The 144,179-nt window shown below is 39.2% G+C and overlaps 4 protein-coding genes and 1 long non-coding RNA gene across 5 annotated transcripts; all 5 read left to right on the top strand.

Moving 5' to 3' along the window:
• Nucleotides 1–1,454: 1,454 nt before the first annotated feature.
• Nucleotides 1,455–26,010, top strand: LOC124281051 (solute carrier organic anion transporter family member 5A1-like). The gene is made up of 10 exons (XM_046717060.1): nt 1,455–1,776; nt 1,868–2,493; nt 10,200–10,286; nt 10,516–10,692; nt 13,019–13,183; nt 13,558–13,747; nt 21,446–21,569; nt 21,872–22,026; nt 25,012–25,076; nt 25,497–26,010. The coding sequence occupies exons 2-10, from the start codon at nt 1,884–1,886 to the stop codon at nt 25,790–25,792; spliced, it is 1,869 nt and encodes a 622-aa protein (XP_046573016.1). The 5' UTR covers nt 1,455–1,776; nt 1,868–1,883; the 3' UTR covers nt 25,793–26,010.
• Nucleotides 26,011–49,481: 23,471 nt separating this feature from the next.
• On the top strand, nt 49,482–96,211 carry LOC124281050 (solute carrier organic anion transporter family member 2B1-like). Its single transcript, XM_046717059.1, has 5 exons — nt 49,482–49,585; nt 92,973–93,566; nt 95,348–95,434; nt 95,628–95,804; nt 96,135–96,211. The coding sequence occupies exons 2-5, from the start codon at nt 92,996–92,998 to the stop codon at nt 96,209–96,211; spliced, it is 912 nt and encodes a 303-aa protein (XP_046573015.1). The 5' UTR covers nt 49,482–49,585; nt 92,973–92,995.
• LOC124281074 (solute carrier organic anion transporter family member 2A1-like) lies at nt 59,487–71,548 on the top strand. The gene is made up of 9 exons (XM_046717086.1): nt 59,487–60,083; nt 62,097–62,183; nt 62,413–62,589; nt 65,797–65,961; nt 66,325–66,514; nt 67,398–67,521; nt 67,882–68,036; nt 70,272–70,336; nt 70,776–71,548. Exons 1-9 carry the CDS (start codon nt 59,504–59,506, stop codon nt 71,069–71,071), a joined length of 1,839 nt encoding a protein of 612 aa, XP_046573042.1. The 5' UTR covers nt 59,487–59,503; the 3' UTR covers nt 71,072–71,548.
• A 606-nt stretch (nt 96,212–96,817) lies between the features above and the next one.
• LOC124281078 lies at nt 96,818–106,029 on the top strand. Its single transcript, XR_006899839.1, has 3 exons — nt 96,818–96,827; nt 103,799–103,802; nt 105,893–106,029. It is a non-coding gene; the product is annotated as an uncharacterized LOC124281078 (long non-coding RNA).
• A 9,724-nt stretch (nt 106,030–115,753) lies between these two features.
• Nucleotides 115,754–129,412, top strand: LOC124281049 (solute carrier organic anion transporter family member 3A1-like). Its single transcript, XM_046717058.1, has 7 exons — nt 115,754–115,837; nt 116,237–116,401; nt 116,716–116,905; nt 117,106–117,229; nt 117,690–117,844; nt 119,129–119,193; nt 129,117–129,412. The coding sequence occupies exons 2-7, from the start codon at nt 116,239–116,241 to the stop codon at nt 129,410–129,412; spliced, it is 993 nt and encodes a 330-aa protein (XP_046573014.1). The 5' UTR covers nt 115,754–115,837; nt 116,237–116,238.
• Nucleotides 129,413–144,179: the final 14,767 nt, after the last annotated feature.

The following is a 144,179-nucleotide window of genomic DNA, read 5'->3' as shown; positions in this document are numbered from 1 at the left end:
CGGGACAGGGGTCAAACGACCATGTCACAAGCTCAATAACGGGTATGTCCACCATCCCCATTGAGAACAGCAGTGCCTCGACGTCGCATAGAGCCTATCAAACGTGCAAGGAAGGCTTGTGGAATGTCACGCCAGATTCTCTCAAGTTCTGTTGCAAGGTCAAGGACGTTATCTGGCGGATGAGGAAGACGGCGTAGACGTCGATCCATCTCGTCCCAAACATGCTCTATCGGGGAGAGATCCGGTGAATTTGCAGGCCAAGGCAGTAAGTCAACGTTGTGGTGTTGCAAGAAATCCATAGAAACCCTTGCCGTATGAGGGCGGGCATTGTCCTGTTGGAATGTTAACCCAGGGCCATGACGTTTCAGAAAAGGAATTGCCACAGGTCGAAGAATCTGATCCCTGTAGCCCACACCAGTTAAGTTGCCCTGAACAATCACCAAAGGAGTTCTTTGGCCTGCTGTTATTCCACCCCAAATCATCACGGAACCACCACCAAAGCGATTCCTCTCCAAGACACAGGCCTGTGCATAACGTTCTTCCACGCGTCTATAGGCACGTTGACGTCCATCACTATGGGAACTGTTAAACCTGGACTCATCTGTAAAAACAACATTTCAACACCAAAACAAGGGTCTGCGGACATGATTTCGGCACCACATTCGGCGAGCTTGTCGATGACGTTGTGTCAGGATAGGCCGTATGGCGGGACGTCGTGGTCTGATCCCGTGATGACGTAAACGTTGTCGAACTGTGTTGGTGTGGATACGGCGAAGTCCTGGGATGGTACGGGCAGTCATCACTGCAGTCTGAAACCTGTGGCGAAGATGTGTCACCCTTATCCATATGTCCTGTCTTGGCGCTGTTACACGTGGACGTCCAGAACGTGGCCGATCGATGACGTCATTTGTGTTCTGGTAGCGTCTCACCAATGCAGAAATGGTGTTCCGGTGGCAGTGGAAATGTGCAGCCACTTGTCGTTGAGACATTCCCCCACGGACCATCCCAATGGCCTCATGACGTTGTGCAGAAGTGAGCCTTGGCATGCTATGCGTTTCAATAGCCGTTTTTGAACGATCGCAAGGGCAGGGGTTGAGCTTTCCAAAGTGACAGTATTGTGTGGCATTCATTTGCTCTGTTTCTCTTTCCCGGAATGCACGTGCAACAACGTATTGCACGTCTCAAGGACGAACCCACTGACGTCACGGAACGTGGCACGTGCCTGCATGTTGGATACATGTCACTAATCTCTGAGTTTAAATCCTTATGTCTCTACACAGGTTTGATAAATTTAGATTTTAAATTTGTGTATGCACAGTTTCTTTATGTGCCTAGTATACATACATAAACCTCAATTGCCAAGGACATGTATCATTAACACAATAAGTATGTTGACCTACATTTTTGCAGTAACCGATGTGCATCTGACGGTACATAGCCGAAGGCATCTATGTCAACCCTATGCTTAACTTAATTGGAATAATGAGTGAAGTGGAAGTTAGTAATGTATGCAAATCCCGATTGCCCCATGTCTATAGAGCATGCTGCACAAGTGGTGTAATGTGAAGCCAGTTTGTTTGAGAACCATCAAGCCCTAACCTTGTGGTTGTTCGTGTGCAGGCAGTCAATGTGTTGCATGGCCCCTAAGCGATTATTTACATCATAGTCGAGTGCTGTTAAGCAACAAACAATCTCAAATTTCTGAATAACACAAAACTGGCCATCCGGCAAGAAAACGGGCACTCAGTGATATCTATGCTATTTTCCCCACGAGCGGTAAGTCCATATATAGAGAAATTGCGTCGTTGATTTGTCTGTTTTCCAATAAGATCTCGCTTCAGTACATGTCCTTTCATCTGTCGATCAGGCAGTAGATATTCAAGATGGAGAAGAACTGCGTGAGTGTCAACGACAAGACTGAGTCTGGAGGACGTCGACGACGGTGTTTCAACAACATCCTCTGGTTTACTGCCGTATTTAGTGTGTCGTCACTGGTGCTGGAATCAGTCAAGTCCTACACATCATCACAGATCACAGCACTGGAGAAACAGTTTGGACTCAGCAGTACAAAAAGTGGCCTCCTAATGAGCTGCAACGAAATCGGTTATCTTGTAGCTATTTTCTTCTTCAGCCATTTTGGGGGAAACCGCTTTATACCTAGGATCCTGTCCTGTACAGTGGCTTTGTTTGGTTTTGCTTGCTCAATGTCGGGCCTCTTACACGTCATGGATCCTGTATCGCTCCCTTCTTTAGATGATCTTGCCTCCAACTATTCCTCTCCACAAGGTGCCAGATTGTGTCAGGATTCCGTACAGGAACATGAGCGGTGTCCAGCCACGAAGGACCAAGCGACTGACAACGGACGTTGGGTGTACAGTGTGCTTGCCGTGCTTATGGTGTTACAAGGAGTGGGTAAATCCCCACGGTTTTCCCTGGGTTTACCGTACGTTGAAAATAATTCCCGCGACAAACAGCAGTCGAGTTTACTGACAGGTACGTTCTCAGGTCTTACATGATGTGAAGGGGAGAGTTTAGAAGATGTGTGTAAACATAAATATTTTGATTCATGATGCAATAGAGAAAAAACATCATTCTTTGTAAAGTGGAAGTTTGTATGTAATCCAAATGAAACCTTTTGGTATCTGATTAGAAGACGTAGTGCATGTATAAAAAATGTGTTTGTAGATCGCGGGTTTCAAAAGGTATCGCATGTGAGTGTAGTGGAAGGAGCGTGTGTAGCAGAAGCATTGTGTGTGGCGCAATTAGTGTGAGTAGCGGAAGGAGAGTGTGTAGTTGAAGTAGCGTATGAAGTGGAAGCAGTGTGTGTAGTGGAAGTAGTGTGTCTAGTGGAAAGTAGTGTGTGTTGTAAAAGTAGTGTGTGTAGTGGAAGTAGCGTGTGTAGTTGAAGTAGTGTGTGTAGTGGAAGTAGTGAGTATAGTGGCAGTAGCTTGTGTAGTGGAAGCAGTGTGTGTAGTGGAAGTAGTGTGTGTCATAGAAGTAGTGGTATTGTGGAAGTAGTGTGTGTAGTGGAAGTAGTGAGTATTGTGGAAGTAGTGTGTGTAGTGGAAGTAGTGTGTGCAGTGGAAGTAGTGTGTGTAGTGGAAGTAGTGTGTGTAAAGGCAGTGGTGTGTGTAGTGGAAGTTGTGGGTCTTGTGGACGTACTGTAAGTAGTGGAAGTAGTGTGTGTAAAGGTAGTAGTGGGTATTGTGGAAATATTGTGTGTAGTGGTAGTAGTGTGTGTAGTGGAAGCAGCGTTTATAGTGGAAGTGGTGTGTCTAATGGAAGGTGCGTGTGTAGTGTCAGCAGTGTGTGTAGTGGAAGCAGTGTATGTAGTCGAAGTAGTGTGTGTAGTGGAAGCAGTGTCTATTGTGGAAGTAGTGCATGTGGAGGAAGTAGTGTGTACAGTTGAAGTGGTGTGTGTAGTAGAAATATTCTGTGTAGTGGAACGAGCGTGTGTAGCCTAAGGCATGTGTAGTGAAAGAAGTGTGTGTAGTGGAAGGAGACAGTACAGCGGAAGGATTGTGTGTATCGAAAAAAGTAGTTTAGGGAATGGTGACACGATGACGGGTCCCTATGAGTGATTTTTTTGCCCCTGCCGGAGTAACAAATATGGGTGAAATGATGACGGTTCATCATTCGGCGCCCATGAAATTATAATTGAAAAAACCGTATTAGAGCTAGGATATTGTTATAAGTATAACGAAAAATTGGATTGGTATGGAATAGTGTATGGATTCCTGAGAGCTAAGCGTACTGAAAAAATATCAGTCATAGCGGGAAGAGAGACAGACATACTAGGTTGGTATAAGTGGGCAGGGCAAAGATTCAGTAGAGTTGTGCTTAAAGATGGGACCGTTGTTTGGGCAAACCAAACATTGGAGCTTGCGTTAAAGGAGAAGTCTCACTATACGGAATCGTTAGGAATCATACGGAATCATTAGCTGGATAACGAGAGACATGGGCAAGTTCGACACCGGATATAGAGTTAGCGTAGAACCAGCCTAAACTTTCAGGGAATTTGGAAAACCATAGCTTGGTATCCGACCACTTTAACGGTTTTAGTGAATACAATAAAACCATCGGATTATTGTATAGATTTACATTGATATCAGCGTTATTCTCCTACGATTTCTCTGGTTTTGGAAAGGAATGCTTGCCGCGCCTGTTGCCTGCCCTGTTCGATAAGCTTTTTTTTCTCCTATTCCCCGATGTCGCTCATCTTGTGAGACTTGGTTCGAATTTTTTGTTTCATTCCGTGCTATTTGGCGAGTTCTTCTAACACCAAACAGAACTCTTCCTTCGTGATCTTGCTATCAGCGAGCGCTGTCGATATGTGATCCTTGATTGTGTTCAGCTTGGCTTTCAGCTAAAACCCTAATCTCATCATGCTTCAATGCGTTATGTTGCAGCCAGCATGAACGACGGGTGTGGCTATGATAGTCGACAATAAGCCGACGCCGGCAGCACCGAGTTCCATGACTAGTGCGGTGTCTATACCATCGATGGCATTCACTGCTCTATGATACTTTTTATGCAATCCTAGTCGCACGTCACATTCTTTTTCCAGTTGACGTTTGACGTCGCTTATTTGTTGCAAACGAAATGTGTCCACGGTTTCGAGTGTTTTGACCACTTCGTCCATGGCCGGATACAATCCCATCCTATATAATATAAGTTAGGAAATACTATTTAATTGGTTTTCCGTCAATCTCTTGTGCGTATACTTTACGCTGATAAGGTAATATGTTTGAATAAATATACAATACTTAGTGAAATGGGAGACTCTATATTTGAAAGAGCATGATCCCCTCGAGGTCTGTTCCTGGTTGTACATAAATACGGCAACATCGACTTTTATGTACATGTATATCACTCCAACGTATTTTTAACCCATCCAGAATTTTAATATCTTCTGTGGTGATATTTAAAAGAAAGACTTCAATGATAAGTGTAGAACCTTGTATAACATTTATCCACGATTCTGGGGTAGAATAATGTTTATTAATTATGAAATATAAACAATTTATCTGTGTTATCCGGACGGGTGAATAACATATTGCATGTTTGGTCTAGAAATGTTGATACGTACGTCGCCCTGTTGTAAGGTTTTAAACCCCTCAAACCCCTCATCATGACAAACCCCTCATCATTCACAACGATATTTGGGTAGGTAAGGATAATATTGATTATCCCGTTCAGTTCGAGTATCTCTTCTCGTCGTTTGTACACGTTTTGTAACTGCAAGGTGCACATACCGGGTTGATCGCGCGTGTGCCCGAGATTGGAGAGTGCTAGTGTAGTGCGTTTTGCAATGTCCATCGTTATATGATAATTTTATAAAATAGTTTTCAATTGGATTTCCATCAGTATTTCGTGCGTAAACTTCAGGCTGATGAGATGTATATTCGTGGGTAAGAAAATTTTGCCGAGTTAAATATTATTCTCCATGGTGACATTAACGCCCTCGAGACTTGCATAAGCCGTCGTGCTTCTCTGTAAGTAAATCGTGCAAACGAGATGTTTATGCTTTTCAGCCCAATGGAGTTTGACTCCCGTCACGATTTTGACCTCATCATCGGATGGTTGCTCTCTGAGAAATACTTTGATTGTATCGAGTGTTGCTGACGAGTCCATCCATAATCTGGACATCGTCTCTTAGGTTACTAGAAGTAGCACCATCGTCATGCACTTCGCTGCGTTTGTACACGTTGTTTTTCAGTTGCAAGGCATACAGCTTGCCTTTGACTCCATGTTCGTCAAATCCTCGCGTGTCCCTCAGGTCCGAGGTCGTCTACGTTGCTTTCGGGGACCCGAAGTGTGTGCCATTGTTTTATGTATAGTGTTGTGCTGAGACATCTTATGAGTATTGGTTCGTGTTTTATATCTAAAACAGATATTTTTAATTCCGTGATTGTGCCTTAGTTTAATTTCTTGTACTGCAAGGACGAAAACGATTTGGTTCTGCCGTCGTTGTAGTTTTTTTTTGACCGGAATGGCTATCAGCAGTGTCGAAGGCCTTTCGCCTTGAATGTTATCAGTCATGCTGATCTGATGGAGATGAATGCACACCTTGTGATAGGGAACTAGGTCGGGCAGTTTAGAGGCCATCACAGTGGTTTGCGGTGGTATATCGTTTGACATCAACCCGAGCGCATTTTACCGTTCGTGCCATTGCAATCGTTCAGTTTGAGTTCGGCTACCAGAGGATTGAAGTTTCCGTCGTTGAGCGAGCACAGTAACCGTCAGTCAGAATGTGTCGCTGTTTGTTCACCAAGAGTTTGTTGTTGTTGTCATCGATGTTAGTCCATCGCGGATAACATGTGATATCGCAGAGAGCTACCCTCGGGTTGACCCAAAGTGTTATTGATCGTGTGCAGCAGTTGAACGGGCTCGCCGCTGTGTATTCCCGGCAGCATCACGTACCTGTTGAAAACAAATACAAATAATTACCATAATAATATTTCACATGTTGTTTTATTCATCGACAGGGTGTGGTGTGACTTTGTACGATACTCATTATGATCTGTTCAGTCAGTCATTCTTTCGTTTCACATGTACTACTAGATCAGGTGCATCTTGAAAGAAATTAGCGCACTGACAGGGTGTGGAGTGCCGTGAACAATTTGTACGATCGGTGTGCGTACAAACCTATTTGCAATGAATTGGAACTCGATTCGAAGATGGCATTTGCCGGGTGTGAACCACAGTTTGGGTATTCCCATCGTCCACAATGTGGTGGATGGAAGCCAGCAAACTGCAGACAAAATTCAGCAGGGACCGAGAAGGTGATTGGAAAAAATTGATGTTGGATTCGTTGATCAAAGGGTTTTCTCGCGTGGGTGTCGTCAGACTGAACGATTCGATTCGCACCTACATGTGGGCTGTTATCGGCGTGCAGGCTCAAACGCTTTCCAGCAACATGTCTTATGATGCGAGAAACAATCCGTGCCCAAAGTTGAGGATTCAATCGCGGTCGCCGGTGAATTTACCGACGGCCATCAAGCAATACAAAAACATGTTGGAGAATGCCATGTCTAAAGTCGTCTATGTTTTCGGCGTAGGGTTGTTCATGGCCACGAGTGACATGAGTCTGAGGATCGATAAAGTGTTGGGATACAATAATGTAATTGTCATCGCCACCAGCGATCAGACACTAGGAATGAATCTCGCCGTGAATGCGAGTCACGTTGTGCCGACTCACACCGGTGAAACGGGCAAAGTGGTACCACCACAACAACCGAAGCCAAGCAGTGTTCAAATGCAGACACCGTCAGGCGCAGTGGCAGCAGTGGCAGATAATTAGCGACATGTTGATCACAAGACGGTGGTCGTGGACGGTGGGATCACGGTCAGACTGTGCCTCATTTGTTTAAAAGTTCCTTAGCAGCGACGTACACTACGCCTGCCACGGCGACGATGAACATCCACAGGTTTTGACCAAGCCACATTGTCGTTTTCGACAGCAAGACCAGCAGCCACGATATGATGCTGGCTAGAATGCCCGGCAGTGCTTTGGCGGCTTTGCCAGCTTGTCTCGTGAGTGCTTCTCCGAGATTTCAGATGTTTTTATCCAGTCTCATGCCACTGCTATGTGGTGTTGGGGACTGCTGGGTGGTAGCTGATATGATGAAGCCGAAGCGCGGTCAGAATGCTGGCAATGGTGATCCTTCATTCTCGGAACAGAGTACGGATCCTGTCGGCCAATGTGGTGTCTTGTAAGCGTTTGTTCCAGTACAGTCCATCTGATGCTTCTTGTGCACGTTGCGTCAAGTCTTTCTGATCGTCTCTGGCGATTGTGCTCGCTGTGGCATCATACTCAGTCTGCATGGTTTGCAGATCTTTCGCCGACTTCAGCGAAAGCTTGGATCGTTTGCCATTGTAATCAAAACTTAATTCGTTGTGGATGAAGTTGACGCCATGTTTTCGGTCAGAGTCGACAGAGCGAGTGGTTTTCTCGTGTGGGCATTCATGAGATCGACCCCCTGTTTGTTTTTCACCCGCATCGTGCCCTTGCTGTCGATTTTGAAATTGGAATCTCGCGTTAATGCATCGCAATAATCATTCAAGGTCGTCTTCAAGAGTATGCCGCTTATGGTGTCACCCTGCATCTTGTTCATCAGCATCATCTGGACGGCTCGACTGGCTTTTCACATCATTTTGGAGTCTGTGAAGGACAAAGAGAAACTCATAGACAACTTGGGTCGAGCCATCGTCAAGAAAACGATCATCAAAATCAGCGACAAGGTGCTCAGCATCGACGACAGTGACGTGTTCTTCACTTATGTGGACCTCTTGAGAACCACGAGCATATGCAATAACATTGCGCATCAAGGAATTGGTCTTGCGAATCGTTTGCTCGAGCCAAGCTCGATAAAATACCAAAGCGGGTCAAAGAGGTCGCCTTAGCATACGGTTACCGGTTTTGCATTCTGCTCAACTTCGAGCTGCTTGAGGGGCACATACCGTTTACCAGACCGTGCTTGGCGACGGCAGAAAAACGGTAGATTCATGCTGGACATACTGGAGGAATATTATCCGGACGTGTTCAACCACATTGTCATTCTCTGCCTGACTTTCGGAGAGGGTGTGTTCGTCTCCCAGGTGAGCCATGGCTTTCTCGACGTCGTTGAAAGTGTGCACGGCGTGATGTTCTCGACAGAGTTGGTCGTTGATGAAATCCATTCACTGCATGCGTTGTTTACTCGGCCAAGCACAAAGTCCAGGTCAGATGCGGTATAGCGGGAGCTAGATCTACGGAATGGGTTGTACGTTTGCCATGAGTGGTGGCAGCCATCAACAACAAAGTCACTAGAATCGTTGGTAGCCCGTCGCGAGAAAGCATTACTGGAGCACAAGGGAGATAGCAGAAAACGTGCTACCGATCCAATATGGTCCATGAAAATGTACAACGTCGACCGAAGTCGATATCAAATATAGCTTAATCCAATCTGTATTATCTCAAAGACGTCCCGTGCCGAGGATTCGTGCAAGAGGAATTACAAGTTGTAGCCCGTGACACACTGGTAGCCAACAGCTGACAACGAGCCCATGTGTGTCAGCGAGGTGAGATATCGACCAGTCGTACTACCGAGAGCTGCTATCTGCTTAGTTTCAGACAGACCTTACCTGGCTACTTAATAACAAGTACAGCAATACGTTGATAGTTAGCCTTTCGCCCGACCGACCCCATGCTCACTAAAAGTGAATATTTCCTAAACTATTCAACCGATTTTCGTAAAATTTAGCACGTACCTCCGGTATACTTCAAGGCGTCGAAGGATGAACAGCCGACATTTCACATATTTCCGGTATGGGCGGTAGTTCGCAAAATAATCACTCATAGGGACCAGTCATCATTCCGCTAAACTACTGAAGGAGTGCAAAAAGCGATTGTGTGTAGCGGAAGGAGTGCATATAGCGAAAGTATTGCAAGCAGTGGAAAGAGAGTTAAAAGCGAAAGGAATGTGTGAAGTGGAAGAAGAGTGAAAAGTGAAAGGAATGTGCGAAGTGGAAGGAGAGTGAAAAGCGAAAGGAATGCGTGAAGTGTGTATTGGAAGGAGGGCTTATAGCAAAAGGCTTGTATGTAGCGGAAGGGTTGCGAAGAGTGAACGGATTCTGTGTAGCGGAAGATGTGTGAAAAGCAAAAGGATTGTTTGTAGTAGAATGAATGCTTACAGTGAAAGTATTGTGTGTAGCGGAAGGAGTGCTTATAGCAAAAGGATTGTATGTAGCGGAAGGGTTGCAAAAGTGAACGGATTCTGTGTAGCGGAAGGTGTGTGAAAAGCAAAAGGATTGTTTGTAGTAGAAGGAATGCTTACAGTGAAAGTATTGTGTGTAGCGGAAGGAGTGTGAAAACCGAAAGGATTGTGTGAAGCAGAAGGAATGCTTATAGTGAAAGTATTCTGTGTAGAGGAAGGAGTGTGAAAAGTGAAAGGATTGTTTGTAGTAGAAGGAATGCTTATAGTGAAAGGATTGTGAGAAGCGGAAGGAGGGCAAAAAACAAAAGGATTGCGTGAAGCGGAAGGAATGATTATAGCGAAAGTTTTGTGTGTGTAGCGGAAGGAGAGTGTGTAGCATAAGGATTATGAGTAGCGGAAAGAGTGCTAAAAGTGAAAGGATTGTGTGTAGTGAAAGGATTATGTGTAATGGAAGTAGTTTACAGGTAATGTACTGATTCATTTGTATTCGTGGTCTTGTAGGCATCATTATGGCGATAGCTTTCCTTGGACCAGCTGTTGCGCTCAGTCTTGGTGGATGGCTCAGTGACGTTCCCATTGATCTAAGCGGTTGGTTATGTGTTTGCATTAACTAGTGCATAGTAATTCCATTCAATCTTTTTTTACAATAACGTTTTACAAGGAATACCAACTCACGACTTTTTATTCAAATAAAGGTTTTGTATTTATGGGACTTACCCACTTTTTGTCTTACATTATTGGAATTTATGTTCTTCACGCCATATTAGCACAACACATTTTTATGAAATATATACTCCTTGTATGGTTTGGTTTCAAGAGTCCAAGTTAGACAGCCTTCACCCCCAGTGGATTGGTGCATGGTGGATCGGATACCTGATCATTGGATGTGCAGCCCTCTTTCTTGCTGTACCCTTAGGCTGCTTTCCAAGGCACATGAAGAAATCAACAGTTAAAGATATCGACACGACCAAGTCACTGAAAAAGGATATAGTGGGTGAGTTGCTGCTGCACCTTCTTTCTGAGTATGAAAAGTACCAGACGCCATGGTGTGGTACCTTGTAACATGCTTGTAATTACTCATTTACAATTTTCGCTCTGAAGTGGTACACTCTTCACAAAAAGAAACGCATAGGTGATTTTGAGAATATTGGACTCATGTAACTGCGGCAAAATCAATACAAATATACTATTTCTTTCTAAAAAAAGCGTCTCTAAGAAAACATGGAAAGCAAAATACACGTGCAAGTAGGAGGAAAAGCCTGCAATATTAGACACTTATAATGAACGTTGTGTTTCACTTTGTTATTCGTTTTGACCTGGAAAAGAGGAAATCATCATGTGACAACTGAGTGCCGCCACTCAAAACCACGCCACTGGCCGCCTTGAAGCCAGGGAGTTGCAGTCTGCAGTTGACGATTTCTTCTTCCCGAGCGAAATGGAAGACAGCATGTCTACCGTTGGAGAAATGAACGTTTTACCCCTAATCGCATTCGACAGGTCGACAGAATCGGTGGAGACAGTGTCATGGGGCGGGGGGGGGGATATACAGCACACACAAAAATCTGATTTAGTGGTGGTTCAGGGAAATTTGTTGGCAGATCAGAACATCAATGAAGTCTTTGTATGTCACATGCTTCTGATTATGGACCAACAGAGGGATTTGTTCACATACAGCACGCGTCACGTTCCGCTACCGTGCCAATTCTAAAGTCAGTGTCTTGCCATGGCCTTCCCGATCACCAGATCTAAACCCATTAGAAAACATATAGGATGAACTCGATCGACGTGTATGTCAACGTCAAAACACGCCTCAGAAACTCCCACAACTGGTAATCGCATTGCAGGAAGAGTGGGGAAGAATTCCTCAAGAGAGACTTATCCAGTCCGTCCCGAGACGATGCCGAGCAGGAATTCCTGCCAATGATGGTCATACAAAGTATTGACTTTGACGCCATCTTGTGCACTCAAGTAACCAGAAACACAACTATATTGGTTGCTGTTGTGTTAGCGAACTCTTTGTCAATAGACGTGTGAATTTTCACTATTGCAATTATATGTAATAATTGCTTTTAAACTAACACAATGAATTCTTCTAAAAATGGCTTGTGCGTTTCTTTTTTTTTTGAAGTGTATTAAAGGGTGCTGTACGGTTAAAATGGAAACACGTCTACGACATTAAGAGAATACTTTCCCAAAGCAAATTCCATGTGGTTATACATTGGACTTTCATTGACTGTTTGATCCAACACATACAAATGCCGCCATTTTCGGTATGTGATGTCTGTTACCCATCATCTCTCCACATCAATCGGTCTCTTGCATGTCTACCTTTGGAGAAATGAACGTTTTACCCTTATCGCATTCGACAGGTCGACAGAATCGGTGGAGACAGTGTCATGGGGCGGGGGTGGGATATACAGCACACACAAAAATCTGATTTAGTGGTGGTTCAGGGAAATTTGTTGGCAGATCAGAACATCAATGAAGTCTTTGTATGTCACATGCTTCTGATTATGGACCAACAGAGGGATTTGTTCCTGCATGACAATGCTACTTCACATACAGCACGCGTCACGTTCCGCTACCGTGCCAATTCTAAAGTCAGTGTCTTGCCATGGCCTTCCCGATCACCAGATCTAAACCCATTAGAAAACATATAGGATGAACTCGATCGACGTGTATGTCAACGTCAAAACACGCCTCAGAAACTCCCACAACTGGTAATCGCATTGCAGGAAGAGTGGGGAAGAATTCCTCAAGAGAGACTTATCCAGTCCGTCCCGAGACGATGCCGAGCAGGAATTCCTGCCAATGATGGTCATACAAAGTATTGACTTTGACGCCATCTTGTGCACTCATGTAACCAGAAACACAACTATATTGGTTGCTGTTGTGTTAGCGAACTCTTGTCAATAGATTTGTGAATTTTCACTATTGCAATTATATGTAATAATTGCTTTTAAACTAACACAATGAATTCTTCTAAAAATGGCTTGTGCGTTTCTTTTTGTTTTTTTTGAAGTGTATTAAAGGGTGCTGTACGGTAAAAAATGGAAACATGTCTACGACATTAAGAGAATACTTTCCCAAAGCAAATTCCATGTGGTTATACATGGGACTTTCATTGACTGTTTGATCCAACACATACAAATGCCGCCATTTTCGGTATGTGATGTCTGTTACCCATCATCTCTCCGCATCAATCGGTCTCTTGCTGGCATATCCGTTTATGGAAACGCCACACACAAAGATCCATTCTGAAGTTAGTAGCTAAAATTTGTCTTGTTCTATTAACCGAATTATTTCCGTTGTTCCTGCAGACATGCCAAGGTCCATATTACGGATATTGAAGAACCCAGTAGTCGCCTGTCTTCTCTTTGGGAACGCCAGTGCTTTGTTTTTTGTTGGAGGCTATTTCAGCTTTGCTCCAAAATACATCGAGACACAGTTTGCAAGGACGGCAGCTGAGGCGAACTTCATATTGAGTAAGGAGCAACGACAGTTTTATTGGCATTATGTTTTAACGTGTGCATCAGTGAGTAAGATGCAGTTTAGTTACATTGAGACTGGCATGTCCTATCTCCAGATGAAAGTTGTGTATTGTCTCATATTATGTAAACATGTCTCTCTAAGCTTTCTGTGACTGAATCCAATGCGAGCCGTGTAAACTTATTCATACATGTAAACAGGGGATCTCACATGTTATTTTCGGTTTAAAGTAGATGGATTCTTTATCTGTAAACCTGAAGGAGACACATATAAGGTATATGAACAGGGTTACATGATTGTTTAAAAGTGGTAACTAAAAAACATTCACTTTTCATCAACGTTCTCATTTCCATACCTGAATGTGTTGAAGGTATTCTAGAGCTGATGTGGGCGTTAGTGGGCACCCTTCTTGGAGGCATAATCACTAGCAGATTCCGGCTTACCAGCATTGGATGCATGAAGCTCACGACCATACTGGTCTTCAGTGCAACTGTCCTCTGTTCTCTCACATTGGTCTTTGGTTGCGACGAACAGAACATCAAAGGTCTAGGTGACAGCAGGTAAGAGGTGGTGCCCACGAGACCTAAACTATCGTACAGGGTGGTGAATTTCCCTAGACTTATTACTCGACGTAGGGCTGAGCAAATATTGAGTCGATTGACGTCCACCCCGACGCGCCTAAACAACCGTTTTTCGATCAGTGTCCACATGATGATGGTGATAGCTATATATAGACATATCTTTAATTAGGGTGAAATACCGTGTCGTGTGGGACAATTTGCAATTCCTTTCTGACAAACCCTCTCGGCGGCCCGTCTTTTAAGGAGCATAAGTTCGACTCGTCTTCATTGGTGTCGATACATTTTCATGGACCATATCGGATCTGTGGCCCGTTTTCTGCTGGCTCCTATATGTACGCCTGGCTGGTACAAGTACCTTATCAAAAGCACAAAATTGGTCAGGACTACCAGGATTGGTACTATCAATTAGCATTCCCCGCGCGCGCAAAAGTAGTCGAAAATTTCCAATTAGAGATTTGGTAGTTCCAATGTATAGCACTACCAACCAGCTCGTATACTAGGCCACTTTGACATAGATACAGCAAAACGGTTTGCAAATCCTAGCAGAATGTATATTGTTGGGTACACGGGAGGTATTCTTTTCTGTATCCCTGTTGGGACTATTTGTTTCTAGCTGTAAACTATAGACACCAGTCTATCTTTGTTTTTTTTTTTGTGGTGTTGTCTTTTCTGGACCTAAGTCTACAGAGAAGCAAGCTGTCTGCTTTCTGCAGGGCTGCAACCCCGCCCAGTTTTCTCTTTTCTTCTCTAGAAAGTATCCATATGTCGGTATTTCGATGTCTGTGGTTCGGTTCCCTTCTTCCCCCACTGGCAGCAGATACAATACAATTTTTGCTTTCCCTCGGAATGTTGTAGCGGCAAACTTTCTGCAAATGTATTTTCCAGGTTTGATATCTAGAAGTTTGGCTGTATCCTTTGGAAGTGAGGCTATTGCAGTCTCTACCACTATGGTTTGCATTTTTTCGTCCATCAGGTCGTTGTAGTCTTGGTCTATCTCTTCGGTTTCCATAGAAGATAGCTTTCTAGGATCTGGGGCAACAACTACAGCAATAGGATTCCAGGATATGGTTCTTCCATCTTTCTGGAAAGTTCTAGTGGGTTCTATGCGGATATGCAGGCCAACGGGGTATTCTTCATTGTTGCTGGCCGAGCCTCTCAGTATCCAACACGTTTTTAGCCTGTATTTGTCAGTAGTGGTCTCTACAAAGTCGTGGTCTTCTTCCAACACACGCTCCAGTCTTCTGTTTGCCCAAACTACTATCAGCACTTCTTCGTCTTTTTGCGACAATACCACTCTGCTGGCTGTTTGTCCTTCTAGTTGTTGCGCGTATCCTAGAATAGACCATGTAGTAGTTGCAACGTCTGCTATTATTTTTGTTTGTGTGTTTCGTAGAGCAGTTTCTACTTCTTTGCGAGCATCTTACGATCTCTTTGTGTATTCCTTTTTGTCTCTGGTACTATTTCTCCTAGTCGCTCCAGTTCTTTTTCTCTACGCTGCTCTTGTCCTATCTGCCGTGCTGTCTTTTTGCTTTCTAGGATAGCCCATGCTTCTCTTCTCCATTCTTCCATGCGTGCTGCTTCTTGTATTTCTTGCAATCGTTTTCCTCGATCCCTAGCAGATCCAGAATATACTTCTCTGTCTTTGCAATCTCTGGTACTTCCTGTAGTTGGAATTTGGAAGAAGCCTTGCCTATGGTGCTACATTTGGCTGTTCTCCATTCCCACTCTACTGTCTTGCAAGAAGGCAATAGAATACTTGGATCTGCTCCATTTGGATGTAGCTGGGTTGGTCTTCTACTCGCAGACGGTATCGTTTTGGCATCGGGATCCTTTGTATAGCAACGTAGTGGGCCTAGCTCCACACCAGTATCTGTAGGGGAGAGTATATCTACCCGAAATATTGGTCATGCTCGGAAACCAAAATCTACTGCAGCCCATTCTATCGCTTTCTCCCATGTACCATCGTCGTCTGCTCTTGTAGGAGCAATACGGACCCCAGAAATTCTACCCGTCTCCGAATGTGCATACCAAGCTCCGAATATGGTGCCCTGTGGGCGATCTGCCAGAACAAGACATCAGTCTAGACATTTGGATAGGTTTTCCCATTGTTTTGCTGGTGGTTGTACTGCAAACAAGTTGGTGTCTGGAGGAGATACAATCTCTAGAGTTCGTTCTACCAAATTGTTTGCTATTTCTTCCGAGTTGTGTGGATGTGCGTAGAGCGAAACTTCTATGCGAGTACAACCACAGGCTTGCACGTCTGGATGCAGGAAAGTTTTCCGCAAATGTTGGTTTGGGCAGTCCACACAGTCTGCCAGATGTCTACCGATTTCCTCCCGGACTTCTCCTGCTCCGAAATTGGAAACAACCTTGTTGTAGAGTTTCGTTCGCATGGTATAGCCAATCCAGGTGTCGACCCAAGTACAGACATGGGCCCCAACACTATCCGTATTGTCTAGAATTGTTGGACTGTTCGACTGCATAGCAGAAGACAATTCTCCTTGCTCTTGGAAACCATGTTTCTTCCAAAGGTATTCCACCAGCCGTTCGCGGTCCAGTACACCAGAGAAATCTCTTGTATAGTCGATAGAATACAGCCCATAGCTGAGTACTAGTAGTTGGCGTTCTAGTTTTGGAATCAAAGTTTGTAGCTCGCCGATGGGTATTTCGGAAACGTTTATCTTTGCTACGAATAGAGCATATGCCTTCTCCTCCGGATATAGTTCTTGCCCCTTGTCTTTTGCTTTCTTTCCAGTTTCTCTCTCTATTCTAGCGATGGTGCTCCGTTTTGCTCCACAGTTGTCTTCTCGTATTCCTATCGTGTGTAGGATATTTGTTTGCACACGTTTTGGGTTCGTCCAGGACTCTTGTACAGCGATGGAGATTCTGGAAACGCCAAGTTGTGTGGAACCTTCCCTACCAGTCGTACAGGATACTTTGGCATTCTTGGCATATCCGACACAAGATTGCTGTCTACAGTAGATGTGCTCCTACAGACCTTTCGACCCGCAGGCCCATAGTTTGGAAAGTTGTTTCAGTTGCCATCTTCTACTATTTGTAGTTTATACATTGGAACTACCAAATCTGTAATTGGAAATTTTCGACTACTTTTGCGGGGAAAATGCAAAAAGGTAGTACCAATCCTGGTAGTCCTGACCATTTTTGTGCTCTCGATAAAGGTCTAATAAAATACAAACACGATGCTCGTAGGTAGTCTAAACAACGTTGAACACGATGAATGCATCGCTGGACGCTGAATTTTTTTTTAAGAAGCCACCATCCTTGATTTTACAATCGGCTTTCATCAGCTTGGAAGGCACATAAGCTATTTATAGCTTTAATGCACTGACACCAGCAGAGCCAGTCTGCTGGTGTAAAGAGGAGATGCTGGATTTCGGATGCTGAGTTTTGGCGTTCGAATCCCTCCCGTTGCTGTAGAAAAATATATTTTATTTTATTTTTTCCAAAAAAATACTTTAAAACAAGGACGCATTCCACGATGCTCACACAACCCTTCCACCATAAACTTATAAGCTGCATGTGCGGCAGAACCACCATTGTACTACTACTAAACTCGACCTGCTGTTTGTGCCATTTGACCTACAATGTCATGCATATGTAGAGTAGTTCAAGTCAAGCTGAACAAGCTGTAGTTACTGCATCCAGGGTAGGGTTAAGGTGACAAAGATAAGTGTCAGGGCTCAAATAACCAAAACATATAGTTTCTTGGTGAAAAACAGGTAGATGCCAGTTGTTAGAACCAGAACATTGAGAGTTTGAACTTATTAATTTATTACGCACTGTAGGTCATTGACATTGTAAATTCAGATACTGTAAATCGACAAAGTTCCCCGTCGTCAATGTTTTGCATGATAAACAACCCAGCCAGTTCTACGTCTTGTTTGTTTTGCGAGTCCTCTTCGAAGTCCAAGTCGAATTGTTGACAATATATTTTAAAACCACACCTCCCAAACACAATAGCGATGTACATTAACACTCGCTGGCCGCCATGTTTGATCACGCGATTTATCAATGTAAGTGGGGGGAACAATTACAATGAAAAGATCAAAGTGTGCTTATACACTTATCACTTGACATACTTAGTACATTGTGTTAACTCAGTAATTAATTAGTAACTCAGTGTCGGAATTAAACACCTTTAAATGGTCAGTCAGTCAGACGATTATCATTTCACAAAATGTTGAAGTTTGTCACCGTAAAGAAGCGCAGTGATCCTGTTGTTCCAGGACTACCCGACCCTTCTTTAGCTGAAACGCCAGAAAAAGCTGCAAGAATGACTGCAGTAAACAAGGCGATTGAAGAAAGTATGAAGGGAACACTAGACACAACTGTAACAAAACGTGGTGTCAAACTGAAACGTGAGAACAATCACTTTTCTCCTGGGACTCGTGTTAAGATTGCAAAATATGCAGCCGAACACGGTAACACAAGGGCTGCTAAACATTTTAGCACTTTAATGAACAGGAACATTGGCGAAAGCTCTGTAAGATTTATGAAAAAGTCTTACTTGAAAAAGAAAGGTGAAGATAAAACAGCAGAAATTCACCAGTTGCCATATAAGAAGATGGATCGGCCACTGCTCCTTGGAGAAGTTGACAACCTCGTCAAAGATCACGTGATAGGCATTCGGAACAGTGGGGGGATAATAAACTTTTCCATTGTTATTGCTGCAGCAAAGGGAAAAATAACTTGTGACAACAGATCTCTTCTAGCTTAGAATGGTGGCCCTATTATTTTGAACAAATCATGGGCAGAGTCGTTTTTGAATCGATTAGGGTTTGTAAAAAGAAGGGTACAAAGGCTGCGAGAGAACTCCCGGACGATTTCGTGAAACAAAAGGACGAGTTCATTTCTGGAGTGGGTGAAATGGTCACCGAATTCAACATTCCCCCAGAACTTGCAATCAACTTCGACCAAACCGGGGTTAAGATTGTCCCAGTATCCAACTGGACATTGGCGACACAGGGGTCGAAACAAGTGGGGATTGAAGGTCTTGAAGACAAGCGGGATGTGACAGCGGTATTTGGAAGTACTGCTACAGGTGAACTCCTCCCACCTCAACTCAGCTATCAAGGAGTGACAGAGGTGCCATGCCCAGGTCAAATTTCCAGCTGATTGGCACGTGACACATACAGCCAATCACTGGAGTTGTGAGCAAAGTATGTTAGGCTACGTTGAAAACATACTGGTGCCTTGTACCAAATCTGTCAAGAAGAACTTGAAATTGCCTGTTAGACAGAAACCCCTTTTGATTTTTTATGTGTTTGCAGCGCATCGCTGCGACGCTTTTTTGAACTTGTTGAAGCAGCGACATTTCGTTTGGAGATTCATTCCGGCAGGATGTACAGGAGAGTTAAAGCCAATGGATTTATCAGTTACAAGCCTATTTCAAAATTGCCATGAAAACCTACTTTACACAGTGGTATGCTGAGTGAGTTGCCCAAAATTTGAAAGACTGTGTTGACAAGCGTATAGACTTGAGAATAAGTGTGATGAAACCTGTTCACGCACGATGGATCATTGCAAGCCTTGATTCTCTCAAGAAAAAGAGAGAGGAAGTCGTCCGTGGCTGGCAAACTTCTGGCCTTCTTGACATTGTGACAAAGTGAGTTATTGTTACTGTTATTGTTGTGCATTGAATGTGTATTATTGGAAATGCTATTATGCCACTGAAGTCATTGAATTTCTTAGAGTAATAAACTATGGTGCCCAATAATGTCTTTGTGTTTATTAGAACAATAGCGATATGGCCGCCATGTTTGATCACGTAAACATGGACCGGGGATAATTACTTAAAGGTCACATGCAACCAAAAAATCAAACATAATTAAAACACAATTATCACTTCTTCATGACATATAATATGCATTGCTGATTATGAAAAACAAATAAACAAAATTATAAGCGAATGATCGCAAATCAAAAGTGCAATATTTTGTACTTGGGTTTACCTCCCTCGAAACGAAGCAGCCGGGATACCGAACCCAGTCAGAGCGGGTGGGTGTGCGCTCAAGTGTAGCGGCTGGTTCATTAGCAGATGACGCCTTCATGGCTCATTGTGTGTGTATATATAGAGATGTTGGGTTTTGTAAATACATGCTCATTTTTTTGTGTATAACATTTTGCAATCAACAGACATCATAACATGTCATGTGTTCAAGTATCACACCTGCCTGTCTGTGTAATTACATAATGTGACAGAGACCGAACTCGGGCCATAAATCAATGCGTTTTGTTTATGGTGTATAGCCTGATTGGTGTTAAGTTCAAATTGCATGTGGTCAGTGATCGCAGTTGTGTATTGAATATTGTCATTAGCAGACAGGCAGGCAGACACACAGGTGTCAATAAAACAAGACATTGAGTTTTGTCTGTGACAACGACATATCTATATCACAGTTAGAAATTGTGTCAACGCTAAATAATGACATTGCTTTTAAGTATCGAACTGAGAAAGTGACTCGGTAAGAAGAACGTGTGGTGAAATAGACAAATGAAATTATATAAACAGTTAATTTACTGTCATAACATATAAAAAAGCTCGCGCCTGTGAGATATCAACAAAACATTAGAAAAATAGCTCACACCAAAGCCTTCACCGAGTATTCACCGGACAACCCGCTTCCAAGCTGCGCAAACCTATTTCACTGCGCACATGCTATGAGCGCAGCCCAGCTGTTGAAACCCGTTTTCCCCAGAAAAGTCTGGGGAAAATTAGTGAAACGTTTGAACTCCGATTTCGCGCGTTTTTTCATCGCGTTATTTTTCAACTTTATATGTTGAATTTGCATTTTGACGATTTGTTTTGGTATGTCGTATGTTGTTTCAGAATCTGCAAAGTTGTGTTTTACGTTGCATGTGACCTTTAACAAAATGAGAGAGGTCATTACGCCTGGAAAGTTTTGCGCCTGCAGTTCATTCGCAATACTAGCAAAACTTTCCTGCCCGCAAAACTTTGTCGATTTACAGTAGTCAGGTTCATAGATTACATAAAGGAGCATCTGACATTTATGGCATGGAATATAAGTTGTGAAAGTTTCTTCGTGGATTCTTCATGTTAAGCCTATTCAGTGTCATATTTTCTTTGGATGTCTTTATGGTCACAATTAACATAACGTGGTATTCATTTTCGATGTAACTGTGTTATCAGGTTACAGAGAACCAGGTTACAGAGTCTTTGGTCTCTCTTGACATATTGATATCTGACCATTTCAGTTTGGAGTGTATGAGAACAACGACGGTAGCGGGAGAGTGCATTACGAGATTTATCAATACAAATATTTAAAAGAAATTTGATTTGAAAGAGGAAGATGTACACGTATTATGACTATATTTCTGAATGCTATTCTTCTTCATGATTATATTTGAATCTTGATATATATTCAAATACATACAGGTTCGGATATGAAATTGCTTGTTATTTCCCAATATAGCCAATACAAATTAATATACGGTATCTTTGGTCTTGGAGATCCAATTTATCTTGTAGTTTACAGCTTATTTAAACGAACGATCATAGTTCTTTCTTAATATGATGGGTTGAATACAGCATACACTTACATTTTCTGAATGTATGCTGAAATATATTCTGAATTTTGTTTTCAAGATAATAAAAGGTATACATAAATACCCCTGCAGTAAATAATTCTGTTTCAGAAATCCCATCGGAAACGACACTGTTTGCAACTGTGATGCAACGGAGTACATGCCCCTGTGCGGAGTTGATGGAGTGACATATATCAATCCCTGTATGGCTGGATGCAAGTCTCAGAACGGTACAGTACGTATCTCACTCCCTGTGTGGTTCTCTGTATGTCATGATGCCAGTCTCAGAATGGTACAGTATGTATGTCACTACCTGTGAGGGATGCCAGTATGAGAACTGCACTGTGGGTATCTCACTCTTGGTAGAGCGACATGTCACCTCAGAATTGCACTGAGAGTCACAGATAGTTGGAATCTAATTTCATCAGTGTTTTTTGGATTATTCCAAGTTAAATACAGATAATGCCCCGGTGTCATTTGGTTTATTTTTTATGTATAACTATTTGATATCTGTGTTTTATGCTGGCTTTATTTCAGACATACATGGGGTGCAGCGAGATTCCTGGTAACGAAGGCACAGTGGGCAAATGCCCAATAGATTGTCCCTACCTTTATCCCTACGTCATCGTTGACCTGGTGTCCGGCCTGGCGGCGACAATTTCCTTAGTCCCTGTCATGCTGACACTAATGAGGTAAATGCTTTTAACACAAACACACACGCACGCACGCACACACGCACACACACACACACGCACACACCTGTTACCGTTAATCAATGTTTACAAGAATACATATGACATCAGATAAATACAAAGCGATTTAGTCCCGATATAGTTCAGTAAATTAGTCCCCCTCCCTACATTGTTTCATTTTATATTACATGAATCATAATAAAAGCTATTATACTTTATCTGGGCACCTGGGACACATCTATATGTCTAGAAACGCACAGAAAATTATTATAGCTTAAGCTTAAGTTGGTATGTAGCCTTATAGATACTTATGCTGGAAAGCACCACCACATTGATGTGTTCACGGATACTTTCGTCTTTGTCCAGTTGGAGACAGCTGGTGATGATTACCATGACATGGCACCTCACTGTTCAGAGAAACACACAGAAGTGAATGTCATTGATTCTTTGTTATCCGAAGTATCAGAAACACAATAACTTTCCAACCAGTTAAACTGTTTCATCTCCTGTTTGTTTAACGTGCTATGCAGCAACAGTTTTTGTGTGTAACTGTATTTTATACTTTAAACATGGTGAGCGAAAAGGATTTGTTTTCAAATAATATGGACACTTGAACATGTAGAATAAATTCCTTTCCTTTCGATGTGAGTGTGTGCAAAATGTATGATTCACATCCTAACGTTTACCTAAAAAGCAAGCATGTTCATGATGTACAATCCATATGTGCGATCGTGTGTCCATTCAACAAACGTCTTAATGTCATATAACATAAACCACGTTTCTCAAATTATATCATAAGTTATGTTACATATCACTTGAGAGACTAAAACCATTCAATGTGTCTTTTATGATCAAAGAGTCAGTGACAACTGGACGCTGTTAACTGTTAAAACTGTTTCTACATCTGCCACCGATTGACTGCTGAGCATGCAAATGACGGAACTGGAGTTTGGTACCTAAGTTTCAGAACTGAAGTATGGTATTTCAATCCAGAACTGAAGTATGGTGCGTCAATCTCGGAACTGAAGTAAGGTACTCCAATTTCGGAACTGAATTTGGTACCTCAATTTCAGAACTGAAGTATGGTACCTCAATTTCAGAACTGAAGTGTGGTACGTCAATTTGGGAACTGAAATATGGTACTTCAGAAGTGTGGTTCTTTTTAGTTCAGAACTGAAGTATGTTATTTTAATCCACACTGGAGTATGGTACTTCAATTTCATTCTCCGTTTCAAGTACTTTTCACAACAAGACCTTCTTTTCAATTTCGGAACTGAAGTATGGTATTTCAATCCAGAACTGAAGTATGGTACGCCAATTTCGGAACTGAAGTAAGGTACTTCAATTTCGGAACGGAAGTTTGGTATATCAATTTCAGAACTGAAGTATGGTACATCAGTTTCAGAACTGAAGTATGGTATTTCATTACAGAACTGAAATATGGTACGTCAATTTCAGAACTGAAGTTTGGTACCTCAATTTCAGAACTGAAGTATGGTACGTCAATTTCGGAATTGAAGTAAGGTACTCCAGTTTCGGAACTGAAGTTTGGTATCTCAATTTCAGAACTGAAGTATGGTACATCGATTTCAGAACTGAAGTATGGTATTTCATTACAGAACTGAAATATGGTACGTCAATTTCGGTACTGAAGTTTGGTACCTCAATTTCAGAACTGAAGTATGGTACGTCAGTTTCGGAATTGAAGTAAGATACTCCAATTTCTGAACTGAAGTTTGGTATCTCAATTTCAGAACTGAAGTATGGTACATCGATTTCAGAACTGAAGTTTGGTATTTCATTACAGAACTGAAATATGGTACGTCAATTTCGGTACTGAAGTTTGGTACCTCAATTTCAGAACTGAAGTATGGTACGTCAGTTTCGGAATTGAAGTAAGATACTCCAATTTCTGAACTGAAGTTTGGTATCTCAATTTCAGAACTGAAGTATGGTACATCGATTTCAGAACTGAAGTTTGGTACCTCAATTTCAGAACTGTTGCATGGTATTTCATTACATAACTAAGGCATGGTACGTCAATTTCGGAATTGAAGTAAGGTACTCCAATTTCGGAACTGAAAGGCTTTCTTCAGAACCTCACTCACACACACAATACAGGACGCCATCAGCTCCCGCAAATTCTATCCACAAGAATATACCCAACAATTCTGTCAAGAATATATAAATTCGAGGGCTCAATTTTGTTCTGACAATAGAGAATTCTTGGCTTTCCAAACTCCATGCAGAACACATGCCTTTGAACTGCCTTACAGGTTTGGGCAGAGGGACTAAAGGGTATACAATGAGGATGAACAAGTGTTGGCCTCCTCTACATGAATGGGCAGACTCTTCATTTGTATTTGTTCTGCTATCCATTCCCATTAGATCTCCGTTGCAGCTGTTCAACCGGATGCAATATCAAGCACATCGAGTGGTATACTTTTTCAGGACAGTCTCGAAAACAAATAATCCAGTAGTGTTTTAAGTCATTCAAAGACGAAGGTTTGTTTGAATTCTTGAAATATTTTTTGATAAATATAAACGTTGTCTTTAATGAGTGAGTATACTTGGCCTTTGTTGAATGGGCCTGGAAATTTCAGTGAACAAGGCTACACTTGGACCAATAGAAGACATGATCAGAAACTTGTTCTGACTTCCTGCTACCAGACACAAAAGCAGCTTTTCCACGCTCAACAGCTTAGATTGTACTCCAAGGTTCCAATCGCAGCAAAGTTTGTAATAACCTAATGCTTAACTGCAAATTCCTTCAAAGCTGCTTCTCAAATTTTGACTACCCTTGCGAATTCAAGCAGGTGGAAATTTCATAGGCAGTGGAAATGAGTTTGTGCCATATATTTATAAGAGGATATTTTGTCGACACGATTCGTTAAGGATTCGTGTCCATTATGTCCTTTTAACTAACTATATATTTGATAATTTAATTACTTTGACTGATAATTTGATTATTTTATTCCTATAAAGAACAGTGCACCCGAGGGACAAATCCATGGCTGTGGCTATATCGTCTTTCCTAAGTAGTTTTGTCGGTAAGTAAAAGAAAGGCATAAGGAAGCTGCTCGTGTTTGCTTGTATTTAGCTACCACGGAGCTAGATCTTACTCTATCAATCCCACGATGAAAGCAGGTGGAAGAGACTTAAATCCTCGGAATACCAGCACATACTTGTAATGACAGTATATGCACATGAATCGAAACAATATCAGTCCAAGCTACTACTTCAGCATCCTTCTTTTTGTATTGTAATTATTTGTGTCATGTAGGTTCCATTTAAACATATAAGAAATGAAACTCCAAATATATGCTACATCTTGGACAGTCTGTCAAACAAATTGACTCATTATATGTACGTATATGTAGCAACTTGTAAGGTTAACTGGAATGTGAGTTGGAATGTATATAAAGTTGAGAGTGTATATTCTGATGGCGATAATTTATTCTATTCCCCAGGTTATCTTCCATCACCTATTGTTTATGGAAAGGCCATTGACATCACGTGCACTCTCTGGGAAACAACGTGTGGTGAGGTCGGCGCATGCGCAGTATATGATATCCCAAGACTACGATATCATGTGAAAGGGATGGACACAGGATTTCAAGTACTATCGTCAGTTGGCTTCTTTGCAGCTTTCCTTTTACTGAGAAATGGGGTCGTTAAGGAGTATTCCGACTCAGATGCACCACAAACCCAACCTAAAGAAGCAGAAGATACTGAGAAACGTGATGTTCAGATTACACGGTTATAAAGATCCTTCCAGACGGAAACGAAACTGTGTTCCTTTGGGGCGTTTATGGAATGAATATGCTGATTACTCCAATAACTAAAAATGGACCAAATACAAAGACAGCAGTATTCCTGTAGACTGTATAAATATAACACTCTTCAGCTACATAGGTTAAAACATCAAGCCACTCTTTAAGGAAATTCTAAAAGGAGAGAATATACGTAGTAGTCATTAATGTAATATAAGAAGTTAATTGGGATGTACAGTAACAATGTGGCGATTATATGTAGAAACCAGTGACAATGGACCAAATCCAATAGACTGGCCATCAACAACTCAAGCAAGACCCGGACATCGTCATTGTTCCAGCGGGGAAGGGTAGGGCCACTGTTGTGTTAGACCAGCCCCACTTCCACTCCATGGTGGACAACCTGCTGCAGGATTCAACTACCTACAAGAAGATCAAGAAGGACCCAACCAAGAAACTTAAGATACACTTTGATAACTATGAAATATCTGTGGACTATCTTTTCACATTTTCCGTATCCATACGCACGTCAATGACTTATGGACTAATTAACATGATGAAATTATGTTGATATTTTATCACTTGATAATAAAAGAGCTTTGGTCGTATGTAGCATAAAAAAACAACTCGTTCCCATTCCTTATCTGCATTAGGTCCTTGGTGAAATAAATCGTCCTGCAACTCACTAAAGAAATTAACATATTCCACGCGGGACATAAACTTGATTAGAAGTGGGAACGAGTTTAATACTTTATCACTGTATTTCAAATAGGATAGGATAGAAGTGAACGACAGGTTCTCCTGGTTTTCATTGCGAGATTAACCATATGTAGTGTCCCATGCCAACATGCCCATAACAGGTCGAAAAATACCACCAACTAAGATCAGATTTTATTAATCGCAACTATTAATCAGTGCTACAGTTTGTATGTATTAGAAGCATTATCACACTTTTGCAAGTATAAACAGCACAAAATATATATAAACAAGATTCATATATGTATAGCCAAGAACACATGTATATGGGTTGTATTTCTGGGTGAGGTAAGTATTTAGTCAAAGATACACTGTTCCTATATACAAACTCAGTACAATTTACAAACATTAGACAAGGAACGTTACTCCAAACCAATCCGAACGATTTCTTATAGACTTTTATAGTGACGCTATATATTGTTTTAATTCACTGAGGCCTCGGCAGCTGTTACATTTCCATTTCCGAGTACAGGAAGCTCGTCACTCGCTTGGAATATTCCGTGGAGACATTCAGCATACGTCATCATTTTGAAAACGATAGCACTAAATGTTGCTAAAATGGTCCATTTCAATTACTGGATGCGTGTAAAAAACAGTGTTACACTTTATCATCCAATCATAGCAACCAGATGGTGCAATCTGTAATGAAAACTCCCTTCGAAAACTGCTCGTTAAATGATTTTACTTTGGTGTAGTAGACTGTAGTGATTTATACATGTACAGGACACGCGTACACACACACAGGTATATACTGATTAGATGCACTGACTATGCTACAAGGGTTAAATGGTGTATATTTCATTATGTATTTCTGCATTAATAAAGATTTTATGGACACATTATCTCACACATACTATACTTTTTATAAAAGACGAAGGTGATGGATCAATTTCATACATGTCTGAGGCTGCTTAGATCATACCAACCAAACATATATTTTCAACGATGAAAACATGAACAATTCATTAACCTTTAAAACCAGTAAAAATACATATTTCAGATTCATTAATGGTCTGTTGGTTTCCTTTGCCTGACATCATGAAATCCCAGCAGAGTAAGCCACATTCATGGAATATTGTTTTGACACTTATGACATGACTGACTGACTGACTGAGTATGGTTTTACGCCGCTTTTAGCAATATTCCAACAACATCACGGCGGGGGACACCAGAAATGGGCTTCACACATTGTACCCATGTGGGGATTCGAACCCGGGTCTTCGGCGTGACGAGCCAACGCTTTAACCACTGGGCTACCCGACCGCCCCTTATGACATGATGTGATGGAGACTGTTTAAGGTTTGTTTGTATAATCAAACATTCAAATGAATCTCAGTGTTTGGTAAATCATCATGGGAAGGCTAGCAGAAATGTCTGTGAATTCCCAAAGTAAATAGTTTTATCAGCCTTGATATAAGCTAGTGACATCAATCCACGTGGAGAGGAATCAACGTTGGACAAAAAGCATGCAATTCAGGCCAGAAAAATGGGTGTGGTCACATGTAGAAGCTTATATGACATATGAAGGTCTGGATAATGAATTTTACCTAAAATCTTAACGTAAATGGTCGGAATATGGCCAGCAGTCTGAATCACCGACTCATGAACCATTCCACCTGTTCAAGTCTAAGAAGGGGCGGCGGAGTAGCTTAGTGGTTAAAGCGTTCGCTCGTCACGCTGAAGACCCGGATTCGATTCTTCACATGGGTACAATGTGTGAAGCCCATTTCTGGTGTCCCCCGCCGTGATGTTGCTGGAATATTGCTAAAAGCGTCGTAAAACTAAACTCACTCACTTAAGTTGAGGAAGGGAAATGACCCATGAGGCAGATGAAAGATCTTTGAGACCACTGCCTCAAAGGAAATTACACTTCAGTCTATTATCAAGCTAAGACTTTGAAATACTCCCCGGAAATAAAAAGTACTGACTGTTTACTGTTTTTAGGTGGATACACTTGCCAATGTCACGCATGTGCCAGTTTAAAGGCACAAGTGAGTGAGTGGGTTAACGTTTATAGTCACAGCGGCAGTATTTCAGTCATGTCGTGACCCACTAGTATATCACGGTATCAAGAATTAAACCTAGCGTCTGTCTCTAAAATAGGATTTCAAATTAAGACAAAACAATATAAAAACGGGCTGAGTATCGCCAACAACTGAAGGTAGATCATCATACCAGGGACCATGTGGACCTTTGGTACCTGCATGGACCCTAGCTGGATTTACACCATCCCCTCAGCCACTGGCAATTGCACTGATATTTCGCCATTATAAAACTCAACGAATATTGAATCAGTTGCTTCATTGCATGTTCCAACATGTCGTTTCAAGTACCCATTAAACACACAGAAAGTCGCATTTACCTTAGAGTATAAATGACCTCACCACGTTAAAGTTTATATATGACTATCAGATTTTAGGGTGTTCCCATACTTTTTGTTTGTAGTATATTCTTCGCTTGTATTCAGTATTGAGTGTGTGCTCACAGCACTAGATAAATGAATGCGTGTTTCGTGATGGAAGCCCTACCCTTGACATGTCAGCGTTGAGGTCCCCAAGTATAATCGTATCACCTCGTACACAGAGAGCCGATATCAAGCTGTTAGTTAATAAAAGTCGACACATATAACATACCTATGACTTGCTCCAGAGAAAACATTGGGTACAATTCCACCATTGTATAAAATATATAGAATCAAGTTGTAGAGTTGTAAAGGCATTACTTTGATGCGCGTTATGAGCAAGTGATATGTCTGTATAGGATGGAAGACTGTCGTAACGGGTTGGAGATATAACTGACCTACATTGTAACGTGTTTAACTGTGCAGCTGGTGTAACACAAGGGAACGTCCCCAGTTCGCTGTATGCTGGGTAACAAATTATGAATTGGTTGTGAAAGGGTGATTCTTTTGGGCACATAGTATTATACTGTTCTCAGACAAAGTAAATATTTGAAATTGTTCTTTTTCGAACATTTGGTCCCGTGAACAAACAAAAAATATGGATTAGAACAGTTTATATGTGGACGACATATACAGCTAAGTACACAATCAATTCATATCGTTCATTTATATGTGTAAGTCAAGCCCCCGCTTAGGTTAACCTCATTAAAGTCTGTGACTTGTCACTATAATAAGGCAAACACCAATTTAGCTGTGTCATCTCAGTTCGTTTAACGCCATGAACCTATAATGAACAATACCAGCTGAAATCTTATGCACCTTTCCATGTGGGAAGTTGCTTTTGATACAATAAAAAGACAAGCATACAAGTATATATCTAGTCCATGGTGTACATCTCCAGCTGCTTGTGATGGGAGATCTGTGCCCATTAACATGCCTGTATGACATATCACACTGAGGGTTGACAGTGTACTATGTAGCGTGTATATAGATAACCTGCACTATACAGTTTTTCTCGACCGACCAGCAGTTCTAGTTTATCACCTAAAGACCTCGGTAGGCGACTAGCTAACTATTTACATTTTTCTCGCTCAGCTCATGACACGTATTGTGAGGAAGGTCGTCACGAATGTGACTTTGAATTACATTGTAACACATCCACAGACATGTGTATGGATCCACTGATTTCAATGGAACATATACAGGAGAAGAAGTGTGTGTAACTCCCAAGTCAGGCGACCGGAAAGCGCTAGAATGTGAATTCGGGTCCGTCCAATTTTGTACTTGATAAACCGCCATGGTCATAGATGATGTCAGGGTTTGACATTTCGTGTCTCCAGCTGGATAGTTTATAATTCAGTTTAGTAATTTAGGTTCGTCTTTACGTAACAAAAGTTCTGCTGTTACAAAGAATGAACTTCAAATGGAGAGATACTGGGATCGTTGCCTGATTTTTCGCCGGACCCAGTGTCGTTTCAACTGATGGTTGGAGAAGTAGTGCAGGCACTTCATACACTCTTCAGTTGTTTCTCGGTCAGTTCCCTATTGATGTGTTTTCAAAACAACTTTCACACACACGCTCTTCGCTCTGTCCTACATCGACGTACATTTGACTTTTTATAACACTAAACGTGTCCATTTTCTTGAAACATTACCTCCAGCAAGCCTGAAACGTTCGTTGCTCTGGCTGATAAAGTTACCAAATGCATAGTTAATCCGGTTTTTGCTTTAATTTTCATACCCATTTAATGACAAAAATACGTTTACAATTATGACAAAGAGATCATTTTCAATCTTCGGTAGTTGGACTATCTTACATATATCATTGAATGTTCTTCTTATGTCCGGGACGGTGGGGTAGCCTAATGGTTAAAGCGTCCGCTCGTCACACCGAGGACCCGGGTTAGATTCCTTCGATCTGCAGGTGCTGGCGTCACTACGTTGACGGTAATCGGAACTGTTTTGATGTAATAAAGATATTGCAAACGGAAGATCGTTCTGAATGGAACTGGGAATGCATTGTCAACAACCTAAGCACTCTGGACAGCATTCTTTCCACTTTTGTTGTTTTTTCCTCATAATCTTGGCATGACTGTCATATCGATGTAATAGTTGTCAGCTTGACATGTGGGGTCAGCTTTATATCCATATATATCCCGCATGTTGCTGTTTACAGGAACCATTGACAACTTCCCGTCCTCGGCGTTGGGTATCTGCGAATCTATTACAGTCTGTTTGACAAGAAAGTGTCCCCATGAATTGCTAAATATATCAGTTTATAGAAAGGTAGTTAATAAATATTACAAGGCAAGATATTCATGAATAGCCTATGCCCAAACACCTTTACATCTATTAGAAATTGTCATGCATCACAGAAAAAGTGGTTTAACAAACTATCATCATTATGAACATTACTGTTGACAGTTGGCACTGAGGGGCGCAAGGCATCAACGGGAATACACAGGTGCATCTGATGCACGTGCATTTCGTGATAACTGCTGTGTGCTGATGACGAAATGAAGTTCACTGTACAGGTAAAAAGTTGATAATTAAAGTGTATGATTTATTTCGCGCTGAGGCGGAAAGGGGAAGGCCGTTTTATGCCACTCTTTCACTTGATCGGTCAATTGATTTGTACTATTTATATGCACAATTAACAATGCTAATCGCGTTGATACGCTGCGGTCTGTTAAGAGGAAACATTACTTTGCAGTGATCAAACAATACATCTTTACCCTGCTAGACACGAGATGGAGAAGAACGGCATGAGTGTCAGCGCCATGGCTGAGCGTGGAGAACGTCGGCGACGGTGTTTCAACAACATCCTCTGGTTCGCTGCTGTGTTTAGTGTGTCGTCACTGTTGCTGGAGTCAGTCAAGTCCTACGCAACATCACAGACCACAGCACTAGAGAAACAGTTTGGACTCAGCAGTACAAAAAGTGGCTTCCTTCTGAGCTGCAACGAAATCGGTTATCTTTAAGCTATTTTCTTCTTCAGCCATTTTGGAGGAAGGCGTTTTATACCTAGGATCCTGTCCTGTACAGTGGCTTTGTTTGGTTTTGCTGTTTCAGTGTCGGGCCTCTTACACGTCATGGATCCTGTATTGCTCCCTTCTTTAGATGATCTTGCCTCCAACTATTCTTCGTCACAAGGAGTCAGGCTGTGTCAGGATTCCGTGCAGGAACATAAGAGGTGTCCAGCCACGAAGGACCAAGTGACTGACAACGGACGTTGGGTGTACAGTGTGCTTGCCGTGCTTATGGTGTTACTTGGAGTAGGTAAATCCCCACGCTTTTCCCTGGGTATACTGTACCTCGACAATAACTCCAGTGACAATCAACAGTCAAGTTTACTGACAGGTATGTTTTTCGATGTTGAAGACAATGATGATATATGAGTATTTAACATTTTTAAAAGAGTGTCAGGCATATGTAAAGCGACATGAAAATACAATGAAACGTTTCAAGATTGAAAGAAAATCTTGCTCACTTTCCATTTAGAACAACGATCTTATTGATAGTAAAGAATGTCAACGCAAAAGAATACTCCATCTTGCTTATCTTTCCACTGGCTCTTCCACTTTCCACTACTCTATCGTTAACATTCGCTACTTGTACAATGTATATAATGGCAGCAACACCCATCCCATACAAGGTCGCCACGGAAATATCCATGACCAGACAATCAAGGGACAAGGTGATGTGATTACGATTTCTGAAACTGAAAACGTGAAGAGAAACCCTTCAGCAAACCGATGATGTTTGAAACTTCAGACAACATTTACATTTATGTTTTGTCGGCTATGATCTTGCAGGAATCATAATGACAGTGACGTTCTTCGACCCCGCGATTGCACTTAACCTAGGTGGAGTTTTCAGCGCCATGCCTGTTGATCTTAGTGGTGAGTACTTCTAATAGTCGTGCACTTCCTTCACAATCATGTATTTATCAACAATTGCTGCTTGTTTGTTCTTTAAGGCAGCACTAAGAATATTCCAGTTGCAAGACGGTCATACATAATCGAGTCTGGACTACACATCACTAGGCAACCCGCCTTTGACATCATAAGCAACGATCTACACAATTGGGATACAATGGAATGTGTCAAAAACGTCACCACCAGATCACGTTAGTCGCCTCTAGCGTAAAGCATGGGTTGCTAAAGATCAAATCTAACCAGGATCTTCACGGGTATCAGCAGTCGTTGGTAGGCTTATCCATATATTTTACTGTTTGTTTTGAAGACACCCGGATGGATCCTTTTCACCCACAGTGGATCGGGGCATGGTAAATTTGGTTCCTGGTCTTTGGATGTGTATCTCTCCTTTTTGTTGTTCTCTTAGGCTGCTTTCCAAAGAGCATTAAGAAACTCACCAAAAGACCAGTAAAAGTCGATAGCTACACCCTTAAGGAGGAGCTGTCAGGTACGCGAAACACCGTTCCGTTATCACTTAATCACTGGTTATACATCTAAACCACACCGCAATCAATTTAGGCTTATGGAAATAACTATTGATGGTTAAAGATATTGCAGGTCGATTGCAGAACGCACATGCAATTCGTTGAAATGCCGCTGAGGCTGACATTGTGAGGTTCTGTTGTTTTGTGTTTCTATAATGCGAGTGTGGCAACTTTTTAATATCATAATTGCTACAAAAGATAAAATAAAAACCTGATTCATATTAATATGCGTCAGATGAATGTCCTTCGCACGTGTAGGAGATGTATTTCAGATTATTAGACTTTAAATGAAAATTGATAATTGTGTTAACCACACATATTCCAATCCAAGTCTAAACAGAATATTTTTAATATGAGTAGCCCATGTGGTACAGCCAGAGTCGTCCATTAGGTGGCATTGGCGTGACAGTCTGTGTTCATCCAAATACAGTAGCCTGCACCAATACTTAATAGCATAGATTGTGTCTGGAAGCTGTTTCCGGCTTTAGCAAAGCAGGAAAAGACAATATACGGATGTGCAAAGGTTGGATGCTGTTTCCAGCCAGTGGTATGTCATGTTAAAACGAGAATGGATGTAACAAATAACACTGACATCCATATCATATGTACGAAAGTGGCTATTCCTTTGTTCAAACAAGTTAACAAACAAAGACTGAATCATGTTTGATTGTGTTTTAAAATTGCCTTAAAACTGGGTTGTCTGAAATATGGGGCGATATGTTACTTTTTACTGTTGAATGTTTGCTGTTCAGGGGGACAGTGCTTTGTCGGTTCAAATGTAAATGTACATGTAGGCTTTTAATCTGCAATGCTCTATTACCAATACCTAAGCACTGGTAATCTGTAGTCTTATCATGCTGTCATGTGCGACACGCCAAGTGTATCCCACTCTATAGCGACCTCAAGTTACAGAGATCGAGTCCCTTTAATCGTGGAGAGGCAAACACATCCAACTAATTTAACCATTTACTTTGGGAAATGTATATGACAAAACATGGCGTGAGTAATTCAGTGGTTCATGGCCACAGACATTTTATTGTTATATGATTATATAGCGCACATATCTATTATTATAGGATTATATAGCGCTACTAGTGCATGTTCAAGGCCCTGGAGTGTTCCTTTGTTCAACTGATGTCTTTTTAACCAACTAAACTCCGTGGGGAGAATTCAACTCATGCAGCCTGTCAAGCGCAGCGAGTTACCACACGACGTCATCCTAACAAGGTACCCATTTGCAGTTGGGTGAACCTAGGAGAAATAGTCACAGTATTTTGTTCAATGTAACTGCACGTTATTATACTCGCAACTAGGTGTCACACGTGTTTGTGTGTCCACCCTCTGGTCACCTACCATTGCTTTGAGTGGGTTCTTTTAAGTGCACAGGGTTGTGTAGTGCACACTAGACGTTGTGACAACACTGAAAGAGCCTCCAAGTAATGTTAGCTCCAAGGATTTTTACACCCGGTCACAAGTGAGGATCGATCCAAGCACCCTTCGCTTGAGTGCGCAGCGCCTTAGACAGCTCAAGCTCGCCCAGCTCGCCCCCAGTTTTATTCTAACAACATAATGAAAATACTCTAATACATGTCATGTATAGCTCTTACACTAAACTGTGCCGAGTCAGTTGGAACGCAGGGAAGAGTGTCATCCATATGCAGTGCTCCAGATTACTGTGTCAGTGTGACCGTCACCTGAAATCGGACTATTTCAACCGTGACCGCCGAAATCGAAAAGCCCAGAGTAATGAAAATCTAAACAATACATCATTTGGGTGAATCATGGTTATGGTGTGCGCCTCGGCTAGTTGCTTGGAGTGAAAGAATAGCCGACAAGAGTTTTGTTACAGACAGACAGATAGTTGATTAATGTCTCACCTCACAGGCGCATAATTACAATACACTATACAAGTAAAGTACAACAGGGAGACATCCTTTCTGGGTTACGAGAAACTATTAGCTAAAAGTATATACACACAATATGAAAGTCCAGTCTCTATATGTGTAGGGGCCTTGCATCTGACCCTAGCCAGGGCACTTCTGTTGCTTCTGGGAATGGAATTACAAATAAAGGGTTCAACACAGATACCACAGGCCCTGCTGTCTCGGACAGGAGCATGTCGATGACGTATATGGTCGATTCCAACGATTTTAGCATAACCATCTTCATATATTTCGGGGTGCCCATCATATCGGCACAAGTAAGACGATTCGGGCCATATTATAACATTACTATTTTTTAATTAAAGTGAGTGAGTTAATATTTAACGTCACATCGGCAATATAACATTTGATATTGAAGTGAAATATATGTAGATTATAAAACCTGCCAACGAAGGGCAGTAAAACAACTAGAATATCACATATACAGATAAAACTAGTAATAGAGTCTAAAACATTTTAACCATAGGGGACAACACAATATAAAACTAGGCTATAGATCACCAACAACTGAAAGTAGACACCATACTAGGGTCTATGGGGACTTACAGTACCTTTGCTACCTGCATGGACCCTAGTTGGATTTACACTATCCCTTCAGCCGATGGTGATTGTAGGATAAGTTAGCCGAAATCTAAATGAACAAAAAATACTACGTTTAAAATCTTGGTATGTGAAAATTCTACTTTGAAAGTTTTGGGACTTACGTACCCTCTCAGGAGGACAATAATTTTACAATACTTCAACCCCTTTGAGGATACAGCCACTAACAATCTCAGTTGCTAATCTAAACTACCAATAATAAAATATATTTCTATTTACAAATCACTCAACAAATCTAATTTTTTTAAAATGCAATAATTAAATGAGAACTGACATTATTAAAAAGATCCTTCAGAGTTTTGGATTTGAAATAGATATCCCTTGTGATGGAATATTCAATGCAGTCAAACCAAGACATGCTTGACTGTGATTCTTCATCACAAGGAATGCAAAACGGAGGATCTTCGCCTTTAAGCAAATATTCATGGGTATATCTAGTATGGCCAATGCGACATCGCCGCATAATGACCTCTTCAAATCTGGACTGACAACCCAAGTAGGTGTTACCAATGTAGGGTTTTATTCCATGTAATTTATTAATACCTACTTGGGTGTCCCACTTCTTCTGCATCAGATCGCGGATGTATGTTCTAATGCTGGCTTTGTAATCAGAGTATGGAATTAGAAGTGGTGTCACAGATTTGTTGAGTGCTGCCTTTAGCAGCAAGATCGGCCATTGTATTCCCAGAAATGCCAACGTGGCTGGGTAACCAACAAAAAGACGATGTCGCATTGGCCAGTAGCAAGTTCATTGTACAATTCAATAATTTCTAATAAAAGTGGATGTTTGCAAGAAAGATTTTTAATAGCCTGAAGACACGAAAGAGAATCTGAAAAGATGATATATTGTGTATATTTACGATGTTTATTAATATATTTAAGAGCTGTTTAGATGGCATTTGCTTCTGCTGTAAATATAGAGCTGTTATTTGGTAGTCGAGAAGAAATTGTTTTGGATCCAATGACAGTGGCACATGCCACCGCGCCACCATCCTTGGACCCATCTGTAAATAAGGATTTATATGTTTTATATTTATTTCTTAATTGACTAAATTCTTGTTTATACTGTAATTCATTTGTTTCTGATTTTTAAATGTAGTTAATGTTAGGTCAACTTCTGGCCTAACCAATTGCCAAGGCGGAGAAGAAAGAAAACGGGAAGGAGCTATATGTTCTAGCTCAATGCCAGCAGCAGAAAGGAAAGGTTTCAATCTTATACCAAGAGGCGGAACAAGAGAAGGTTTCTTGTTATACAGATCTTCATATAGTGGATTAAAGACACAGTTATATGCAGGGTTAGACTCATTGGAATAAAAGTTTTGTAATATACTGTAAAGTTAATTTTATACGGCGTTGTGTAAGAGAAGGTTCATCTGCTTCAACATATAGACTATCAATAGGAGAGGTTCTAAAAGGATCCAAGACAAAGTCTTAGGCCTTGGTGGTGGACAGAATCAAGTAGTTTTGGTTGCTTTTTTGCAGGCTCCACCATATACGATGGAGCCATAATCAAGTTTCGAGCGGACCAATGATCGATACAGGTGGAGGAGGGTAGCTTGATCCCCTCCCCACTTTGAGTTGGAAACAACTTTCAACAAATCGAGTGCCTTCAGGCATTTGGCTTTCAGTGATTTAATATGTGGCCAAAAAGTTAAATGGGAGTCGAAAATTAGACCCAAGAATTTGGCCTCCTTAACAACTTTGATGGGAGTGCCATTTAAAGATAGTTCTGGATCTTTATGCGGTTTATATTTTCTACAAAAGTGTAGACAATTAGTTTTGGATTTGGAAAATTTAAAACCGTTTTCAGGACACCATTTATTTATTTTATTTAAACACAACTGCAATTGCCGTTCAATAGTATGCATATTTTAACCACGACAAGAAATGTTAAAATCATCCACAAAAGTGATCCATCAATGGAATCGTTTAAAACCTTGGATAAACTGTTAATCTTGATACTAAATAAAGTGACAGACAAAATACTGCCTTGAGGGACACCCTGATCCTGATTGTAATGATCAGACAGGGTTGAACCCACTCGGACTTGAAATTGTCTGTCTTTCAAAACCGTGATATAAAAAGAGGCAAACGGCCTCTCAAACCAAAGTCATGTAAATCCTTCAAAATGCCATGCTTCCAGGTCGTATCATAAGCTTTCTCGAGATCAAAGAATATCGATACGGCATGTTGTTTATTTACGATTGCAGTTTTAACAAAGGATTCTAATCGTACCAAATGATCAATGGTACTTCGATTTTTCCTGAAACCACATTGAATATTGGTTATAAGGTTGTTGGTTTCAAGATACCAAGTTAATCTATTATTCACCATACGTTCCATGGTTTTACAGACACAGCTAGTTAGAGATATCGGTATGTAATTAGACGGATCTGTATGATCCTTGCCAGGTTTTGGTATTTGGACTACAATGGCATTACGCCATGAAGGAGGAAATTCTCCAGACGTCCATATTTGGTCAAATATATCTAAAAGAGTCATCAGACATGGTTCAGGTAAAGTGTTTCAGTAGCTGGTAATGTATATTGTCATCACCCGCTGCAGTGTCATGAGCTTGCTCAAGAGCAGTATGTAGCTCATGTAATGAAAACACTTCATTATAATCTTCACCGTTATTTGATTCGAAATTAAGTTTTGTCTTTTCCTGTTGTTTCTGATATCTCTGAAACTCAGGGACATAATTTGCCGATGATGAATTTTTGGCAAGGGTTTCGCCAATTTTATTTGCAATGTCAGATTTATCAGTTATCAAGTTATCACCATCTTTAAGATGGTGTACAGATGATTTTGAACCTTTGCCTTTTATTCGCTGAACCATGTTCCAAACCTTAGACATTGGCGTGCGCGAATTAATTTTTGAGACATAATTTCTCCAAGATTGTCGTTTGTTTTGTTTAAAGGTACGACGCGCCTTTGCTTTGAGTATTTTAAATTTATTTAAGTTATGGACAGTTGGATGATGTCGGAAATAATGCTCGGCCTTTTCCTCGCTTTTCTGGCTTGTCTACAATCAGTATTAAACCATGGTTTTCGTACATGTGGAGTCGGAGAGGATTTTGGTATACACTCATCAGCTATTTCATATAAAACGTCAGAAAAGTTTGAATTGGATCAGTTATATCACTGAAAAATCAGGTCGCAATTTCGATTTACAATTATATTGAAATGAAGACTAGTTAGCCTTCGAAAAGTTCCATCTTGTGTACGATGGAGAATCAGATGGAGTTATTTCTGTAAGGATAGTTGGGAAGTGGTCCCCACTTCCACACAGGTCATCATTAACAGACCAATCAAATTCTTTCAGGAGGTTAGAATCTGCAAAGATAAATCCAAAGAAGAATAAGTGCCAGTTGCAGGATGCAGATAGGTGCTTGAATCATCATTAAATATGCACAGGTCATTATTGGAAATGAAGTCTTCAATTATTTTACCTTTAGTATTAATGTTAGTACTGCCCAGAGTGGATTGTGACCGTTTAGGTCACCCATGATAACACATGGCTTTGGGAGTTGATCATAGAGTGATTGAAGATCAGTCAGATGAAGTGCCGATGAAGGCGGAAGATACAGAGAGCATAACGTAAATGTTACACCCAGAGTAAGTCGCACTGCAACACCTTGGAGATTAGTGCTAAGAGTAACAGGGCTGTGAATAACATTCTGTCGTATAAGGATAGTAGAACCTCCAGTGGCTCTATCACCTGGAGGGGAAAAATAATTATAGGCTTCAAACTGACGTAAGTTAAAATTATCTGTCTGTTTCAGATACGTCTCTTGCAGACAGAACGCTGATGGTGTTAAATCCTGGATTAATAGCTGTATTTCATTAAAATTTGTCCGAGTCCTCTACAGTTCCACTGCACGATATTGGTAGATATACCTATTTTTAGGCGGATTAATTGGGGATCTACCCGCACCGTTTTCGAGGGGCGACAAGCTATGTGCCCTAGAGCGGACGTTTTCGGACACGTCCATGTCCTCAAGTGATCCGTATTTGTTAAATAACTTGATTTTATCATCTGACCCTTGGGGGTTCTGCCACTTTGTTTCTTTGAATCTGGCTTCAGTTTGCCTTTGTTTTTAACAATTGGTTGAACGTTTGGCGTTGATTGAGATCTTTGAGTTGACTGAGAAGTGTCATGGTCATAAGGTGGTTCTGATTGGATTTGGGGCGTACCAGGAAGTGGTTCTGCAGTTTGTGTACATATTGCAGGCGAGAATATCAGAGGAGAATCAGATTTAACCGAGGTCAAGTTTGTCTGACAGCATGCAGATGATTTTGTTATTCTAGTTGTCGCTTCTGACGGTGTTCTGGTGATAGAAGCATAGCTCTCTTTGTGCTCGGAGCTTTGAACTAGTCTTTTTGCATCTGCAAAACTAATGTTTTGGGTAAATTTGATTTGATTTATCTCCATTTGACGTTTCCAAACAGGACAGCTTTTAGAGAAAGAGGAATGATCCCCTGCACAGTTTGTACATTTTTGACAGTACTGTCACAATTTTTCTGTTGTATGTGTCTTCTCACCACAGTGAGCACATACAACAGACAATGTGCAAGTATTTACGCCATGACCGAACTTTGACATTTGAAGCACCTCAGAGGGTTCGGAATGTACGTGTCAACATTGATGTTACAATATCCTGCCTTTAGAGATTTTGGAGCATTTGGTGTAGAAAATGAAAACAGGTAGGTATTAGTTTTGATAACAGTATCGTTTTTCCTGGTTGTGAAACGTTTGACATAGAGTACGCCTTGATCTTTCATCTCAGAGACGATGTCAAGTTCTGACATGTCAGCAAACAATCGATCCCAATCTCTGATAATTCCTTTGCTCGTGTTGAGTGTTTTGTGAGCTGAGACCGTGACTGGAATGCCGACAAAAGAATCAATACTCATAAGGTTGGTGGCTTGGTGCCTCTTTGCACACTCAACCAGCAGAGCACCGGAACGTAATCGTTTAATGTTCTTAACGTCACCAGCTATGCCTTGTATACCTTTAGCTGAGGCAAAGGGATTCAACTTCAAAGGTGTCTTGTCAATAGTTTTAAGTACAAGAAAACGTGGCCAGTAATCAATTGAGTTGGGCAGTCTGAGGTCAGTTTCAACAGGATCAGTGTCAAGTTGACGCTTGGTCTTTTTGGGGGTTTAGGTAAGCCATGGTTAGTTAGTAAGATTTCATCATCCGAGCTTCCCACCCACCATGGAGTATCACGTAAGGACAATGCTAAAACAAGTGGATTTCCAACTTGAAGCACCAAGGATACCCGGATGATATACTCCAGCAGAAGAATTAAAAGATTAATAATTCCACCAGATTGGCCCATGAGCCACCGCCTTCTGGGCATAAGACTCTAGGCAAAGTTCATAACAGTATATTTCAAAATTACAAACGTTTTAGATAAACAAGTAGGCCAAGACCGAAATTAAAACAATTCCAAATCAAATTGGTGCAATGACATATATATATATATATAGTCTATACACAGGGCTTGGCGTGACCAGCCGATTGGTAGAACCGGGCCAGTTCTACCACCCGTCTAGGTGAAGTAAGGGCCGAAGTGGTGTGTTGGGCAAAGGGACACTGTTCCTGGACCCAGTGCCCTCAACCACCAGAATCCCGTCCTCCACCGACACAGGGGCGCAACCCACGGCAAACGGGTTGGTGGACCAAATATCCCCGGGTCCACAACGGGGGGTTGAAGGGCGCTTAGCGTTACCCAGCACCCACCACGAGGAGGTGGCCCTTCATGGGTGCCATTTTTAATTAAAAAATAGGCTTATGGGAGACAACAAAAACAGGCCATTTTTATTCATTTTGACTTATATTTTACACATGTTTTGTTGAAAACATTTTATGTGTTAAATACTATTCAAACTGGATGAGCAGAAGTTTATTACCAAACAATCTGATTACCAAACATTTCGTGAATAAATCCCCTGAAATGATTTTGTCTAGGGCTTAATTCGTAATTTTGATAATTTGTTTTCAAGTGGTATTTTATTGCATAACCTACGAATACAGTTTTCAATTACTCTGTCAATTCATGTAAATGGGAGCTCGGTCTTGACTGCCGTCGAGTGCGGACGTCTTTTGCTTGTGAGAAAACTGAACAGTATCCTAGCATAATTGGTTCTTAATGGGTGTTCCTTTTTTGTTGTTCTGCTTTTCTGCTTTACAAGTAATTCAGACAGGTTCCTCCTCAGCAGGGCGAGATCAATATTGATCGATATTATACTCGACCTTGTTAATGAATTCAGTGAAGATCTTTTTCATGGATACCTGCTCATGTTGGACAATTTGGAAAAGAAAAAGCTGATAAATTGGCAAAAGCTGCATTAGACTTTGATGGATCAGAACAGGATGAGACAATATTGCCCTCTCCTGCAGAATTATGCACCGTGAGTAAGATCCATGCTTAAACGAAATGGCAACAGAGATGGACCTCATCCTTAAAAGGACGCCATCTCTTTGGCATCGAGCCTTTCGTAACTAAGTCAAAATTATCTTGAAGAGGTTCTTTTTAACCAGACTTCGTCTTGGGCATTGTGGTCTTGGTGCATATCTAAGTATTATTAATAAAGATATTTCTGCAAATTGCACAGTGTGTAACCAGCTAGATAATGTGGCTCATTATTTACTGCATTGCCAAAAATATGTGAATCAACGTAAGGCGATGGTGGAATCTCTTACATCTCTCAATATTATCATCTCATTGACTGCAACTCAAGGTTATGCAACTCAAGGTTATGTTGTGTATTACTTTTTACAGCATTAATATGTAAAGTACTCAAATGCAATTGCGTTACATAATATACTGAGGGAAAAAATAAGGGATCACATGAAAGCACAAGTATTTTTTTCCAAGGTTTCTTCATGTGCATCGGCTTGTGAAGACACCTGGACAAAAAAAAAAGGAACGCTTGTGCTTTCATGTGATCCTTTATTTTGTTCCATCAGTATATTTCTTACAAGTAATAATCTAAACAAAATGTTAGAAAATCAAAGTCTGATTTGGTAAAAAAAAACACGTTACCTTCAAATATCATTAAATATGTCGCTGTTTCCTCAGACGAACACATTAGTGAATGATATCCGAAGTTCAGGTGCAAAACGCCACAAGATATACGTGTGCCACATCTGAACATGTTCTGTGCTGTTTTTACGAAGATACCACACAAAATAACCTGTATTCGTAGGTAACTTGTTTTTGTAGCTGAAACTTTCTGTAAATGTCTATATAATAGCAATTGTCGATTGCAAAACATGGGTAATTAAAGCAGAGTTATAGTTCAGTAAGACTTAAATGTATTGACATGTTTTTCTGTACATAATGGTATTAGTTCAAGCGTTTTGAACATTTGTGATGTGCTTTCTTTGAATACCAATGCCAGTTGAAACATTTGGTAAATACAATTTCAGGTGTAATGCTTTTAGTTCAATTTCTATTCCATCAGTTAAAATGACATTGCTACTTTCCGACATACATGTACACTGAGACAAAACAAAGAGAAAGCCTTAAACTGGTTGTAAACAGTCTTTATTAACATGTCCTATGCATTTAGATAAACAATTTCCAAACTGTTCTATGTTTTAATAAATCAGCTATAATTTAGTTTGACATATATAAACATTTATGAATTACAAGGAATTATGTGATATTTGTTACCTACAAGTACATTTTTTTATCTTCCACCCAAATTCTAGTGTTTGATGCATTTTCAAATTTGTTGTACTTACCGAAAGTTCCACCCGTTGCCTCTCAGATGAATTAGATAGATATGTGACACTGGTTTGTTTGTGAAAAGAACACTAAGTTGTGCTATCTCACTTACACCAAACAAAGGTACCAAAATGGTTCTATTTTCATAAAGCTTGAGGTTATAAAACATGAGAGAACTACGGTCAAGCTTCAAAGTAAATTTAAACCTACTACTCTTTTAATCGTAGAATATATGTTCGTTTATTTTATGGCTAGATTAACTAACATTGCTAATAGCTGAGGGATGGTGTAAATCCAACTAGGGTCCATGCAGGAAGCCAATGTACTGTAAGTCCCCATGGGCCCTAGTATGGTGATCTACCTTCAGTTGTTGGCAATATATAGCCGGTTTTACCCTTGTATTGTCCTATAGTTAGACTGTTTTAGATTTGATTGCTAGTTTTAAATTCGAATCTGTGATAATCTAGTTATTTTACTGTCCTTCGTCGACAGGTTTTTTATAGTTTGCCATTGCTTATTATGCAAACCGTGATATGGCTTCCGATGTGACTTGAATTTATAGTCATTAACAGATTGTGCATGCAGAACAACAGTCAATTTGGATGTTACGCAACATACAATCCATCTAATCACAAGATATACAAGGTATGATGTTGGTATTTGTATGTAATTCAGAAAATGAGCCTTCAGCTTCACTGATCCACCAACTTGTCACTTTTAGTGATGGCAACTGAATTTCATAAGAGGCCAATATGTTGACGTTACATTGGTAAAAAGAATTACAAGGTGCAAGCAATTCTATTTTAGACACCTTGTACCTTGTTGTGTACACTTTTCATTGGAATCGACTATATGAATGCCCGGTTGTAGCATGCCTGTGCAGAACGTGACAGCTCAAGTGACGGGTCCAGATATATAGAGGTAAGCATTTTTTAATGGTTATGAGCGCTTGCATGTAGGCTTGTAAACTGGAATAATCTCTATGACACATACCAGAGAACTTTTAATCTGCAGTCTTATCGTCCTGCCATGTATGTGTACCTGTGACATGTTATGTGCGCCTCACGCTATAGCGAGCACAAGTAAGGGAACTCTGGTTCCGTACATGGTAGAGGGTGGCAGGATGGGTCAAACCTTGCATAGATAATTGTTTCGATACAGATTCTTGTAGCGTTGTCAAACATTATAAATGAAAGAAGTTGTTATCCATAAAGTTTCTAATTCTATTCTAAAATGCCACTCAAACAGGTAATCTAACTCGAAAACTAATAAACATATAAAACTCAATGAAACGCTGTTCATAATCAAAACATCAGACCAACTCTGCGAGCTTTTCAAAAGAATTTATGTCCTAAAAACAAAAACACGTTGTTTAACAAACTATCATTAAAATATTGATACAGTTCACTATTTGTTACGAGGGAGGAATGCAAAGAAGGGAACAACCAGGTGTGCGAGAAAGGGAGGAGACGGCCGCAATCGTTTGGGAGGCAAGGCGGGAACAAGCTGCCTTTGTAGCCATCCTAAAAACACCTCACCATTCATCTCGGTGTGATAGTCACGATTGTCTTGGCATTTTGCTTTAACTACAAGCGAACAACCAGTCAAAAAACAGCTGACTTTTACATCCTGCATGTAACACATCAAACGCTCACCTTTGCCAAGTGATTTTTCCATTACAAGGGATCGATATTTCAGGGTTTCATAACAGGTAGCAAAAGTAAAGGAATTCTCCATGGTCCCCAGTATGGTGATCTACTTTCAGTTGCTGGTGACCCATAGCCCGTTTTCATATTGTATTGTTCTGTATAATAATATCGTTTTATGATTACATGCTAGTTTTACCTTCTCTGTGATACTTTAGTATTTTTACTGGTCATCGTCAAAGGTTTCTAATTTCTAAATTTATTTATGTTACTATGATAATTGATTGTTCTCGTCACGGTGTGGCAGAAATATTGCCGATGTGACGATAAATATTAACTCACTCACCCACCCCTTGCCAGGTGGGTGTTTTCGGACGCATGTTTCTGTTGATGTACTGGCAACCCATAGGGTACCTACGGTGTGACTGGCATTCACCCACGTTGCATCCACAAAAAACAGGTTCAAAACCTTCATTACGTTTATGAGGGCCTGTGGGGTGGCCTAGTGGTTAAAGCGTTCGCTCGTCACGCCGAAAACCTGGGTTCGATTCCCAAAATGGGCACAATGTGATATTGCTGGAATATGGCTAAAAGCGGCGTAAAACCATATTCACCCCACCCATTACGCGTTTGCCCTAATTGCTCACAAGTAGCTATTTCGTAAGCGAATAAGGTCGGATCTTTCACAGTGAACACATCTATTTTCAACGCTAATCTTTTTATAAGGGAACCCAAATTTGTGTAGCAGTAGCCATAACTGATGTTTGGATGTTACAAGGGAATATCTGTTCTCCTTGTGCTTTTTCAAAACACACAAAGAAAAGAATTTATTTTGACCATATCACCTCCTGATAGTTCTTTTTAAAATGAATCAAGCTTTACTCATTCATTCTCCACTATCAGGCGCCAATACCATAATTTTGTGTTGCACTATCGTTTCATTCTTAAACTAGCCATATAAACCACCAACTACAGTCGATTTTCAGTATCAGTGTGAGATCTATTCTTTTAATAGAAAACAAATGGCAATGTCTCCGTATGTGTTGATTTCATAGTTGTCTAAAGTAGGCGAAATGTACAAATAATGTTGTCGCCAGAGCACTCTTTGGTAGATATGGTTTCTCTAAAATCGCATCTGTAATCGGCATGAGCCAGTTTATTGTCTTACATGCTGCCGATTAGCTCTGTGTAAAATATAAAAGCCTAACATATGTCTTTCCTCCAAAGACATCAAATGATGCTCTCGCCACACAGGCGAACAGAGACGTCACTGCTACTACAAATGCACTGTACTGTGTGTTTAGGTGTAACTGATTGTTGTTAATGTAAACTATTCTGCAAGGATGTCTAAGGCCTGCAGAATAGCGTAAGATAACAATTTGCTCTACCAATGTTGTGTTTTCAGTTGGATTGTGGCTGGTACGCGAGATTTTGAACGGATACGTTACCAGGGAACCTATAATTAATCGAAACGTAAATTCTTCACTGCCGTATAGCATACATACATGCAACACCCTCACCTTACTTAGTTCATACAGCCTGAAAATTGCTGATTACAGTTTACACCTGTGTTAAACGAAGCCAGAAACGCTTTTGCCAAACAAATACGTCACGAACAGTTACGTTACTCGTTGCTGTATGTGTAAAAAAAATAAATTTCCGGCTAATATTACATTGCGCGTTATTTGCACAGTCGGTGTGAGGTCTGTCATTTGACACATTACCAGCTAAAAAGTACACAGGAAGAAGATTTTTAAAGCTTATCATCATATTTGTAGGGGGACTCTAGTGAAAATAGGTAATTAACAACATATGATGGTCATCACAGTTCCTTTCTGGCTTACTGGGTGCTCTTTGACTTGTAGTTTAGCATGGATGTTTGCAGATTAAATAGAAATAATAAAAAATATGTCTACTGATCATTCTGCTTGTAACATATCTGATTTTCAAAGTAACGTATCTCTTCTATTAAGCTCATGTATCTGAATCACGTTTTTCTGTGCATCAGTATAAAAAGAGAATGGTATATTGTTGAGGAAATTAACATACAAGAATGTCTAAAGCAACATCCAAATGATTTATATATATGTTACCTCCTCAGCTTTGTGATTGTTAGACAAAACATGTCATCTGCAATGTTAACGCACAAAACCAAAATGAGGTTCTCATGACTGGAGTTTTGGTGAAAAAGGATCTGTAAATGAGAATCTTCCAGCTCCTAGAGCCATCAATGGATGCTCTCAGTTCTTTAAATCCAAGACAGGTACCAGACGTAAAGTCATTCATTACTGCAGTGCATGGTGACTACAGTAATGGTACGCTGGAAAGGTTCTGGAAGTGGATTTAGAAGGGTTAAATTCCTTCATTGTCAGTCCACCAACAAAAGGTTCAGGATACCTTCGCATAGTACTTTTCACGTACAAAATAACACACATGAAACTTGTCCAATTGTATTTAATTACCAGTGGCTGAAGGAATGGTGTAGTTCCTGCTAGGGTCCATGCAGGTAGCAAAGGTACTGTAGTTCCCATGGTCCCTAGTATGGTGACCTACCTTCAGTTGCTGGCGATCTCCAGCCCGTTTATTATATTGTATTGTCTATAATAGTTTGTCGAATTTACAGTTACATGCTAGTTTTAATTCTCTATCTTTGATATTCTAGTTGTTTTATTGCCCTTTGTTGGCGGGTTCTACAATTCATTTGTGTTTAATATGAGTTTATATCTTTTGAAGTCACGATATGGCTGAAATATTGCCGATGTAACTGTAATTTTAACTGACTCATTCACTCACTCACTCAGTCCAGTTGTATTTAAGGTAACTTTAAAGTTAAATTGTTAATCTAAAATTGTTATGCTCGCTCCTTGCAGCTGTTTAAGTTTGTCGTGATTTGTCATACACCGGGACTGAAACATTGACTGTCTTCAGAACAGATGCGTTACTGCATATTTGTCTGCGAAATGAGACACATGCTGATTGGTTTGTGACAATAAAAATATTATTTGTTCAGTTACTTGACAACACCATTTAGTGTCGTTTCAAAGAGCCAAACTAGTAACATATACATCAAAACATTGCACTTTTGATTTGTGATTGTACCCGTATAATTTTCTGTATGTGTTTTTTCATAATCAGCAATGGATTATTATATGCCATGAATAAATGATAATTGTGCTTTATTTTGTTGGTTGCATCTAAGCCTCAAGTGAAGAACCATTGACTGCTATATTAACTGAGAACATTTCTTGACACGTTGGTGAAAATAAAACTTTGTTTTCTTCAAAATACAGACTGTTTTTAGTTTGCTTTGAAAATTTGAAAGATACGTTCTATTATTTTGTAACAGTAAGGGTAAAACAATTCAACTAATGCGCGTTTCTTTTCCTAAGTGCATTGATGCTCAAGTTTTAAAATGAATACATTCAAAATTGCACGAAAAATGTAATTACTTGATCCCAAACAGACATCCTAGAGGTAACGTATCTGTCACGTGACAAAATCTTTGGTCTATGTTTGAGTGTCTGCATCAAGATATCTACGACTGCTGAGGGAAGCTGTTTTAACATCATACGTAGGCACTATCCAATTGTAATTAAATACATGGTATGAAAAAATAAAGTTAATTTTTAAAAGTTAACAAAAGTGGATTGGCGGCTGTTAGCGGAGAATGAATGTACTACCTTCACTGGTTTTGAAACAGCCCCTTCAGGCGTGTTACTGTTGGTTGAAAAGCCCTTTCTTCTGCTCAGTACGTGTTTTCATTTTCGCTCAGAAAATCCGTTCAACATATTTTGAAATTGCATATTTGGGTCTAGCCATATGTGATTCAGCTTTGAATAGACTTTGTAAATAATAGACGTAACTGCATGCTGGTATTTCATCGTGCATGTGTCACACCACAGATAAATGAATCAATAACTTTGTCGACACTTGTGCATGTGCTTCTCGCACACCTGACTGCTCCTCATTGTTGGCCTGATGTTCTGATTATTATCAGCTTTTTATTGCGTATTATATGTTTATAAGTTTTCGAGTTGCAATTAATCGCCCCGCTTTTATGCCAAATGAACTGTAATGTCTTTGGCATATCGCCAGCAACACCGCGGCAACATATTAGACCACAGGAGTCTGGTGTGGGGAAGCTGCAACTGAGTGCAGAGAAGCTCCTCGTTGATCTGCTCAAAAAGCTACCGGCCGGTGGTGACTCCGAAATCGTTTGAGCCCAGGTGTAATAAGGTATGACACTGATTTATCGTCCACATTTCATAACAATATCAGTCAAAGCAAGGTGTGTGAACTGTTATTCCAAAAAGCTAAATATAAAGTTAAAATATCAAAATTAGCACATTTTCGACACAAAAAAAAAGGTTGAGACAAACACATACGAAACTATCAACTTCAAATTAATGACCTATTCCGTAAGAATAAGAAGAGAAAAGTTAACCTTGAGAATATTGGAGCATGCTCAACAAATTGAAAATTCCCCCGATGTTGACACTTTCTACAATTATTTTGTTGAAATAAGTGAGGAATTCGAACCGAACGAGGCTGATCTCGACGAGAAATGGACTGATACATGTATTTTCAATACTGAGTCCCTTAACAACGACATTTCACGAGAAGAAATAAAATTTGCGGGAAAACAACTTAAGAAACAAAGCAACGGGCGTTGATTTAATCGAAAATGATTTTCTGATTGACTCAATGGATCAACTTATACCTCTGTTTTGAGAACATTTCAACCTTGTATTATCATCGGGTATTCTACCAGATTCGTGGCTTACTGGCATTGTTAAGCCAATATATAAAGGTAAAGGGTGTAAACTGGATCCCAACTCGTACAGACCTATAACAATTTTAAGTTGACTTGGTAAACGTTTTACAAGAGTGTTAAATAACAGGCTGAATACATTGATTTCTTAGATACCAACAATATACTAGTACTTTACCCAACTCAAGCAGGCTTCAGACAAGGGTCTTCAACATGTGATAACATTTTTGTTATGCAAGTGATGGTCCAAATACAAAAAACTCTCTCTAAAGAAACTATATACGATATTTGTAGATTTCACTAAAGCATGGAGAAGTCTGGAGAATTGGGTTGTGGCATAAACTAACAAAAACTGGGATAGATGGGAGATATTTCACGCTCATAAGAAATATGTATCATAACATAAAATCTAGGGTAATGATTGGAAATACCATATCAGATGAATTCCCGTGTTACGAAGGTCTGCGACAAGGTGAAAACCTGTCGCCCCTCTTGTTTTCCATATACCTAAATCATCTTGAACAACACCTCAAGTTGTAATGGTTTTAAATATGAAACGCAAATTAACAATATTGACCTCTTACATCATTTTATTATATTGTTATACGCAGATGGTGCCGCACTGTTCGGTGAAAATCCAAAGGATTTACAAAAATCCCTGAATGTCTTCTTTCATTACTGTAAGAAATGGAAACTTAAAGTAAATTTGTCCAAAACTAAAGTAGTTATCTTTGGAAGTGGCCCTTCACTTTTAAACTTCACTTTACCTATGGAACTGAAACTATCAATATTGTAGATACATACGATTACCTTGGAATTATATTCCCCAGGAATGGGCGATTTTACCGAGCAATTAAAGCACTTACGGAAAGCGCTACCAAAGCAATGTATTGCCTTTTAAAGAAATCAAGGAACGTTAATTTACCCTTAAATTGACTTTTAGATGCATTTGACGTAATGGTTGTTCAATTAACTTGTCTCAGATGTGGGGACACGAAAAATAATAGAAAGAATTGACTTAAAATTCCTGAAATTAGCTTCCGGTTTGAGAAATAGCACCCCACATTTTATGCTTTACAGTGAATTTGGAAGAGAGCCTTTGAGTATCAAAATCTATAAACGATATATTTTACATTGGCATAACTTAGCCTCCGAGAACACAAATTGGAGACCATCCAAGATTATATATAACTATGTTAACCACATCTGTGACAATACAAATTAAATCCCATATCCTTGATAACTGTGGTCTATCCCACGTGTTTCTAAATCCGTCTGTATGCCCGACGCCCTGGCTTGTCTCAATGGTCGAAAACACCTACACATCCCATTTTTTCCGAATTGGAAGTCTAATGTTGAATCAAGTTCCAAGTGGGATTATCATAAACATTTCAAAACCCAACCAATCTTAGAAAACTATATTCATCTAGATCTTCGAAAAAGCATATGTTACCCAATTTTGAAGTTCAGAACATTACCAATTGAGACAGGCCCATGGCTGAGCATTCCACGTGAAGACCGACAATGTCCACTTTGTGTTTCAAACGCTGTTGGAGACGATTTTCACTACGTGTTTAGATGTGAAGCTTTTCCCAAACTGCAACATCAATCTCTGAACGCTAAATACTTAGATTTTTCAAATTTATCCATCCTTAAGAAACTCTAGTCTACTACCAGCATAAGCGATCTTAAAGGACATTCTAAATTAGTGAAACACATATCTAATGCATTTGAAAAAAATGAAACATTGTTGTAATTTGTAAGCTGCTATCTTGTATATTATGTAAATGTATATACGCTTATCTCATGTACCGCCGTTGGCGGTTTCTGGAGAATAAAGGGTTTTGAGTTTGAATACCAGCATCCGGGGTTGACTGGCTGAATTTTTGTTTCTAGTGCTGACAATATCCTAGAGTCTGGAGTCGTGGATCCTATATGTAGTGGCCACTGTCCAATATCTGTTACCATCAAAGAAAAACTTAAGAAATGTAATACATACCAAAGACAAATATTTGATTTTTCATCCATAGATATGACTTTTATTACGGACATAGCTGACAATATGCATTGGGAATCCCTGTTTATATCCCAGGATGTTTCTAAAATCGCAGCTGAAATCTTCATTGTGTTTAAAAGTAGCAGAAATACATGTATACCTAACAAAACTGTTACCATGTGCCCTAGTGACTCTCCATGGATGAATAAGGTTATACGCAGTTTAATCAGAAAACGCAACCGAAAACATAAGATTGCAAAAAAGAAAAATTCGCCTCAGGCATGGAGTACCTTCAGACAAATAAGAAATTCCGTTATAAACGAAGTAAGGAAAGCAAAAAAACAAAACAAAACACAACGTTATATTAATGACATTGACGAAAAACTAAGTTCACATAACGTAGTAAAACGTGGTGGCGCTTGATAAAGCAATAAAACCAATAAATCCATAAGTTCATTCCCATATATTGTTCATAATGATGTATTGTATGATGACGATCAGGAAATTGCAAATATATTAAACAATTGTTTCACTAATCAGGCTGTTGTACCAGAACAAATTTCCTATATAGAAGATATTGTTATAACACCAACTGGATCTTTGAGCGACATAGAATGTGGTAATGGACATTCTATTGTATCTCAATGTTACAAAAGCGTCTGGTCCGGACGGCTTAAGTATTACATTCTTAAAATGTTATCCAATCAAATAGCCAAACCTCTAGCGAAGTTATTTAATATCTCTTCAAAGCATAGTGAGTATCCGAAAATCTGTGAAGAAGCGACGGTTGTGCCAATTCACAAGAAGGGTTGTATTCACGAATGTAGTAATTACAGGCCAGTTGCTTTAACAAGTTGTTTAGCTAAAGGTTTTGAAAAATGCGTCTTTAAATACTTTTTCCATTTCCTTAATGATAACAATATACTTTCGGACCTGCAATTAGATTTTATGCCTTGTGACTCAATTTCTAATCAGTTAACATTTCTCTACAACTTTATATCAAAAACATTAGATCAATGCAAAGAAATTAGAGCTGTATTCTGTGACATAAGTAAAGCCTTCGACAAAGTGTGGCATAAAGGCATAATCCATAAACTGGAGTCTTACGGTATTAAAGGTAAACTATTAAATTGGTTTAGAAGCTATAAATGAAAGAACACAGAAAGTTGTCATCTGAGCGGGCTGTGTTAGCTGGGGTTCCACATGGGTCAGTCCTTGGACCCTTGCTGTTCATAATTTATATAAATGACATTACCAATGGTATAGAGTAACATCCGTATATTTGCTGATGACACCTCACCATATATCATTATCGAAGATCCAGCAGTTGCGGCTCGCTACCTGGCTAAAATTTCATAGTGGGCAATAAAATAGAAAGTTTCATTTAATCCAATTAAAACAAAATCCATACTTTTTACTAGGAAAAAAATGAGCTCTAAACTACCACTCTTTATGAGGGGTGGGAGGGGTGACTAAGAATCTTGTTAAAGTGTCATTGACCAATGCAATTTAAGTATTTTACACGAGGGTAAGATAATAAAAGATCACAACTCCAGCTGGCCAGAGGCATTCGCTGTTTTGAATTGAAACTTGCACATCTGATCATAGAGAAGATTTTTCCCGCGGTTTGGCTGTAACTGATAACGAGACAGAGAATGTAAATAAGATAGTAAAGGAGACTTTGGAACAACTGAAGATACACGATGTGAAGACCTAATTCTATCATGCACATTGCATGATGTCCAAGCCAAGAAACTGGCTTACAACCAAGAGACTCCCTAACAACCTGGGATCTGCACCTCAACCAAACTCTTGCAACCATTCGATTCATCATAAGTAAATCAAGTTTCATCTTTCTATCTATTGTATAATAGATATGCCGTGTCACCTATGGATAACCTGCTGAAACCCAGCAGAAAATACACTGGAGAAGAATGGCATAAATTGGCTCTGCAACACCAATCCTTTGTGAGCGTACATCGTAACATGAAGAAAGCAAAGAAACGACTATCAAAACAGCAAACCAAATACTATCAAGTTTGGAGATCCAGTGTACTATAAAATACATCAAAGAAAGAGAAAGTTACAGAATAAATGGCAACCATACTACCGAGTCATCGAACAGACGTCACCTGGGACCTACATAATTCGCAAACAGCTGGATGGCACAACCACCAAGGCTCATGCAGAGCATTTGCAGATAGCAAACTTGGATGAATGAGATATAACCAAAGACAAAGAAGGAAGACCCAAGCGGAATGCTAATTATGCTGTTCCTCCTTCCTCAGAATCCAGCAATGACGAAGCAGATTACGATATAAATGACTCTGAACCACGAATCATCAAACATGATTCCACTGAAGAAGATGATATACCTCTTGCTGAACTTGCTAAAAGATTGAAACACCAGCACACCGATACTGGTAGTGTCTCTGACAGTTCTAACGAGAACCAGAGTACGATTAGAGAAACTGACCATACAAAAATGGACATTGATGCCTTATCCCAGCCAAATAGGTCTAACGACTCGGTAAGAGCTCTGTAAGAAGCAGTGCACGTGGTTTCTCAATATATGTATATACTAGTGATATAACATTTGCGATTTGTTTTCCAGAATTAGGCAAAAGGACAAAAGAATCTTGGAACATGTGGTTCAAGAAAGTTTAAGTATCCTTAATGTATCAAGGGTAGCCATCAAGGAAAATAGACATACAATAAGTTCTATCATTGATACTCTTCAAAAAGTTGATGAAAAGGTAAACAATGTATCCCAAACCTTAAATAAATAAATGAAGAATTCGATTGGGCAGTCACTACGTATCTCAAAATAGAGTTTGCCATTGAAGAAGTGAGGCACACCCCAAACTTTGATGGCATAGGTTGAACATATTCAGGTAAAATTAGCCTATTGTCCTTAGGACATTTATGCCTCAATATAATCAGACCTGGTGAATTACTTGTTCTTCTGAAAAAGACCCGATCCTGAAATAGACCTATGGAATTTCTATCAAACATTGACATGTTCAACTGTTCTGTATAAATTCTGGTGGTTACTACACTACCTCTTCTTGATTTAGGTGGATGCTTCGAAATTTATAAAATTTATAATTTGCCAGTGCCAATTGTTTCAGACAAAATAGCTCAAAATAATATAGCAAATAAGGTAGCACAGTATCACTCAGACTCAACCATGATCGGCATCAATGTTAAGAAGACTAAATATTTGTTACTTGAAAACTCAGAAAAACGGGCATGTAGCGACCGGATGACATATTGCCATATTTTAAGTCAATCGTATGCTGGAAATTTTATTGAATTTTGTGTAATAGCTTTATTCACAAAGAATACTATAATGACGGTTAAAAGATACTTTCTGCTCGTTCAGTTTGATCTCACTAAAAAACAAGAAATCACAGTTTGCAAGTTATAATTTGTGAAACAATGACATAGGCACGTGGTAAGTACAAACGTTTGATTTTTAAAAGGGCTGATAACTTTTTGAACAGGTAATGGGCGACATGGGGTCAAGCTAGAAAATTCACTATCACTATAAGCGTGAACGGAAGTCTCTAATAGCGAGTATGTCAACCTCTGGCTAGAATATATGCAACACACGTCTTCTGAATGTTGCTGTGAGGCGTCTGATGACGTCAGCTGGGATACGCCTCCATTCTCCGACAAGGGCATGAGTCATTTGCTGTACAGTAACCGGTGGATTCTGTCTCCGTCAAATAACTCTATCAAGGTGGTTCAATAAGAGCTCGATTGGCAACATGTCAGCAGAGCGTGCAGGACGTTGACGTTGTTGGCTTCAAAGAAGTTCTGTACGACTCGAGCGACACGTGGGCGAGCATTGTCCTGCTGGAACAATATCCCCTGTGGCTGTTGTTAAAGAAACTGTCGGTCGAAGTACCTGGTCAATGTAACGTTGGGTCGTCAGATTACCGTTTATAACAATCAGTTCTGTCCTTTGGTCACCACATATGCCGCCCGATACCATGACACTGCATCCACCATACGGCTCCGATTGCTGGATGCAGCAGCGAGCTGTCCTTTCACCCACATTAACTCTGGCTCATCCATCGCCCCTCTTTATACAGAATCTGCTTTCGTTGGAAAACAGCTGCCAACGTCTGACTCTTGTCGCCCATTGGAACCTCAGACCACCATATCTGTCTGTCAGCAGCGTTCCTGACAGTCATTAGGCTCTGATACCATAGGCCCATAATCTCCTTGCCACTGTCCTTCGACTCACTGTGTGACCGAGTGCTGTTGACACTGATGACTTTACCGTCAGCACGCGGTTTCTCAGGTGTAATGTTCTCAGGTGGCGGTAATCCTGCGCAGTTGTCTACCGGGGTATGCCTGTCCAGGCCTGTCTGAGGTCTGACCAGTCTGTCGGTAATGCCGACGAAGGTTCCTGATGGTCACGATGGAGCAATTGAAGGTTCTTGCAACGTGACCCGTTGAAGCGCCCATTTGCAGCATTCCTATGGCCCTCTCTCGCTCTGCTGAAGTTAACCTCGGCATTGTAAAGTGTTTTTCTGCTGAAGTACGATCTGCTCTGTACTGTAAGGTCGTTTTATACCTTGCATGCACGTGCATTTTACCCTTACTTGCAAAACACGTGCAGTTTGCTGTTTTCAATGCAAAGTTGTCAAGAGGTGCGTTTGAGCGCTGCTGTTCGTCTGAATCGAACTCTTGTTGTTAATAATAAGAATAAGTCATCTACTATAGCGCACAGTATCCAAACACCAAGTGATTACTCGCGGCGCTTAATCAGAATCTGATTATTATTACCCCGTATAACCCAAGCTGCCTGTTAGGCGCTAGAAAGTTATAGTCACATGACTTTATCCAACCGGGTACCCATTTTCTGCTGGGTGAACAGAGGCAATTTTGAACAAACTTGCCTAAGGTGAGACCACATGTATCACATGTGCTTCGTTGTGGGGCAGGACTGAAGTCCTAGAAACTCGCAGGAGTCAAGCTGCAAAACACGGTCACCCATCCAAGGACTGTCCGAGCTTGACGTTGCTTAACTTCAACTGATTCGTGACCTGAGCTCTGTGCACAGGACCACACACCACCACGGTTGGCAATAACTATGGGGCAATATGCATTTGATTATATTTTCTTATGTTAATATCATGAAAGATTTTGCAACAGAAAGTTTATTTTGCCCATCAGTATAAGATCAAGACAAGATGTAGATGAGAGGTATATCCACGAATTATATTACCAAGGGTAAATTATATTGCTAATCAATAATGGTTCATGACCACGATAGACAGTTTTACAACTTTACTATTGTTTGTAGTTCGGGGACAATCAAACCTCGTATCGTAACAATCACACCCCCACTTGGTTTCATTCGGTTGAATGAGACTTGTTCAGCATCCAACGATCATTTGACACTTCTGCCGTCATACCAAAATGAGACTAAAGTATATGTTTTGAATGAACAATGGCTAAATAAGGCGGAATTCTTCCAATAAGTCCTTTATTAAATAAAGTTGACAGATTCTGCAAATTAAACAAATGTAGAAATAAATACACACTGCATTGATAACACAACAATAGTACAATAAATATTACACTTACAACCCTGGCCCTGATCCACAAATACACTTAGTCTACAATAATACCCATTAAATAATGGACTCTCCCAAAATGGAAATAACTCTTAAATGCAAATACACTACTGAAAATACATTGCAAATATCATTATCACTTCAAGTAAAACTATGTATCAATATCTTGAAAATATTTCTTATAGTTGTCTCAAATTATTGCTCAAAAGCACATGGCAAAATGTAACCCCTATGGAAATAATGAACTCTTCCATAAAATACACTGATGAAAATATGGAGAAATTAACCGAAAACACTTTCGTTATTCCTACATGACATTATAATACACTAAATACTTAACTGAATTACTCAATGAAACAATATATTTAGGCATGGGTAATGAAGTAAACAAATAATCTACCCTTTAGGTGTAATGGAATCTTCCGTGAAGCATGAATGAAAACAGTTTTCAAAAAGTACTTAAAATTACCTGTAATTATGACTATGTAGGAAATACTACTTTACAGTGCATTTAGAATATAAAGAAATGAATATATGCACCTGAAGAGTGAATTTTCCGCCTCTATACAAGAATACAGCTTCCATCAACCTGCAGTGCATCTCGGCACACCATGCGGTCTCTTCAGCGCAAACACAACACGAAAAGCTCGTTCAAAAAAGGGAGATAACTCCTACCCTACACTAGATAACCTACCGCTAACAGAAAATACTGATAAAACGAAAGTCTTGCATAATATTCTAAAAATGGTCACTTTTCAAAACAGTATATGTTAATGACTCCTGGTTAGGACTAGCTACGATCCCAAACATGTCAGACATTTTGCTTTGGCAACCGTTTCATTCAAGGATAAGAAATTCGACTAAACTTGAAATTCCTGAACACCTGAGAGCAGTGAAGTCAATTCCTATGACTCGACTTGTGGAAAAATTATCCACAATTAATACTTGGGAGGTAAAATTTGAAACTGGGAATTGGAAATTCATTTTGATAACTATAATTATCTGCCCACTGGACACAGCTAATAACACTGGATATATCTCAGGGTTTGAGGACAAACATCATGTTGTGTTGCTAAGACAGACTGATCAACTCTTGAACCAAATTGTTGTGATGATCATGTGATTATAACGTTATATATCGGTCTCGGACCAACCAGTAGTATCCAGTGACATAATCCACTAGTTGGGACAAACAACGTGTTTACAATGAAGACAATACCAAGACTGTGTACCTCTCGGCCATAAGGTTGTGACCGGTTGCCTGAGAATTGGCTATATAGATTCAAGGTGTTCAGTGGACAGACAGACATTGTCTCAGCGATTCCATGATTCTAACCTAATCATACTCAGTCATGAGTTTGATATGTCGTTGAATATAGTATGAATATACCTGTATCCTGTGTGGCTCATTAAAGAAGTTTTTCCCCTGGAGAATCGAGCAGTTTTGTTTTCAACTGAGAACTGATGACTGATCACCGGTCACTCTGTTACATAAACGAAGGGGCTTTCTTACGATAAGCGATTATTTACAGGTCATTATAGCCGACTGGGGTTAAACTGCATTCAATCTAAATTGTTTGTTTATCACAAAACTTGCCATCCGTCAAGAAGATAGTCATTCAATGGCACAGCTATATGTTATTTTCCCTGATAGCGCTAAGTCGATACGTAACGAAATTGTTTCGTTGATTTGTCTGTTTCCCAATAAGATCTCGTACAGGACATGTCCTTTCATCTGTTAATCCAGGCAGTAGATATTCAAGATGGTGTGCAGTCGCCTGAGTGTCAACACCATGGCTGAGTCTGGAGGATGTCGACGACGGTGTTTCAACAACATCCTCTGGTTTACTGCTGTCTTAGGTATGACGGCACTGTTGCTGGGGTCAGTCAAGCACTACACAACGTCACAGATCACAGCACTGGAGAAACAGTTTGGACTCAGCAGTACAAAAAGTGGCCTCCTTCTGAGCTGCAACGAAATCGGTTATCTTTCAGCTAGTTTCTTCTTCAGCCATTTTGGAGGAAGGCGTTTTATACCAAGGATCCTGTCCGGCGCAATGGTTTTGTATGGTATTGCTAGTTTAATGTGTGGTATGTTACATTTCATGGATCCTGTATCGCCCCCTTCTGTAGATGATCTTGCCTCCAACTATTCTTCTTCACAAAGAGTCAGGCTGTGTCAGGATTCCGTGCAGGAACATGAGAGATGTCCAGCCTCGAAGGACCAAGCCACTGACAAGGGACGGTGGATGTACAATGTGCTTGCCGTGCTTATTGCGTTACAAGGGGTTGGTAAATCCCCACGGTTTTCCCTGGGTCTACCGTACGTTGAAAATAATGCCCGCGACAAACAGCAGTCGAGTTTACTGACAGGTACGTTCTCAGGTTTTACATAATGTGAAGGGTTGAGCTTAGAAGATGAGTGTAAACATAAATATTTTGATTCATGATGCAATAGAGAAATTACATCATTCTTTGTAAAGTGGAAGTTTTTATGTAATTATCCAAATGAAACCTTTTGGTATCTGATTAGAAGACGCAGTGCATGTATAAAAAAAGTGTGTATGTAGATCGCGGATTTCAAAAGGTATCGCATGCGAGTGTAGAGGAAGACGTGCGTGTTTATTGGAAGTAGCGTGTGTAGTTGAAGTAGTGTGTGTAGTAGAAGTAGTGTGTGTAGTGGAAGTAGTGTGTGTAGCGGAAGTAATGTGTGTAGCGGAAGTAGTGTGTGTAGTGAAAAGAGTGTGTATAGTGGAAGTAGTGTGTAGTGAAAAGAGCGTGTGTAGCGGAAGGAGTGTGAAAGCAAAAGGATTGTGTGTAGCGAAAGGAGCCTGAAAAGTGAAAGCATTGTTAGTAGTGGAAGGAGTGTGTATAGGAAAAGGATTATGTGAAGGGGAATGAATGTGTATAGCAAAATGATTGTGTGTAGTAGAATGAGTGTTTATAGCAAAAGGATTGAGTGTGTATTGCCAAAGGATTATGTGTAGTTGAATGCGTACGTATAGGGAAATGGTTGTGTGTAGTGGAAAGAGCCTGAAAAGCGATAGGATTGTGTGTAGTGGAAGGGGTGCGAAAGGCAAAAGGATTGTGTTTAGTGAAAGGATTGTTTGTAGTGGAAGGTGCGCTGATAGCGAAAGGATTTTGTGTAGCGGAAGGAGTGTGAAAAGCGAAAGGATTGTGTGTAGCGGAAGGAGTGCAGATAGCGACAGGATTGTGTGCAGCGGAAGGAATGTGAAAGCACACCTTCCACTACGCACAATCTTTTTGCTTTTCACTCTCCTTCCACTTCAACAACCCTTTTGATTTCACACTCCTTCCGCTACACACAATCATTTTTGATTTTCTCACCCCTTTCACTACAAACAACCCTTTTGCTTTTGACACTCCTTCCGCTACACACAATCTTGTCGCTATCTGCACTCCTTCCGGTACACACAATCCTTTCACTTTTCACACTCCTTCCGCTACACAAAATCCTTTTTGCTTTTCTCACCCCTTTCACTACAAACAACCCTTTGCACTCCTTCCGCTACACACAATCATGTCGCTATCTGCACTCCTTCCGGTACACACAATCCTTTTTGCTTTTCTCACCCCTTTCACTACAAACAACCCTTTTGCTTTTGACTCTCCTTCTGCTACTCAAAATATTTTCGCTATAAGCACACCTTTCACTACAAATATACCTTTCCTTAGAAAGCAGCATATGTGTATGCCTTAATTAGTGAATAGTAATTCTATTCAATCTTTCTTTACGCAATTGTTTTACAAGGAATACCAACTCACGACTTCAAAGACAGATTTGGTATTCAGGGAACTTACCAACTTTTTGTCTTACATTATTCTTTACGCTATACGAGCACAACACGTTTTTTATGAAATATATACCAGTTGTATGGTTTGGTTTCAAGAGTCCCAGTTAGACAGCCATCACCCCCAGTGGATAGGGGCATGGTGGATCGGGTACCTGATCATTGGATGTGCAGCCCTCTTTCTTGCTGTACCCTTAGGCTGCTTTCCAAGGAAAGGATTGTTTGTAGTGGAAGGTGTGAGAAAAGCGAAAGGATTGTTTATAGTGGAAGGTGAGCTTATAGCGAAAGTATTGTGTGTAGCAGCAGGAGTGTGAAAATGCGAAAGGATTGTGTGTAGCAGAAGGGAGGTAAAAAATGAAAGGATTGCGTGTAGTGGAAGGAATGCTTATAGCGAAATGATTGTGTGTAGGGAAGGAGGGCAAAAGAGAAAGGATTGTGTGATGCGGAAGGAATTCTTATAGCGAAGGTTTTGTGTGTAGCGGAAGGAGAGTGTGCAGCGGAACGATTGTGGGTACGGTAAGGAGTGCGTGCAGTGTACAGCTAATGTAATTCGTTTGTATTCGTGGTCTTGTAGGCATCATTATGGCGATAGCTTTCCTTGGACCAGCTGTTGCGCTCGGTCTTGGTGGATGGATCAGTGACGTTCCCTTTGATCTAAGCGGTTGGTTATGTGCTTGCAATAATTAATGAATAGTAACTCCATTCAATCTTTCTTTACAAAAATGTTTTACAAGGAATACCATCTCACGACTTTTTATTCAAATAAGGATTTGCATTCAGGGAACTTACCAACTTTTTGTCTTACATTATTGGAATCTATGTTCTTTACGCCATACGAGCACAGCACGTTTTTTATGAAACATTTACCAGTTGTAAGGTTTGGTTTCAAGAGTCCCAGTTAGACAGCCATCACCCCCAGTGGATAAGTGCATGGTGGATCGGGTACCTGATCTTCGGATGTGCAGCCCTCGTTCTTGCTGTACCCTTAGGCTGCTTTCCAAGGCACATGAAGAAATCAACGGTTAAAGATATCCACATGGCCAAGTCACTGAAAAAGGATATAGTGGGTGAGTCTCTGCTGCACCTTCTCTCTTGGTATGAAAAGTACCAGACGCCATGGTGTGGTACCTTGTAACATGTTTGTAATTACCCTTTTACAATTTTTAGCTGTAAGGTTGTGCACTCTTCACAAAAAGAAACGCATAGGTGATTTTGAGAATATTGGACTCATGTAACTGCGGCAAAATCAATACAAATATACTATTTCTTTCGCCAAAGCGTCACCAAGAAAATATGGAAAGCAAAATAATAATAAATAATAATAATAATTGGCTTGTATAGCGCCTAGTTTCCATCATAGATGCTCAACGGCGCTGCATACATCGTTAAGAACACAATAAGTGAGAAAAAAATTCTATTCAGAAGCCATCTTGAAGAAGTAGGTTTTGAGCAAGTTCTTGAATTTTGAATGGGACTCAGTTCGTCTGAGGGTGACTGGAAGATTATTCCACAGAGCTGGTGCTGCTACAGAAAAGGCTCTATCACCCATTGATGTTTTAGTGCTTGGCTGTGTTAGTCTTAACGTATCTTTTGATCTAAGAGCTCTGGTGGGAACATGCAGATGTACAAGCTGGCGAAGGTAGTCACAGGACTGGTCATCGTAGAGGCAGTTATGAGTCAGTAGCAGAATCTTGAAGTAGATCCTGTACTTTACTGGAAGCCAGTGAAGGGATTTCAGAACTGGCGATATATGGTCATAGCTATGGGTTCGAGAGACCACACGAGCTGCTGCGTTTTGAATTTTCTGCAATTTAGAAAGTGTTGAAGATGCCGTGTTGCAAAAGAATGAGTTGCAATAGTCAAGCTTTGAGATTACAAGTGTTTGCATTAGGAGCTTTGTTGTCTCAGTGTCTAGGAAGTTGCGGATCTTGCCGATGTTGTAGATGTGAAAGAAACATGACTTGCAGAGGGACTTGACATATTCATCTAGGGACATGTTGGACTGGAAGATGATTCCCAGATTTCTGGCTGAGTTTGAGGTCTTCACATCCTCAGTTCCTATCTTGAGTGTGATTTCTGGTGGCATCTTCTGCAGCTGTTGTCGTGAGCCTATGGCAAGGAACTCAGTCTTGCTGTCGTTCAACTTCAAATAGTTGACAGCCATCCATTCCCGGATATCCATTATGCAGCGTTCGATCTTATGAACTCCTTGTGAAACTTCTGATGGTTTGATGGAAATATACAACTGATTGTCGTCAGCGTAGAGATGGAATTTTAGGGAATGACTTCTCACGATGTCTCCAATTGGTAGAATGTACAAGCTGAAGAGAAGGGGTCCCAGAACAGAACACTGTGGCACTCCATAGCGAACCAATGATGGTATTGAGATTTTGTCACCGATCTTTACTGACTCTGTCCGAGAAGAAAGATACGAATTTACCCACTGCAGTGCCGTTCCTGTGAGTCCAATGCTGGTCTCTAGCCGCCTGAAGAGGATACAGTGATCGATGGTATCGAAAGCCGCTGATAAGTCCAGGAGAATAAGAAGAGTAACTTGCTGATGGTCCATTGCAGTCATGATATCGTTGTGAATGTACACACGTGCAATTAGGAGGAAAAGCATGCGGTATTGGTCACTTATAGTGAACGTTGAGTTTTACTTTGTTATTCGTTTTGACCTGGAAAAGAGGAAATCATCATGCCACGACGGAGTGCCGCCAATCGAAACATCGCCTTGAAGCGCCTTGAAGCCGGGGGGTTCGCAGTCTCCAATTGACGATTTCTTCTATAGTGGAGAGATTGAAGACAGCGTGTCTACCGTCGGAGATATGAACGATTTGCCCCTACTTCGACCAGTCGGCAGATCCGGTGTTGGAAGTGTCATGGTGTGGGGTGCGATATCCAGCACACAAATATTTGATTTAGTGGTGGTTCGGGAAATTTGACGGCAAATCGGTACATCAATTAAGTCCGTGTATGCCACATGCTTCCGACTATTGACCGGTTTTGACCGACAAAGGGATTTGTTCCAGCATGACAATGCTACTTCACATACAGCACGCGTCACTGTCCGCTACCGTGACAATTTTAAAGTCAATGTCTTGCCATGGCCGATCACCAGATCTGAGTGAGTGAGTGAGTTAATATTTAACGTCAAATCGGCAATAACTCAGCCATATCGTGGCAAAAACAATTTATACAATAAAAAGTGAAAACATTTTGAAGATTAAAACCTGTCGACGATGGACAGTAAAAATACTAGAAAATCACAGATATGAATATAAAACTAGCGAGCAAAGCTAAAACATTCCAATTAAAAAAGACAATACAATATAAAACACGGGCTATAGATCCCCAACAACTGAAGGTAGATCACCATACTAGGAACCATGGGGACTTACATTACTTTTGCTACCTGCATGGAGCCTAGCTGGATTTACACCATCCCTTCAGCCGCTGGCGATTGTAGGATAATTAAGCCTAAATTTAAAAGAACAAAAATACTACGTTTAAAAACTTGGTACGAGAAAATTTCACTTTGAAAGTTTTGGGGACTTACGTACCCTCTGAGGAGGACAATAATCTTACGCTACTCACCAGATCTGAACCCAACAGAACACATATAGGATATACTCGATCGACGTGTACGTCAACGTCAACACACGCCTCTGACACTTCCACAACTGGTCATCGCATTGCAGGTGGGGACGAATTCCGCAAGAGAGACTTATCCAGTCTGTCCCGAGACGTGGCCGAGCAGGAATTGCTGCCAATGATGGTCATACAAAGTACTGACTTTGACGCCATCTTGTGCACTCAAGTAAACAGAAACATAACTATATTGGTGGCTGTTGTATTGGCGAACTCTTTGTCAATAGATGTGTGAATTTTTCACCATTGTAATTACATGAAATAATTGCTTTTAATCAATTCTTCTAAAATGGCTTATGCGTTTCTTCTTTTTTGAAAGTGTTTTAAAGGGGTGCTATAGGGTAAAAAAATGGAAACATGTCTACGACACTAAGAGGATACTTTCCTTGTGGTTACTTGTGGTTATACATGGGACTTTCACTGACTGTTTGATCCAACACATAGCAATGCTGCAATTTTCGGTATGTGATATCTGTTACCTATCATCTCTCCGCATCAATCGGTCTCTTTTGGTTATCTGACATGCCCTTTTATGGAAACGCCACACAAAAAGATCCATTCTAAAGTTGGTATCTAAAATTTGTCTTGTTCTATTAACCGAATTATTTCTGTTGTTCCCGCAGACTTGCCAAGGTCAATATTGCGGATATTGAAGAACCCAGTAGTCGCCTGTCTTCTCTTTGGGAACGGCAGTGCTTTGTTTTTTGTTGGAGGCTATTTCAGCTTTGCTCCAAAATACATCGAGACCCAGTTTGCGAAGACGGCAGCTGAGGCGAACTTCATATTGGGTAAGGAGCAACGACAGTTTTATTGACCTTATGTTTTAACGTGTGCATCGGTAGGACGCAGTTTAGTTACATTCAGACTGGCATGTCCTACCTCCAGAGGAAAGTTGTACATTGAACATGTCCTATATCATGAAAACATATTTCTCTAAGCTTCAAATGCAAGCCGTGTAAACTGATACATACATGTAAATAGGGGATCTAACATATTGTTTTCGGTTTAAAATAGATGGATTCTTTATCTGTAAACCTGAAGGACACACATTTAAGGTATATGAACAGGGTTACATGATTGTTTAAAAGTGGAAACTAAATTACATTCACTTTTCATCTAAGTTCACATTTCCATACCTGAATGTGTTGAAGGTATTCTAGAACTGATGTGGGCGTTAGTGGGCACCCTTCTTGGAGGCATAATCACCAGCAGATTCCGGCTTACCAGCACTGGATGCATGAAGCTCACGACCATACTGGTATTTAGTGCAACTGTCCTCTGCTCTCTAACGCTGGTTTTTGGTTGCGACGATCAGAACATCAAAGGTCTAGGTGACAGCAGGTAAGAGGTAGTTATTACATATGGGGAGGGTTAGGTGACAGAGATGAGTGTCTGGGCCCACATAAACAAAACATATAGTTTCTTGGTGAAAAGCAGGTAGGTGCCAGTTGTTAGAACCAGAACATTGAGAGTTTGAAATTCTTTATTTATTACGCACTGTATGTCATCGACATTGTAAATTAAGATAGTCAGGTTCATAGATTACATAAAAGAGCATCTGAAATTTATGGCATGGAATATAAGTTGTGAAAGTTTCTTCGCAGATTCTTCATGTTAAGCCTATTCAGTGTCATATTTTCTTTGGATGTCTTTATGTTCACAATTGGTGTTCCTTTTCGATGTAACTCTGCTACCGGGATACAGAGAACCAGGTTACAGAGTCTTTAGTCTCTCTTTACATATTGATATCTGACCATTTCAGTTTGGAGCGTATTAGAACCACAACGGTAGCGGGAGAGTGCATTGCGAGATTTATCAATATAAATATTTGGAAGAAATTCGATTTGAACGAGGAAGAGTATTATTAACAATTTCTGAATGCCACTGAATGAATCTTGATACATATTCAAATACATACAGGTTCGGATACGAAATTGCTTGTTTTTTCCCAATATAGCCCATACAAATTAATAAACGGTACCTTTGGTCTTTGAGATCCAATTCATCTTGCAGTTTACAGCTTATTTAAACGAACGATCATAGTTCTTTCGTCTTTAACTACTATCAGGCAAATATATTACCTTACTCTAATAAGTGATATGATGGGCTGAATACAGCATACACTTAAATCTTCGGAATGTATGCTGAAATATATTCTGAATTTTGTTTTCAAGATCATGAAACGTATACATAAATACGCCTGCAGTAAATAATTCTGTTTCAGATATTCCATGGTAAACGACACTGTTTGCAACTGTGGTGCAACGGAGTACATGCCACTGTGTGGAGTTGATGGAGTGACGTATATCAATCCCTGTATGGCTGGATGCAAGTCTCAGAACGGTACCGTAAGTATCTCACTCCCTGCAAGCATGGATCCATGCATGTCAGGACGCCAGTCTCAGAACGGTACAGTACGTATCTCACTCCCTGTGAGGTTCTCTGTATGTCAGGATGCCAGTTTCAGAATGGTATAGTAAGTATACATCCCTGTGTGGATGCCAGTATGAAAACTGCACTGTGGGTATCTCTTAGTAGAGCGACATGTCACCTTAGATATGCACCGAGAGGGACTAAAATTGGTATCTTATTCCATCAGTGTCATTGAATTATTCACAGTTAAATACAGATAATGTCCCGGTGTCTTTCGGTATAGTTTTTCATTTATAAGTATTTGATATCTGTGTTGTATGCTGGTCTTATTTCAGACATACATGGGGTGCAGCGAGATTCCTGGTAACGAAGGCACAGTGGGCAAATGTCCATTTGATTGTCCCTACCTGTATCCCTACGTCATCGTTGACCTTATGTCCGGCCTGTCGGCGACAATTTCCTTAGTCCCTGTGATGCTGACACTAATGAGGTAGATGCTTTTAACACAAACACACACGCACATACGCACAGACACACCTGTTTGCGAGACCGTTAATCAATTTTTTCAAGAATACATATGACATCAGATAAATATAAAGCGATTTAGTTCCAATATAGTTAAGTAAATTAGTCCCCATCCCTACATTGTTTCTTTTTATATTACAGGAATCATAATAAAAACTATTATACTTTATCTGGGCACCTTGGACACAAAACATGGATAGGGAACACAATGTGTTCATCTATGTCTAGAAACGCACAGAGAATTACTATAGCTTTAGCTTAAGCTGGTATGTAGCCTTTATAGATATTTATGTTCACTCAAGCTGGAAAGCACCACCACATTAATGTATTCACGGATACGTTCCTCTTTGCACAGTTAGAGACAGCTGCTGCTGATTACCATGACATGGTACCTAACTGTTCAGGGAGAAACACACGAGTGAATGTCATTGATTCTTTGTTATCCGATGTATCCTGTCAGAAACACAATAACTTACCAACCAGTTAAACGTTTGTTTAACGTGCTATCTAACAACAGTTGTTGCGTGTAACTGGATTTAATACTTTAAGCATGTTGAGTCCAAAGGATTTGTTTTCAAGTAATATGGACACGTGAAAAAGAAGAGAACAAATTCCTTTCCTTTCGATGTGAGTGGGTGTAAACTGAATGATTCACATCTTAACGTTTAACTAACAAGCATGTACATGATGTACAATCCAAATGTGCGATCGTGTGTTCTTTCAACAAACGTCTTAATGTCATATAACATAAACCACGTTTCTTAAATTATATCATAAGTTATCTTACACATCACTTGAGAGACTAAAACATTCAATGTGTCTTTTATAATCAAAGAGTTGGCAGTGACAACTGGGCACTGTTAACTGCTCGGATTTCTTTATACATCTGCTACCGATTGACTGCTGAGCATGCAAATGACGCAAGTTCTGAACTGAAGTGTGGTACGTCAATTTCAGATCTGATGTTTGGTTCAGAAGTGAAGTATGTTATTTCAATCCTTACTGAAGAATGGTACCTCAATATCATTCTGACATGTCATGTGCTTTTTCACAAAGACCTTCTTTTTCAATTTCGGAACTGAAGTAAGGTACTTCAATTTCGGAACTAAAGTTTGGTCCCTCAATTTCAGAACTGAAGTATGGTACTTCAATTCAGTACGTCAATTTCGGAACTGAAGTATGGTACCTCAGCTTCAGAAATGAAGTAGGGTACGTCAATCTCGAAACTTTGTAAGGTACTTTAATTTCTGAACTGAAGTATGGTACTTCAATTTCACAAAGTCCTTCTTCAGAACCTCATTCACACATCCAATACAGGACGCCATCAGCTCCCGCAAATTCTATTAACAAGAATAAACCCAACAATTCTGTATAGAATAATAAACTCGAGGGCTCCATTTTGTTCTGACAATGGAGAATTCTTGGCTTTCGAAACTCCATGCAGAACACATGCCTTTGAACTGTCTTACAGATTTGTGCAGAGGGACTAAAGGGTATACAATGAGGATGAACAAGTGTTGGCCACCTCTACATTGATTTGCAGACTCTTCTGGTGTATTTATTTTGCTATCCATTCCCATTAGATCTTCGTTGCAGCTGTTTGTTCAACCGGATGCAACATCAAGCACATCGAGTGGTATACTTTTACAGGACAGTCTCGAAAACAAATAATCCAGTAGTGTTTTAAGTCATTCAAAGACGAAGGTTTGTTTGAATTCTTGAAGTATTTTTGGATAAATATAAACTTTGTCTTTAATGAGTGAGTATACTTGGCCTTTGTTGAATGGGCCTGGGAATTTCAGTGAACATGGCTACACTTGGACCAATAGAAGACATGATCAGAAGCTAGCTCTGACTTCCTGTCACCAGACACATAAGCAGCTTTCCCACGTTCAACAGCTAAGATTGTATTTCAAGGTTCCAATCGCAGCAAAGTTTGAAATAACTTAATGCTTAACTGCACATTCCTTCATGTTTCAACAAAGCTGCAGAATATGTCAAATTGTGACTACCCCAGTGAATGCAAGCAGGTGGAAATTTCATAGGCAAGGGAAATGTGTTTGTGCCATATATTTACAAGAAGATATTTTGTCGACACGATTCGGGAAGGAATAGTTTCCCTGATGTCCTTTTTAATTAACAATATATTTGATAATTTAATTACGTTGACTGATAATTTGCTTATTTGATTCCTATAAAGAACAGTGCACCCGAGGGACAAATCCATGGCTGTGGCTATATCGTCTTTCCTAAGTAGTTTTGTCGGTAAGTAAAAGAAAGGTATAAGGGGGCTGCTCGTGTTTGCTTGTATTTGACTACCACGGAGCTAGATCTTACTCCATCGACCCCACGATGAAAGAGGTGGAAGAGACTTAAATCCTCGGATTACCCTTACATACTCGTAATGACAGTTTATACACGTGAATTTAAACAATGCCACTCCAAGCTGTAACAAATGCTACCACTTAAGCATCCTTCTTTTTGTATTGTAATTATTTGTGTCATGTAGATTCCATTTAAACATATAAGAAATGAAAATCCAAATATATATGCTTAATCTTGGACAGACTGTAAATCAAATTGACACATTATATGTACGTATATATAGCAACTTGTAAGGTTAACTGGAAAGTGAATTGGAATGTATAGAAAGTGGAGAGTGTATATTCTGGTGTCACTTATGATAGTTTATTCTATTCCCCAGGTTATCTTCCAGCACCTATCGTTTATGGAAAGGCCATTGACACCACGTGCACTCTCTGGGAAACAAGGTGTGGTGAGGTCGGCGCATGCGCAGTGTATAATCTCCCAAGCCTACGACACCATGTGAAAGGGATGGACACGGGATTTCAAATTCTATCGTCAGCTGGCTTCTTTGCAGCTTTCCTTTTACTAAAAAATGGGGTCGTTGAGGAATATTCCGATTCAGATGCACCACAAACCCAACCTGAAGAATCAGAAGATACTGAGAAATGTGATGTTCAGCTTACACAGTTTTAAAGCTCCTTCAAGATGGAAACGGAACTGTGTTCGTATGGGACGTATATAGAATGAATATGTTGATTAATCCAATAACTAAAAAATGGACCAAATACAAAGAAAACAGTATTCCTGTATACTGTATAAATATAACACTCTTCAGCTACATAGGTTAAAACATCAAGTCACTCTTTAAGGATATTCTTAAAGGAGAGAATATACGTAGTAGTCATTAATGTAATATATAATGTCAACGTGTGTCTTTCTTGTTAAAGCACAGTTTCCATTACTGGGTTCAATGGCTCATCATCATTGGTCTATTCCGTTATTTTTCTGTCAAAAATTAAGTTGTAGGACTAAGTTCAATTTTCCTTGACTGCACACACGCCTGTTCTCTAACCCAGCGGGAAAAGTACACAGTGGTACAACTTCTTTTAGTGGCATGCTTAGAAGTTGGTGAATCAGACAAACAAGGACGAACTTCTTTATTCGGATGATGCGATGTTTCGATACAGATTCTTGTATCATTGTCAAGAAAGTATGAGTCACGTAAAACACAGGGTGTTATATATATAGTAGTCATTAATATATATATATATATATGGTCTGTGGACTATCTTTTCACATTTTCCGTATCCATACGCTTTTCGATGACTTATAGACAAATGAACATGTGAAATTATGTTGATATTTTATGAATTCATGACAAAAGAGCTTTGGTCAGATGTAGCATAAAAAACAACTCGTTCCCATACCTGCTCTGCATTAGGTCCTTGGTGAAATAAATCGTCCTGCAACTCACTAAAGAAATTGAAATATTCCACGCGGGACATAAACTTGATTAGAAATAGGAACGAGTTTAATACTTTATCATTGTATTTCAAATAGAATGGGATAGAAGTGAACGACAGGTTCTCCTGTTTTTCATTGCGAGATTAACCATATGTAGTGTCCCATGCCAACATGCCTATAACAGGTCGAAAAATACCACCAACTAGGATCAGATTTTGTTTTTCAAGATTAATCAGTGCTACAATTTATATATATTAGAAGCAATATCGCACTTTTGCAAGTACAAACAGCACCAAATATATATAAACAAGATTCATATGTCTACAGCCAAGAACACATGTATATGGATTGTATTTCTGAGTGAGGCAAGTATTTAGTCACAGATACAATGTTCCTACAAACAAGGAACGTTACTCCAAACCAATGGCAATGGGTTACACAAATCCAAACGATTTCTTATAGACTTTTATAGTGACGCTATATATTGTTTTAATTCACTGAGCCCTCAGCAGCAGATACATGCACATGTGTGCACAGTGATCAGCTTACCCAGTTCCTTTTCCGAGTACAGGAAGCTCGTCACTCGCTTGGAATATTCCGTGGAGACATTCAGCATACGTCATCATTTTGAAAAAGATAGCACTAAATGTTGCTAAATGGTCCATTTCAATTACTGGATGCGTGTAAAAAACAATGTTACACTTAATCATCCAATCATAGCAGCTAGATGATGCAATCTGTAATGAAAACTCCCTTCGAAAACTGCTCGTTAAATGATTTTACTTTGGTGTAGTAGATTGTAGTGATTTATACATGTACAGGACACGTGTACACACACAAGTATATACTGATTGGATGCACTGACTATGCTAAAAGAGTTAAATGGTGTATATTTCATTATGTATTTCTGCATTAATAAAGATTTTATGGACACATTATTTCACACATACTATGGTAATAAATTCATATCTTTTTTAAAAGACGAGGGTGATGGATCAATTTCATGCATGTCAGACGCTGCCTAGATCATACCAACCAGACATATATTTTCAACGATGAAAACATGAACAATTCATTAACCTTTAAAACCAGTAAAGATACATATTTCAGATTTATTAATGGTCTGTTGTTTGCCTTTGTCTGACATCATGAAATCCCAGCAGAGTAAGCTACATTCATGGAATATCGTTTTGACACTTATGACATGGTGTGATGGAGACTGTTTAAGGTTTGCTTGTATAATCAAACACTCAAATGAATCTCAGTGTTTGGTAAATCATCGTGGGAAGGCTAAGAGAAATGTCTGTGAATTCCAAAAATAAATAGTTTTATCAACCTTGATATAAGCTTGTCACATCAGTCCACATGGATAGGAATGAACGTTGGACAGAAAGCATGCAATTCAGGCCAGAAAAATGTGGTCACATGTAGCAGCTTATATGACATATGTGGGTCTGGATAATGATTGTTACTTAAAAGTATATCACAGACTGTTGGAATATGGCCAGCAGTCTGAATCACCGACTCATGAACCATACCACCTGTTCAAGTCGAGGAAGGGGCGGTGGAGTAGCCTAGTGGTTAAAGCGTTCGCTCGTCATGCTGAGGACCCGGATTCGATTCCCACATGGGTACAATGTGTGAAGCCCATTTCTGGTGTCCCCCGCCGTGATATTGCTGGAATATTGCTAAAGCGGCGTAAAACTAAACTCACTCACTCAAGTTGAGGAAGGAAAATGACCACTCCCTCAAAATAAATTACACCTCAGTCTATAATCAAGCTAAGACTAACACTCCTTTATAAAAAGTACTGACAGTTTTTTTTTTTAGGTGGATACACTAGCCGATGTCACGCATGTGGTTGTTTAAAGCGAAAAAACAGCCAAAATTCTACGATTAAAATAGCTTGGTAGAGCTAAATTGATTTTTAAAGCTTTGGGACTTACATGTACATGTACCCTCTCTGGAGGACAATATGTTTACAATTCTTTAACCCCATTCGAGGTTACAGCCATTTATTCTACCGTTAATAAAATATCATTTATCTATTCACAAAACATATTAATCAAAATTTAACAAACAATTCTATCACTTTTAAAAACTGAAATATAAGTGATAATTAATAACAATTAACATTAGTAAAAAGGTCCTTAACTGTTTTGACATTGAAATATTTATTCCTTGTGTTAAAGGCAAAAAGTATAAATTTCAATAATTTGACAAATATATTGTCTGTCCTTACAAAATGCGATAATATATATATATATTCACAATAAGCAGTGTTTGAACATACCGGCTAAAAAGGTGTTTCTCTGCAATGATTCATGGGTTGATATAGTAGCATTATGTAGACATTAAACACAATTGTTACACAAAATAATACAATCACACCGGCACCGAAGGCTACTTGCCTTCTGACATTGTTATATAACTGGAAACGATGAGCCTCATCATGGACCGTGACAGTTATTGCACTCAAATTTATCTCTCCAATGTTTTTGTTTGCGAAACCTATGAACTGATATATTAAGGGTATTTCGAGATTTTCAGAAGGTTGCGTTTGTCAGTACCGTCGTCGGAGTTTTCTCTTGGCTTCCTTTCATTGCAAGTAGAATTCTCTATCTCGCATGTTGTGTATGTCATTGAAAATATAATGACTAACTGCGGAGTTGTCTAATAGCTTGGTTTAATGACCATGTGGACCACAACGTGTGATCTGCAACAACGAAATGCAGAAAATAAATACATTTTTACATAATCCCTTTGATACATACACAACTTCTGAATATTGCATTATTATATCCGACAAATATCTCCTCTGAAACCTGATTCCCCGTTTTAATAATGGATTCTCCCATGTGGGAACAATGCTCTTGAAATTGTAAATATATAATACAATGCATGCCACTTATGCCCTGACTATATGAGGAGAAAGTATAATAAGATTAATGTAATGACTAACCACTTCAATATGCCTAAATAGCAACTAACAAGAAAAACTATTGTGAAAACACAGATTATTGTGTACAAAGTAGTTATTTAAAGACTGAAACCTCTCAAATAGGAAACAGTCATTGCAATTACAAACACTGCCTAACCATATCGCAAGCAACCAACATAATACTCTATCTTCGACATATAATGGTAGCTTCCAAAGAGTGAATGTCAAGCTTTTTGGAAATTGAAATGCAATTTTCAATAATTTGCTATCATTAATGAAATATTACTCATTAAAAGATATTACAAACATTCTCTTGCGTAAAGTAAAATTCCTCCTCGAGAAACGTGTTGGGCTAAAAAAATACTTCCCTCTCTACTGACATGTACTGTATTGGTTTGAGGTACCATCGCTCCAACCTTATAATCAGGCTGACTTTTTTCTCAGGTGAAATTCCTCTCTCTTTTTACACTTGGTATATTTAAAATAGGTTTCAGACAATGATACTTAGTCTCTTTGTATTTTGGCAATTCCAAATGACCAATGAACATAGCTGTAGCAAACTAGGAGCAATGTGACTCTGTGGCTAATCCAAAGTAACTGTCCCACTTTAATGCAGAAATAGAGTTTTCTATAAATCTCTCATTTAAAAACATTCTGTGTTTTTACTGATCAAACAACGTTAATAAACTGATATAATTCTACAGGTAGTTGAGTACACTTGTACTAGTTCAGTGCATAATTCCGAGCTGCAGAATCGGAAAATCCGATTTCCTACACGTATGTTACTATTTTAAGGAGGGAATCCCCCGACACGTCAGGTGACGTGATTCAAAATGACGCCGCTGACATGCGAGTGATCGACTGTGAAGTTTGATGTCTTGCAAATATTAACCTCTTGATATTTTGATAACGAAAATAGGGCGCACTTGCAGGTATAAGTACAAGAAGTCATTCATATAAGACTAGTATTTTTACTGGTCATCGTCAACAGATTTTTAATTTCTAAATTTATTTATGTATACTATGATAATTGATTGTTCTCGTCACGGTATGGCTGAAATATTACCGATGTGACGATTAATATTACCTCACTCACCCACTCATTGCCAAGTGGGTGTTTTCGACTAGCATTCACCCACGTTTCATCCAGAAAACAGGTTCGAAACCTTCATTACGTTTTTGCCTAGTTACTCGCAAGCAGCTATTTCGTAAGCGAATAATGTCGGATCTTTCACAGTGAACACATCTATTCTCAACGGTAATCTCACAAATAAGGGAACCCAAATTTTGTGTAGCAATAGCCATAACTGATGTTTGGATGTGACAAGGGAATATCTGTTCTCCATGTGCTTTTTCAAAACACACAAAGAAAGGAATTTATTTCACCATATAACCTCCTGATAGTTTTCTTTTTTTAAATGAATCAAGCTTTACTCATTCATTCTCCACTAAAAGGCGCCAATATCATAATTTTGTGTCTCTCTATCGTTTCAATCTTTAACTAGTCATATAATCAGCATGAGCCAGTTTATTGTCTTACATGCCGTCGATTGGCTCTGTGTAAAATATGTCTTTCCTCCTAAAGAATTTCTAACAGTGACAACAAATTATGCTCTCGCCACACAGGCGAACAGATACGTCACTGCTACTACAAAAATACTGTGTGTTTAGGTGTAACTGTTTGTTGTTAATGTAAACTATTTTTCAAGGATGTCTAAGGCCTGCAGAATAGCGTAAGATAAAAATTTGCTTTACCAATGTTGTGTACAAAAAAACAACATTTTTGTGTGTGTTTTCAGTTGGATTGTGACAGGTACGCGAGATTTTGAACACATACGTTACCAGGGAACCTAGAATTAATCGAAACGTAACTTCTTCACTGCCGTATAACACACACACATGCAACACCCTCACCTTACTTAGTCTGAAAATTGCTGATTACAGTTTACACCTGTCTTAAACGAAGCCAGAAACGCTTTTGCCAAACAATTACGTTACCAACAGATACGTTACTCGTTTCTGTATATGTACAAATATTTAATTTCCCGCTGAAATTACATTTAAATCGCGCGTTATTTGCACAGTCGGTGTGAGTTCTGTCATTTGACACGTTACCAGCTAAACACGTACACAGGAAGAAGATTTTTATAGCTTATCAAGATATGTGTAGGTCGAAAATAGGTAATTAACAACATATGATGGTCATCACAGTTCCTTTCTGGCTTATTGGGTGCTCTTTGACTTTTAGTTTAGCATGGATGTTTGCAGATTAAATAGAAATGATAAAAAATATGTTTACTTATCATTCTGCTAGTAACGTATCTGATTTTCAAAGTAACGTATTTGTTTATTGAGCTCATGTATCTGAATCACGTTTTTCTGTGCATCAGTATAAAAAGAGAATGGTATATCGTTGAGGTAGCTGTTTTTGTTTGTCGTGATTTGTCAATCACCGGGACTGAAACATTGACTGTTTTTGGAACAGATACGTTACTGCATATTTGTCTGTGAAATGAGACACATGCTGATTGATTTGTGACAATAAAAATATCATTTGTTCAGTTAATTGACAACACCATTTAGTGTTGTTTCAATGGTTGATCTGCTATCAAAGAACTAAGCTAGTAACATATACATCACATAGGAAGATGCTTTCTTCAGCGAACATATCCTCAAGTCCTCAATTTATCTGAAAACATTGACTGCTATGTTAAAGCTTACATGCAACGCAAAACACAACTTTGCAGATTCTGATACCTTTCGGTATGGACTTACAGTAACAAATTATCAAAAATGCAATTTCAACTTATAATGGGAAAAAAATCCCGCGAAATTGGAGTTCAAACGATTTACTTAAAAATCCCAGCTGGGGTGAAAAGTGGTTTCAACAGCTGTGCTGCGCTGCGCACATAGCGCATGCGCTGTGAATAGGTTCGCGAGCGCCCAACATCTCTATACACACACTAGCCCAGCGGATAAGTGATCAAATTGTGCACTTTGTGTTACAAGCATGAAATTTGACATGATTGTAGCTTATACCCTTCTTATTAAATAAAGATCGAGAGGCCTTGTAGATTTTATATATTTTTCATAATTTGTGGGAAAAAAGTGAAAAAAAATAATTCTTTCTACTATTTTCGTCATAAGTTCTTTTCAAATTTTCAAATTTTCATAAGCCATATATCAAATTGTAGGAAATTCATTGCTGATCATTTCCCAACTATACATGTCTATATCTTTAACGCTTAGGTCTACGGAAGTCAATTTATACCATGAGTACCCGAAAATGGAAAAGTTGGCAGCCATTTTGAAAAATGGCCGCCATACTATAAAATAAGTATGAGATCATCCCATGATCTAATATATTTTTATCATTTCTTTGCAAATTCAAGACGAGAAGTCTTGTAAATTTGGGCCATTTTTCTTTCTTTTTTGGGGAAATTGGGAGAAAATTGAATGTTATTTTTACTCAATTTTAAATCCTCATAAAGTATGTATCTAGCATATTGTAGAACAGATGAAAGTTTATTTGAAGGAATATATCATTAGATTTATTTACGTGTGTAATGTAATGTGTATGAGCTTGGTTGGCTATATATCACCTATAAAAACATATCAAACTCAACGCAAACATGTTTCATTTCAACATCAATGTCAAAGTAGGTCATCAATCTGTGGAAGGTTACTCAATCATGTCTTGAGTGTTATTGTATCTAGTTTGACTGAATCAGAAAAGTGCAGTGCACTTGAGAGATGCTTTTACGTACTTGGACCGGTTTGAACATTTTTTACACATGCATTTCAGCAATTCCTGGCAACTCTTTCATGCTCTTCGGGAGAGTTGTCCATAGTTATGTTGCATCAAAATTGATTCTATTGGGGGAATATTGTCCAGTGTTCTCCACTTTGTGGCGAACAAATGCATTCTTGCTTCATTCACGTTCAGGGGGGTCTCTTGCTCTATCATACAACAGCACAACAAATCTCTAAAGCTGATGAATCTGTGCATTAGTGATTTCAAGTGGGAAAGCGAGGGAAATAAAGGTGCCTGTATGTTCAGGAAAAGCGTTCTTTTCATTCCCTGAGGTTGCATAAACATCTCTTTGAAATCTGTACATCTCATCTAAACACATCACTTAATCTCTGTACATCTCAATCTGAAATACTATCTCACTGGCTTCCTGTACATACTATATATTTTGTTTGTATCATCACTTATTGCAGGATAAGCGTAATTACTTGATCCCAAACTGACATTCTAGAGGTAACGTATCTGTCATGTGACAAAATCTTTGGTGTATGTTTGAGTGTCTGTATCAAAATATCTACAACTGCTGAGGGAAGCCGTTTTAACATCACATCTATGCACTGTCCAATTTTAATTTAATACATAGTATGAAAGGCAAAAATAAAGTTCATTTTTAAAAGTTAATAAAGGTGGATTGGCGCCTGTTAGTGGAGAATGAATGTATTACTTTCACTGGTTTTAATACAGCCCCTTCAGGTGTGTTAGTGTTGGCTGAAAAGCCCTTTCTCCTGCTCAGTGCCTGTTTTAATTTTCGCTCAGACAACCCGACAGCACATGCTGTGCGTTTAACATAGTTTGAAATTGCATATTTGGGTCCAGCCATCTGTGATAGATGTAATAGACGTAACTCCATGCGAGTATTTCATCATGTGTGTCTCACACCACAGATAAATGAATCAATAACTTTGTCGGAACTTGTGCACGTGCTTCTCGCACACCTGGCTGTTTCTCTCTTTTCACTCCTCCCTCGTAACAAATTGTGAACTGTGTCAATATATTAATGATAGTTTGTTGAACAGCTTTAGAGTTAGATTGCAATTCATTGGTCCGCTTTTGAGCGAAACGGACTGTAATGTCTCTGGCATATCACCAGCAACACCGCAGCAACAAATTGGTCCACAGGAGTCTGGTGTGGGGAAGCCGTAACCGAGTGAAGAGAAGCTCCTCGATCTGCTCAAAAAGCTCCCGGCCGGTGGTGGCTCCGAAATCGTTTTAGCCCAGGTGTAATAAGGTATGACACTGATTTATCCTCCACATTTCATAACAATATCAATCAAGGAGCGCGTGAATCTCAGGTAAATGAACGGGTGATCAACAGCGTGATTCACGATATCGGGAATGTGCTTATTGACACCGCCTGTACAGCATTTGGAGAAAAAAGTGTAACAAAAACAAATGCCACTCATTCTAGATAAGCCTTGGTTTGGTAAAGAATGCCGAAACAGGAACTAAATATTCTAAAAAAGCTAAATATAAAGTTAAAAATTCAAAATCAGCTATTGATAGAGCATATTTTCGACAAATGTCAAAAAAATATAAAATATATTAGACAAACACATACGAAACTATCAAAACCATATTAATTATCTATTCCGTAAGAAATAAGAAATAAATTGAAAATACCCCCGATGTTGACACTTTCTACAATTATTTGTTGAAATAAGTGATGAATTCGAACCGAAAGAGGCTGATCTCGACGAGAAATTGACTGATACATGCATTTTCAATACTGAGACCCTTAACAACGACATTTCACGAGAAGAAATAAAATTTGCGGAAAAACAAATAAAAAAGAAACAAAGCAACGGGCGTTGATTTAATCGAAAATGATTTTCTGATTGACTCAATAGATCTACTTATGCCTCTGTTTTTAGAACATTTCAACCTTGTACTATCATCGGGTATTCTACCGGACGCGTGTCTTACTGGCGTTGTTAAGGCAGTCTATAAAGGTAAAGGGTGTAAACTGGATCCCAACTCGTACAGACCTATAACAATTTTAAGTTGCCTTGGTAAATATTTACAAGAGTATTAAATAAGAGGCTGAATACATTCTTAGATACCAACAATACACTTAATCCAACACACACAGGCTTCAGACAAGGGTCTCCAACATGTGATAACATTTTTGTTATGCAAATTATTGTCCAAATACTAAAACTCTCTCAAATGAAACTATATACGGAATTTGTACATTTCACTAAAGCATGGAGAAGTCTGGAGAATTGGGTTGTGGCATAAACTAACAAAAACAACCTGTGATAGATGGGAGGTTTTTCACGTTCATAAGAAATATGTATCATAACATAAAATCTAGGGTAATGATTGGAAATACCATATCAGATGAATTCCCGTGTTACAAGGGTGTGCGACAAGGTGAGAACATGTCGCCCCTCTTGTTTTCCACATACCTAAATCATCTTGAACAACACCTCTTTGACAGTAGTTGTAATGGTTTTGGATATGAAACGCAAATTAACAATATTGACCTCTTATATCATTTGATTATATTGTTATACGCAGATGATGTCGCAATGTTCGGTGAAAATTCAAAGGATTTACAAAAATCCTGCATGTCCTCTTTCCTTACTGAATGTCCTCTTTCCTTACTGTACGAAATGGAAACTTAAAGTAAATTTGTCCAAAACTGAAGTAGTTATCTTTGGAAGTGGCCCTGCAAAATCTTCAAAACTTCACTTTACCTATGGAACTGAAACTATCAATAGTGTAGATACATACGATTACCTTGGAATTATATTCCACAGGAATGGGCGATTTTACCGAGCAATTAAAGCACTTACGGACAGCGCCACCAAAGCAATTTATTTCCTTTTAAAGAAATCCAGGAACGTTAATTTACCCTTTAATTGCCTTTTAGATGCATTTGATGTTCCAATTCTCTTGTCTCAGATATGGGGACATCAAAACTTAAAAAATAATAGAAAGAATTTACTTAAAGTTCCTGAAATTAGCTTCCGGTTTGAGAAATAGCACCCCCAATTTTATGCTTTACTAGTGAATTTGGAAGGGCGCCTTTGATAATCAAAATCTGTAAGCGATATATTTTACATTGGCATAACTTAGCCTCCGAGAACACATACTGGAAACCATCCCAGGCTATATATGACTGTGTTAACCACATCTGTGACAATACAAATAAAATCCCATGGTTACGTTTTGTGAAACATATCCTTGATAACTGCGGTCTATACTACGTGTTTCGAAATCAATCTGTATGCTCGGCGCCTTGCCTTATCTCAATGGTCGAAAACACCTACAGATCACAGTTTTTCCCAAATTGGGAATCTAATGTTGATTCAAGTTCCAAGGGGATTATTATAAATATTTCAAAACCCAACCAATCTTAGAAAAATAGTTTCTTCTAGATCTTTCAAAAAGCATATGTTACCCAATTTTGAAGTTCAGAACATCCAACCATAAATTACCAATTGAGACAGGCCGACGGTTGAGCATTCCACGTGAAGACCGACAACGTCCACTTTGTGTTTCAAACGCTGTTGAAGACGAGTTTCACTACTTGTTTAGATGTGAAGCTTTTCTCCAACTACGTCATCAATCTCTTAACGCTAAATACTTAGATTTTTCAAATTTGTCAGTCCATAAGAAACTCTTATCTACTTACTACCAGCATAAGCGACCTAAAAGGCCTTTCTAAGATTCTGAATCACATATTGAACTGTACCAATGCGAAACAGAAATAAAGTGAAAAAAAACCAAAAAAACATATTTAATGCTTTTAAAAAATGAAACCTTGTTGTAATTTGTAAGCTGTTATCTTGTATATTATGTAAATGTATATACGATTATCTCATGTACCGCCGTTGGCGGTTTCTAGAGAATAAAGAGTTTTGAGTTTCAATACCAGCATCCTGGGTTGACTCTCACTTAGCCAAATTCTGTCAAAACAGATCTCTCACATAGCCAGAGTGGGATCTGGCTGACCTGGGATAGTGTTTTGATAACGCATGTCTAGATGAGCGACATATACTGTATCAACAAAATGCTCAATTAGTGAGATTCGTGAATTTTGTATTACCGTGAGACACATTGGTATGGTATTATTTGAATTTCTTTACATTTTTCATATTACGTGTGTTGAGCCATTGTCTGTATCACCAAAATGGTCATGATTAGGAAATGCTCAGTTTGTAAGATAAGTTAAATTTATATTAAAGTGTGATACATTGATATGGTATTATTCTAATTTCTTTACGTTTTACAGAAAATGTAAATAAAATAATGCTTGGTGCAAAAGATGTAGTGTATTAAGAAAATTATAAGAAATGGTGGCTGAAAATGCAAACAAATGATGCTTCTTTGGCTGTAATATTACACACACATGGACACCACATTTATGTGGTGCTAGTAACAACTAATAAATCCTAGCTTATTCACAAAGTCAACAATCGGTTCTAAAGTCATGGGGTTATTTTGCTGCTTGTTAAGAACCAGTTCTTAAGTTAAGCCTATTTATGTATGCTAGCACCCACTATTTAACAGTAATAAACAGTGCCAATACCACTCAACACGTGTACGACAAGATAACATTTTAACTGTTTCACTTATAAATTCCACTCACATATTTATTGCTGTATGTACCAATTCTCTTGTGACACAGCCTAGTGGACACGAAATTGTGCAGAACTATGGACTGAGAAATAACAAAATTTTACATTGTCGTATTAGACAGGGATGCAGCAACTTGAACACTGCATTATCTAATCTTTAAAGGACTGCTGTAATATATATTAGTTTGGGGAGAGACATTAATATAGGGGAAACTCTGTTTGTCAATCCCACTGTACACTACTAGTGGTACAAGAATAAATATTGTTTAAACTACACACACACTTGCATACATCTTCAATCTTCAGTCGCATTGTAGATATAGACTGTAGCCCTAGAACAAAGGCTCACGCTTGCTCACCTGGATCGCATGTCTCATCTAGCTATAGTGAAATGTTTTCTTGACAAGACCTTTTTAGGAAGACTCTGGCTAAGTGAGAGTGAACCCTGACAACCCTGCTGAGGGCGTCCGCCAGCGCAGATCTCGCTCCGTCCAGGTAGCTGTCGTCAGCTACCCACAAACCGCATTTTGTCATCATAATTATTGAAACAGTTTACGTTCTTATATATTGGATATAACAATCAGATGACCATCGACCAAATCTCTTAATGGTCTCTGCATCAACACCGTTCATAGCTGCCGCAGTAGCAGCCCCGATTCTGAAAGAGTGAGAAGGGAAATTAAAGAGGCACCGATCCAGACCAATTTCCGTGGACTGATTGTTGCTTTTGTTATTGCTTTTCTTCTGAGACTAACCGGATGATATCCCATAATTTTTGACTAGTAAGCGATGTCTTCTGCGCCACACCGCAAACGCAGTTGGTAGTATAACGGCTTCTCCAACTCCTTATTCACATACAACAAACACTTACATAATATGGCATGCTGTACGGTGCACCACAGTTTATTCGTTTCAAACAGAATATAAATAAATTTTACACAAACATTTTGTACAAACTACATCCATCGAGCCTTAAGTTATAAGGCGCCGTCACCTTACATCGCTGAAGCAGCTACGAACCCGCCATTTACATCTTGCATTGCTCATGGCATATGCCCCCGATGACTCACGTATTCTAACGGCTCGCCAGCCTGGACATGTCCGTCCCACCCAACAGTGCCAGTCATCGGTCTGTAACATTACACGAGAATTAAACATTCAGTATAGAACACATACATATATACAGACAGTGTATATATCCGCTCTCATAGAAATCACATCATATAGCATCAAATCAAAAATGACCGCTGGTGCACCGCAGCTGAGAATGGCCTAATTCAAATTTCCCTCCCTTTTATACCTATCAGAGCACCCTCATACTCACAGCATTACTTCCCTTTGTTGTGTCTTCCGACGCTAGGAGAAAGAAATTTCATTCCAATTCGTACCTCAAACGAAAGAAATTATATTTCTCCAACGCCTTATTCACATACAACAAACACTTACATAATATGTCATGCTGTGCGGTGCACCAACAGAGACATAAAGAACGGGCAGATTTACAATCCAAGCGAAAGAGACACTTTCAAACGCTTCTCAATATCATCTTTCACATAACCGTCTTTTGCATTTTCGCTTTTCCACCTGCCATGACGCTTAAACATTCTATCTGGAACGCCATTGTTTGCGGCCGCAGTAGCTCCACCTGCTCTCAAACTGTGCAGACCAAACTTCGATATATCACTCACTTGTGAACTAAGCACCTCAATGAAAAGCTCTCTCAAACGAGAATAGAACATGGGCTTATTGTCAGCTCTCAAAATGTAACCATTTTTAGTCTTACTCATATTTCTGAATATAAATTCAGGATCTTTCACTTTGGTAGGCTTCAAATATCGTTCCAACCATGCTACAGGGCACATATTTGTACCTGTCCGTCCTATGATAATCCAGGCCCCATCTCTACAGACATCAGTTTTTGACTTCTGAATAAACACAGCCACGTAAGCTTGACAAAATACTACATCACTCCGAGTTATCGCTAATAACTCCGATGATCTCATGAAACCTGAATAAGCTAACAGGCACATTACAACAGTTCTCATTTTGTACAATGAGCATTCCTCAGCATTGTCTGGTACAATCTTATTCAACAGCTCAACTGTTATAGGCTCTTTCTTAGAAACAGGCTTGGCTAACTTCCTCTTAGCTGCTTCAAGTACTTTTTACTAACGTACTCTCAGTGGGGCTTTCTAAACCAACTAAAACATGGGCATGTCTCAAGCTATAATAAGCTGTCTGAACAGGTGAGAAAGTCTCACTTTGCTGACACATTGCTAACAAATATAAAAAACAGTGCAAAGGTGATACTGGCATATCTGTTGACATACCCTGGGCCAAAGCCCATTTCTTCCATGCTTTAAAACCATAATCATACTTCTTATTTGTGGAGTTTGCTCTCGAGCAAGACAAATGCTCTGGAAGACTTCTTACGAGCTCCCTCATAGGTGGAGGTAAAGTCAGTATCTCACTTCTATATACATGTTCAAACACACCTGCAACACGCAAACAACATCATCAGAATATCACACGTAAAGCCATCATGTTGAAGTTTAAATCGTTCACTCCAAACAACCCACCAAACTGTCTGCTTGGTACATATGCCTCCTTACAAGTGGGAAGATACATCCAGCCTTTAACTTGAGGTATAAATACCTTATTAAGACACAATATAGGCCAGAAATTGGCTGAGTACCATACAGGAATCACGATAGTTCCCTTAGCGTGACACTCCCTCATATGCTTGAGAACACGTGCAATCATAAACACAGGAGGCACTATCCAGTTATTGTCTTCACCCCAGGACATAGATAAAGCATCCACTCCGTCACTTCCTGGATTCCAAAATCTTGAGTTAAACCTTACAACCTTAGTATTGTAATATGACGCAAATCTGTCAACATCAAATGGGCCCCATTTGGCAGAGACGCGTTGAACAAGGGACACTGACGTCTCCAGTGGTTGAAGTCGCCACACATGAAGCACGCTCCTGACCTTTGACCACGGCCACGAAAATTATTAGACTGGTCACCAGTATGAGAATCCGTTGAAGCTTCAGTGACTGTCAAGGAAGGACGCTAGATCGACTTGTAAGGATGCAATCGTGCGGAACGAGATGCCCTTGTCTTGATTTTCTAATCGCTTTGCTTTCCGCTCGGTTGATTCTTTTGTCGTCATCAGAATCTGACGCCAATTCATGAGCCACATAATTGCGCACTGTTTCCCAGCCCCCCTCTGAGGAATCAGCTATTTTATATGTGTTTGTTTCTTGTCTGGAACCTGGAAACTTCTTGACTAATCAATTCCAAGGCGTAATCAGTCTTACCATACTGAAGAGCAAAACGCAACTGTTCTATGTTTTCCAGAGCTTCGGAATTGAAAGCAAACTGAATTTTGTTCCTATAGTTTTTTCCATTGATAGTCCCTCTCAGCTTTCAATTTATGTACTTCTTTGGATGTTTTATAAAACTCATCAGGAAGACTTTCAATTTTCTCATCAACTGCCTTCCTAATTTCAGCTTGTGATTGATCCAACTTTTTCAAAATGGCGTCTAACTTGTCGCTGTCAGTGTTGACTCCCCCGGGGCTGTCCATAATAAAAATGACCGCTAGTGCACCGCAGCTGAGAATGGCCTAAATCAAATTTCCCTCCCTTTTATACCTATCAGAGCGCCCTCATACTCATAGCATTACTTCCCTTTGTTGTATCTTCCGACGCTAGGAGAAAGAAATTTCATTCTAATTCGTACCTCAAACGAAAGAAATTATATAATTATTCTTACATTGATCAACAAGTTTGAAATAAAGTTTCGTCTTGGAATTAATTAGAAAATGTAGTCATCTTTTGTACCTATTAATATTTCCATCTTCATTGGCATGACAACAAAGGTAACCGTTTTGAAGTTTAACTGGCAAAAAATGTTAGGACTGAAAGAAAACGAAGTCAATGTACGTTTTGTATTTTTGCCTTATAATCCTCGCATAATGGATTTATTTATTTTATTTTAATGCAATTTGGAACTTCATAAAAATGTACACAATCTGTGTTTAGTGAATTAATAGAATGACATGTTATCGACTGCCTAAGTGAATAAGATTTCACACACACACACACGCACACACACACACGCCAGCGCCCTAAGTGCGACCCTAAGTGCATGTGTCTGTCTCGCATCGAAGAATTTCACGGCGAAAAAAAATTAAGTGGATTGATTTTGTTGAATGAATGAAATCAAAATACAACTATCACAATGAAAACCGACTATATTAATAATATCAGCCTATCCCTTGTTCGAGAATGTTTGTATCTATCGATATCCACATAGAAGAATGATATGCCGTCCATTTGCAGTTGAAAACTGCTCCATGTCATCTGTCTTTTATCAGTCTTATATGGAAAAAATGTATATAACGTTAAACATAGTAGTGGTAGTTTCCCAACTGGTCACGTGACTTTATTTCAGGGTTTTCAAAGAGGTGTCTCATTGGACGGTTCACTCTCACTTAGCCAGAATCTACCCAAAATGGTCTTGTTAACACAATATTGCACTATGGCTAGGTGAGAGATGTGACCCAGGTTATTAGCATCAGCCACTGTAGCGTGAGCCTTTGTTCAAGGGCTGTAATCTATATCTACAATGCGACACATTTTAAGATGTATGCAAGTGTGTGTGTGTTTTTTTGTAATATAATTTTTTTGTCTAAACATATTTATTTCTTATATATTGTTCAGAATTGCCCATTTAAATTGAAAAGGAGCTCGAGGGTGACCAGAGATTCAGAACCTGGGAAAATCTAGACTTGCTTTATTTAGGGCTTTTATTATATATGATGCGACGTTTCGGTATGGATTCTTATACCGTTGTCAAGCAAGAGTGAAGTACTACAGCACAGAACAGACTTATATACATGAACAGGGATTAAGTAATAACAACATGTAGGTATGAATCAAGGGATTAACAACAACAACAAGGCACGGTGGTAATAATGTAGTGACAATAGGAGGAAACCAATGGTCCTAGAGGCAGAAACAAAATATACATGGCTGATGAGATTAATTAGCAATGATAGCTGGAGTGCTCTAATCTGTTGTTTTTATCAGTGCATTGTATGCAGAAGGGATGATATATCCCTGGTCCCTGTTGATTGAGGGCTTGTGTCTCCGGATTTTAACTGCTTCTGCAAGCTTTCTTTTGGTGAAGTCCTGGTGGTTTTTCGATAATATCTCTACATTGTCCCATATTATGCTGTGATTGGGACAGTTGATGATGTGGTCTGATAGTGCTGATTTTCTGTCAAATTTAGTGGTAGATGATAAGTGTTCTTTGATTCTGATATTTATGGGTCTATGTAGGCGAAACCTCGACTCAGAATCACTTTTCTTATAACAACAGATGCAGTTACCCGTAGAATAATAGGGGGATTAGTTATAGTCTATTTCAAGGTAAGTCTGGTGACTGCGTGACCACAAGCCTGAATAAATTGGTGAACACTAACAAATGTCACAGCCATGTATATATATATTAAATGAACCCCCAGTTCATCATCATGGCTAATTCTCAAGTTGACGTTCAGTACATTGATAATGCACAATGTGGACAAAATATGATTTATGGCAACTACAAGTGAAAATGAACATGTAAAAAGCTTCCAAAAAGACTGGTGATTCCAGATATGTTGATGACATATTATTGATGTTACTCATGCTGATGTTTCACTTGTATGTTTGAAAATTGTTATTACAAACTCATTACACTTCATGGTACATGTAAATCATCTAAAGCATCATTCTAGGACATCATCATCTTTGTACATCTTTATTGATGTATGACTCGATGACTATGAGATATAACAAGAACAGGATTCTCCATTGTCAACGATGTCTTCATGGACCCACGACATTCTAATGCAATTTTCCTTAAAAATTCCCACCTAATACCACTCTTATTTGTACCCTTCTTAGTGTACAAAATTCACTCTAATGCTACTCAAATTCCTCCCTTATTGCTCTTCAGTACTTTCATTTTGGAACACAGACAAAAACTGTCATTATCACAGACACATTTATACAATTTATCAACGCAGCCACTAGCCTCTGTTACGAAAACATGCTAGTCAACTTATCTTACTGGCTTCTGTCATGAAAACATGCTAATTGAAACTGGTGAAAAAGGTTAGCAATAACATATAAATATGGGAAGGGTCCTATGTTGGTCATTTTGGTGTTGAATTTTGTCCAAAGAAATTTTGTCCTATGGGATTTTGTCTGGGTGGGATTTTATCCAGTTGTGTTGCTGTTGAGTCTGCTTGTGATGCGGCTTCCCTGAAACAATCCCACTGAAACCTCGAAATAGCATCAGCTATAACATTATCATGAGTAGAAATGTACCTGGCTAGCTATTCTGGAAACGTTCGTAGCCCTACGAACACCTTAAGCCCATTCTTAACACATTGGCTACGATCAAAGTTAAGAAATTTTAGTATTACGAACGTTTCGAGAATAAGGGCCCTGGAACGTCAAAGAATATTATGATTAAGACATTAAGTTACTAGCAAACGCACAAGAAACATCACCTTGGAGTTCTTGGATGTGTGTCTGTTGATGATGGATACGACAGCTTGGTTGTCACACAAAGACATTACCTTGTTTTTAATAAAATTAGGTGCACACAAACGTAGTGCTGCGATGGCAGGAAGCACTTCAAGGAAAGTCATGTCTTTCATGTAGCCCGCTCTCACTCATGGCCATTTACCATACGCCCAACTTCCGTGGAAGTACTAGTATACCCCGGACCCGCACAAACTGTCAGCGTCTGTGAAAAGCTCTATGTGGGTTGACGTGATCCACTCTTCATTCTGAAACACAGATGTACCGTTATAGTTGAGGAGAAATATTTGCCAGACTTTAAGATCTTCTTTCACTCCCCTTGTAATCCTGACGCGATGCTACGGTTTTACCTGACCCTCTAATGCGTCGTACAGGCGCCTGCAGAAAGCTCTACCCGCTAGGATTGCACATGTAATGAACTGGAGTCTACCGACCAGTGATTGCACCTCTACTACCCGTATTTCCCTTCGACTGGACGTGAGGATTGCTTGTATCTGCTGGGTGACCTCTGTTATCTTCTCAGCCGGTATTGTCACCTCCATAGCTACAGTGTCGATAGTCAAGCCCAAAGATGTGATTGTAGTGGAGGGTCCGACAGTTTTGACATGTCCATAGAAAGTTTAAGTATTTCAAAACATGTGCTTGTAAAGGGATATCCCCCTAACAAGAAATCCCAAGGTAATGAATTAAGGAATGCGGGGAGCTTTTCTTTACGATGCACAATTCAAGACATGTGCTGAACTTTTCAAAAAATTCACAGGAAATTGAGCATCCAAATGCTTAACATTATCGAAGTAATATTTACCTTGAAAACTTATTCCTAGAAGATAAAAGTCGTTGGGGCGGACCGGAATCAATCTGAACGCAGATTTGACATCAAATGTGGCCAATTTGGCGCCTTTACCCAACTTTTGTACCATGTAACTGCTTCGTCGAATTTTGTGTAGGTCACCGAGGAAAACTCCTGGGGGATAAAATCGTTAATAGACCTACCTTCTGGGTAAGATAAGTGATGAATCAGCCTGTAGTGATCGTCCGTGGGCACCGATTCACTGCTAACCTTTTTGTCTAGTAAACCTATCGGTGATGCGATCAAATCCGGAAAGGAGGAGATTCAAACGGTCCACTCATACGTGTAAACATGAGCACGCGTTTTGCAAGGAGGAATTCAATGCTGTGAAGAAATGATACATAATTGTCAGTGGAATGAGAATAATTGTACACACACACACACACACACACACACACATACATACATACATACATACATCAGTATAAGATCAAGGCAAGATGTAGATGAGAGGTATATATATATATATATATATATATATATATATATGTATGTATGTATGTATGTATGTATGTATGTATGTATGTATGTATGTATGTATGTATGTATGTATGTATGTATGTATGTATGTATGTATGTATGTATGTATGTATGTATGTATGTATGTATGTATGTATGTATGTATGTATGTATGTATGTATGTATGTATGTATGTATGTATGTATGTATGTATATTATATTACCAAGGGCAAATTATATTGTTAATGGACAATAGTTCATAACCACGATAGACAGTTTTACTATTTTACTATTGTTTGTAGTTCGGGGACAATCAAACCTCGTATCGTAACAATCACACCCCCACGTGGTTTCATTCGGTTGAGTGAGACTTGTTAGCATCCAACGATTATTTGACACTTCTGCCGTCATACCATAATGAGACTAAAGTATATGTTAATGACCCCTGGTTAGGACTAGCTACGATCCCAAACATGTCAGACATTTTGCTTTGCCAACCGTTTCAGTCAAGGATAAGAAATTCGACTAAACTTGAAATTCCTGAACACCTGAGAGCTGTGAAGTCAATTCCTATGTCTCGACTCGTGGAACAATTATCTGCAATTGATACTGGGGAGGTGGAATTTGAAACTGGGAATTTGAAATTCATTTTGATAACTGTAATTATCATAAATGTTGTAATAGTAATATTAATGGTTATTGGTAGAAAAACAATTTGCCCTGGTTTGCCAGAAAACTGAGACTTGGAAAACACTCTCGGGTTACTCTGGACCAAGAGATAACACATGTCAGAGAGAGCGAGCAGCTTGCCTCTGCAACACTCATGTCTGGAGGAGGGCCTGAAGAGACAGAGGACCCGGTATCTCCTCAACGACCAGGCTACTGTACCCAAGCTTGGATGCTGCACAAACTAGACAGCAACCATGAGGTGTGATCAGCGAGGGAAACATTGGACAGGATGGGATGCGGTGTGTGAGCCTTCCCAGGTCTTTTCACCCTGATTACACAACGCAAGGTTGAACATTCCAATCATTAATGTGCTTTGATTATTCTTTCAAATAATCGGATTGAAAAGGGGCGAATGTAACATAATTATGTTTGCGCCGATCTAACAAGGACTCGTGTGCCGTGCCGCCCACTGGACACAGCTGATAACACTGGATATCTCTCAGGGTTGGAGGACAAACATCATGTTGTGTTGCTACGACAGACTGATCAACTCTTGAACCAAATTGTTGTGATCATCATGTGATTATAACGTTATATATCGGTCTCGGACCAACCAATAGTGTCCAGAGACATCATCCACTAGTTGGGACAAACAACGTGTTTACAATGAAGACAATACCAAAACTGTGTACCTCTCGGCCATAAGGTTGTGACCGGTTGCCTGAAAGTTGGCTATATAGATCCAAGGTGTTCGGTGGAGAGACAGACATTATCTTAGCGATTCCATGCGCGTTTAGAGCTTAATCGCTCTAACCTAATGATACTCAGTCATGAGTTTGATATGTCGTTGAACATAGTATAAATATACCTGTATCCTGTGTGGCTCATTAAAGAAGTTCATCCCCTGGAGAATCGAGCAGTTTTGTTTTCAACTGAGAACTAATGACTGATCACCGGTCACTCTGTTACATGAACGAGGGGCTTTCTTATGATAAGCGATTATTAACAGGTCGTTATAGCCGACTGGGGTTAAACTGCATTCAATCTGAATTGTTTGTGTGACACAAAACATGCCATCCGACAAGAAGATAGTCATTCAGTGGCACAGCTATATGTTATTTTCCCAGGTACCGCTAAGTCCATCGTTGATTTGTCTGTTTTCCAATAAGATCTCGTACAGTACATGTCCTTTCATCTGTTAATCCAGGCAGTGGCCTGCGTGTCAACACCATGGCTGAGTCTGGAGGATGTCGATGGTGTTTCAACAACATCCTCTGGTTTACTGCTGTCTACAGTATGTCGGCACTGTTGCTGGGGTCAGTCAAGCCCTACACAACGTCACAGATCACAGCACTAGAGAAACAGTTTGGACTCAGCAGTACAAGAAGTGGCCTCCTTCTGAGCTGCAACGAAATCGGTTGTCTTTCAGCTAGTTTCTTCTTCAGCCATTTTGGAGGAAGGGGTTGTATACCTAGGATCCTGTCCGGCGCAATGGTTTTGTATGGTATTGCTAGTTTAATGTGTGGTTTGTTACATTTCATGGATCCTGTATCGTTCCCTTCTTTAGATGCCTCCAACTATTCTTCTTCACAAGGTGCTAGATTGTGTCAGGATTCCGTACAGGAACATGAGAGATGCCCAGCCACGAAGGACCAAGCCACTGACAACGGACGTTGGATGTACAATGTGCAGGCCGTGCTTATGGTGTTACTAGGAGTGGGTAAATCCCCACAGTTTTCCCTGGGTCTACCGTACGTTGAGAATAATTCCAGCGACAAACAGCAGTCGAGTTTACTGACAGGTACGTTCTCAGGTCTTACATGATGTGAAGGGGAGAGTTTAGAAGATGAGAGTAAACATGATAAATATTTTGATTCATTATGAAATAGAGAAAATACATCGTTCGTTGTAAAGTGACAGTTTTTATGTATTTATCCATAAGAAACCTTTTGGTATCTGATTAGAAGACGTAGTGCATGTATAAAAAATGTGTTTGTAGATCGCGGGTTTCAAAAGGTATTGTATGCGAGTGTATTCGAAGTAGCGTGTGTAGTTAAAGTCGTGCTTGTAGTGGAACTCAAGACTTTTTATTCAGAAAAGCGGAAGCATTGTGAGTAGCGAAAGGAGAGTGTATTTGAAGTAGCGTGTGTAGTGGAAGTGTGTGTTGTCGAAGTATTGTGTGTAGTGGAAGTAGTGTGTGTGTGTGTAATGGAAGTAGTGTGTAGTGGAAGTAGTGTGTGTAGCGGAAGTAGTGTGTGTGCAATGGAAGTAGTGTGAGTAGTGGAAGTAGTGTGTGTAGCTGAACTAATGTGTATTGTAGAAGTAGTGTATCTAGCGGAAGTAGCGTGAGTAGTGGAAGTAGTGTGTGTAGTGGAAGAAGCGTGTGTAGTGGAAGCAGTGTCTCTAGAGGAAGTAGTGTGTATTTTGGAAGTAGTGTGTATTTTGGAAGTGGTATTGTAGTGGAAGTAGTGTGTATTTTGGAAGTAGTGTGTATTTTGGAAGTAGTGTGTATTTGGGAAGTAATGTGTACAGGGGAATTAGTATGTGTAGTGGAAGTAGTGTGTGTAGTGGAAGTAATGTGTGCAGGGGAAGTAGTATGTGTAGCGGAAGTAGTATGTGTAGTAAAAGTAGTGTGTGTAGTGGAAATAATGTGTGTAGCGGAAGTAATGTGTATTTTGGAAGTAGTATGTGTTGCGGAAGGAGCGTGTGTAGTGGAAGTAGTGTGTGTAAGGTGGAAGTAGTGTGTGTAGTGGAAGTGAGTGAGTCAGTGACTGAGTTTAGTTTTACGCCACACTCAGCAATATTACAGCTATATGGCAGGGGTCTGTAAATAATCGAGTCTGGACCAGACAATACAGTGATCAACAGCATGAGCATCGATCTGCGCAATTGGGAACCGATGACATGTGTCAAACAAGTCAGCGAGCCTGACCACCCGATCCCGTTAGTAGGCTCTTACGACATGCATGGGTTACTGAAGATCAATATTCTAAGCCGGACCTTGACGGGTCGTGTAGTGGAAGGAGAGAATATAGCAGAAATATTGTGTGTATGGGAAGGAGTGCAAAAAGCGATTGTGTGTAGCGGAAGGAGTTGGTATAGCGAAAGGATTGTGTGTGTAGCGGAAGGAGTGTGAAAAGCAAGAGGATTGTGTGTAGCAGAAGGATTGTGTATAGCAAAAGGATTGTGTGTAGCGGAATGAGCGCGCATAGCAAAAGGATTGTGTGTAGTGAAAAGAACCTGAAAAACAAAATGATTGTGTGTAGCGGAATGAGTGCGTATAGAGAAATGATTGTGTGTAGTGGAAAGAGACTAAAAAGCGAAAGGATTGTGTATAGTGGAAGGAGTGTGAAAAGCGAAAGGATTTTGTGTACCGAAAGGAGTGCAAAAAACGAAAGGATTGTAGTGGAAGGAATGCTTACAGCGAAAGGATTGTGCGTAGTGGAAGGAGTGTGAAAAGCGAAAGGATTGTGTGAAGCAGAAGGAGAGCACATAGCGGGAGGATTGTGTGTAGCGTAAGGATAGCGTGTAGTGGAAGTAGTTTACAGGTAATATAATTTGTTTGTATTCGTGGTCTTGTAGGCATCATTATGGCGATAGCTTTCCTTGGACCAGCTGTTGCACTCGGTCTTGGTGGATGGCTCAGTGACGTCCCCATTGATCTAAGCGGTTGGTTATGTGCTTGCATTAATTAGTGAATAGTAATTCCATTCAATCTTTCTTTACAAAAATGTTTTACAAGACTTTTTATTCAAATAAAGGTTTTGTATTCAGGGAATTCATTGGAATCAATGTTCTTTACGCCATACGAGCACAACACGTTTTTATGAAATTTATACCAGTTGTATGGTTTGGTTTCAAGAGTCCCAATTACACAGCCATCACCCCCAGTGGATAGGAGCATGGTGGATTGGGTACCTGATCCTTGGATGTGCAGCCATCGTTCTTGCTGTACCCTTAGGCTTCTTCCCAAGGCACATGAAGAAATCAACAGTTAAAGATATCCACACGGCCACGTCACTGATAAAGGATATAGTGGGTGAGTTGCTGCTGCACCTTCTTTCTGGGTGAAAGAAGTACCAGACGCCATGGTGTGGTACCTTGTAACATGCTTGTAATTACTCATTTACAATTTTCGCTCTGAGACTTACACTCTTCACAAAAAGAAACGGATAGGTGATTTTGAGAATATTGGACTCATGTTATTGCGGCAGAGTCAATACAAATATACTATTTCTTTCGCCAAAGCGTCATAAAAAAAACATGGAAAGCAAAATACACTTGCAAGTAATAGGAAAAGCATGCAGTGTTTTGGTCACTTATAGTAAACGTTGTGTTTCACTTTGTTATCCGTTTTTGCCTTGAAAAGCGGAAATAATCATGCCTTGTTTGAGTGCTGCCAATCGAGACATCGCCATTGGCCGCCTTGAAGCTGTGGAGTCGTAGTCTGACGCAGTTGACGATTTCTTCTTCACCAGCGAGATGGAAGACAGCGTGTCCACCGTCGGAGAAATGAACGTTTTGCCCCTAATCGCATTCGACAGGTCGACAGATTCGGTTGTGGAAGTGTCATGGTGTGGGGTGCGATATCCAGCACACACATATTTGATTTAGTGGTGGTTCAGGGAAATTTGACAGCAAATCGGTACATCAATGAAGTCCGTGTATGTCACATGCTTCCGATTATGAACCGACAGGGGGATTTGTTCCAGCATGACAATGCTACTTCACATACAGCAAGCGTCACTGTCCGCTACCGTGCCAATTCTAAAGTCAGTGTCTTGCTATGGCCTTCCCGATCACCAGATCTAAATAGAACACATATAGAACACATATAGGATGAACTCGATCGACGTGTACGTCAACGTCAAAACACGCCTCAGACACTTCCACAACTGGCCATCGCATTGCAGAAGGGTGGGGAGGAAAGAGAGACTTATCCAGTCCGTCCCGAGACGATGCCGAGCAGGAATTCCTGCCAATGATGGTCATACAAAGTACTGACTTTGACGCCATCTGGTGGACTCAAGTAAACAGAAACAGAACTATATTGGTGGCTGTTGTGTTGGCGAACTCTTTGTCAATAAATGTGTGAATTTTCACCATTGTAATTACATGAAATAATTGCTTTTAAACTAACGCAAGGAATTCTTCTGAAAATGGCTTATGCGTTTCTTTCTCTTTTTTGAAAGTGTTTTAAAGGGATGCTATAGGGTAAAAAATGGAAACATGTCTACGACACTAAGAGGATACTTTCCCAGCGCAAATTCCATGTGGTTATACATGGGACTTTTATTGCATGTTTGATCCCACACAAACAAATACCGCCATTTTCGGTATGTGATGTCTGTTTCCTATTATCTCTCCGTATCAATCGGTCTCTTGCTGCCATATCCGTTTATGGACCCATCACCCACAGAGATCCATTATGAAGTTGGTAGCTAAAATTTGTCTTGTTCTATTAACCGAATTATTTCCGTTGTTCCTGCAGACATGCCAAGGTCCATATTGCGGATATTGAAGAACCCAGTAGTCGCCTGTCTTCTCTTTGGGAACGCCAGTGCTTTGTTCTTTGTTGGAGGCTATTTCAGCTTTGCTCCAAAATACATCATGACCCAGTTTACAACGACGGCAGCTGAGGCGAACTTCATATTGAGTAAGGAGCGACAGTTTTGTTGACGTTATGTTTTAACGTGTGCATCAGTGAGTAGGACGCAAGTTAGTTACATTGAGACTGGCATGTCCTATCTCCAGATGAAAGTTGTGTATTGTCTCATATTATGCAAACATATCTCTCCAAGCTTTCTGTGAGTGAATCAAATGCGAGCCGTGTAAACTGATTCATACATGTAATCAGGAGATCTCACATGTTATTTTCGGTTTAAAATAGATGGATTCTTTATCTGTAAACCTGAAGGACACACATTTAAGGTATATGAACAGGGTTACATGATTGTTTAAAAGTGGAAACTAAATCACATTCACTTTTCATCTAAGTTCACATTTCCATACCTGAATGTGTTGAAGGTATTCTAGAGCTGATGTGGGCGTTAGTGGGCACCCTTCTTGGAGGCATAATCACTAGCAGATTCCAGCTTACCTGCATTGGATGCATGAAGCTCACGACCATACTGGTATTCATTGCAACTGTCCTCTGCTCTCTCACGCTGGTCTTTGGTTGCGACGAACAGAACATCAAAGGTCTAGGTGACAGCAGGTAAGAGGTAGTTATTACATATGGGGGAGGGTTAAGGTGACAGAGATGAGTGTCAGGGCTCACATAACCAAAACATATAGTTTCTTGGTGAAAAGCAGGTAGGTGCCAGTTGTTAGAATCAGAACATTGAGAGTTTGAAATTATTTATTTACTACGCACTGAAGGTCATCGACATTGTAAATTAAGATAGTCAGGTTCATATATTACATAAAAGAGCATCGGACATTTATGGCATGGAATATAAGTTATGAAAGTTTCTTCGTGGATTCTTCATGTTAAGCCTATTTAGTGTCATATTTTCTTTGGATGTCTGTGTGGTCACATGAACATGACGTGGTATTCCTTTTCGATGTAACTGTGTCACCAGGTTACAGAGAACCAGGTTACAGAGTCTTTGGTCTCCCTTTACATATTGATATCTGACCATTTCAGTTTGGAGCGTATGAGAACCACAACGGTAGCAGGAGAGTACATTACGAGATTTATCAATGTAAATATTTAGATGAAATTCGATTGAAAGAGGAAAAGATACACGTATTAGGATTCTTAACATTTTCTGAATGCCATTCTTGTTCATGATTATATTTGAATCTTGATACATACAGGTTCGGATACGAAATTGCTTGTTATTTCCCAATATAGCCAATACAAGTTATACGGTATCTTTGGTCTCTGGGATCCAGTTAATCTTGCAGTTTACAGCTTATTTAAACGAACGATCATAGTTCTTTCGTCTTTAACTACTATGAAGCAAAGATACTACCTTACACTAACAAGTAATATGATGGGTTGAATACAGCATACACTTAGATTTTCTGAATGTATGCTGAAATATATTCTGAATTTTGTTTTCAAGATCATGAAACTTATACATAAATACGTCTGCAGTAAATAATTCTGTTTCAGATATTCAATAATAAATGACACTGTTTGCAACTGTGATGCAACGGAGTACGTGCCACTGTGTGGAGTTGATGGAGTGACGTATATCAATCCCTGTATGGCTGGATGCAAGTCTCAGAACGGTACAGTAAGTATCTCACTCCCTGCAAGCATGGAGCCATGTATGTCAGGATGCCAGTCTCAGAACGGCACAGTACGTATCACACTTCCTGTGAGGTTCTCTGTATGTCAGGATGCCAGTCTCAGAATGGTATAGTAAGTATGTCACTCCCTGTGTGGGATGCCAGTATGAAAACTGCACTGTGGGTATCTCTTAGTAGAGCGACATGTCACCTTAGATATGCACCGAGAGGGACTAAAATTGGTATCTTATTCCATCAGTGTCATTGGATTATACACAATTAAATACAGATAATGCCCCGGTGTCTTTTAGTATATATTTTCATTTATAAGTATTTAATATCTGTGTTGTACGCTGGTCTTATTTCAGACATACATGGGGTGCAGCGAGATTCCTGGTAACGAAGGCACAGTGGGCAAATGCCAATTAGATTGTCCCTATCTGTATCCCTACGTCATCGTTGACCTAATGTCCGGCCTGGCGGCGACAATTTCCTTAGTCCCTGTCATGATGACACTAATGAGGTAGGTACTTTTAACACAAACACACACGCACATACGCACACACACACACCTGTTTACGAGACCGTTAATCAATGTTTACAAGAATACATATGACATCAGATAAATACAAACCGATTTAGTCCCAAGATAGTTAAGTAAATTAGTCCCCCCTCCCTACATTGTTTGACCGCCTCCGTGGTGTAGTGGTTAGAGCATCCGTCCGGAGAGCGGAAGGTCGCGGGTTCGATCCCCAACCGCGTCATACCAAAAGACGTTAAAATATGGTACTAGTTGGTTCCTGCCTGGCGCTCGGCATTAATGGGTACAACAAGGACTGGTCGGCTCGGAGTCAGTATAATGTGTCTGAGTGGGGTATTCATGCTTCACTGCGGCATGGTATCTCAGTGGGCTAGTACTATAAAACCAGCTTCAGTCTGGGCTAGTACAAGCAGCCGCACATACACATACACACGCATGCACGTCGTCACATGAGAGAAATATTCTCAAGCACGACGTTAAACCCAATTTCACCTCACCTCACCCTACATTGTTTCTTTTTATATTACAGGAATCATAATAGAAACTATTAAACTTTCTCTGATACTTTCGTCTTTATCCAGTTAGATACAGCTGCTGAGAATTACCATGACATGGTACCTCACTGTTCAGGGAGAAACACACAGAAGTGAATGTCATTGATTCTTCGTTATCCAGTGTACCCTGTCAGAAACACAATAACTCTCCAACCACTTAAACTGTTTCATCTCATGTTTGTTTAACGTTCTATCTAACAACAGTTGTTGCGTGTAACTGGATTTTATACTTTAAGCATTTTGAGCCCAAAGAATTTGTTTTCAAATAATATGGACACTTGAACAAGTAGAACAAAGTTTCCTTTCGGTGTAACTGTGTGCAAAATGTATGATTCACATGATGTACAAGCGATATGTGCGATCGTATGTTCTTTCAAAAAACGTCTTAATGTCATATAACTCAAATTATATCGTAAGTTATGTAACACATCAATTGAGAGACTAAAACCACTCAATGTGTCTTTTATAATCAAAAAGTTGTCAGTGACAACTGGATACTGTTAACTGCTGGGATTTCTTTCTACATCTACTTCCGATTGACTGCTGAGCATGCAAATGATGCAAGTTCAGAACTGAAGTCTTGTACGTCAATTTTGGATCTGAGGCATGGTACTTCAATTTCATATCGGATGTTTGGTTCTTTCTAGTTCAGAACAGAAGTATATTATTTCAGTCCAGACTGAAGTATGGTACTTCAATTTCATTATGATATTTCAGGTGCATTTTCACAAAGACCTTCTTTTTCATTTTCGGAACTGAAGTAAGGGACTTCAATTTCAGAAATGAAGTATGGTACTTCAATCCAGTACGTCAATTTGGGAACTGTACGCTACATCAATTTCGAAACTGAAGTAAGGTACTTCAATTTCGGAACTAAAGTATGGTACCTCAATTTCAGAACTGAAGTATGGTACTTTTATCAAGTACGTCAATTTCGGAACTAAAGTATGGTACCTCAATTTCGGAAATGAAGTATAATACTTTAATCCAGTACATCAATTTAGGAACTGAAGTATGGTACCTCAATTTCGGAACTGAAGTATGGTACCTCAACTTCAGAAATGAAGTAGGGTCCGTCAATTTCGAAACTTTATAAGGTACGTTAATTTCTGAACTGAAGTATGGTACTTCAATTTCACAAAGACCTTCTTCAGAACCTCATTTACACATCCAATATAGGACGCCATCAGCTCCCGCAAATTCTATCCTCAAGAATATACCCAACAATTCTGTCAAGAATATATAAACTCGAGGGCTCTATTTTGTTCTGACAATGGAGAATTCTTGGCTTTCCAAACTCCATGCAGAAAACATGCCTTTGAACTGTCTTACAGATTTGGGCAGAGAGACTAAAGGGTAGTACAATGAGGATGAACAAGTGTTGGCCTCCTCTACATGGATTTGCAGACTCTTCTGGTGCATTTGTTCTGCTATCCATTCCCATTAGATCTCCATTGCAGCTGTTTGTTCAACAGGACGCAACATCAAGCACATCGAGTGGTATACTTTTACAGGACAGTCTCGAAAACATATAACCCAGTAGTGTTTAACGACATTCAAAGACGAAGGTTTGTTTGAATTCTTGAACTTAATGAGTGAGTATACTTGGCCTTTGTTGAATGGACCTGGGAATTTGAGTCAACATTGCTACACTGGACCAATAGAAGACATGATCAGAAGCTTGTTCTGACTTCCTGTCACCAGACACAAAAGCAGCTTATCCACGCTCAACAGCTAAGATTGTATTCCAAGGTTCCAATCGCAGCAAAGTTTCTAATAACCTAATGCTTAACTGCAAATTCCTTCATGTGTTTCAACAAAGCTGCAGCATATATCAAATTTTGACTACCCCAGTGAATGCAAGCTAGTGGAAATTTCATAGGCAATGGAAATGTGTTTCTGCCATATATATTACGATATTTTGTCGACACATTCGGGAAGGAATCGTTTCCCTTATGTCCTTTTTAGTTAACTATATATTTGATAATCTAATTACTTTGACCGATAATTTGATTATTTGATTCCTATAAAGAACAGTGCACCCGAGGGACAAATCCATGGCTGTGGCTATATCGTCTTTCCTAAGTAGTTTTGTCGGTGAGTAAAAGAAAGGTATAAGGGGGCTGCTCGTGTTTGCTTGTATTTGACTACCACGGAGGTAGATCTTACTCTATCAACCCCACGATGAAAGCAGGTGGAAGAGAATTAAATCCTCGGAATACCCTTACGTACTCTTAATGACAGTTCATACACATGAATTTATACAATACCACTCCAAGCTGTAACAAATGCTTCTACTTAAGCATGCTTTTTTGTATTGTAAGTATTTTGTGTCATGTATGTTCCATTTAAACATATAAGAAATGAAAATCCAAATATATGCTTCATCTTGGACAGACTGTAAATCAAATTGACTCATTATATGTACGCAAATGTAGCAACTTTAAAGGTTAAGTGGAATGTAAGTTGGAATGTATATAAAGTAGAGAGTGTATATTATGGGGCCACTTATGATGAATTATTCTGTTCCCCAGGTTATCTTCCAGCACCTATCGTTTATGGAAAGGCCATTGACACCACGTGCATCCTCTGGGAAACAAGGTGTGATGAGGTCGGCGCATGCGCAGTATATGATCTCCCAAGCCTACGATATTGTGTGAAAGGGATGGACACAGGATTTCAAGTTCTATCGTCAGCTGGCTTCTTTGCAGCTTTCCTTTTACTAAAAAATGGGGCCGTTGATGAGTATTCCGATTCAGATGCACCACAAATCCAACCTGAAAAAGCAGGATATACTGAAATGTGATGTTCAGCTTACACAGTTTTAAAACTCCTTCCAGACGGAAACGAAACTGTGTTCGTTTGGGGCGTTTATGGAATGAATATGTTGATTACTCCAATAACTAAAAAATGGACCAAATACAAAGACAACAGTATTCCTGTATAGTGCATAGATATAACACTCTTCAGCTACATAGGTTAAAACATCAAGTCACTCTTTAAGGAAATTCTTAAAGGAGAGAATATACGTAGTAGTATAATATAAAATGTCAACGTGTTTCTATCTTGTTAAAGCACAGTTCCCATTATTGGGTTCAAGGGGTCATCATCATATGCCTGTCCAGCGCGGAATAATTGTCTATTCTGGTATTTTCTGTCAAAAAATAAGTTGTAGGACTAACTTCAATTTTACTTGACTACAGACAGACACGCCTTTTTTCTACCCATTGGGAAATGTAGTCCTCTCTAAATTTAGTACACAGGGGTACAACTTCTTTGAGTGGCATGTTTAGAAGTTGGTGAATCAGACAAACTTTATGGATGAACAACTTCTTTATTCGGATGATGCGACGTACAGATTCTTGTATCGTTGTCAAGCAAGTATGAGTCAGGTAAAAAAAGGGTGTGCTACAGGGAATGTGTGAAACCAGGGATTTCACGTAATCCCTGAAAGATTCAGTGATTTCGCGAAATCAGTGTGACCCCCGGGGATTTCATGTATTCCCTAAAATTTTCAGGGATTTCATAAAATTACTGATTTTCATGGTGTTCCATTACACACATTCCCTGTTAGGATATAAGTGAATGTGTGAAATTAATGTTTGTAGCTTAAAACTTTACTGTTGAGTTTCATTTCATTCATTTTTTGTTCCCCAATTTCACTCTTCTTGAGATTATAAGTGAGTTTTAATCTAGACATGTGTGTTTTCCTATTCTTTAGAAGCTATAATTTGTTTTTATTCAAAAGCCTAAATTCATTCACAAGTTTTACATTGATGTAACAAATGTCCAAACCGTTACCACAGCATGGAAAAAAATATGTCATATTTGTTACAAGCTACAATTTCTAATACACATTTCACTGTCTGTCCAAAATAGGGTTAGCAGTTAAAGTAAATTAATATCATTTTTCCTTTCATGTTACCTATTTCTAGGTTAAATTACATTGTTTAAGATTTATGTCCTGCCCGTTACCATTCCTGTCCAAACCATTACCACCATTGTCCTAACCGTTACTGGTGTTAATTAACGGCTCTAAATAATTCATGATAATACATGAAACACTCCTCTTTATGTTGGTGTCATCAAAAGGTGTTCTGGGCGTAATAGCTGGTGTTTATTTTAGACAATTTCACCTGTTGAAAGCTTAGTATATACCTAATAATGTTTTAGAAAGATGCTATTATTTTGTGGTAAATAAATGAAAGATACAAAATAACACTTTCAAGATTCATGATAATAGCTTTTACCTTCAAGTTTGATTAAGTCAGTGTAAAAGCTGTGTCTGCCATCTTTAAAAGATTTTTATGAAATATATTTCAAAATCTTCATTCTGAATGAGAAATGGTAACGGTCAGGACGTTCCCCCCACCCTATCAAGTAAAAGGTCAATAAGTACATTTGAGCATGCATGTTTGTATTTTTTTAATAATTAAGTGTTTGAGATTCTATTTGAATAACAATTAAATCAGTCTTGGGGAGTTTGATTTTACTGTAATAAAGAATTGAAAATCCTGCCAATTTTGAAATTACCCATATATATAGTTTTTGCAAGAAGAAAAAATATCTGGTCTTGTCTTATATATATCTTTTTATCTGCATAAGATATTTCGCCGTTCACCGGATCTACAGGTGTACAATGGAAACTAAGTGTCGTCATAGGCGACGCATAATGGTAAGATATATTGATTACCGTCATGCGTCGCCTATGACGACACTTAGTTCATATCTTTTATATACCTATTGCCTATACACCTGCAAAAATCACATATATATATACATTTGTATATGCACGCAATAAATAATTAACAAGAACAACAAGAAGCTAATTGGGGTGTACAGTAACAACGTGACAACAAGGGATTACAATGAACAAAATCCAACAGGCTGGCCTTCAAACAACTCAAGCAAGACCCAGATATCGTCATTGTTCCAGCGGAGAAGGGTAGGGCCACTGTTGTGTTAGACCAGCCCCACTTCCACTCCATGGTGGACAACGTGCTGCAGGATTCAACTACCTACAAGAAGATCAAGAAGGACCCAACCACAAAACTAACTATGAACTATCTGTGGACTATCTTTTCCCATTTCCGTATCCATACGCACTTCGATGACTTATGGACAAATGAACATGGTGAAATTATGTTGATACTTTATAAATTGATGACAAAAGAGCTTTGGTCAGATGTAGCATAAAAACAACTCGTTCCCATTACTTATCTGCATTAGGTCCCTGGTGAAATATATCGTCCTGCAACTCACTAAAGAAACCTGATTAGAAATGGGAACGAGTTTAATACTAGCCTTTATCACAGTATTTCAAATAGGATTGGATAGAAGTGAACGACAGGTTCCCCTGTTTTTCATTGCGAGATTAACCATATGTAGTGTGCCATGCCAACATGTCAATAACAGGTCGAAAAATACCACCAACTAGGATCAGATTTTGTTTTTCTTGATTAATCAGTGCTACAGTTTGTATGTATTAGAAGCAATATCGCCCTTTTGCAAGTACAAACAGCACCAAATATATATAAACAAGAGTCATATATCTACAGCCAAGAACACATGTATATGGGTTGTATTTCTGGGCGAGGTAAGTATTTAGTGAAAGATACAACGTTCCTACAAACAAGGAACGTTACTCCAAACCAATGGCAATGGGTTTTGACTATTCCAAACGATTTCTTATAGACTTTTATAGTGACGCTACATATTATTTATTTTAATTCACTAAGCCCTCAGCAGCTGGTAACATGTACCGGTATGCACAGTGATCAGCTTACCAAGTTCTTTTTCCGAGTACAGGAAGCTCGTCACTCGCTTGGAATATTCCGTGGAGACATTCAGCATACGTCATCATTTTGAAAACGATAGCACTAAATGTTGAAAAAATGGTCAATTTCAATTACTGGATGCGTGTAAAACACAATGTTACACTTAATCATCCAATCATCTGTAATGAAAACTCTCTTAGAAAACTGCTCGTTAAATGTTCTTTTTTTTACTTTGGTGTAGTAGATTGTAGTGATTTATACATGTACAGCACACGCGTACACACACAAGTATATACTGATTAGATGCACTGACTATGCTACAAGTGTTAAATGATGTATATTTCATTATGTTTTTTTGCATTAATAAAGGTTTTAAGGACACGTTATTTTACACATACTATGGAAATCAATTCATAATTTTTATAAAAGACGAGGGTGATGGATCAATTTCATGCATGTTTGAGGCAGCCAAGATCATACCAAACAAACGTATGATTTCAACGATGAAAACATGAACAATTCATTAACCTTTAAAACCAGTAAAGATACATATTTCAGATTCATTAATGGTCTGCTGTTTGCCTTTGCCTGACATCATGAAATCCAAGCAGAGTAAGCTACATTCATGGAATATCGTTTTGACACTTATGACATGGTGTGATGGAGACTGTTTCAGGTTTGTTTGTATAATCAAACACTCAAATCAATCTCAGTGTTTGGTAAATCATCGTGGGAAGGCTGACACAAATGTCTCTGAATTCCAAAAGTAAATAGTTTTATCAACCTTGATATAAGCAACTGACAGTCCACATGGAGAGGAATCAACGTTGGACTGAAAGCATGCAATTCAGAAAAAGGCCAGAAAAATGGGTGTGGTCACATGTAGCAGCTAATGTGACATATGTAGGTCTGGATAATGAATTTTACCTAAAATTATAAAGTAAATGGTTGGAATATGGCCAGCAGTCTGAATAACCGACTCATGAACCATACCACCTGTTCAAGTCGAAGAAGGGGCGGTGGAGTAGCCTAGTGGTTAAAACGTTCGTTCGTCACGCTGAAAACCCGGATTCGATTCCCCACATGGGTACAATGTGTGAAGCCAATTTCTGGTGTCCCCCGCCGTGATAGTGCTGGAATATTGCTTTAAGCGGCGTAAAACTAAACTCACTCACTCAAGTCGAGAAAGGGAAATGACCCCTGAGGCAGATGAAAGATCTTGAGACTACCCCCTTCTAAGGAAATTACACTTCACAGTCTATAATCAAGCTAAGGCTTTGAAATACTCCTTTATAAAAAGTACTGACAGTTTGATGTTTTTAGGTGGATAAACTAGCCGATGTCACGCATGTGGTTGTTTAAAGCCAGAACAACCAGCCAATATTCTACGATTGAAATAGCTTGGTACAGCTAAGTTGATTTTTAAAGCTTTCGGACTTACATACATGTACGTGTACCCTCTCAGGAGGACAATATTTTTACAATTCTTTAACCCCATTCGAGGTCAAAACCATTTATTCTACCGTTTATAAAATATCATTTATCTATTCACAAAACATATTAATCAAAATTTAACAAACAATTCTATCACTTTTAAAAACTTAAATATGTGATAATTAATGACAATTAACATTAGTAAAAAGGTCCTTAACTGTTTTGACATTGAAATATTTATTCCTTGTGTTAAAGGCAAAAAGTATAAATTTCAATAATTTGACAAATATATTGTTTGTCCTTACCATAAGCTATATATATATATATATATATATATATATATATATATATATATATATATATATATATATGTATATTCATATATATATGTAATTAGCAGTGTTTTTGAACATACCGGCTAAAAAGGTGTTTCTCTGCAATGATTCATGGGTTTATATAGTAGCATTATGTAGACATTAAAACACAATTGTTACACAAAATACTCCCATGACACCGGCACCGAAGGCTACTTGCCTTCTGACATTGTTACATAACTGGAAACGATGAGCCTTATCATGGACCGTGACAGTATTTGCACTCAAATTTATCTCTCCAATGTTTTTGTTTGCGAAACCTATGAACTGATATATTAAGGGTATTTCGAGATTTTCAGAAAGGTTACGTTTGTCAGTACTGTCGTCGGAGTTTTCTCTTGGCTTCCTTGCATTGCAAGTAGAATTCTCTGTCTAATAGCTTGGTTTAATGACCATGTGGACCACCAGGTGTGATCTGCAACAACGAAATACAGCAAATAAATACATTTTTACATAATCCCTTTGATACATACACAACTTCAGAATATTGCATTATTATATCCGACAAATATCTCCTCTGAAACCTGATTCCCCGTTTTCCCCTGATGGATTCTCCTATGTGGGAACAATGCTCTTGAAATTGTAAATATATAATACAATGCATGCCACTTATGCCCTAAACTATATGAGGAGAAAGTATAATAAGATTAATGTAATGACTAACCACTTCAATATGCCTAAATAGCAACTGACAAGAAACTATTGTGAAAACACAGATTATTGTGTATAATGTAGTTATTTAAAGACTGAAATCTCTCAAATAGGAAACATTGCAATTACAAACACTACCTAACCATATAGCAAACAACCAACATAATACTCCATCTTCGACACATAATGGAAGCTTCTAAAGCGTGAATGTCAAGATATTTGGAAATTGAAATGCATTTCTCAATAATTTGCTATCATTAATGACATATTACTCATTAAAAGATATTACAAACATTCTCTTGCGTAAAGTTAAAGTCCTCCTCCAGAAACGTGTTGGGCAAAAAACATACTCTGCACTTCCCTCTCTATTGACATGTACTTTATTGACTGGAGGCACAAACGCTCAAACCTTATAATCAGGCTGACTTTTCTCTCAGGTGAAATTCCTCTCTCTCTATACACTTGGTATATTTAAAATAACTTTCAGACAATGATACTAAGTCTCTGTGTATTTAGGCAATTCCAAATGACCAGTGAACATAGCTGTAGCAAATTAGGAGCATGTGACTCTGTGGCTAATCCAAAGTAATTGTCCCGCTTTAATGCAGAAATCGAGTATTCTATAAATCTCTTATTTAAACACATTCTGTGTTTTTACTGATCAAAAAACGTTAATAAACTGATACACATTTAATTCAAAATAATTCTACAGGTAGTTGAGCACACTTGTACTAGTTCAGTGCATAATTCCAAACTGCAGAATCGGAAATTCCATTCCATTTTAGTAGCACACAGAAGGTTTTTTCTACACGTGTGTTACTATTCTAAGAAGGGAATGCCCGACACGTCAGGTAAGGTGATTCAAAATGACGCCGCTGACATGCGAGTGATCGACTGTGAAGTTTGATGTCTTGCAAATATTAACCTCTGGATATTTTGATAACGAAAATAGGGCGCACTTGTAGGTATAAGTACAAAGAAGTCATTCATATAGGTTTTTCGTGCGCAATAGTCGCAACGGGTGCTCGAAAGTGCAACAAAGGATTTCTTCCTTTGCGGCCTATAGGGGTGCTTCATAGCGTTCGTGTGTGTGAGCGCTATGTATCTTAGCTAAGACATGGGTAGCCATGACAAAGGCCTTTAATATGAAATGTCATATACTGAATAGACGGATGCAGAGGGGGTGGGGGTGATCGTCGCAAGGGAAGTCTATCCTCCAGATGCACTAGGCTGTTTTGTTTGGGCGTTTGAATCAAACATGATGCTAGTGTATTTCAGCACCCGTGTATTTCGCTGATTTTGACAATGTTTCATTTCACTCAAACTCAACGTATATTGAATCAGTTGCTTCACTGCATGTTCCAACATGTCGTTTCAAGTACCCATTAAACACACAGAAAGTTGCATTTACCTTAGAGTATAAATGACCTCACCACGTTAAAGTTTATATATGACTATCAAATTTTAGGGTGTTCCCATACTTTTTGTTTGTAGTACATATTCTTCGATTGTATTCAGTATTGAGTGTGTGCTCACAGCACTAGATAAATGAATGCGTGTTTCGTGATAGCAGCCCTACCCTTGACATATCAGCGTTGAGGTCCGCAAGAACAAGAGTATCACCTCGTGCACAGAGAGCCGATATCAAGCTGTTAGTTAAACAAAAGTCAACACATATAACATACCTATGACTTGCTCCAGAGAAAACATTGGGTACTATTCCACCATTGTATAAAATAAATAAAATCAAGTTTTAGAATTGTAAAGGCATTATTTTGATGCGAGTTATGAGCAAGTGATATGTCTGTATAGGATGGAAGACTGTCGTAACGGGTTGGAGATATAACTGACCTACTTTGTGAGGTGTTTAACTGTGCAGCTGGTATAACACAAGGGAATGCCCCCAGTTCACTGTATGCTGGGTAACAAATTACGTAATGAATTGGTTGTGAAAGTGTGATTGTTTTGGCAGATGGTATTATGCTGTTCTCAGACAAAGTAAATATTTGATAAAACTGAAATTGTTCTTTTTAGAACATTTAATTTTGGTCCCGTGAACAAAACAAATGTATTAGAACAGTTTATATGTCGACGACATATACAGCTAAAAACACAATCAATTCATATCGTTCATTTATATGTGTAAGCCAAGCCCCCGCTTAGGTTAACCTCGTTAAAATTTGTCATTTGTCACTATGATAAAGAAAACACCAATTTAACTGTGCCATCTCAATTCGTTAAATGTCATGAACCTATAATGAACAATACCAGCTGAAACTGTATATACCTTTGCATGTGGGAAGTTGCTTTTGATACAATAAAACGAATTAGAATTGGGGATCGTACGTCACCACGATGTACGTCAGTACTCCTTGGTAAGGTGAGGAGGAATCTTTACCGCATACAAGTACATATCTAGTCCATGGTGTCCATCTCCAGCTGCTTGTCATATCGGATATGTGCCCATTAACATGCCTGTATGACATAGCACACAGATGGTTGACAGTGTACTATATAGTGTGTATATAGATAACCTGCACTATACAGTTTTTCTCGACCGACCAGCAGTTCTAGTTTATCACCTAAAGAACACGGGAGGTGACGAGCTAACTATTTACATTTTTCTCGCTCAACGCATGACGCGTATTATCAGGAAGGTCGTCACAAATGTGACATTGAATTACAATATAAAACATCCACTGACATTAGATGTGTATGGATCCACTGAAGAAGAAGTAGTGTGTGCAACTTCCCAGACAGGCGAACGGTAAGCACTGGGATGTGAATTTTGTACTTGATACACCGCCATGATGTCAGAGTTGGACATTTCGTGTCTCCAGCTGGATAGTTTATAATTTAGTTTGGTAATTTAGGTTCGTCTTTTTGCAACAAAAATTATGCTTTTACAAAGAATGGGCTTCTGGGATTGTTGCCTGCTCTAACGCCGGACCCTGCGTCGTTTCAACTGATGGTAGGAGGCTTCATACACTCATCAGTTGTTTCTCGATCAGTTCCCTATTGATGTGTTTTCAACACAACTTTCACAAACACACGCAGTTAACACTAACTGTCATTACATCGACATACATTTGATTTTGTATTACAGTAAACATGTCCATTTTCTTTAATCATTACCTTCAGCAAGCCGGAAACTTTCGCTGCTCTGGCTGATAAAGTTTCCCAGTGAATTGTTAATCGGTTTTTGCTTTAATATTCACACCCATTTAATACCAACAATAAGTTTACAATTATTACAAAGAGATCATTTTCAATCTTCGTTCGTCGGACTATCTTACATATATCACTGATATGTCCGGGGCGGTGGGGTAGCCCAATGGTTAAAGCGTCCGCTCGTCACGCTGAGGATATGGGGTTCGATTCCATCGATAATCGATTCTGCAGGTGCTGGCGGAGGATATGGGATTCGAGGTCTACCACTATGTTGATGGTAATCGGTACTGTTTTGACGTAATAAAGATGTTGCAAACGGAAGATCGTTCTGAATGGAGCTGGGTATGCATTGTCAACAACCTGAGCACTCTGGACAGCATTCTTTCCTCATAATCATCATGACTGTCATATCGATGTCATGGTTGTCAGCTTGACATGTTGGGTCAGCTTGACATGTGGGGTCAGCTTGACCTGTGGGTCAGCTTGACATGTGGGGTCAGCTTGACATGTGGGGTCATGTGTAAACCATAGATACCCCGCATGTTGCTGTTTACAGGAACCACTGACAACTTCCCTTCCGCGGCGTTGCGTATCTGCGAATCTCTTAGTTTGTACCTCATTTAGAACATATGGCGTTTCGTTTGCTGATCTTTCGCGTCTTACAACAAACCATGTTCAGCACAAATTCTAAGAAACAAGCTTGCGTTTTTATAACTCCCGTTAGTTGCGAACTTTAGATACAAACCTAAAACCATGAAAACATAATCAGACTGAGACAAACTGAGATCAGCACAAATAGATAAGTCCACTTAATACGGGTAACGGATGTGTTAATAATGACCAGCATGCTTGAAAAAAAAAGACTATTGCAGATCACCAATGTGGAACAAAGAGATCAGCATATTTACCCTTCATTCACTTGATCGGTCAATTTATTTGTATTACATAAATGCACAATTAACACTGCTAATCGCGTTGATATGTTGCGTTCTGTTTAGAGGAAACATTACTTTGCAGTGCTTAAGACATCTCCTTTACCCTGTTAGATAAGAGATGAAGAAGAACGGCACGAGTGTCAACGTCATGGCTGAATCTGGAGGAAATGGATGTTTCAACAACATCCTCTGGTTCACTGCTGTGTTTAGTGTGACGTCACTGCTGCTGGAGTCAGTCAAGTCTTACACCGTGTCTCAGATCACAGCCCTGGAAAAGCAGTTTGGGCTCAGCAGTACAAGAAGTGGCCTCCTCCTAAGCTGCAACGAAATCGGTTATCTTTCAGCTATTTTCTTCTTCAGCCATTTTGGGGGGAAGCGCTTTATACCTAGGATCCTGTCCTGCGCAGTGGCCGTGTATGGCATTTCTAGTCTAATGTCAGGTCTGTTACACTTCATGAATCCTGTATCGCTGCCTGGTGAAGAGGACGTATTCTCCAATTATTCCTCTCAACAAAGTGCCAGGCTGTGCCAGGATTCCGTTCATGAACATGAGAGATGTTCAGCCACGAAGGACCAAGCGACTGACAACGGACGTTGGGTGTACAATGTGCTTGCCGTGCTTATGGTGCTACAAGGAGTGGGTAAATCCCCACGGTTTTCCCTGGGTTTACCGTACGTTGACAATAATTCCCGTGACAAACAGCAGTCAAGCTTACTAACAGGTAAGTTATGAAGTCTTACATTGGCTGAGAAGAAGCTAAGGAACTAGGAGAGAACACGATGAAACCTTTGTTTCATGATGTAAACCAGAAGTTTATGGTTTGTTATAAAGACATTCGGATTGTTCAAAGAAAACGGCGTTATGCCATAATGTAAACCTTCGTTGTTCGATATGTCATAACAAGGAACAGGAGTCCCATTTTCAGCCGAGATCTTGATATTTTAGACAAAGATATTATTTAAGTGTAATTTGTATAAACCACTCGAGCTATATAATAATGCATATCATAGTTTGCTATCAGACCAAATCGAATTCAGTGAATTGGCAAACTTGAGATTCGTGCAACTGAAACAAGATGTGTGCACCTTCAACAACTAACGAAGGAACAAACAGTATTTTGCCGGCGGATATGCAGATAAATATACATGAGTGATCATATACAAAATATGATATCTGACAATTACTGACAATCAGATACACTGTATATCGATAGCAGTAAGTAAACGTATTTTGTAGAATATTTATCCATTTTTCTGTTGTAAACGTTACACATCAAACATGCAACTATAGTCCTAAAGAAATGCACACCACTATTGTTTTGATATTGGAAAACAATTATATATCTGGAATAACAACAGAGAGAAAGTAAAAACATTGTGGATAATGGTTCTCGGATGAACCAAGCTTCTTTTCACCAAGTTAAGGTTACAGGGTTAAGGTCACCTACAGCCACTGTTGTATAGGTATGCAGACAATCCATAGATCAACAGCATGAGTATCAATCTACGCAATTGGGATACGATGACATGTGGCAACCAAGTCAGTGAGTCTGACCACCCGATCCCATTAGTCACCTCTTACGGCAAGCATGGGTGCTGAAGATTAATTCTAGGGATCTTCAAGGGTCCGAAGACTATATAATCCCCGTACAGGCAATGATGGCCCGTTTGGCTTGCAGTGCTAATACCTGCTGTGGGAGAGGCTGTGGATGTCGTAGTCGCTGTCGTAACCATATATCTATCTCCTAACAAATGTTCTGTTGTCAAATGTGGCGATCTAGAGGGCCAAACTATATTGTTGTATAGGTATGCAGCCATTTACTCTGCTCCTGTGCTGTGCTGTGCTGCTCCAAGCTTGAACGACATTTCACATTTCATCCCTTTCGCGTTTCCATTCTTGGGGAGTAACCGAAGTTGTAATTGTAGACAAAACAGAGCTAGTAGAAGAAATAGCGCTTATAGAGGAAGTAGATCTTGCAGATGCAGATGCATGGAAGTAGTACGTGAAAAGAAATTGGTGCAGTAGAGGAAAGAGGGAATGGAAATTACATGTGTAGACAACGCTTGCGTGCTATGGAAGTAGTGCATTTTGAGGAACTTTTGAGTGTAGAGGAAGGGGGGGCTGTATAAGAAGTTGGGCATGCAGACAAAGTTGTACTATAGAGGAAGTTATGCGTTTACAAGACTCTGTGCGTTTTAAAGTAGGTGTATCTGTAGGAACTGGTTCATCCAATATACTGATTGCATTGTTTTTGCATCCATGGTCTTGCAGGTATCATTATGACTATGGCGTTCCTTGGACCAGCTGTTGCACTCGGTCTTGGTGGATGGTTCAGCAATTTTCCTCTTAATCTTAACGGTGGGTTTTGTGCTGATAGTAATAATGAGCAGAACAGTTACTCAAAACAACTCCACCTGCCTTCACAAGAACGTCTTACAAGAAATAATACACTCTACACACAAATTCGCAGAAAACAATAATGCATCAAATACAAATGCGCATGCAGCATTTTTTTAAAGTGAACAATTATTAAGATTTCCGTTTCAACTACATTTGAAAAATAGGTAACGTAGTCTCGAAAATCATGGTTCACAAACACGGAGATTTCAATAAAAAATATATAGCAATACACAACCAAATTAAAAACTTTAAATGAAGCCCACGATAAAATCGTGTGCATTATATTACAAAAAAAATGTGAAACATACTGCTATCATCCAGAATGCAATGCAGACAATGAAATCATATAAAAGTCAAGCATGGCGTTCCATGACCCCAAAAGTTGATGTCAATAACTAGTGTGACGATCCAGTACTCGTGCAACGGATTGTCCAGAATTAAGCCTTCAGCATTAAACTGCTGATCTGTGAGTCGTGGCATACTTGCTTTGTTATCAAACGTGTAAGTTTGATGCGTTGCCATGTTAACATTGTCTGTGTGCCTGCATTCCAATGCAAGTGCGAACGCTGAGGTTATCAGGTGACACACTGTACGTGATTGGTGTTTTTCATGCTTTTGTTATGTGTTATGATTAAATGTATCGCGTCGGTGGTAAAGACCACCTGCAAAGAGCCTATTCATGTCAATACTCTCTCTCTCTCTCTCACACAGACACACACACACACACACACAGACAGACACACACACACACACAGACACACACACACACACACGCACACATTTCCATATTTACTGGGTATAGCATGTTTGTATTTCAAGACACACAGTTAGATAAAAGTAGTCCGCAGTGGATCGGTGCATGGTGGATCGGGTATCTGGTGCTTGGAAGTGCAGCTCTCTCTTCCTTGCTGTACCATTAGGCTGCTTTCCAAGGCACATAAAGAAGCCGACAGTCAAAGACACGACCAAGTCACTGAAAGATGATGTAGTCGGTAAGTGTACATTTCCTGGGATACGAGTCGTTCTAGACATCACGGTATGTAATATGCTTGTAATTACTCATCCACATCAATTTACTTGCTTGTGTATACAGGGGTGATATGTGTTGATAAAATGGAAATGACGCGAAAACAGAACTGAAGGACACATTGGTTATGTGGCATATCTTTTCCCAGTATAAACTCCTTATGATGCATGGGTGTTTCAAGCCTTTTAGTTCCATTCAATCATCCTACAACTTCAAATACTGGCACATGATTACATGTTGTAATAATGCCGCTCACCTATGTTCTTTCCACACCAGTCAGTCACTTACTGATTGCATTTGAACGCCATCCAATTTCTCATGCTCCAATTATTATACTAATGTCTTATTTGTTTTGCACCCGCAGACATGCCAAGGGCGGTATTACGAATATTAAAAAATCCAGTAGTCGACTGTCTCCTCTTTGGAAGCGCCAGTGGCTTGTTCTTTGTTGGTGGTTATTTAAGCTTTGCTCCAAAATACATCGCGAACCAATTTGCTACGACAGCAGCTGAGGCGAACTTCATACTGAGTAAGTAGCGATCTCTACATTCAAACGACGTATACGTTTTGTAGTCAGATATATAGGGTGCGGGACAGTGTAGTGAAGCAACAGAGATTACCCTACCTCTCGATGATAATCGCACATCATCCCAGATTGTGAGTGACTCTTATCTGTAAGCTCACTGCGGGTCAAGGTGGAGTCTTCTGAGCCTGTCTGGGGATAGTCCATTTTGTTTCCGGTGATTTATTTACTGTTGTGGAAAGAGATTATTAAAAGCGATAATATGATTGTTTTGAAGTTTCTCAACGCAATTCACAGCTTTATGTCACAACGTGTTGAAGGTATTCTAGAGCTGTTGTGGGCGGTTGTGGGCACCCTTCTTGGAGGCATAGTCACCAGCCGACTCCGGCTTACCAGCATTGGATGTACAAAGCTCACGACCATAGTGGTATCAATTGGAACTGTCCTCTATTCTCTAACGTTGGTCTTAGGGTGTGACAGCCAGAACATCAAAGGGTTAGGTGACAGCGGGTGAGTGACAATTATTACGAGACAATCTTGTTTTGAAATTAATCCTTATTTAGGATGTTATTGTAGAAGATGACCACGATCAACAACTGGACAATCTTATGAGTAAGGTAAGCAACATCTCCTTATTCAAAGAGAAAACTTATTATCGCCTGGGGAAGACCCTATCAATGACTGACGTTGACATTGCCCATATATTTCAGCTACTCCATGGTCAACAATACGTCTTGCAACTGTGATGCAACTGAGTTCATGCCTCTGTGTGGAGTTGACAACGTGACGTATATCAATCCCTGTATGGCAGGATGCCAGTCTCAAAATGGCACAGTACGTAGCACACTCCTTGTATGTCAGGATGTCGGAAAGGCACTGTGGGTGTTTCACTTTTTGTTTGGAGGGATTTCAATCCCAGGAGGGATCTGTGAGCACCTCACTCCCCTTCAATATGAGATAGGATATCTAAAAGATCCTCTTGTAGTAATATAATACCATTTTTGCATTTTTTAATGTAGTCTTGTTGTACCATGTTTTCTGGATGTATGTCGTTTGCAAAATCTCTCTTGAGATTTAAAAGTGACTTTTTACATAATATTACAAGGCATCTGTACGTTGTGTCCACAGATTGTTCCTTATTAATACTCAAATTGCGCCTGATAATCTCCCAGTGTGACATATCTTATCAGCTTCTTTGTGAGTACACTTAAGGCACAGTCAGAGTCCTGTGGTGTTTCTTTCATCAATGTTTCAACATCGTGTTTGTATTGTATTGTATAATACGATGTTTCAGACATACACAGGATGCAGCGAGATTCCTGGTAACGAGGGCACAATGGGCAGGTGCCCGACAGATTGTCCCTACCTGTATCCCTACATCACTGTTGACCTGGTGTCCGGCCTGGCGGCGACATTTGGCTTAGTCCCTGTCATGATGACAATAATGAAGTAGGTGCTGAAAACATTTTCATAAATATGCAAATATGTAATATTTTGGAACGTAAGCAGCTTGCTGCGGTATTAACATAATATAGGTTTATGTGAAAATATATATATCAATAAAATAAGGTTTCTTTTATCAATGTCTTGGATTGGCCAATATGATAAGGGGACATTCAATCAACATCTAGACTATTTGATGCCATGGGTTGGGACTGAAGCAGAATACTACAGTACAAAATTGTAGAGAAATTCCAACTACTTAATGGAAAAACCATAAAAGCTATAAAAGTACAGGGCTCACATATAGAAATTGTAGGCTACAGGAAGTACTGTGGTTTATGAAAAGGAACAATATAGATGTATGAAAGATTTTCTACAAACAATCCGTCCCTTGTGCCATTCCTATATATCAATACATGATACCAAGCTTTCGCGAAGAGGCAAGTCGGTTACTCTCCTGACAAAATACACGGTCACAAATGGTACAAGCCAAACTAGAGAACTACATGGAGCGTCATTTTTGTCACTGAAGTGACACAGTTGGAAATGTCCTTTACATGTCTATTAACGTTTGAAAGTTTTACTAAACCCCTAAATACTGGAACCCTATTCAAACAACCTTTTTGCATGATGTTCTTTAACGTGCATCCACCACTGAAATTTTTGGGAGCTGAATATTGCTTGTTGTTAGGGAACGCTGACTGTTGAAACGTTGAAGTCATATCTCTTGTCGTTTTCATGAGTGGTGGTTTCTATTATGAATCTATAGGCAGTTCTGTATAGATATTAGTCTATCATCAAGTATATATAGAATGATATATTACGCATGAATATTGTCTTATAAATAATAACTTTTGATATGACACATCTCGATGTTTCCTAGATTGGAAAGGATAAAGAAACGGATACGCTTAAATACCGACTTGAGTTCCATCAGTATTTTGTGAAACTTCTCATTTTGATGCCTCATTGATCCCTTAAAATGTTTGAAATCTTAGCTGTGGTCATTTAGTCGAAGACAAACTCGCTCGGTTTTTTTGCGATTCGTAACATTAACATTATAATTCCAAGGACAAGCATTTAATGAAGGTCATATGACAGGTCACGGTGAAACATGTAATTTAAGTGAGAAATTAGTTTAGTTGTATAGAGCTGAACAAGTGCTGTATTTTTATGCCAAATACGGAGCACTATAATGATTTATGAACACATCCTGTTATGTCAAAGACAAATTATTGTTGTTTTGATTATTTTGACTTATAATTTGATTATTTGTCAACTCCCTGAAAGAACAGTGCACCCAAGGGACAAATCCATGGCTGTCGCTATGTCATCTTTCCTGAATAGTTTCATCGGTAAGTGTAGGATATAACGCCCGCCGGATTACCTTTTACCCATGTACTTATTTATGTATATTTCTAGCAATATAACTTAAATATAGATTCGTGTTTGTGTTTTAATATGGTCTCTCGCAATTCCGTGTGGAATGGCTTGTGTACACATATTTATGGTTTTATCAAAATGTTTTGTTCAAAACGCTGTACATACGGTGAGACCGAAATAAATCATTTGTTGGACGACTGTGCCTGTCTTTGATAGACGCCGCAGATCCAGACGGGAACATCCAAATCTTTGATATCGTGCCGATGCACGTCCGTATAAAAATGTTACACATTTCAAAAGAATTTAACACTGATAAAGTCATTGCATTTCAACTGTGTTTGCTTTACTTTTTTATATTTAACAGCAGTGCATACATACCTATATTTCAACACACAATCAGTGATTTTGCTTTGAATTTTGGAAAATGTTCTCTGAAATTGTTGACCAGTTCACTATTGTGATTTGTTTTAAAAATTAAAATTGTATGGTGTGTCTCGAAATTGTGTCTTTTTATGATATGTGGATATTGTGTTACCACCTAAACTTATTTGGACTAAAGCACAAACTACTCATGGTACACAGAGTAAAGAGGCAAATATGACATTGTACAGGTATTAAAGGTCACATAAACCCTAGGGGGTACAAATACATAAATCACTAACTGGCATCGTTATAAATGAAACCCCGTCATTAAAACTACTCATTTCGACCTTTAATTGACTTAAATCGACCTTTTTGACAACAGTGCACAATTCTCATCCGCGAACGAAATTTCAACCAATCAGAGCGGCGCGCGTCTGTGACGTCATATGAGGAATAGCTTTGAGGGCCGATGCAGAATTCATCTACATTTTAGGGGTTAAATTATCTTGTTTACAGGCTCGTATAAACCTGAAATCGTGACAATTGTTGTGGAAAATAAAAGCTATATGTTCTCACAATCTACTGTCATTTAATTTTGTCTCCTGCTTTGCCTAGTTTCCGAGTTACAACTTGTTTTCATAGACGATTCTGTCAAAATCGATTGGTGTCGTTAGGCCCTATTTGTATAATGACTGATCCAAATCGATCCCATTTCTGTGTTTTTTACCTCGATATTTAATCATGTCATGTAAAAATCTGTTTGTATTCTCAAAACAGTGTCGGCCCATAAGTTTTCACATGCAATACAGCAATTAATACTCCTTGTTGTAACCCGTGTTAGGTGGTATAAACCTACACATGTTATTTGTCATCATTCACTTGATGGTCAGTTAATGAATTTATAACAGGTATAATTAGTGGTAACACACTTAGATTACCCGACAAAGGTTCCCATTTGGCATTTCTTGTGTCTGGAGTAAATATTCAACATTATAAACATCGATCAAAGGATTAACCGATAACACGCTGATTGATTAATTACTTTTATCTTACACAGCGGAATTGTCAAAAGGTAGTGTTTATGTATGTAGATTTACTAATCTATACTGAATACACTCTGTCGTGTCGGTGTCTGCGTAAAAACAACGTCCTTCTTTCAAAGGATTAACCGGCAATACATTGATTGATTGCCCATTATTGGCTAACTAAATTACTGTTTTTAAAGAAAGGCGGACATTATGCAATTAGTTGCCAGGTGTGCTATCTTGGGTGACCAATGAGACTATACACCAATACCTGAAAAGATTTATCACTTTTCGTATATTAAACTGTTAAAAGACACATCATTTGGAACAGTTTTGTGGATATTGATGGATACATTCCTCGAACAAGGTAATGGCCTGATATTGTTCCTATAACTTTAATCTGTTTTAATTTTAATATTTGCATTTTGATTTTATTCATTTGTCGTAGCATTCAACAGAATCATTGTTTTCGCCGTGAAGTGTAATGAGTCAGACAACATGTACTAGGGTGTGTGTGCGAATTATGATTCACATTGGCAAACTATAAAATGTCTAGATATTACAGTTCTGTTATAAATTCACTATAAGGATCAGCAGATCGTCTGCTTTTATTTAGTTTCAAAATGCATACAAGTATGATAATAAACTAATTAGGATTATAAGACCAAATATAAAGACGCACATTGACTAGTATCTACATTCTGGTGAGTGGACATTAACCATGGGAATGTAGCAAGAAATTTATCGCGCAGTATTGTGACTTCGACCCCCACCTCGCTTCCGTGGAAGAAATCGCGATGTTATAAAGTTGTGTCATGCAAAATCCGTTTGGTTATGATTCCAATACATATTTAACTACGGTAGAAAGTAGTCTTGATTTTCTAACTTGATGAAAACAAACTATAATCTCATTCATTCTAACAGATTTTTTTATTTTTAAAAATGGCGGCGCCCTGTCGGGAACATCCGCCAGTCTGAGGATAAATGGTATTTAGGTTTGTTTTCACCGAGTTACAAAATCAAAACTACTTTCTACTGGTAATAAATATGTATTTTGTTGATAGCCAATAGGATTTTGCATGACATAGCGTATAACATAACAATTTCTCTCCTGGCAGCGAGGTGAATGTCAATATAATACTACTTACAATATTATTGTTACTTCGACCACAACCTCACTTCCGAGGAAGAAATCGTTATGTTACAAGTTGTGTCATAGAAAATCTTTATGGTCATCAATCATATGCATATTTTACAACAACTAGTAAGTAGTTTTGATTCTTTAACTTCAGTGAAGCGATCTGAACACAAGTAAGATATCGTTTCAGGCTTCCACAGCGCTCGCTTCGCACTCACAAACATAACCGATTTAGCACGAACTGCGGGGTCCTGTGGAAATCTGTGCATGGGGACACCATCACCAGACCCCTAGGAGCAATTGACGACAAAGCAACGATTCGGCATGTCATCGTTGATGTCGAGAAATCATCAAAATGATGAGCGTGCTACACATTTTCTATACAACTAACTGAAAATCGTTCCTCATATGACGTCACTGCAGTGCTCTGGCGACAGAGTTACGTAACCTGTCTGTGGTTTCGTTGGCGGGCGAGAGGGAAGCAGGCGACTTTTTGGCCACTTTTAATCGCTCGGTATTAATTAACCACAAGTTTTTAAAGAATAAATTTGGTGTTCCGCATAAGACTAACCACAAATCTTTCATATGTAATGGTTAAAAGAGTAACAAAAAACAAAGTTTAGTGGTTCTTTAAAAGAAAGTTGGAAATATACAATGCCAAGTTATATTTAAGGTAGTTGGTGCTATGATTGTCTCTATAGTGTGTTATGGTGCAGAAGTGTAGGGCACCCCATATTGTAAAATTATTTGAGATGTACAGCATAAAATGTGTAAAACAACAAACAATGCTATGGTTTGGGGAGACTGTGTCAGAGCCCCTCCCAGACTTGAGTACACCAAGGGTTAAATATTAAGTATTGGTGCAGGCTACTGTATTTGGATGAACACTGACTGCCTCGCCAATGCTATCTAATGGACGACACTGGCTGTACGATATGGGCTACTCATATAAAACATATTCTGTTTAGACTTGGATTTGAATATGTCTGGTTAAAACAAGATGTGAGAAATGTGAAGATATTTTTTCACCTTTTCAAACCATGATTATTTCACAACCTACTGCAATCATGGTGTAGTTCTGTGAACAGTTTATTGGATTCATTCTATTAATATTTCATAATGTGTCCGTTTTCCGATGACATAAAAAGCTGCAGCAGCCACTGCTGTATCTGGGGTTGGAGGGGTATATTCAGTTTCATATAATCATAGTTATGTGATTTTCCATATCCAGTAGATAACACGCCAGTGGTCCGATGTGTAATCAACTTCTAGGTAGCATCACGCAGATGTTGCCATACCATGACTATTGTTATACTTTAAGATCAATGCCTATATTGTGTCACCATTATCAACCCCATGCAAAATGTAAGAAAAGATATGGATGTTATATTGAAATGATGTATGAAAAATAATAAATATATTCTTCTTTATTTTTATATTTTTCACACTTACACTTTTGCATAAATAAATTTTCGAATCAATCAGTTATGTGTTTCAAATGTGTTAGATCTATTTATCATTAATTATATAATGTGGTAACAACCATTTTCTAGTTACTATTACTAGGCGTTCAGTTTATTTCCAGCATAGAACAGGAGAAAATGGGACCAAATCATCGAATTATACCTAATCAAAGTTCATTAATACTAACTATATTCAATCAATTTGGTCGTTAAGATCCATGTTTTGTGTGTACTATTTCGAGACAACAGCGAGGTGACACGAAATATTAACGCGCATGTCGGTGTTGGAAATGGCATATGTGTAATTGTTTACAAATGGCATATGTGTTATTGTCTCGAAACGGCTTAAATAACATTCAAGATTTTCGGTGTTTACCAACGAGAGGCCAGACGTTTGTTCAAAGCAGAGGGTAGTGCTAATGCGAGGGTCAGTGGTCAAATATGAAATGCAGTTAGACAAATTGAATACGATGGGTAGAAAGGTAAAAGCATGACCCACAAGCTCAACACAATATTTTGTGTAGAATCGGGCTGTCTAGTTTCAATCAGGTTTCTAGCATCGCGAGTGTCAACGCCTTGTGTATTTTATGTAACGGATGTAACGGGTGTAGAGGTAGAATGTTCTAAAATATTCATTTCTTCACCGATTTTGTTCAAACTTGAAATATATGTTAATCATAACATATGAAAGCAATATACGTTTGCGAAAGTATAGATTTTCATTTTTTTAAATTAGTGTCTGTTCTGAAGGGTCCGTGAAGAACTGATGTTCTCGGACACAGTACTTGATAGCACAAATACACGCGCGGCAAGGACATTAGCTGCACCAGATTCTGTGCGAAGGTCGACCGCGTATGATACAGATGTTAAAACTTTCAGTTTTAGGCGCTAGTGACGGTTGTTAATGGGTAGCTCTCTCCACGTGATAGATGTTGAACTAGCAAGAAAAGTATAGATCAAATAGAAACAGAAATACACATAGTCAAGAGAATTATCCATTAACATTTTGACAGTTGCTAGATGGACAGTTTCCTCATATTAAGTTTAAACTTCATGATTTATTAGTTTGTTTCACATTTCTCATTGCGTTAAAAAGGGGATTTCATGTTTAGTTGATTATAAGGGGATTTTACATTTAGTTGATTGAAAGGTAAGTCAAAATTTATGTAGTTTTAGTTTAATTTTCCACTGCGTAACAGTGTCCAAACAGTGATTTGAATCCATGTGATACAACATATGAAAAAAGGTACATATCCAGGTATTGATAACGTCCTTATAGAAATGATTAAAGCAACTGAATCTAAAATAATGCCCTTTTGAGTAGCAATGTTCAATAAAATATTTTAAACGGTTTTTTCCCACGATGTGGAGTAGAGCAATTATAGTTCCTTTACTCAGCTCACACGGGAAAAATATATACTTGTGTTTTAAATGAAAGACTAACAAAATGGGCAAATGTTATGGATAAAGCTTCTGAAACTCAAGCTGGTTTTCGGAAGGGCTATTCAGTTGTTTACCATATCTTCACATTGTATGCTATCATCGAGAAAAATCTGTGTAGAAGAAGGTTTTAGAAAAGCTTTTGGTTTTGTAAATACAGATAAACTCTGGAAATTGCTTTCATCATACGTCGTAAACCAAAGTTGCAAGCTCTTATGAGTATATATAAAACAGTGAAATCATGTGTCAGAGTTCAATCCGAGTTAACGCTACATTTGGTTTACGGCAGGGTTCTATGTTGAGTCCAATGTTATCCTCATTGTTTATAAATGAACTTCCTGTAGAAATCACAAATTATGGTAAACATGGAGAAAAATTTTTTCCAGATGTACTTGAAATTCTAATGTTGTTATTTGCGGATGATGTAATTCTTGTGTCAGATACTATTGGTGGTCTTTAGTGCCAGTTAGACACTTTAAAATCGTATGCAGATAACAGGTGATTAACTGTAAATTTAGATAAAACTAAGAATCTTGTTTTTAGGAGAGGTGGGGAATTAGCGGTTAAGGAAAACTCGCTTTATGATGAGAGAAACATTGAAGCGGTAAACTGCCACAAATATCTAGTTTTTGTTTTCGCTTGTAATTGTAGTCTTAGACAAGATGTCTCAGAGCTTGCAGCTCCTAGTAAGAAGGCTTAAATGGAATTAGGTATAAACTTAAAGGTCACATGCAACCCAAAAATCAAACATAATTAAAACACAGTTATCACTTATTCATCACATATAATAAACATTGCTGATTATGAAAAACCATACAAACAAAATTATAAGCGTACAATCGCAAATCAAAAGTGCAATATTTTGTATTTGGGTTTACTTCCCAAGAAACGAAGCAGCCGGGATACCGAACCCAGTCAGGGCGGGTGGGTGTGCACTCAAGTGTAACGGCTGGTTCAACATTTGCAGATGCCCCCACGGCTCATTATGTGTGTATATATAGAGATGTTGGGTTTTGTAAATACATGCTCATTTTGTGTGTATAACATTTTGCAATCAATAGACATCATAACATGTCGTGTAAAAGTATCACACCTGCCTGTTTGTGTAATTACATAATGTGACAGCGACCGAACTCGGGCCATAAATCAATGCGATTTGTTTATGGTGTATAGCCTGATAGGTGTTCAAATTGCATGTGGTCAGTGATCGAAGTTGTGTATTGAATATTGTCATTAGCAGACGGGCAGGCAGACACATAGGTGTCAGTAAAACAGACATTGTGTTTTGTCTGTGACAACGACGTATCTATATCACAGTTAGAAATTCTGTCAGGGCTAAATAATGACACTGCTTTTAAGTATCGAACTGAGAAAGTGACTCGGAAAGAAAAACGTGTGGTGAAATAGACAAATGAATTATATAAACAATTAAATCGGTAATCTACTGTCATAACATAAAAAGCTCGCGCCTGTGAAATATCAACAAAACATTAGAAAATAGCTCATACCAAAGCCTTCACCCAACAACCCGCTTCCAAGCTGTGCGAACCTATTTCACTGCACATGTGACTATGACCGCAGCCGAGCGCAGCGCAGCCCAACTGTTGAAACCACTTTTTTCCCCAAGCGCTGGGGGAAAATTAGTGAATCGTTTGAACTCCGATTTCGCGAGTTTCTTTTCATCGCGTTATTTTTCAACTTGATAAGTTGAATTTGCATTTTTGATGATTTGGTTCAGTAAGTCCATACCGAAAGGTATCAGAATTTGCAAAGTTGTGTTTTACGTTGCATGTGATCTTTAAGGAAATTATGACCAGTACCTATGAAAGTATTTTTATTAATATTTGACAGCCAAATTCAGCCAATATGTTTGTACGTGTCAGAAGCTTGGTGGGTTAAAATATCTGATAGCATTGAAACAATTCACTTACAAGGATGTAAAATGTTTTTAAATGTCGGTCCACAGACACCACATGCAATAGTATATGGAGAATGTTGACGGTTTCCAGTTTATATTAATTCCTACGTTCGAACGATGAAATATTGGCTTAAGTTAATGACAATGCATGATGAACGAATTCCTTATTATTATTATTATTATAGGATATTTATATAGCGCACATATCCACGCACTGGTGCATGCTCAAGGCGCTGGTATTTTTTCCCTCGATCATTGGATGTCAATCTGAACAGCACATCGCATTATCAATCTCAACTCCCTGGGGAGTATACAACGCTTGCAGCCACTAGGCGCACCGAGTTATTGTGGCTTTCTCATCCTAACGAGGTACCCATTCACAGCTGGGTGGACTGGGACACATAGTCACAGTACTTTGTCCATGTTCACTGCACGTTGCTATACCCGCAACTAGGTGTTTGCACGTATTCATGTGGCCACCATCTGGTCAAATACCAACGGATTCGTGGGTTATTTTAAGTGCACAGGGTTGTGTACTGTACACTAGGGGTTGTGACAACACTGAAAGAGTCTGCACACAAAGTTGACTCCAAGGTTTTTACACCCGGTCACAGGTGGGCTCGATCCCGACACCTCAACCTCGCTGGATCACTAGCCTGGCGCCTTAGCCAGCTCGCCACACAGCCAAATCCGTAACATGATATGCATGCGTTCCGCATTGCTATTTAACAAATTCCAGCTGAATCGGTGCGAAAATGAGCCACTAATGAGACAAGATGGCAATTTTATAATGAAGGTAAAATGCGATGCACAGCAAAACCCGCACCATATTTGTTGATTCTTACTATTCAGTACCTACATAGTAAATTTCAGCTGAATTGCTGCAGAAATGAGTCACAAATCAGTCAAAATGGCATTTTCAATATGGCCATGTACATATTGCAAGAAGATATATGAAAATGTTCAGCTTCATCACTCACGTAGGTAGTAGTTTCAGAGAACATGTTTTAAAGATATAACTGAAATTAAAGGCCGTGTCGAATAACAGGTCAGACAGAGGTAAAATGGCGAAGTAAAGCAAATGTGTTGAGTTTGCTATCTGGCACAGATATATCAACTTTCAGCTGATTCACTGCAGAAATTGGGGACTAAAGAGCGAAAATGGCATTTTCAGTATATGGCGGCTGTAGTCGCCATATCTGAAATTTGATCGGAATGCCTCTAACAACCTTTGGTGTCCTCTTGGTTTGGATCATGTATGTCAAGTTTCAGCCTCATCGGCTAAGTAGTTTCGGAAATGATGTTTACAGATGTTGCACGATGACGGACATACAGCCAACGACATAAGCTCATCTGAAGTTTGTCCAGGTGAGCTAAGTTGTGTCTATGTTCACCATCCAACCAGTGTGCGAAATAGTTTCCAAATTGTACTTACCAGTCGGGCAAGCTATGCCTGAAAGTTTCTAGCCCACAAAATATATCACTAGCCCAAAATTTGAATGTAGACACGGGTTTCATCATTAAGCTGCCAAATATGATGAACATTTTTATCAGGCCATAATCTTGCATGATTTAAAAGTATATTATAAGTTAACATGTCGGAGAGAATTATATGTTTTCAAAATCACCCCCTGAAAGTTCACTTGCCAGTCGGCCCAGTGACTGGAGATTTACTGGCCCGACTGGAATTTTACTAGCCACGGACTAGCGGACCAGTGGCTATTTCGCACATTGCATCAAACCAAAGATGTCCGGTACGTTGTATACGCGTATATATCTTAACATATGTATCTAACTTGACAGTGTAGAAACAGCGAGGGTCATTATTCAACGAGGGTATCTTTTCAATACGCGATCCGGGTTTATTTTCCATAGCCGGGTAAATATTCAATGTTGAAAAAAGACCCGCCGGGTACCTTTTCAACGCGGGTATGTTTTCAATCTTACACCGGCTCATATCTGTTTTATCAACAATGTACATGAGACAGGCTTCAGAGATGCCATGTCTAGAAGCTACTTATCAGTTTCAGTATTAAATATAAGAATGACAGCTCCAAGTTATTACAAGTTTGAAGGTGAAGGAGCTGGGGGCGTTTTTGTATCTTTCTACTGGATGACATCGACAAGTTAAATAACGTGTCATCTTATGACGACAAGATACATTCGATTTATAACATTATATTATTTACATTGAATAGATACTATAAACCAAATTATGGCATCTTTAGTTTCAAATCTACATTGACAAATTGATGCTTGATACAGGAGGTTGGTTGTTTGGTTGGTTGTTTAATGCCACACTCAGCAATATTCCAGCCATATGGAGGCGGTCTATAAATAATCGAGTCTGGACCAGGCAATCCTGAGGTCAACATCATGGCCATCGATCTTCGCAATTGGGATACGATGACATGTCAGGAAGTGAATTCGCCTCTTACGACAAGCACGGGTTACTGGAGACAAATTCTTACCCGGATCTTCACGGGTCTGTGTGTAATGTTGTGTGTATATCCTGATGTTACTTATGATAATATATACTTTCCTCTAGGTTTCCTTCCATCATCTATAGTGTATGGAAAGGTCATTGACACAACGTGCTCTCTCTGGGAAACAACGTGTGGTGAGGTCGGAGCATGCGCACTGTATGATCTCCCTAGCCTACGGTATCGTATGAAAGGGATGGACACGGGACTTCAGTTGCTATCGTCAGCTGGCTTCTTTGCAGCTTTCCTTTTGCTCAAGTATGGTGTCGTTAAGGAGTATCCTGATTCAGAAGTACCACCAACACAGCCTGAAGCTGCTGAAGATATCGAGAAACATGATGTTCAGTCTACACAGTTTTAAATGTTCATTTCAGACAGAATCAAACTAGGCTTGCTTTTACGATGATGTACATTAACCTAAAACAAATACAATATACCCTGGTTATAAAGCCAGCGTTTGTCCAGGAGAAAATATGGCACTATATCCAGGGTGGCATTATAACCAGGTAGGACAGTTAGAGGACCTGTGCAATCAAGAACATGATTGAGATACCAAATTACGCTCCTGTATACTGTTATATAAGGATCAAAATAAAATAATAAAATATAAGAGGTGTCAAAGTAGACGTGGTGCTTCAGATAACCGTCAGTTAAAGTGTGAGTGAGCTATTCGTGTGATTCAGCGTGAGTCGGACCTGGACAAGTTCAGGCGACACTAGCGACTATCTTCTGTTCTCACATTCATGTTTAGATTGTATGTGTGTAGAAATTCAGACGTATGTAAGTACGTAAAATATTTCTATTTATGAATTGTATCTAGTATATCAACACACAATAGTTTATCTCGATACTTGTTTATGTTTGCATTATTGCTTGTATATACTATTCTTTATCTCACCTTTGGTTTTTATATTCCACAAACTATATCTCCGTGTATATCTGTATCCATCACTGAATCACTGTATATATTCTTTGTTCATCTATCTTCTTTAGAACCTTTGAGAGATCCTGCATTGCCATGCCATCATGTACAACTATATTCATTGACACGCCTGCAAATAACCCGATCTAGTATCCGCACATGTACCATCTATCAACACGAAGTAAACAAGCCATATGGGTAATGACGTAACGCAATACCGTGCGGCGATCGGGTTGTTCAGACATCTCAAATGCTCTAGAAATCTCAAGAAATGTTTCAAAATCAGTATCCTACTTGTTAACAAAAATGTACTTTTCAGTTTACTACGTGTTGAAGTAGAGGCTATGTGCAATTTACTATTGTTAGAATTGAAAGCTTGCTGTGCGCTTACGTTTCTGTGTCTGCTTCAATCACAAGTTACAAATCTCAACATAACCTTGATTATTCTATTGTTACTTCAGCTTGCTGGTGACGTAGAGCCTAACCCAGGTCCTATTGTTCAGAAAGACAACATGTTGTCGATTTTTCACTTGAATGCACGAAGTATACGTAATAAGCAATCTTATCTGTCAGAATATTTATCTGAATATGACATAGTATGTTTCTCTGAGACCCATCTAGATATAAGTGTTGATAATGAAACCTTAGCTTGGGAAAATTTTCACGACCCGATACGAAGAGACAGAAATTCTTTCGGGGGTGGTGTTATGATGTATATCTCTAAGAATCTAAGCTTTGATAGAATTTACAATCTAGAAAACATATTTGACGAGTCCATTTGGGTTAAATTATCGCTTCCACAAAAACCACTCATCTTATGTACCGTTTATAGACCAGAAAGTAATACATCTAATTTTGGGGGAAGATTCGATAATAGTATCGAAGGTGCTTTAGATATTTCAAGTAAAGTTACTATTGTTGGTGATTTGAATGAAAATCTACTTTCTGTATCTAAACTTAATTTATCAGATATCCTAAACAGAAAAAACTTATGTAACGTTATAACAGAACCTACTAGGGTGACGAGGAAAACCAGCACACTACTAGATCCAATTATAGTCAGTGATGATGTTGAGGTTGTAGAAAGTGGTGTTATCGATTTTGACAGAACTATAAGTGATCACAAAGGCACGTTTGTCAGCCTAGATGTGCATGTGTCAACTAAGATTGCATATCCTAGAAAGGTCTGGTGTTACAAAGATGGTGACTATGAGAAGCTGAACGCACTTATTAGCAATACTGATTGGTTGTCATTGTTTAGTGACTGTTCTAATATTGATGATACTTGCTGTGCATTTTATGAACGTTTTAATGATTATACCAAACAATGTATTCCTTCTAGAATTGTGATGATAAGACCGAATGACAAACCATGGTATGATTCAAATATTAGACGTGAAAGTAGGAAGCGGGATCGACTACGGAAAAGAGCCATCAGAACACAGAAAGAGTCTGATATTTTGAAGTACAAAAAAAACAACGAAATAAAGTTAATAACATGAAATGTTATGCAAAAGAACATTTTTATTCTAATCTTGATGAGTTTTTTATTCGAACTTTATGGAGAAAATAAATCATCATATTGGAAAATATTACGCAGTTTGATCAAGACGTCAGGTTCCGCTTCTACTATTCCCGCTCTAAAAAGAAGTGTTATTGAGGAAAGTCCATCAGCTTATTCAGATGTAGATAAAACCAACATGTTAAATCAATATTTCGAATCTGTAGCTAATCTGACTGGTGCAGATAACAAATCTATACCACATTTTGACAGGCGCACGGATGCCGTTATAGATAACATGATAATAGAAGTTAATGAGATCTCCGACATAATTAAATGTCTACCTCTCAAGAAAGCTGCTGGACCAGACCAGATTAGTCATCAGTTACTTAGTAAAACGGTCGAGTCTATAAGCCCAGTACTGTGCATATTATTTAACATGTCACTTAATTTATCAGTATATCCTAGCCAATGGAAATATGCAAATGTTATGCCCCTATTCAAGAAGGGTGATCACTCAATTGTATCAAATTATCGCCCTATTTCACTTATAAGTTGTGTTGGGAAGCTGTTTGAAAGAGTTGTATTTAAACATATTTACAATTACTTCATTTCAAATGATTTGTTATATAAATATCAATGTGGATTCCGGAGAGGCCACTCTACTGTACAACAACTTGTTGAAATTTATAACCAAATCTGTATGTCACTAGATAACAAAGAACACTATTGTATGGTCTTTTGCGATGTATCTAAGGCCTTTGATAGAGTTTGGCACAGAGGGCTTATACTTAAATTGGAAAGGTACGGAGTAAGTGGAAAGTTACTTGATTGGTTTGATAGTTATGTAAGTGGTCGCAATCAATCAGTTTCTGTTCACGGCTCGTTATCTAAGCCTTTGGTTTTAAAAGCAGAAGTTCCACAGGGATCAGTTTTAGGTCCCTTTCTTTTCATTGTGAATGTAAATGAGATAGCAGATAAACTACATTGTATAACTCGGCTTTTCGCTGACGACACGTCACTGTGAGCCTTGTCAAAAGAAAAGCAGTTGATGGAAAGAATAATGAAAGAAAATCTACAAATATTATGTAATTGGGCAAAGGACTGGCCAATTTCTTATAATCCGAACAAAACGCAAGCTATACTATTTACGACGAAAGATGGCCAAACAGACATTAATTTGAAATTTGACAATTGTCATGTAAAACCAGTTGACTTTCATAAACATTTGGGACTAACATTTTCATGTAATGGGGGTTGGCACCATCATATTGCAAGTATTGTTAAAAAGACTTCTAAAATGATTGGAGCATTTCGAAAGTTAAAGTTTCTCCTGAATAGAACAACATTGTCAAGCATATATACTGTATTCATAAGACCACATGTCGTGTACGCATCTGAAGTATGGGACGGGTGTTCTATTGAAGAATCTAATAGATTAGAAAAGTTACAACTTGAAGCGGCTCGTATAGTTACTGGTCTGCAGAGATATGCTTCTTCTAGATCATTATACTTTGAAACGGGATGGGATTTACTATCTGAGAGAAGAAGGGTGAAAAATTATCGTTATTTATTAAGATACATACAGGCCTTGCTCCAAGTTTTCTTTATGATTTACTCCCTCCTGTAGTAGGTAGTCGAACAAATTATGAATTAAGAAACTCCAGTAATTACATTCAACCCTGTACAAGACTACGATACTCGACTCTATCCTTTTTTCCATCAACAATTAAACTGTGGAATAACATCCCCTTAGCTATCAGAAACTGTAAATCTGTTGTGTCTTTTAAAACTGCAGTTCATGTGAAACAAAAATGTGCACCCGTACATTTCTCATATGGGAAAAGGAAACTAAATGTTTTGCAAACAAGATTAAGATATATGACAAGTACACTTAATTATGATTTATTCAGAATTAATGTTAGAAATGATGCACTTTGTCAGTGTGGCCATAATTGTTAAAATGCTTTTCATTATTTTCTGGAATGTCCATTATATATAATTCAAAGAGAACAAATGTTAACCTCTTTAGAAAATATAGTGAATAATAGATCATGTATTGATATTAATCTCATCTTAAATGGCAATGCAGGTCTCTCGCTTAGCGAAAATCAGAATGTTTTTAAAAGTGTACATATCTACATCCATAACACTAAACGATTTAAATAACTCTGTCTGTACATATCTATACCCTTTGTCTGCCTCTTGTTGAACTTTTTTGTAATATACACTTGTAACTATGTGGAGAGGGCTTATTTAAGTTGGATAACTTGTGCCCAATCCGTTTCTTCATTGAATAAAATATGTTTCAATCATTCAATCAAAGTGTGAGTCAACCAGGAAACTTTTGACTGGATTCTATGTTTAGAAAGTCCAATGTGATGAAGGTCTCAAAAGTTGGCCCAAGAAGGTGAATCATGCTTATGGTGTGTTTAAATGCCTTGGGTGTGTGATGGAATGTCACATTATATCAAATGCGACAATGAGACATTTCATAAAAGAATCATATTGTCGCTTTCATTAATTACTACATATTTTCATACAAGTTTCAAGAATAGAAAAGAAATCCGTGAACCAGTCCGTAAAAGAACGAGGTGTGAAACTAACAAACAACAAGAAACATTATGTAATTCACACATGCTTTCTAAAATTAACTAAGTTTACAAAATGATGCAAATCACTACTGTACAATATTCACAGGTAATATATATACTCGGCGTCATTAATGAAGGGTCAAGCTATTGGTAACACCATTTCTTAAAAGTTGTAAAATCTTCGTTTTTGTTTGAAATATATACTACTGAATGTCTTTACAAAATTTCTTAACAGTATGGAAAACACTGGCCGTTGAAATTTCCTTATTAGGTTCTTTCACTTACATTCTGTTACAAATGGCGTTTTTTAATTCAAATTGACAATATAAAAATCCACCTTCCACTTAATGTCAATGATTTGCACATGCAATTCGCTCTATCCATGGAAAGTGGAGGACAATACATATGCGTTGATAAATGTCATTGTTGTTCACTCTTGATGTACCTGTTTAAAATCGCAGCTTAAAATGAGACGTTTTAACTTGCTGAAAGGGGTCAGGCTATAGGCCTTTGGAATCTGGTCAAACTCAACGGCAGGTTGCTGTCCGCTCTAATGTGCGTCAGAGTGCTATTGGTAGACTGTGCAGAGATTTCAAGCCAATGGGTCCGTGGAATATGCAAGTCGACCAGGTCGCCCCAGGGTCACAACAGTCCGAGATGATAGGCACATGATTAACACTGCGTTACGTAACAGATTCCTTAACGCAACAGATCTTCAGACAAACCACTTCATTGATAACAATCAGTTCGGTCGGTTCAGTAGGGATAACTCCTACTGAACGTACTCTACCGAATGTGGTCTATGGTACTCTGATCGGAGAGCGTTATCGGGACGGGATTCTGGCTCCTATAGGAGTACCATTCCTACAAGCTATGCATGGCTTTTATGGTCGACCCTCTTTACTGAAAGACGACTACGCTTGGTCTCATAGAGCGAGGATTGTCATGGCAGCAGGGTGTAGAGCGGATGGAGTGGCCAGCATGCTCGCCAGACCTCAACCCAATTGAGCATGCCTGGGATGAACTCAGTCGAATGTGTTGTTGTGTATTTGTCCGTAGACTCATCCTTCCGGTACAACTCAGCGATAACATGAAGCCACATCGCTTGACATGTGTTTACTGGTCGCCATCTCACAACAGACAATTGCGCAGCTTCCGCTGCCAGACTTCCGGAATTCAAGCATTAAAATCTCCGGCGAGAAATGGTATTACAACACACACGCAGAGTTGTATCATGTTTTCTGGGTGTATGTCGTTTGCAAAATCTAATAGTGACTTATCACTTAATATAAATAGACATCTGTACGTTTTGTCCAATTAATAAATGTGCACAGATTGTTATTAATTCTCAATTGGCGCCTCATTATCTCCCAGTGTGACATATCTTATCAGCTTTCTGTGCGTCTGCGAAAGCGACAACCTCAACCGCAGACTCTACCTCAGCTTGCAGCAGCTTTGCAGGCTGAGTGGACAGCCATTCAACAGAATGTGATTCATCATCTCATCGCTTCCATGGGCAGGAGATGCCAAGCAGTTATCGATGCTCACAGGGGGCATACTCGTTACTGACGTAGGGTGACGTTAAACTTCACCTAGTGACCGTTGACTTCACTTTTGCAGACTTTGGGTGTACTTCAGTGCATGTGCAAAGTTTCACAAATGTCATACAGAACTACCCGGACTAAACTTGTTCACAATTTGTCTCAAATATTGCCTTTTGCGTTTCATTTTTTTGAAGAGTTTATGTGAAAATGTTTAGATTAATAAAATGCGGTTCCTTTATAACAATGTCTTGGATTGTCCAATATGCCCCTGAGCATTCAATCAACATCTAGACTATTTGATGTCATGAGTTGGGATTGTAGAAGAAAGCTACATTACAAAAATGTAGACAAATTCTAACTACTCTATGTAAATACCATTAAAGCTTTTAAAGTACAGGGCCCACATATAGCAATTGTAGGCTACAGGAAGTACTGTGGTTTATGAAAAGGAACAATAGAGATGTCACACTGATTCCTTGAAAGGTTTGAAATCTTAACAGTGGTCGCATTCCCAAAAGGCCAAGACAAATTCACTATTTCCTACTATTAATGAGATTAAATTAATGGCGGTAGCAACATGTATACTCCCAAGGACAAGCATTTAATGAAGGCCATTAGACAAGTCACGGTGAAACATGAAATTTGAATGAGAAATTAGTTCGTTTCACTCAGTGGAACAAATGATTTATTATTTTTACCAAACACGGAGTCCTATACGTCGGCTTTTCGAGAGCACTGACGACATATCTACATTTCTATTCCACATACGGTTTCGTCGGAAAGTGCATAGGAGATAAGGGCAACATTATTATTTTTTGTATTTAACGTAGCCACCAAAGAGAGAGAGAGAGAGAGAGAGAGAGAGTGTGTGTGTGTGTGTGTGTGTGTGTGTGTGTGTGTGTGTGTGTGTGTGTGTGTGTGTGTGTGTGTGTGTGTGTGTGTGTGTGTGTGTGTGTGTGTGTGTGTGTGTGTGTGTGTGTGTGTGAGTGAGAGAGAGAGACACCAGAATACAAGAAGTACTCTAGAAATGCAACTGATTATTTCGGGGGAAGGGGGGTTCATGGCAAGAAATACATACTTTGCAAAACAAATACTAACATCTGGGTTTTGGGATGTTATAGCTGTTAAAACTTGGGTTATGTTGGATTTACATTATAATCTGACACAAAAGGCCACATTAAGCAGAAATGGTACTCTGTTTCAATGTGTGATTTGAACATCTAAATTTAGTAAGGGCTCTTCTATATGAAGTAACATTCACAACTCACAAATATTCTTCACACCATTTTTTTTTCTTTACAGATTGATATACATTACATTTGGGAAACGGACATATTAACTCAAACCATGCTTGTTGATCTACTTTGTTCAAAATCAAATAAGAAATTATTTATACAACCTACATCTTGATTGTTTTACATGGGCCCAGCATCGTCTACCAACTTCTGCTAATTTATATTGACAACGGTATGTGCGGTATAAAATTCCTTTATCCTTTTTGTATAATAACCGTATCCAATATTTTACAATTGTTATATATTGTCTGAAAGATAAATATCCATAAAGTTCGGTGCATTTCTACCAAGAAAAAGAATTTGCTTTAAGAAATTTATTGTATACTCTGTCTGCATCCAGTGAGGGATGAAATCCCCATATTTCTGAGCCGCAAGCTAAAGTTGGAAATACTTTGTGGTCAAAGATGTTGAGAAGAACAGAAAAGTTTGATTTTCTGAAATTTGATAGCTGGAACGTAAAATATTTAACAATTTCCTGGGCTTGATGTTACAAAGTTTTTTGTGTTATATGCAATGACCCACTGCATGAGAAATGAACACCCAAATATTTGTAAGGAGACACAATTTCTAGTTTGGTATCTTTAAAATAAACTTTTTCGTATTTCTTTAATCTATCACCTTTCGTGAAAACCATACATTTAGTTTGACTAATATTGGCGGTTAAAGACCACCTTTTACAATATTATTATTGCTAGATTATTCAATCTTTTTTGTAAACGTCGGACAGTGCTATCAAACAGTAGCATATCGTCAGCAAAGAGTAACATGAAAAGTCGATAGACACCAAGGTCAACGCATCCATCTTCGTCAACATCAAGAAATTCAGTAATATCATTAACATACAATGAAAATAGCAGTGTTGACAGTTGGCAACAGCCATCTTGCAATGATATACATGATTGAACATTTGTGTACATATTTTTAATTAATCTAAAACTTTTACCTCTGACTTTACCAGTCCAAAGTTTATACATCAAACTTGTTCTGTTTATGGAATCCAATGCAGATTTAAGATCATATAATTATATATGATATGATTATATAAAGAGCAATATTAGTGACCAGTGTATACCACAAATATAGTGTGCTTGAATGAGTTTATAGAGTTCATACATTTTAAAAGGTTATCAAATTAAGATGACACTACTCCCACTTTAAAAGTCATATAAAGGTGATACTTCAAAACAACCAGATGTTTGTTTTCGTTTTCGTCTGCTATGAGTCGGTCTGTTGTCAAGGGTCATAACTCTGATATTTTGTGTGTGTGTGTGTGGTAACATTTTATATGACGAGTCGGTACGTTCTAGGTTCGAGTCGACGGTGTTGGAATGAAAAATAAAAGGTTTTGTATTTTTGGTCGGCAATAAAATTAGGGTCGGTCGGGCGATGAGAAACACAAAAAATAAAAATTCTGCCCTAACGGCAGCCGGCACATTTGTATTTTATCAACAATGTGCATGAGACAGGCGTCAAAGATGTCATGTCTAGAAAAAAATCACACGTATCAGTTTCAGTATTGAATATAAGAACGACAGCTCCAAGTTATTACAAGTTTGAAGGTAAAGGAGCTAGGGGTGTTTTTGCACCTTTCTACTGGATGACTTGAGTTGAAAAGCCAAATAACGTGTAATCTCATAACGACAAGTTACATTCGTTTTATAACATTGTTGAATAGATACTATAAATCAAAGTATGACACCTTGGTAAGTGGGGCGGTGGGGTAAGTGGTTAAAGCGTTCGCTCGACTCGACAAAGACCCGGCTTTGAATCCCCACATGGGTACAATGTGTGACGCCCATGTACGGTGTACCCCGCCGTGATATTACTAGAATATTGCTAAAAGCCGCATAAAGCCATACTCACTCACTTTGTAAGTCTTAGAGTGAGTGAGTTAAAAAATTACGTCACATCGGCAATATTTCAGCCATATCGTGACGACAGACAGTTATGTACTAAGAATAAATATGTTTTACATTTTTAAAAACCTGTCAGCGAAGAACAGTATAACAACTATATTATCACAAATTAATTAAAACCAGTTTGAGTTCAGTGTAAAATGCTGAATCATTTCAAAACAACACACTATAAAAACGGGCTATAGATCGCCAGCCACTGACGGTAGATTACCAGGTAAGTGTAGACCGATGAAGCTGTATGAATCATTCGTTTGAGTCTTTGGCTGTTGTTCCGACATTGGACTTCACAGAATTGCGACATGATGGTTTCTTGAACCCGTTTACAAACCGACACTATAAGATGACGAGTTTTGACAGCTTACCTGTGAAGATCCGTGTTAGAATTCATCTTGTCGTAAGAGACGACAGTCAGGATCGGGTTGACACTGACGTCTTATCCCAGTTGCGTAGATCGATGTTCATTATGTCAATCAATAGATTCTGTACAGACCGCGGTGATATGCCTGAAATAAGGAAAACAAATACTTCGACTGGTAATGATCAAGCAAGACTACATTACGTTTCATGTCAAGGCGACCGCCTCCGTGGTGTAGTGGTTACAGCGTCCGCCCGGAGAGCGGAAGGTCGCGGGTTCGATCCCGAACCGCGTCATACCAAAAGACGTTAAAATATGGTACTTGTTGGTCCCTGCCTGGCGCTCGGCATTAATGGGTACAACAAGGACTCGTCGGCTCGGAGTCAGTATAATGTGTCTGAGTGGGGTATTCATGCTTAACTGCGGCATGGTATCTCAGTGGGCTAGCACTATAAAACCAGCTTAAGTCTGGGCTAGTACAAGCAGCCGCACATACACATACATACGCATGCACGTCGTCATATGAGCGAAATATTCTCAAGCGACGTTCAACCGAATTTCACCAGACCTCATGTCAAGCCACACATTGCTGGGTAAGTATTTGGTTGATGCCCGGCAAATCTAAAATGATCAAAACCAAGTTACACCCCTACCAGTTGTGTCCAGCAATATAAAGAATAGGACAACTTGGACAAATATGACGACAGGTTTTTACGCTCTAAATTTATTTGATTTTAATATACAAATATTTCTCGTCACGATATAGCTTAAATATTGCCGATGTGAAGCTAATTATAACTCACTCACTCACTCACTTAGACATATATGAGGATATTGTTCATGAAACTCATGTAGTTCCTGACCGATCTCCGACAATTTTGCATTACGAGGGGACCAAATGGTCCAAGAACGTTTAACGGGTATCAAAAATAGTAAGAGTAGCCTCTTTCACCTCTGGGGATTATGATACAAATCTCAGTCCCATCACTTGTGAATTGTCAACCTCTTCATGAACTGTCTTATGCTCTTGTTTACAAATCCATCGTCAGGATGGTTTTGATGTTACGGGAATAATGGAGAATGTTCAAACATGGATTAGTCACACAAATATTGATGCGAATGTGAGAAAAGCGTACAGCTAAGACAAGCGTTTTGTTGTATGGTTTATGGGCAACTACCGTTTGACAGGCTAGGCTGTTCAGTAACACATTTGACTTGAAATCGTTTTCCCTAAGCCAACACGACATCTACCCTTTGATTGAACTTCAAACACAAGTTGAAGAAACTGGCACTGACTGAAGGTGCACTGTTATGATGTAGGAGGCGACATAGCTAAATTGTACCTGAGTAATACATTGTTACATTTGGGTGTAATGCTTTATTTTGAAAGTGCAGTATCATCTTTTGTCGGCTAGATAGCTGCTGTGACAGGTTTGTTAGATTTCCTTCTATGAATCTTGATGCAGCAAAATAACGGAAATATTTTGGGTGAAGCGTTAACTCCCGTTTGCCCTATCCACGTCACTCATATAATCTTATGCTGAAGTTAGGATATGAAATAAATTTGATTTGTTAAAAGCAATGAAATGGTCCCTGTTGGTATATATTTTACTGAAGAATGTAAAATGTCAGTTTGGTATATTAAATTTGTGCTTATTTTTAGTTCAGAAGACAATCGGGGCATCTGTTTACAGCTTGGAACATTTATTCAGGTGACGCTGAACATGATCCATACCAGGGCACAGAAATGATAGAATCAGAAACACTTGTATTTGAACGATTTGTAATTCCCTTACTGGCGCACATTTACACTCAGTAGGACGTCATGGGTATTATGTAGATTTGTGTATTTGATTCATTATGGAAGTCAATAACTATCTCAAACAGATTTCACATCAATCGTCCAGCTGCGTCAGTTATTAAATGTGAACGTCCCGATTTTCTTTACATTATATCTCAATTATATAAAATTATCTTTCTATTAACTATTTCTCATTATCACCTAAATTAAATACTATTCAACGTATAATTTATGGCGTATAATATTTAACAGTGCTTTTAAGTTAGGTCTGTTAACATATTGACGTATAAATGTTGTATATGAACAAACGAACAAACACATTTACAAACGAACATAAATGTTTGAGAAGTAGAAGAACATAATTAGTGTGGGTTTCTGCGTCTCATCCGTACATTTTGCAGGAAGTACGGGAGGGGTGGGGGAGAGGGGCTATTGTGGGAAGTCTTTTCATCCTACTAAGGGAGACCCAAGTGGCATGACTCAATATAGGTAAATCAGGAAACTGTGGATACGCATGAACCAAAATTAGTGTATGGCTGTCGACACTCACAAAAGATTTGCTTATTATCATCACGAAGAATAGGCCCTGCTTATCTGTCACAGATGTCACTCTAATAGCTTCTGTAATTTACAGTATCTGTATATACCATGAAATGTGGACTATATTACGTAGTGTTAAAATAGATATCTTCGCACATTTTTCACATTAGATTATTTGAACCATGCTAGATTGATCTTCATGTTGAATGCATATCATTCAATACACGTAGTGATTCGTACAAAAACATGATATTGTCTGAACTATACAATCGACCTTTTTAGCAGAGATATCGTATGGATGTGGACAAGCATCAATTCCAACAATACATTAATTAAATTTGGTGGTGTATAAATTAACATCTCTTGAATCAGTGTTAACAGAGTGCCCGGTATCTCTCTTGACTCAGGAGAAGTAGGTAAGGTTAAGTCTTATGCTTAATGCTTAACTAGGGCTAAGAATCGATGCTTATTTATAACCAAGACACCTGCACTGGTTACATTCGTTTATAAATTTAACAGCAAACTAACTTATTTCAAATTAAAGTTGTCATATTTTTATGAGTCGCCAGTGATATTATTTCACCTTTTACTTTTTCATACGTATGCGCGGTTTTCATTTTCTGCTGAATGGATAATGTTATGCGGTTGTGTTATTCATTCTAAAATAGTTCTGCAACTGCATCACGTTGTTTCTGTTAGGATTAAGTAGAGGGCCGCGGGATGTTTGTTACTATGATTGGAAGTCAAGACTGTCCTCGAAGCCAGATAGTAGTCAATCATGGCATGGTACAGAATGTCCCCCCGAAGGAAAACTTTCGGTAGCTATTTAGTATATAGAGGGGGCGTACTCTTGCTGCGTTGCACATAATAAATATAAATTGATCCAAGGAGACATGTGAAGGACACCTTGGATTCCCAGCCTAGGCCTATTTCGGAAGCTTTAATCTGTTCAGGATGATCACTGTATTTATTGCTGTAATCACTGCTTATTTATTATGTTGTCTTTGCATGTGTGCTGCCTTACCAGTTTTATTGCCTCTCTATTGTGTTACTGCTATTGCTGATGTGTATTCGTTTTAAGCTTAGATAATTTTGGAATACAATTGTCATTTGTATGGTATGTTTTGCATTGTAACGTGTTTGCCGTGGCTGCGGCCCTGTACCGGTGGAGGAAGGGATTCTAGTGGTTGAGGCCAAAGGAGCCAGGAAGCACTCCGGCCCTGACTTCACCAAGAAGTAGTACAAGCTCTCTCACGATGTCGAATATCCGTTTGCTATTTCAGAAACTTCATCACGACTTCTCTTTTGCGCCGCGACAATTGCTTGTGCCTATGCAATTCAGGTCTTAAGTTCAGGTCTTTTCACCGGTTTCATATTGTTTCATGAATGAAGGCTAACTAAATTATCATTTGCATATTCTTTCAGACCTTCAATCGTTGAGACTCGTTAATGTTAATGTGGGTTGTTAATTAATTAGTACGGACTACGCCAACATACTTGTTTGTTTCTGCTACCAAGATGGTGTTTTGGTGAGGGAATGGAAACGTCTAGACATGTCTGATGAAGATGATTGAAAAGTTTTCACCGGGTAGTAATTCCAGAGATACCGTTATTTGGGTTAGAAAATGTACGATTTCAGCTCATTCGTAAGGACCAGTTTGTGTCAGGATGGTTCGCAGTTTTAAAAGCCTTGACATGCATATTAGATGTAAGAAAAACAAAGCCGGAAGAGTACATAGTTCTCTTTGAGCCAATAGGGCATTTGTAGAACCCTTCCGTAGAGTCACTATTGCCTGAACTAAGTTTGAGAGCAACCCATGCTTGCCACAAAAGGCGACTATGCTTGTCGTAAGAGGCGACTACCGGGATCGAGTGGTCAGGCTCGCTGACTTGGTTGACACATGTCATTGGTTCCCTATTGCGCAGATCGATGCTCAGGTTGTTGATCACTGGATTGTCTGGTCCAGACTCGATTATTTACAGACCGCCGCCATATAGCTGGAATATTGCTGAGTGCGGCGTAAAACTAAACTCACTCACTCACTAAAAGAAGTAATTTGTTGAAGGAAAAGTACTGTACCACCCACTGGTGAGACTTCAATTGATTGGTTTGGATGGATTGCTTAGCAAGATTAGCACAGTCTGATCATTGGTCGAAATCCATATCTCTACCGCTTTAGCAGGTTCCTTACGTTTACGAATTAGTATGCAGACAGGTCTAATTTAGCGTTTATCACCCTTAGTTACAAGATGCATTAGAGGGATATGGTCAGAAGAAAACTGTTTTGAAACTGAGGAATGGTTAGATACACTTCTTAGTGTTTAGAGTGAAAACGTAAATTCAGGCATCTGTAGCACTTCCAGTTAAAGTTTGGTCACCAAAGTCAAAGGACCACTGAAGATTTAAACAAACAATGTCCTTTGGTTCATCACCAGTCAAACTGGACAATGTATCTGCTTTCAAAATTCTACTACTGAGAAGACTTTAAGGTGTAGGACAGAATGAAAGAAGAAAATGGCAAAAATAACTTAAAGATTTCCGTTCTCGTGAAAGGGTTTTGGTGTTGCAGGTGCAGCAGCCTGGTTCCATAGATATACTGGTGCTACAATATCTAACCCAGGCGAGGACTGCATGGTAGTGGTATCCAGTAATTGAGCTA

This window comes from Haliotis rubra, unplaced genomic scaffold, assembly GCF_003918875.1.
Source record: "Haliotis rubra isolate DU_JTF1 unplaced genomic scaffold, ASM391887v1 Scf279, whole genome shotgun sequence".
Classification (NCBI taxonomy): Eukaryota; Metazoa; Mollusca; class Gastropoda; order Lepetellida; family Haliotidae; genus Haliotis; species Haliotis rubra.
Note: the sequence above shows the minus strand (reverse complement) of the source record. Positions and strands in the feature narration are given on the sequence as shown.

Bases quoted from the DNA above. Each gene is read 5' to 3' on its own strand.
- LOC124281050 (XM_046717059.1), top strand. From the start codon at position 92,996: ATGGCTGAGTCTGGAGGATGTCGATGGTGTTTCAACAACATCCTCTGG. The intron at 93,567-95,347 runs GTACGTTCTCAG...GTGGTCTTGTAG, and splicing joins GCAGTCGAGTTTACTGACAG to GCATCATTATGGCGATAGCT. The intron at 95,435-95,627 runs GTTGGTTATGTG...TTTGGTTTCAAG, and splicing joins CGTCCCCATTGATCTAAGCG to AGTCCCAATTACACAGCCAT.
- LOC124281051 (XM_046717060.1), top strand. From the start codon at position 1,884: ATGGAGAAGAACTGCGTGAGTGTCAACGACAAGACTGAGTCTGGAGGA. The intron at 13,184-13,557 runs GTAAGGAGCAAC...AATGTGTTGAAG, and splicing joins TGAGGCGAACTTCATATTGA to GTATTCTAGAGCTGATGTGG. The intron at 22,027-25,011 runs GTAAATGCTTTT...ATTCCTATAAAG, and splicing joins GTCATGCTGACACTAATGAG to AACAGTGCACCCGAGGGACA.
- LOC124281074 (XM_046717086.1), top strand. From the start codon at position 59,504: ATGGCTGAGTCTGGAGGATGTCGACGACGGTGTTTCAACAACATCCTC. The intron at 65,962-66,324 runs GTAAGGAGCAAC...AATGTGTTGAAG, and splicing joins TGAGGCGAACTTCATATTGG to GTATTCTAGAACTGATGTGG. The intron at 68,037-70,271 runs GTAGATGCTTTT...ATTCCTATAAAG, and splicing joins GTGATGCTGACACTAATGAG to AACAGTGCACCCGAGGGACA.
- LOC124281049 (XM_046717058.1), top strand. From the start codon at position 116,239: ATGCCAAGGGCGGTATTACGAATATTAAAAAATCCAGTAGTCGACTGT. The intron at 116,402-116,715 runs GTAAGTAGCGAT...AACGTGTTGAAG, and splicing joins TGAGGCGAACTTCATACTGA to GTATTCTAGAGCTGTTGTGG. The intron at 117,845-119,128 runs GTAGGTGCTGAA...ACTCCCTGAAAG, and splicing joins GTCATGATGACAATAATGAA to AACAGTGCACCCAAGGGACA.